Source organism: Cupressus sempervirens, chromosome 10 (genome assembly GCF_028749045.1).
Source record: "Cupressus sempervirens isolate cs-2001-9-10 chromosome 10, ASM2874904v1, whole genome shotgun sequence".
Lineage (NCBI taxonomy): Eukaryota > Viridiplantae > Streptophyta > Pinopsida > Cupressales > Cupressaceae > Cupressus > Cupressus sempervirens.
This window is the reverse complement of record NC_143127.1, coordinates 927,324,897-927,469,075: the sequence shown is the minus strand read 5'-3', so window position 1 is coordinate 927,469,075 and position 144,179 is coordinate 927,324,897.

Sequence of the window (144,179 nt, the reverse complement as noted above, 5' to 3'; positions counted from 1 at the left end):
CTTTCTTTATTTTGACCAACAAGTTCTTTTTTAAGCTATTGTTTGTTTCCTCCCTTGTCCTTTCTTCTTTATTTCTTGGTGGCTTTTTTGTTTTTTATATGTGTTGCTTAGCCCCATGCGTGGTTCTCCCTACTTTATGCATGGACTGTGTCTTCATCTTCGAAGTTCTGAACTATTCTGCCTACTTGGGATTGATCCCCTTGTAAATATGGCTTCTTTGTTTAAAATTTTGTTGGCATGAGCTCTTATATGTAGAAGCTCCCTTGATTATGCATGGAGATCCCTTTTTCTCAACTATGGTTCCAAAATGTTGCCATCTTCCCTCTCTTTTAAAAAAAAAACATGGGCATTCCTTCCAATTGAGACACCTTGTTTGCTAAGAATACTTCCTTGAATAGTAGCACCAAATGCAACAGCCCCATTAAGATTGACACCCATGTTTGGCTCTTTCCCATGAAAGAAGCCACAAAGTAGCTATTGAAATTTGGGAATGCAAGTACTACCACCAACAAGAACAATTTTATCAATCTGACTCTAGTCTAGACCATCATCATCCATTGCCTTTTTAATAGGACCCATTATTTTCCTGGAGAGATCATTGTTTAATTTCTCAAAATGGGCTCTTGTCAAAGGCTTTGAGAAGTCTACTTCATCAAAGAGAGATTTAATCTCCACTTGGACTTGATGTTGGTTACTCAATGCTCTTTTGGCACGCTCTTTAACTTTTGATTTAAAACATTCATTTACTTTGTTTCTCACTAAAACATCATGCTATCAAAACAAGTGGCCCGTTGCATTTATTGAACACCAATGATGGTAATGTACATGGTGAAGAATTGTAATGATTACAATAATTATCATATCCTCTTCAAATCATTGACTTGCACAAATCTTCATCAGTCTAATGGAATCAGTAAGACCCCAGAGTGGGTCTGGCTAAATTTTTTTCATTTTTGGAAACCTAAATCTTATAACTGATACATTCATCATCTGATAGTGATCAAAACCAAATTCCATCAATACTCAATCTATTGAAACTCATTTTACCATAAATCTAAAAACTGTGAATTTCATGTCAAGAGGTTCATTGACTGGCCTTAAAAATTGACCCAAACCTCTGACCGGGCTCTGAAAACTGAGACACTGAATCTCTATTCTACATTTGACCTCTCTATTCTACATTTGACACTGAATCCCTGTCAAATCTTGTCTTATGAAGAATTCAGGGTTAAAATATATTCGCTGTCAAATTTGACCTCTCAAAATTACCTACAAGTAAACAAGTTAGAAAATAATAAACTGGGTTCGGATTTGGCTTCAAAAATTGGGTAAACTAACACTTGGGATGATGAAAATGTGGGAATTGGTTCACTATCACAAGGAGAGTATAAATCTAAGATTTGGGCTCATGAAAAATAACTAGGCACAAATGGCAAGCGGTCAAAGTGGCCTACTCAGAATTGCTTACTACAAACAATGACAGAAAAGTGATTTTTTGCAAACGGAACTGACTTGGAACAGTGTGCATATGATTTTTCATGAATTAAAAACTGGCACGCTTAAAGTATTTTTAGAGGACAACATAGTGGTACAATCCATTGAATCTTACCAATTATGGGTTTTGAATTATAACATCATGAACAAGGGTCCCGACAAATCTGCACTTACTGACACCAGTAAGAAGATAAAAATTCCATTTGGAATCACATTTGAAAATTGATCAAAATGATTTGTCATAACCTAAAACTTGAAATATAACAAGTCTCTAACATCTAAAATGTAACACAAAAAGAAATTTCTCATTTCAGTCAACTGGGTCAAAATTATTGCAAGTCAAATAGGACTTCCCTGAATTATGAACAATGTGCATCAACATGAAAATAGTAAGCTACCAACTTTGAGGGATTCAAAACCTAGTCAAACGGATTTGAAATGAATCAAAATCTAAAGCATAGGTTCTTAGATATGGACACTAGATACTCCAAGAGTGGCAAGTCATGAAACATTTCCAGGTGCGAGATATTCACTTGCGAACATAGCTTCCTATCACTGTTTGACACTTAAGTGAAAATGCAAATTTGATAATTGCTCAAAACAGGACTTCATGAAATGACTTTTAATCTCACTTTAAATTCATGGAATAGGTAGATGCACTAAATGAAAGGTGTTAGAAACATTAAACACCTCATGGGGCTCAAAGGTACAACTGGGTATGAACTCATTGAAAGCATTTATGGGGCTTGATTTTCTCAATGGTACTCAAAATCAAGAAGGCAATTTTGAGTCCCAACACATGACTCAGCCTATATAGAGTGTCTCAGTCACAATGATGACTATCTAACCGTATCTTTTAAATTACTAAATGTTTGATACTAATAGATTACAATGGTTAGAGATGCCAACATCTACATGTCCGTCCACTAAATGAAATTTAAAAGCCCCTCTAAATTTAAAATGTTTTATCCATTAGGTTTAATTAACATCTCTCAAAATCTCATGTTTCATACAATATGTATCTTTTCCTTGATGGGAAATAAATAATAATAAAATTGAACCCCAAATTAAGTTCATCATAATTAAACAATCCTTAGTAAAAGGTACCCGTTCAAATTTATTACTCTTGTACCACAAATTTAAAAAAGCCATCATGACAACACTTATTTCTCTTTTTTTACAAGTGATAGAATTAATGTTGGGAGATCGAATTCCCTTTCCCAAGTATAATTGTTAATGACTTTGTGTCCATATGTAGCCAAGTTGTCTGCCACCTGACTACCTTCATTACACATATGTTGAATTATAGTTTTGGGAAGCCTAGTCAACAACCTTTGGGCATATTTAAATATTTTATAGTGTGATAGCTCATCTTTTGAACCCCTTTAATTACCTAAATCAAAATAAGAGAGTCTCCCAAAGCTATTGACTTTAGAATACCCATTTGAATAGTAGATTCTAATCCCTAAAAGAGTTCCATAGCCTCTACCATGTTGCTTGACAATGGTAATAACTAAGTGGTTGACACTAATAGACAATAGTGGTTAGAGATACCAACATCTCCATGTTTGTCCAATAAATGATATGTAAAAGCCCCTCTAGATTAAAAAAGTTCTAGCCATTGGCTTTTTATAAAATCTCTCAAAAACTCATCTTTGGTACTAAAGTTATCTTTGTCTTAATGGGAAATTAAAAATAATATAATTGAGCCCCAAATTAAACTCATCATAATTAAACCATCCCCAAGAAAAGGTGCCCACTCAACTCTGTTGCCATTGCACCACAAATTTAAAAGAGCCATCATGACAACACCTATTTATCTTTTTTGACAAGTGATAGAATTATTGTTGGGAGATTGAATTCCCTTTCCCAAGTACGTTGGACTTCATGTCCATACACAGCCAGGTTGTCTACCACTTGACTACCATCATGATACATATGTTGAATTGCAATTTTGGGAAGCCTAGTCAACAACCATTGGGAATATTTAATTATAGTCATTGTGTGATTGCTCATCCCTTGAACCTCTTTAATTACCTACATCAAAATAAGAACCTCCCTCAATTATCAACTTAGGAATACCCATCTGAATAGCAAATTCTAGTTTCCACAAAACTTCTATGGCCTCTACCATGTTGTTCAACATTTTACCATAGTTCTCAATGTAGTCCATGACATAGTTGCCATGACCATCCCTTAGAATACCCCCTTCAACCAAATAATCATTTCTTTTCAATCCATCAAAATTAAACTTCGACAAATTTGTAGGGATTGGTTTCCATTTTATACCTTTCCTTTTTAGAGCCTTAATATTGTCCACTTTATCAACCAAGGGTAAAATATTCCAAACCTCTGCTAATTTATTATAAGGTTGTTTTGAAGGAATAAGGTTGATTTCCATTTCTATTTTAGAATGCATTCCTTTAAAATTTCCATATTTTTGTGGGTAAGAATCTCCAGGGGGGAGAACTTCTCTCTAAAAATGTGATTATTATGTTCTTTCCAGATGTTCAAACAAATATATAGGGGAATGGCTTCCCATATAAGTCTAATGAAAGGTAGGTTGGAGGGTCACTTCCAATTGACAATAAATTGGTAGGTGTTAGCATTACAAACCTAAGAGATCTCCCACATACTAATGATATTCAACCAGATAATATAAGAATAAGAACAATGAATTAGCTAGTGGGGGATAGTTTCTTCCTCAAAATTGCTAAGAACATACTTGCTAACAATTTGAAGCCTACTTCTTTTAAGATTATCTATCATGAGGATTTTGTTATGCATAAATAACTACAAATAGAAGTTGATTTTAGGGAGGAAATAAGACTTCCAAACATACTTCCAATTGTTTGAAAAACTCCCTAAGCCAATGATGATGTACTAGGCCAATTTTAAACTAAAACCTATCTAGTAATTTTTATCCTAAATTAATTTTTCTTCATCATTATTTCAAGAGAATATCCATCTCTTCATGTAAATCTCTCTTCATTGGATTTAATTTACCAGGATCTAGGCTTCTCCACTTACTATTCACAAAAACATCAGCCACCCTAGGACCATAGTTTACAACAATTGTATCCTTCAAGAGGGAAAAGTTTGTACAAATAAGTGGGGAATCCCCAACCTACTAATCTTCCCATAATATAAGCATATTTTCATCCCCAATGTACCATCTTAACTATCCTCTTAAGCACTTTCTACATTTAATTATGTTTCCCCATATTTTTGACCCACTTGGAAGGTCAACAACATACACACATTGATCTAACTTTCTACTTGAAAAATATTTTTCTCATAATTCTACACCATCTAGCAGTGTCATGATATAATTTCCAACCAATATTATTTATAAGGTCTATAATTAGATTTCATATTTTTCTGAGGTTTAGACCTATGTGGGTTTTTATCTCGTAGACCTTATGCCAATTGATTAGACTCAACTTTGTTTTGTCCTCATTGCTCGACCATAAGAAGTTTCTTTGAATTCTTTCACAAATTTCGTTAAAGTAGCCTAAAATCTTAAATAGGTATAAAAAATAGAATGGGATTCCTTGGAGAGAGGCATCACTAAGTTGGGGTTTCCTACCAATACCAAGAACCTTACATCATTTCCAATCTGCCAGTTTCTTCTACATTCTTTCCACAAAAAAATTCTAAAACTAAGGTGTGAATTCTTTAATATTAAGGAGTTGATGAAGAAATATGCCTAGAAGAGAATTCCCTTGACAGTTAAGTTCCCTAGTTATGAGTTGCTGAAGATAAATCTTTGTGTTGAAGAAGTATAACTACTCTTCTAATAATTTATGTGTTGACCTGGGAAACCTCCCCATAATAGTTTAAAATTTTCTTCCAAAATTTTTCTTCCCTTATAGATGACATTCCACATAAGAAGGTGTTATCAAAAAACTTCTATAGAACCTTTAATGAAAGAAAAGTAGTAGGTTTATCTCCCATAATTTTCCCTTCAGAAAGCATAACTAGGATGTTCCTTCCTAAAACCTCATCCATCATGATAAATAAGTATGGAGACAAGTGATATCCTTGGAAAATCCATGTACTAGCTTGAAGATCCATTAGTGAAAACTAGAAATTGGACCGAGTAGATAACCATCTTAGTAAATCTAATTATCTATTCTCCAAAGCTAAGTTTCAACTAGATTTGTACAAGAAACCATTTTCTAACTTAATCATAAGATTTTGATATATCCAACTTCAATGTTATACCTAGATTCTTACTTTTCTCCATAGAATGTAAGACTTCATGGGTGGTTATAATAGCATCAAGGATCTGATGACCAGGGATAAAACAATTCTAGGTGGGAGTCATAACTTATCAAGGAGGGATTTTATATGGTTGATCACCATCTTGGACAAGATCCTATAGATGTTATTACATAGACTAATTTTCCTAAAGTCCTCCAATCAGGTAGGTTCCTCCATCTAAGGAACTAGAACAATATAAGTTTGATTTAGCTCTTTAAGAATTCTTCCTATGATTATGAAATCACTAGCCACAAGGGATAAATTATACTTAATGATCTCCCAAAATTCCTGAAAGAAGGTGGAAATAAAGCCATCTAGCCCTTGTGCCTTATATGCACCCATGGAAAAGGTGACCTCCTTAACTTAAACTTTGAAGACCTTTCTATTCAAATATTGGTTCATCCTATCACCAATCACCAAATTGATAACATTGAGAAATACTTCCTTAGTATTAGGGTTCATTTGAGTCTATGGAGGGTTATATATTTACTTGAAGTATTGTGTTTCTTGAATCCCAATATATTCCTCATCATTGAGTTCCACATTGTTACCATCAAGGAGCTTGATAGTTATATTCCTCTTCTTGTATTTAGAGGCCAGTCAATGAAAGAACACAATGCTCATGTTCACCTCCATCAACAATTGAACACAAGACCTTTGCTTCTAGAAAACTTCTTCTCTTCCCAAAATCACTCTCCATTTTCACTATCACTCCTATTCCTCCTTTTTGGTATCGAATCAAAGAACCTCCCTTTATATTATCTCTTGTATCATTTTAAGTTTTTCCTCAACTTCCATATTTTTCTTAAACATATCTCCAAAGTAAGTCTTACTCCATCCTAATAGGCCAACACTAGGGAAAATAATAATAAAAGAATTAATAATTTATGATGACATTCGACTAGGCTATATGTGTCAATTTGAGAGCATAAGCTTGTGAAAGGTGTGCAAGCAATATGCTATCAAGGGATGCATGTTGTGAGCTGAGTGATTATGAATGTAGCTAGAACACATGGAAGAAAATCTACAACAAAGCAAAATAAAATTGGTGATAGGAACTATCACTTCCTGGCAACAAGATCTTCTCTTTTATGTTCAAGTGATAGGAACTATAAAGAAATTGCAGCAAACTCTAAAACAACAACTTTAACTCAAATTATAAAGCCAAATCTAAAACATGGAATCTAATTTAAAATAAATAAAATATTCATAAATTCTCAAACAATAAAGTGTATAGTGAAAACCTTAATACAACTAATATAATTCTCAATGATTAAGCGTTAAACATAGGGATGAATTATAGATACAAATACTATATGTAATACTAATTTGAAATGAGACAACATAAATAATTAAGACACTAAAATACTGATGTGAAATTATATAGAAGATAAAAAATTAATACATACAACTTACAAAAATATATAAAATATATTTATATACATTTGGCAGCTAAGAATGGGCACTCTTTCTGCCAAAAAACCAATTGAAGAAAATGCTCAAAGAACTCTTAAATGAGCTCAACACAATAATATATTTCTAATATTATGATTCATACATTCTTCCTCTCCTCTCTTGAATATGTGATGGGTTATATAGCCTTTTACATATAAAACAAACAATTCCATTTTTATCACGGAAGTTCAGTCTTTATTACTGAAACTTATTGTTTAATTTTTAATAAAGAGTGTAGAATATATTACCGCTCTTTCTATGACACAATAAACTAATTTCTTAACAATATAATAATTATTTGTAAACTAATTTTTCAATAATATAACAAATAAACAATATGAAAATCTAGCCAAAATGGTAAATCTAAAATTCTGGCCTCTAGAAAACCACTCATAACTCTTTTATCATTCACTTTCTGAACATTTTACCATGCGAGAACCAAATTGGCTCTATTCTGAATAAAACCCATATCTCGGATTTTTCAGATTCTTCTTCATTTTCTCAAAAAATGCCATGCAATATTGACTACAAAAAATGTTTGAGTTGTGATTTCTTGCAAAATTCTAATAAATATAATAATATCATTATATTTTCTTCAACATATTCCTTAGTGAATATTTTTGGAATAGAAAATACTCCAAATAAAGATAGGATATGAATTCCTATAAAGATATAATATCACTATTGGGTATGTACAAGATCATGGTCAACCAAACTATGGCCTTAAGTGGTAGTGAAAAACTAGCAAATAAGGGTTATGTCAACTTGATACACCATTTTAAAGTGGTTCTAGACCTTATATCAAAAATTCGTAAGAGAGTAATCTGTAGGAAATTGAGTGTAGTTTCTAAACTACTAAACCTTATCTAGAGAAAATAATATTTGTTTGGTCAAAAGTTTGGATTTTAATCCAGTACTACGAGGGTAAAAATTAAAAGTAGGTGTATGTCTGACCACCTTAATCAAAATCAAATGATAATATTTTTTAATATAATTATAGATATAAAAAGTATACTAATGCTCAGATGTGACACATATTTTTGGGTATTTTTATTCTAAATAAATAATTAAATATGAATTTTCTACTAAAAATTTTTCAGAAAAAAACTCCCGTGTTTGACCATGTTAACTAATTGAAAATTTCAACGAAATTTTTTTTCCCTTATACTAGGGGAACAATAGAATGTGAAGCAAATTTTGGATTTAAAAAATGTTATACCATTTAAAAGTTATAGCTATTTTTCGATCAGTATGTTAATCAGCATTGTAGAATCATCTTCATTGAAAATTAACTATTAAATACTTATCAAACTCATAATTTGACAACAATTATATCGATGGAATCTCGAGTGTTATAAAAAAACCCTTTTTGTTTCATACAATTTTGATGAAAATAACATTGTCAAATGGCTACCTGAAGTCTAAGTATTAGTGAAACCCTTCTCAAACATGTTTTTTGGGTTGACCAAATAGGCTTAGTAAATATAAAGCCTAATCAGGTATCAAAGTTGAAATTAGATACCTGATATGAAATTGAGTATTCAATTATTGTGAATTTTCAATTAATAATTTTGGAGGGAAACTTTAGTGGGATTTAGAGGAAATTTTATTTTCGAAAAGTGTGGGCATTAATATTATTATTACATATGATTATGATTATTATTATTAACTATTATTATTATATATGATTATAAATATTATTATATATAGTAATATGTATGATTATTAGTATTATTAAATATAATATAGTTATAAATATAATATAGTAATATATACGATAAATATTATTATTAAATACATATAATAATATTATATGATTATTATTATATATAATAATATATATGGTCAATATTATTATTAAATGTATAATCTAGTAATATATATGATTATTATTGTTATATAATCTAATAATATATTATTATTATATTAAAATAGACAATATTATATTATTATTAAAAAAATATTGTCATGAAATGCATTGAAAGCATTTCATGACAACATATGTCGCTAGGGGCCCTAGTGACACCTTTTGACATATTTCAAATAGGGACATATGTTGTCATGAATTGCATTGAGAGGGGTCATAGGTTAACCTATGACACCTCTCAATGCATTGGAACCAACAAAATGGGTCCCTAGAAGTCCTAGCGCCCCTAGGCACATATGTTGTCATGAAATGCATCAAGAGGGGTCATAGTTTAACCTATGACCCCTCTCATCACACTAGAACCAACCAAATGTGTCACCATGGATCCTAGGGCCCCTAGGGACATACATTGTCATGAAATGCATCGATAGGGGTCTCGACACATTGGGACCAAACAAATGCCCTAGGGATGTGTTTGTTTGGTTCCAATGCCTCAAGAGGCCTCTCAACATATTAGAAGCAACCAAATGTGTCCCTAGGGGTCCTAGGACCCCTAGGGACATATGCTATCATGAAATCCAGCGATAGGCATCATAGGTTAACCTATGACCCCTCCTAACACATTAGAACCAACCAAATGCATCTATAGGGGTCCTAGGGCCCCTAGGGACATACATTGTCATGAAATGTGTTGATAGGGGTCATAGGTAACCTATGACCCCTCTTACCTATGACCCCTCTTGATGCATTGCAACCAACCAAATGAATCCCTAGGGGTTCTAGGGTGCCTAGGGACATACATTGTCATGAAATGCATTGAGAGGGGTCATAGGTTAACCTATGACACCTCTTGACACATTGAAACCAACCAAATGGATCCTTAGGGGTCCTAGGGCCCCTAGTGACATATGTTATCATGAAATGCATCGACAGGGGCCATACATTAATGTATGACCCCTCTCGATGCATTGGAACCAACCAAATGCATCCCTAGGGGACCTAGGACCCCTAGGGACATGCGTTGTCATGAAATGCATCAATAGACCTATGACCCCTCTCGAGACATTGGAACCAACCAAATGCATCCCTAGGGGTTGTAGGACCCCTAGCGACATACATTGTCATGGAATGCATCGATAGGGGTCATAGGTTAACCTATGACCCCTCTCTATGCATTGGAACCAACCAAATGCATCCATAGGGTTCCTAGGACCCCTAGGGACATACATTATCATTAAATACATTGAGAGAGGTCAACCCCTCCCAATGCAGTCAAACTAACCAAATGCATCCCTAGGGGTTGTAGGGCCCCTAGTGACATATGTTGTCATGAAATTAATTGATAGGGGTCATAGGTTAATCTATGACCCCTCTTAATGCATTGGAACCAACCAAATGTGCCCCTAAGGGGACTAGGACCCCTAGGGACATATGCTGTAATGAAATGTGTCGAGAGGGGTCATAGGTTATCTTATGACACCTTTAGACACATTGGAATGAAGCAAATGGGTCCCTAGGTGTCCTAGCACCCTTAGGGACATATGTTCTCATGAAATGCATCGATAGGGGTCATACGTTAATCTATGACCCTTCTTGATGCATTGAAATCAACCAAATGCATCCTTAGAGGTCCTAAGACCCCTAGTTACATAAGTTTTCATGAAATGCATCGATAGGGGTCATAGGTTAACCTATGACCCCTCTTGATGCATTGGAACCAACCAAATGTATCCCTAGGGGTCCTAGAACCCCTAGGGACATATGTTGTCATGAAATGTGTTGATAGGTGTCATAGTTTAATGTATGACCCCTCTCGATGCATTGGAACCAACCAAATGCATCCTTAGGGGCCCTAGGACCCCTAGAGAAATACATTGTCATCAAATGCATTGAGAGGGGTCGTAGGTTAACCTATGACTCCTCGTCATGCATTCGAACCAACCAAATATGTCCCTAGGGGTCCTAGGGCCCCTAGGAAAATATGTTGTCATGAAATGCATTAATAGGGGCCATAGGTTAACCTATGACCCCTCTCGACACATTGGAACCAACCAAATGCATCCCTTGGGGTCCTAGGTCCCCTAGGGACATACGTTGTCATGAAATGTGTCGATAGGGATCATAGGTTAACCTATGACCCTTCTTGATGCATTTGAACCAACCAAATGTGTCCTTAGGGGCCCGAGGACCCATAGGGACATAAATTTTCATGAAATGTGTTGATAGGGGTAATAGGTTAACCTATGACCCCTGTCGATGCATTGGAACCAACCAAATGGATCATAGGTCATAATAATAATAATAATAATATTAATATGTGTTTTCTATAATATATTTAATAATTATTATAAAAATAATAATATTATTATATTATAATCATATATATATTAATATATATATTTATATTTATAGATAATAATAATAATAATAACATATCTTATTATATTTAATAATAATATAATATAACAATCATATATAATAATAATCCTATGTATATTAATCGTACATAATATTAATCCTATATATATTAATCATCATACATTGCCCATAATTCCCTCTAAAATTTGGGCATCAATATTAGATATTTGATTTATTATCGGGTATCCGATCTTAGCTCGGATACCCGATTAAAATAGCATGATTTTCCTATCATATTCCTTGTCATTGCAGACCTGACAACATCACTTTTTGTGGGCATTTTCATAGGTTTCGAGAAAACTTACTTTTTGGATCCCAAACAATCAAAAAAGGTTGGATAATATATCATTAGGTGTTTGATATTTTCATCGAAATGGGGAGTAGTAGTCGTCAAAAGGCTAAACACAAAATGAAGTTATCCAATGAAGATGTTGTGGGATATAGGGAAAGGTGCAAGGTAAATCACCAATGGAAAATACAAGGTATGTTAAATGTGAGTCAATTTGATGATGTATTGGTCGAAGGTAAAATCATAGAGTAAGATAATAAATATGTGCAGTTGAGGAATCAAAATATACCATTTGATAATGATAATGTCGAGATTGAAAATTTAGATAATGAAAATTTGGAGGATGAAATGCTACAAGGTCATAATGTAAATTACATGATTGACCATGATGAACATGACAATGCGCAAGAACCATACATATCTCTTAATTATAATCGACATGAAGGTTCTAGAACACCAAAATGGATAGTTGAAATTGATAAAATAATTATTGTCGATTTGAAAGTGTAAAATGAAAAAAAACCATTTAGTTATGGGCTTCAAGACTATATAAGATGTTTCTTGGCAACCAGAAAGTGGTGGAGCAATGTCAGCTTTTTATGCACTTATTAAAGATGCAAAAGATGAGACCTATGCTTTCCAAATTGAAGATTTGTCTCAATAAAAAGGTGGAAAGAAATGCCATTATTTTGAAGAATCTTTTTAGTGCTCTCAATAGCATTGGAAAAAATAGCAGGCAAAAGGATAAGAGAGCTAATCGAAGGGTTATTACAGCCTGTTAGGTAAGTCGTCATTTGAGCAAGGGTGGATATATGAGACAAACTTGTATTGACTTGAACCTAAATCGTACTACTTTGAGAAGAGCACTTACTAGACAAGAGAGAATTGATGATCCTCTTCAAAATGAAACATGGGCTTTTGGTGGGAGACTTCCATGTTTTTATAAGAATCTATTTGATGATGTGAAGGAAGATTTACATAATTTTGGCACTCTGGCTCAAGAGTATCACCCAATGCTAAAGACGTGTTAAAGTTTAAAATTGGAGCCGAAAACCACATGCCACATCCTAAACATTTTTTAAGGTAAGTCAAACTATTTTGTTCAAACAATTTAGAGAGAGTCATCCAAGTCTTCATATATCACAAAGGGCTTTTGAATCTTTGAAGCCATTTTATTGTGTGCCACTTAAAATTCAAAATACATGTTGTTGAAAATATCATGTTGAGTTTTCTATGCACCATGAACTATTACGCTCCATCTATTCTACTTTGCATAGTAAAGAAATGTTGGAGAATTGTGGTGCTAGTGGGCTTCAAAAATCATCAGGAGACTTGCTAGATCAATTTTTATGTCATAGAGTTGATGGTTGTTTCTTTTATAGAAATGATTTCTTAAATGAGAAGTGTTCAGAATGTGGTGGCTTATCCAAGTTTGACACATGTTCCCATGAGGGGTGCGAATGAGATCTTGGAAAAACAATAGTAAAAAAAAGGTATGTGAAATAGTGAAATACGAATTGAAGAGTGGAGGTGAGGGCTCTAGATGTGAATTGGTTGCAAAATAAATTAGTGTGGCTAGTTTTATTTCAGATTTCAAGGAAAATATTTTCTACAAGTATGCAAGACATAGTCACATGTCTCAATGGTTGGATCAACAATTTATAATATGTAAGGAGACCTTTTCCATTGGCACTATTATATCATTTGTTGACTTTTTTGAGAACTAAACATTCCAACCACAAAATGAGACGCAATCTCAGTATTACATCTCCATTAAAATTTCTATTTTCATCCATATAACATATAGATATGCCCCTAATAGTGTGGAAGATAATTGGAAGATTATTAGAGAGTATCATTTTATATGACTGATGATAGATCTCACTCTCACAAGTTTGTGCAACATTTTTTCAAGAATTATTTTGATTTCTCACAAGATCATGCAATTGCTATGGATAGACATATCATTTGGTCAGATAATTCTATAGGTCAATTCAAGAATTCTCTCATATATTATTAGTTGTGTAGGATGCATATAGAGAGGGAGGTGCCTCATATTTGGAGTTTTTTTTAGTCTAGCCATGGGAAAGGGGAACATGATGGAGTAGGCGCATGTGTGAAGAGAGCTCTACTTGAGGTGCAATTGAAGATTTTAGGAGTAGAGATTCTTGATGCTTGTAACATTGTTGATTGACGTAGTTCAACATTATCACAATGGGGGAACTCTTGATTCAGTAGTACATAGGCTCTTTTGGTTGGTTGAGGAAGGGTCCATAGGTGATATATCAAATTGTGCTACAGTGTGAAACTCATAAAAAAATGCATTCATTCCATAGATCTGATTCTAGTACATCGACCATTTGGACATGACAACTAGCTTGCTTTTGTCCTAGTTTTTTTCAGTGTGATTGGGATCACTGTGAGTTGAATGAGTGGGTGGAAACATGAGCTCCATATTATCTTACTCCATTTTATATTATACCCTCTATCAAAGATAATGGATTCACATATCCTACTATTTTAGTGGTTGTCACTGGACATGGCTGCAGACATACATGCTTAGAAGGAATGTAATTCCTACATTCAAAGACTATCAGAAGCACAAAATAATTCTCATATATTCTCATCTTATTATAGTAATAAATGTAAAGTTGTTGAAGTAGCAAGGAAGACCAAAAGTAAAAGAACTTTTAACTATTACTAATCCTAATCATGAAGCCCTATTGGAGATGCTAAAATAGAGAGAGAATCCTACTCGAACACTTGACTAGTTATATTTACCTCTTATGTTATTTTCTTCATAATGATTTAGTGAATTGAGGATTATCTTGTTTAATACAATAAGTTACTAATATTTTTTATGATATTGGAATGTAGGTACATCATGAAGAGTAGCCATGTGTGAAGATAAAAAGCTAAATAAGGAGCAGAATGAAGAAAAATCTATTCTATTTTTGACACTATGACTTTTGACAATACTTTTATTAACACTACTTTTTTTGACACTACTATTTTTGTTAGTTGTGTATCTATGTAATAATGATGAAACACTTGGTATATTGTAAATGTAAACTTTTTGATTTAATATAAGAAACAAAGATGATTTTACTTAATGCAAATTATGTGGTGGGACCTAAAAAATGATGATTTCAATACATACACCAAACTTGCATTGTGAAAAATGCTAAAAACTTGAGAGAGGTAAAAAATAATGTTTTTTCTTTTAATACTAACCCTAGTGACACCCTTGTTCTAGCCACAGAGAGCCTCCATCATCCACGTCCACCCTGTAGTGAGGAGTCTCCAAGGTGCTCTAAGTGCATTTCGAGGTCAATCTTCTAAGGTTTGTAACCCAAAGCTCATGAGATCTATCAATGAAATGTTGAATAATATAGGATGGTAATGCCAAGGTCTAAAATAACCTATCTCATTTCCAAGAGATCACATTCCATTTGGATTCGGCACAATGATCTCACTCAATGCCAAAACTTGCAGTATGCCTCAGTTCATAGGTGCACCACAACATAACTCTGAAACTACTGATATTGGCATCAAATTTTTAGTGCCATTAGCTTTGGATGGGTCGGTGAACCCTAGTGACACCCTTTTTCTAGTCTTGGAGAGCCTCCATCATCCATGGCCAGCCCGTACCAAGGAGTCTCCAGTGTGCTCTAAGTGTGTTTTGAGGTCAATCTTTTGAGGGCCATAACTTAGAGCTCGTGAGGTCTATTGATGAAATGTCAAATGCTATAGGACAGTCATGTTGAGGCCTAAAATAACCATTCTCATTTTTTAGTGATCACATTCCATTTGGATTTGGCATAGCGATCTCGCTCGATGCCAAAACTCACAGTGTGCCTCAGTTCATAGGTGCACCACAATGTAAATTTGAAACCGCTGAACTTGGCATAAAATCATCAATGCCATTATCTCTAGATGGGAAAGTGAACCCTAGTGACACCCTTATTCTAGCTACAGAGAGCCTCCATCATCAGCGGCCACCCCATACTAAGGAGTTTCCAAGGTGCTCTAAATGCATTTCAAGGTCGATATTTTGAGGGTCATAACTTGAACCTTGTGAGGGCTATCGATAAAATTTTGAATGTTTCAGGACAATCATTTTGAGCTCTAAAATAACCTATCTCATTTTTTAGAGATCACATTCCATTTGGATTTGGCACAATGATCTCACTTGATGCCAAAACTCGCAGTGTGCTTCAGTTCATAGGTGCACCACCTCGTAACTTTGAAATTTTTGATCTTGGCATCAAATCATCAGCACAATTAGCTTCAAATGGGCAAGTGAACCCTAGTGACACCCTTGTTATGGCTACAAAGAGCCTCCATCATCCATGGCCACCTTGTACCGAGGAGTCTCCAAGGTGCTCTAAGTGTGTTTTGAGGTAGATCTTTCGAGGGTCATAACTCAGAGCTCGTGAGGGCTATTGATAAAATGTCAAATGCTACAGGATGGTCATTTTGATGCCTAAAATAAGATATCTCATTTTTAAGAGATGACATTTTGTTTGGATTCGGCACAGTGATCTCACTTGATGCCAAAACTCATAGTGTCCCTCAGTTCATAGGTTCACCACAATGTAACTTTGAAACCGTTGATCTTGGCATTGAATAATCAGAACCATTAGCTCAAGATGGGTAGGTGAACCCTAGTGACACCCTTGTTCTAGCTGCAGAGAGACTCCATCATCTGCGGCTACCCTGTACCAAGGAGTCTCTAGGGTGCTCTAAGTGCATTTTGAGGTTGATCTTTTGAGGGTCATAACTCATAGCTCGTGTAGCCTATCAATAACCCCTTACCAAGTTTGGTGAACTTGATTAGTTAAGAATTTAAACTTATAGAAAAAATTCCTCAAAATTGCAATTTTGCAACTTCTTCTTGCAAAGTGAAAATGGGCGCAAAGAGTTAGTTAGGGGTTTGATGACAACCATACAAGGTTGGAAACACCTATATAATGTGTGAAATGATAGAATGCATTAATGAAGCCAGCTTACCTAATGATAGAATGCATTAATTGATGGTTGGATTGAGGAAATGAAGTATGGTTCAAAAGTTATGAATGATTGTGTTTGGGTCTATACAAAGGACAACAAGAAGGTATGTTTTGGATGATTTGGTTCCTAAGTTTTGTTAAGTGGATCAATATGGATAATATGATCAATGTGAGAAATGTATAGATGTTAGTCATATAGATATGGTATTGGGGAACCAAGTTAAAAAGATTTGATCCAATCAAGTCTCTTAAGTTGGGATATTTTGAGGTTATGTTGAAATTGAAAAGTTGTAGGATGAGGATAGTAACAAAGTGAAGGGCTAGTTATCAAAGATTATGTGTTTAGGAATGAGTTCATGGTTGGGAATAGAATCCATCATTGAGAAATGGAGTGCTTAAGTGTGTTGAGATTAGATTTGAAGCCAAGAGTTAGTTTCAAGGTTGAAGGTGGAGTTTAAAATCAGATTTGGGATTATGTGAACCTTGTGTGGGAGGTTAACAATTGTATCTATGTCATGATAGCACTTCAAATTAAACATTGCATACAAATTTGATAATAAAGGTTGTTAAAATGTAATTCACAAATTATTTCATTTGAATCAAATATAACAAACATGATCAAAATTAATGATATTCCATAAACACGAACAATACGCATGATCCATGATAAATTGAACAATACTAGATACTAAATTAATATGTATATCATTGTGCACATGAATGATATAAGTATATGTCAAAATAAGTGTATCCATAGACAAATTACACAAATATATATCAAAATACATAGATCCATATACAAAATGTGGTTGATCATGCTGTCAGAATGTGTATAATATCAATTTTTTTGTAGACAATGGGGCATATGCCATCCCAAAATGTCTCATGACACATCCTATGAAAGCTATGCTATCCTAGGCTACTGCTGGATTATCAAAATGTAGCCTCTTCATTGGACTAGGTGGATTGGATGCCTCCTACATAAACAAAAAAGGAAAACCCAAAGTCAAACTCCTAAATTTATATGATTATTTGTATCTAACATTTAATTACTCAAATGCATAATGATCCTTTTTTAAATGAAGATTTATACTATTAAACTTTCATCATAAATGCCTCTCTCATCAACATCCTATGTTGGTCAAGAGTCCTCTCGTATGCCCTCAGCAATGCTTGTACCTCATTGATTGTGGCCTATGTATGTTCAAAAATGTTGGTTAGATGAATCTACAACTCAAACTATAAAATTATAATTCATAGCATGCTAAATTTATTACATATAATCAAGAATTCAAACTACAACTTACTAGTGTAGGATCCTCCTTAGGATATAATGGCTGCATCATCAAAGACACAAAACTCTCCCGTTCAACCTTGTGTGTACTAGGAGTTTTCTATGAGATACAAAATACTAGTTGTTAATATCACATAAATTAGTTTTCAATTTATTTATGAAAATAAAAAATAAATGATACTTATACATATAATTAGGCTCTCAATGTGAATGGAAATGCTTGAGCATCTACAATGTAGAATGTGCATGGGCTCATCACTAGTAGCCACACCCTATACAATAAAGAATTTAATTAAATTTCATTACCAGAAACATTTTACAAGAATGTATTGATATTTAATCAAATAGAAAACACCGAATTTCCTTTCCTTTGCTAATGGGTCATGGCTCATTCCCCACACTTTGTCCCTCAAGGATGGGTGGTACCTACAAGATAAAAGAAAGATTAGGAACCATATATGCTACAATATCAAATCTAAAAAATAATGAGAATATAATATAATGTATCATAGATGTCTCAAGGACAAATGAAATAATCAAGAGCATGGCATCATCAACTTGTCTCAGCTCCTCCTTAGTCATCAACTAAACTTGAATAAGGATCAAATCAATGTATAAGTCAATATTCTTACATGTTATGCAAGTATGGGGCACACAAACATGTGATGAGTTCACCAATGATGAACTCACAACAATATCATCAACACTGACCTAGCCTAGGATATCAATATGCTACTCAATCTATGAGAGGTAGCCTCTATCATGATATTAGGATGCTGCACTTTGATCGGGGGGGGTGTGGGGGGGGGGGGGGTGTTGTGGGAGAAATCAATATGGGGGACAAAAGTGCTAGCTTTCTTTCACTGGGAAGAGGGTCTATCCTAACGAGCTCCTAATTCTACACCCATGTTGGGCTTCATGCTCCAATAGTTCACCTTGAGGCCCAATACAAATTCTACATACAATTTTCTAAGGAAATAAAATGGCACCTCTAAATTGCTATGTAGAGGGATGTCAAATACCATCCACCAATGATCCCAAAAGTTTTCACGTATGGCATCATTTGTGCACCATTTAATTGATAGTTTGGGCTTTTGGCAGTTGATTGGTAAACCAATTTTTGGGTTCACAAAAAGGGCAACCAAATCATCTTTACTTATATTGAGTGCCACAACCTCATCATAGTCTAACCCATCATTAAACATCCCATGCATTTCGTCATGCCAATGAAGAGCAGAATTTTGTTCCTCGTTAAGTGTTTCAATGTTATCCACTATGGTGTTTACCATGGATAACATAGGAGCCAATACAGGTATAGTATTATGTGTTGTTCACAAAGCCCTCAATTCGAAGAGGGTTTTGAAGGGTTAAATGATCATTTGGTGGATAATTTTGAGGGGGCACTAGATCATTTGGTGGGCTGTTATGAGGAACAATATTCCTTGCCTCAGTATCATCATTTTGGTCAGCCATACCTATTAATTCACAAAACATAATTTATATTAAAAAAACCTAAATTTTAACAATTTCTATCAAAAAAAACCTAAATTTTAACTAATTCAATTAAAACTAACAAATTTATAATAAAATTGATTGAAAACATTTTTTTTTAAAAAAAACCTAAAGTCACTTACCTTATTGCGTATCTATTTTACAGTCGGATATCTGAGCTAAAAATGTGAAAACGCTTTCGAAACAACAACCTTCGAGATTTTTTTTTTAAATAATAGCATAGTTATTGGGTATCCAATTTCATATCAGATATCTGATTGTATATCAGATATTCGATAATATTGGGTATTTGATATCAAATTAGATACTCGAAAAGGCTTGGGGCCTACTTTTTTAGCTTTGGCATTAAGATGGGTGGAAAAATATCAGAGCGGATTTTCAAACACTTTTAGACATTTTCAAACTCAATTTTTTTCACATCGCCACTCTTTGGCACACCATGATCCTGCACATACCGTATTGATACTATTAAATAGCCTTAACATTAGGGATAACATTTTAAACAAATAAATTATAAGAAAAAAATGATGGCAACAGTATTGATTGCATTTTAAAGAAGGATGTAGATGTCTATGAATATATGATTAAATAAAAAGATGAATTTATCAAAAATAAAAACCATAATTTTGTTTATGTAAAGATGAAAATTAATTTATAATTGATCTATAAGAGGATATTTTTATTAATTATATAAATTGCGAAAAGGAGAAACGATTTACATTTTACTTTTAGGTAGGTTGATTTTTCATAACAAACTAGCCTACAAGATAAAACTAGAAAAGGACACCTTTTCCTTAGCGATGATGTGTTTGGTGGGTGACATTGGGCCAGTTATAGTTGAAAAATATAATTTAAAATTTGTTAATGTGGTCAATTCAACAGTTCAAAATTAAAACATTGTGAATGTCATAGCATCTTATATCATGGAACTAAATTGCCTTATTTACATGGTTTCAATAATTTCATCATCAAATTTGACAAAATGATGTCATTATATTGCTTTTTGGTAGAATGATCAATGACTAGGATTTTGATATAAACATAAACATAAGTGTTAATCTCCTCTCCAATACGGATAATGTTAGGATTAAGTATAGCCTTGGTCAAGTAAATGAATCACTATGTGAAACTATATAAGTAATTTAAGGTCTCTCATTAGGAAATATTTAGATTTTAAGGCTCTTTCATGTGATGATGATACCCTGACTATTTCATTATATATCTTAATATTCTAAATATGGTAAGTTTATCTTTACACTTAGCCAAATCACTTGACAAACTTTAGAGGATGTTGTTAGAAATAGATAATATTTAGAGGTGGTGGGGGAATCAATAGTCTACAAATTTTTTCCCACTATTAGATATTATTAATTACTTTATAACATGTATATGAAAGTAAACCAATAATGATAAACAATAAATAAACCCATACACAAAGAGAACTCATAAAACCATATTTTGCTAGCTAGGGAAATCTTTTCCAAGGAAAACCACAGTCGAGATAGGACCCATAAAATCATCTACTAAAAAAAAGAATCCTATAAATTATATTGATCTTGTTTGGAGTCTATGACTTACATATAGTGTCTTGGTCTTTATTAGAGGACTAGACCATGGTGAAAGCCTCAAACCTATTAGGATTGTCTTCGACCTTGTTAGGAGTTGGTATTAAAAATACATTTGTATGGAAGAAGAGCCCACTATCAAATATGAAATTATACAATTATCTATCATATCTTAAACAAAATAGGATAGATACAATAACCTCTTACTGTTGACTAATATACTTCACATATCTTCAAACTCAAATAAGAATTTTCATCATAGACCTCTCATGCAAGCTTGCATTTTACATAATTAGTTCACATATATGCAATATACTTCACATTTTATATTACATCATTTCATCATACTTCACAAGTAGTGACTTTTTACTTATACTATTTTCTTTCACAAAACTCTTGTGTAATTGGCTTGATGCTTTTTAACAATATGCTAACTTAGGCTATACTTCTAGGATGTTGTCCATACATAATTAAGTAATTATTTCTTTATGAAAATAATTCATTAACTAGTTATTAGCCCTATTCTGATATACTATTTTCTATCGAGTTCTCTCGCTTTACTCATGTTTTATCTATAACTTCATCTGTACTAACTATGCTGATCTGCACACTTAGGTATGTCATCATGAAACTATAGTTTACCTACCTTTAACTATGCAAGTACTAATTTCCAATGTAAAATTGACAATATTTAATTTTCCTTTGAATCATTATCAAAACTATCTAACACTTCGACAATTTTTTGTCTCTAATCATGGATTCTTTAGTTGTAAGTTTTGCCTTTTCTATTCCAAAATTATATGTTACCATAAATGACAACCCTTAAATTTAATAACATAGCCATATTGAAAAAAATCTCCCCTTTGGCATTGATGGAAACATATGGAAAAATTGGCTAAGTTCCTAAAATGTTACAAAATTTTCTGAAAATTGGCCTTACAAAATTTCAAAATTGCAAAATTGTGGTCATTTCATATTACCATCTTTACCTTATACCTCCTAATACTACTTCTCACCCTTTCATTATACTTTATAAAAAAATCATGTATACTTCTCCCCCTTTGACATCAATGACAAAGGTGTGAAAATTTATTTAAATGTTAAAATTTAGTTCATTACCTCCCTATTAGGTTGATACAGAAGAAATATAATCTTGAAAGCTGACTATTAGACTCTTCGTCTTCTTCTCATATGATTCCTTTATTCCTTGTGAGTTTTGGAGGAGAGCGCATAATCCATAGGATGCAATCTCCACCATATTCAAATTTGAGTAAACAAAAATGTCAAAGGATGTCTTGGCTGACAGATGTTCCTCCAATTGACATTCAATTGTGCTTAATTCCATAGATAGGTGTTTACTTAGAAATGAGAACTTCATTGTAATTCTTGTCTTCCCATCTTCTAATAGACTTATTTCACCACATTCTTTGCTAATCTATGATTCAATTGATTCAATTATTACACTAGGTTAACATACCTAATCTATTAGTGTTTTTACTTTTGCATTCTTCTTCCTGAGTTCATCATCAATGTATTTTTTGAAAAATGAGTTCATCATCAATGTCATTTTTGAAAATAAAAGACATCGTACACTTCACATACAGGGGTTTTCCTACAAGCTCCCATTTTCTTAATATCTTGATACACGTATCAAGAGTGAACAAATTATTTTTGATGTTCTAACAAATAGTGTCAAACATCTACACATCATGCTTGGCCTGAGCTTGTTCTATTGCAACTTTTGACAAATTTGTGAACTCATCATCAAATGCTTGAATCATACCTTTTTTTCTCTATCTTCAAGGTCAAAATCAAGAAAATTCATGGTTAGTGCTCCATGTATCTTCTCAATTACTTCCATGAGATTTTTTTGCAAACTCTTTACCTTTTTTTTTTTTTTATGATAATTTTCCTAAGTGACGATATCACTTCCGATTGATCATCATCATTTGAGCTTGTGAGTGTTGTAGGGTAAGAGCAATGCTAGGTTCACTTTCCACTCTCTTCTTTCTTTGTTCTTCTTCTTTTACCTTCTTCTCTTCTTCTATGTTATCTTCTTCCCATTTTCTCATTTTCTGGTCTTCTTCCTTCATTCTCTCCTCCTCCTCTTCTCTCTTCTTATTTTTTTTTTCTATTCTTTTCTTCTTTTCTACCTCTTCTTTCCTTTTCTCTTTTCTTTTCTTTTCCTCTTCTTCCACTTTCTTCCTTTTCTTTTCCTCTTCTCTCCTCTCCTTTTATTCCTCCTTTTTTTTCTTCTTTTTTGCCTTTTCCTTGCTTTTCTATTTTTCCTCTTGTTTTCTCTTTTTTCTATTTGTCTCCTTTCTTCTTTCTTTCATCTTCTGTAAGTTTCTTATACATTTATTTCCTCCTCCTTTCTTCTTCTTTTCTTTTATTTTCTTCAGCTTAACTTTCTCCTTTCTCATTCTCTTCTTTAGAGTTAGTAAAATCAACAATATTGCCTATATTATTTGGTCCAATATCTTTGAAAGCATCCTCTATGATGTTCATGGTGTCATTCCCAATTAAGATATGGAAAGATAGATCTGTCATCTTGGTGTCCTTACCTTCTACTTCTATTGTTGTTGAAGAAGTTTGTTCAACTATCATAGGGATTTCTCCCCTTATCTTTGCACTATATTTAGTGACCTTAGGCATAGATGTCATATACCTAATGATAGCTTCCTTAGTTTCTTTTTTGATCTCTTCATAATTTCCTCCCATCAAAATAATTGCTCTTCTTTTATTTCTTAACAAAGGTTCAATACCTTTCATTATATTGAGTAATTCATCATCTGTGTTGACATCACAAATATTTTTTATCATATTCTCCCTAATTTTTTTATCTTCATCCACAACTTTTCTTCTTTTGTTTATCAATATATTATACAAATACTCTAGCATATATCTTTATACATCTTCATACTTTTTGTTCTTCAAAATCATGTTTCTTAGAAATGCATTCTCTAACAGTATTCTTTGCATATTGCTATACATACTATAAAACTTATTCAACTAGAAGAAATTATCACTATCAATTATCTAGACATCTAATTTTTCTAGTTTAGTTTTCCAAACCTTCTTTCCTCCAAAAGTTTTGTTAGAATTCTTTTACAATAACTAAGAGGTGAGGGGGTGAATTAGTTATCCAAGGCCCAAATGCCCTAATAATACTTTTTCACAAATTATAGTGATCCCATAAAATTTTCATCCATCCAAGCTTAAATCAATCATCCTAGCAAATTATAGTAAATCAATATGCAGTAATAAAACATGCAAGATCAACACATGACACAATGATTTACGTAGAAACCCAATTTGGAGAAAACCACCAGTAACATGCTACTTGATTTTCTCTCTTCTAAAGTGATGCCCTGTTAAAGGCTTACAACACATTGTTAAATATGACCTTGTTAGAAGATTTCACCATACTATTAGGAATGGGCCTGGTCAAAGGACTTTAGAACATTCACTTGGAATGTCACCCTGTTAAAGGATTTACAACATGGGTATTAAACCAACCTAAGTCCATAGGATTTAAACTGTCTGTTACAATTTCTAGAAAGTAACAATAATGTCTTTTTGATTTGATACAACTTACAACATACTTTGCAAATTTCAGAGCATTCTTTAGTTCAATCCTTTTGCTTGGCTTTGATCACTTCAGCTCTAACAGCTTGTCATGTCAAGCTTCATCTCCTTGAATCTTCTTACTCATCATACAAATGCATCTGTATCTATGGTCATCTATTGAAGCAGAGTAAATGTGCTTTCTTTCTCTTTAGCACCTCCTTCAGCAATTATGCTTTCATGCTTGACCTCCTCTCTCTCTCGCTTCATGACCTTATGATTCCTTAAATAGAAATTTGGTTTGTCTTTGTCGCTCGATTCTCCCTCTCCAACTTTAGGGTTTCAAATGGATTAGGTAGGATATAATGTATCTACCCCATTTCTTGCTCTTATCTAGAAACTTCATCTTGAGTCCAGTTGTAATCTCCAATAAAATTCTACATGGTGTTCTGTGCCACCAACTCACCACTCTTATCTTCCATTTAATTCATAGACTTCTAGATAACAACCTTGTCGGCTTAGATCTAGCGAATCTTTGATTTTTGAAATATGTAACAACTCAGCACTATTGATTTTATTGATGCTTGGCATCTCTGTGTTACTTAGCACTATTGGTTTACTGATGCTCGGCATCTCTATTTTACTCGGTACTATTGGTTTACTGATGCTTGGCATCTCTGTGTTACTCAGCACTATTGGTTTACTAATGCTCAATACTTGTATCTGCTCAGCACTCGTATCTACCCGATACTTGTATCTACTCGACACTTGATTCTACTGGACACTTGATTCTTCTCGGCAATTGATTTTGCTCACCACTTGGTTCTGCTCGGCATTGATTTTTCTCGGCACTTGATTCTGCTCAGCTCCCTCTCTCTAATGAACTTAGTTGGGCTTTACAAATAAATTAGCTAAAACCTTACATCTTTGATATATTTCAGTGTGCCCATTCTCTGTGTCTTAGAGTATGTCATCAATACACTTTTTCATCAATGGCATAGCTGATCCTTCTACTTCATTACACCATCATAACTTCAACCTTTCTCTAGGTGTTCTAGTTACATTTTATTGATTGCCTCCTCCTTGTCAATCAACTAATTGATAGTATTAGGATCACTAAAACAAATGTCATTCCTATAAGTAGCAAGTTTGACATCAATGATAAAACAATGATTGAGAACATTCTTTAGCAGTTCCATATGATCATTTCCAATAATTTCCCTCATGATCTTTTCAATCATTTCCAACAATCTCCCTCTTTGGCATTGATGGCAAACCAAACTGATCAATTGATCAACTTAGTCACCACCAAGATTGTATACGCTGTCTGCTACTTTTAATTGTTGTTGCATCCTTACTACTGATCTCTTATATCTCCCTCTTTCATATATATCTCCCTCTTGATTTATATTGATCATTTTTTTGTATATTTCTCCCTCTTTGACATAAATGCCAAAGATGTAGCATCTTTATCATGTAAAATATAAGCTTTGGCTCTCATGTTTTCTCCCTCTGTCACCATGCTTGTGACTGATTTGGAGTTTTAGCTCTTGATGTCATCCTTTGCATCATTCTTCTGATATTTCAATGATTTGTTCTTGTTGATGCAGGCAACATCCTTGTTATTTTATACTACTTGAGTTAGGGTTATTACCCCCAACTTGCATCTAAGATATTCATAAGCATCCTTGGGCAATGGTTTGGTGAAAATATCTGCAATTTGTTCATTTGTGTGAATGTATTCCAATTTCACTTGTTTGTCTTCTACCAATTCTCTTACATAGTGATACTTGATTGCAATGTTCTTGGTTTTTGCATGCATTACTGGATTCTTGGATATGTTTATAGCACTTGTGTTATCACAATACAATATCAAAGGTTTAGTTACCTCTTCTTTCATTCCTTTCAATAGATGTGTGAGCCACACAATGTTTGTGCAATTGACTGCTATTGCCACATATTCTGATTCTGCAGTGGACTGGTATGTGCATGTTTGTTTGTTGCTAGTCCAAGTAACTAGCCTTTTACCTAAAAATAATGCACCTCCACTTGTGCTTTTTCTGTCATCAATGTTGCCTCCCCAATCTACATCTTTATATGCATTGAGTTCAAACTTTCCATTAATTTTGTAGTATAGACCAAAGTTATCAGTTCCTTTGAGATACCTCATTATTCTTTTTACTGCTATGAGATGATTTTCTTTGGGATTGGCAGAGAATCTAGCCACTATTCCAACTGCTAATGCTATGTCTGGTCTGCTATGTACAATATATTGTAGTTTTTTAATCATGGATCTATACATTGTTTGATTGACTTCAGCTAATTCATCATTTTTGGATAGCTTATTTCCTACTGCCATTGATGTGTTGACTGGTTTGGACTCCTCCAGTGCAAACATTTTAAGTATCTCTTTGATATACTTTGATTGTGTCACAAATATACCATGTTTTAGTTGATGTACTTGCAATCCAACAAAAAATTTGATCTCTCCAAACATAGACATTTCAAAATCATGTTTCATTTTGTCAGCAAAGCCTTTGCAAAGCACTTCGTTTCCTCCAAACACTATGTCATCCACAAAGATTTCAGATACAATAATATCCTTGCCTTCTTCTGATTTGATGTACATGTTGTTGTTATCATCAGTTCTTTCAAATCCTATTTGCACTAGATACTTGTGAAGTCTCTCATACCATGCTTTGAGTGCTTGTTTCAGACCATAGAGTGCTTTATGTAGTTTACAAACCATATCCCTATTGTTCTCATCAAAAAATCCCCCTGGTTGTTCAATATAGACTTCTTCTTCCAGTATACCATTCAAAAAAGCAGATTTTACATCCATCTGATAGACTTTAAAACCTTTATATGTAGCATATGCAAGTCGAGTTCTTACTCCTTCCATTCTAGCAACAAGAGCAAATGTTTTCCCATTGTCTAATCCTTCTTCTTGAGCATAACCCTTGCATACTAGTCTAGCTTTGTTTCTACTAATCTCACCATTCTCATCTAGCTTGAATTTGAATACCCACTTGGTGCCAATCACATTCTTGTCAACTGGTCTAGGAACTAAACTCTAGGTTTTTTTCTTCTTTATTTGATCAATTTCTTCTTCCATAGCTTTATACAAGTCATCATCTTGTAATGCACTATATACTGTCTTAGGTTCAGATTTGGTAATTAGACATGATTCATGTCTTAGTCTATTCCTCATCATTGGTCTTGCATCTTTGTCACCAATTATCTATTCAGCAGGGTGATGTCTTTTTACATATTTGGATAATCTTGGTTCTATCCTTGTTTCCATGTTTGATCTTTCAAATTCAGGATCACTATGCACTTCATTGTCAGGTTGTTCTTCATCTCTTTCATGTATATTGACTTCAGGATTAGATTGTGCATTTTCTTCACTCTGTACCTCAGCCTCTAAATGCAACTCGGCATTCACTGGTTTTGACTCGGCTGAAACTAAAATTTGTTGTTGAGTTTCAATTTGATTGAAAACATCCTCATCAACAGGCATTCCTTCATAAGAATACACAAAGGTTTTGTATTCATCCATTCTCTTTGGTTCTTCAGCTTGGACTTCTATGTGCTCATCAAAGTTTACATTTCCACTTTTCACAATTTTGTTAGTATTAGTAATCAAACATTTGTATGCCTTACTTCTAGTGGAGTAACCAAGAAATATGCCTTCATCACTTTTTGCATCAAAATTTCCATTTCTAGCATCTTTAAGGATAAAGAATTTGCAACCAAATACTTTGAAATATTTTACATTAGGTGAGTGACCATACCATAGTTCAAAAGGTGTTGTATTTGTACCTTTCTTGACTTGTACTTGGTTCAGTGTATGAACAGCTACACTTATAGCTTCTCTCTAGTATTTCAGAGAAACAGTCTTTTCCATCATTAATGTTCTGGCATAGTCAATCACAGATCTATTTCTTCTTTTAGCTATTCCATTTTGTGGGGGAGTTCTAGGAGCTAACATTTTTCTTTTGATTCCTTTGTCATTACAAAATATCTCGAATTCATTTGATGTGAATTCACCACCTCTATCTAATCTCAGACATTTCAAGCTCTTTCTTGTTTCCTTTTCAACTCTAGCCACATACCACTTAAACATTTGAAAAGCATCAAATTTTTGTTTCAAGAACATAAGAGTCATCATCCTGGAATAGTCATCAACAAACAACATTATCTATTTATCTCCTCTATAGCTTTGTAGCTCCATTGGACCACATAAGTCAGTATGAACTAACTCAAGTACTTGTTTAGATGTATAGTTCTTACTTTTGAAACTTGACTTTGTCATCTTTCCTAGCCGACATTGTTTGCACATGATATTATCAGGTTTCTTAAATTTTGGTAAACCTCTGACTTTCTTCATTTTACTGATAATGACTAGATTGTCAAAGTTGACATGACATAGCGTTCTATGCCATAACCATTCATCATCAAATTTTGCAACAAAACAAGAAACATTATCCATATCAAGGTAAAATAGATTACTTCTTGTTGATCTTCTTTTCCTATCAATTTACCATCAGTACCATAGATTTTTGCAGTTTTGTTTCCAAATTCTACTTTGCATCCTATATTGTATAACTGTGAGACACTCAACAAATTGTAGTTTAAACCTTCAACATACTATGCATTATCACATGAGATTTGTTCTGTAAGCTTAATGGAACCTTTTCCTTTTATTTAACATGGAGCATCATTACCAAATCTAACACTATTACCATCATACTGAGTAAAGTTAAAAAACTTACTTTTGTCTCCTGTCATGTGATCTGAGCATACACTATCTATGATCCATTTGTCATTTTTGTTCATACATGTTACCAGTGCTATAGGCTCTTCTTCATTAGATTGGTCCTTCATGGCTACATAAACAACTTCATCATCATTATCATCAGAATTCTCTTCAACAATATAACACTTCTTTCCTTTGTCTTTGTAATTTCTCTTATCATCTTCTCTTATGTACTTGTTCTTGTTGCCTTCCTTATAATCCTTTTTCTGTGTACACCTTGTAGCAATATGTCCTACTTCATTGGAACTGAAACAAATGATAGGCATCTTACCTTTGAATTTTCCTTTGCCTCTGTGAAATCTTCTAGCTAGCAATGCTTCCAATTGTTCCACATCTTCCTCATCAGTGCTACTATCACTAGATACATATCTCATTTTTCTTCCTTTCTTTGATTTCATCTATTCAGCATCTTTCAGTGATAGCTTGGCCTTGAAAGCAGATTCACCATTCTCAGGTTTGTAGTTGTCAAAGTTAGATAACTCAAATGCAGTCAGTCTACCCACTATACCTTCAAAACTTAGATTGTTTCCTAGTACACATCTTAGTTCTTGTATTGCTGATACTCTAATAGCATAGATAGGGAGCAAGTTTCTTAAGAACTTATTATTATTAATATCTTCATCCAATTGACCATTCACACATCTTATTGCACTTAGCACTTCCTTTATTCTTGCACCATACTGAGCAGCATTCTCATTTTCCTCCATTTTCATATCATCAAACTTTCCTCTAAGGCTTTCTCTTTTTGCTCTTTGTACATTCTGATCTCCTTCATAGATGTCTGATAGGGCTTTCCACATTTTGAATGCAGTGTCACATCCTTTGATATCATCAAATTCAGCATAGTTGAGTGGAGAGGCAATTTCCAACATTGTCTGATTGTGTTCTTGTTTATTTTTCAAATCTTTTGTAGTAAGAGTACTAGTTGGATCAACATGTTCAATAATAATTAAATTTTGGTCATAATCTCCTATGGATCCAAGATGTAGCTTCATCAAACTTTGCCATGCAACAAAGTTGTCTTTTTTGAGCTTGGGGACTTCTCTTTTATGCTTTTTGATCTTTTCTTCTTATAGTCCCTTTTAAAACTAAATCAATAGTTTGGCTCTGATACCAATTGTTAGAATTCTTTTAGAATAACTGAGAGGGGGGGATGAATCAGTTATCCAAGGTCCAAATGCCCTAATAATACTTTTTCACAAATTATAGTGAGCCCATAAACTTTTCATCCATCCAAGCTTAAATCAATCATCCTAGCAAACTATAGTAAATCAATATGTAGCAATAAAACATGCAAGATCAACACATGACACAATGATTTACGTGAAAACCCAATTTGGGAAAAGCCACCAGTAACATGCTACTTGATTTTCACTCTTCTAAAGTGATGCCCTGTTAAAGGCTTACAACACACTATTAAATGTGACCTTGTTAGACGATTTCACCATACTATTAGGAATGGGCCTAGTCAAAGGACTTTAGAACATTCACTTGGAATGTCACCCTGTTAAAGAATTTACAACATGGCTATTAAACCAACCTAAGTCCATAGGATTTAAACTGTCTCTTACAATTTCTAGAAAGTAACAATAATGTCTTTTTGATCTGATACAACTTACAACATACTTTGTAGATTTTAGATAACTCTTTAGTTCAGTCCTTTTGCTTGGCTTTGATCACTTCAGCTCTAACAGCTTGTCATCTCAAGCTTTGTCTCCTTGAGTCTTCTTACTCATCATACCAATGCATCTGTATTTTTGGTCATCTGTTGAAGCAGAGTAAATGTACTTTCTTTCTCTTTAGCACCTCCTTCAGCAATTATGCTTTCATGCTTGACCTCCTCTCTCTCTCTCTCACTTCATTACCTTATGATTCCTTAGATAGAAATCTGGTTTGTCTTTGCTGCTCAATTCTCCCTCTCCAACTTTAGGGTTTCAAATGGATTAGGTAGGATACAATGTATCTACCCGATATCTTGCTCTTATCTAGAAACTTTGTCTACAGTCCAGTTGTAATCTCCAAAAATGTTCTACATGGTGTTTTGTGCCACCAGCTCATCACTCTTATCTTCCATTTAATTTATAGACTTGTAGATAACAACCTTGTCAGCTTAGATCTAGTGAATCTTTGGTTTTTGAAATAATGCAGCAACTCGGCACTATTGATTTTACTTATGCTCGACATCTCTATGTTACTTGGCACTATTGGTTTACTAATGCTTGGCATCTCTGTGTTACTCGGCACTATTGGTTTACTGATGCTCAACATCTCTGTGTTACTCAGCACTATTGGTTTACTGATGCTCGACACTTGAATCTGCTCGGCACTTGATTCTGCTGGGCACTTGATTCTACTCGGCACTTGATTTTGCTCAGCACTTGGTTCTCCTCAACACTTGGTTTTTCTCGGCACTTGATTTTACTCGGCACTTGATTCTACTAGGCTCCCTCTTTCTAATGAACTTAGTTGGGCTTTAAAAATAACTTAGCTAAAACCTTACATCTTTGATATATTTCAGTGTGCCCATTCTCTGTTTCTTAGAGTATGTCATCAATACACTTTTTCATCAATGGCTTAGTTGATTCTTCTACTTCATTACACCATCATAACTTCAACCCGTCTCTAGGTGTTCCAGTTACATCTTATTGATTTCCTCCTCCTTGTCAATTATCTAATTGATAGTATTAGGATCACTAAAACAAATGTCATTCCTGCAAGTAGCAAGTTTGACATCAATGACAAAACAATGATTGAGAACATTCTTTACCAGTTCCATATGATCATTTCCAACAATTTCCCTCATCATCTTTTCAGTCATTTCCAACAAGTTTTGGCTTCACCTATTACTTTCTTTGTAGGATTTTCCTCAATTTCCTCTTCATCCTCTGATTCTTCTAATTTTGTTTCAACATATATAAGAGATGTTCTTCTCTTATTGGGTCTAATTTCTTTTTTCTTAGCTTTCTTCTTTCTTGGGGACTCTATAGGTTCAATCTTAACCTTGGTGAGTCTTTTTGACCTTCTCATGCTAGGAGTAGTTGACTTCTCCTCATCAATCTATACTTCTTCTTCAAGCTTATACTTTTTAACTTGTGTGGCTTGTACTTGTGCAACTATGACATAAGGAAAAACATGTGTCCTCTATGGTGACTCCCTTAGAAGGTTTTTTCACTGCTAGAGGTGTTGCTACAAACACCTTAATTTTTCCACTACCCTTCATTTCAATGGCTATACCCTTCACTTCTTCATATTCTTTCCTCCTCATGCCAAATTCCTTAAGAATAGTCTCAATTTTATTTTCAACATTTTTCTTTAGTTCCTTGTTTTAGATATTTCTCTCTACTTCTCTTATCTTCTCTACATAGGTTTCCCATTTGAGAGTGTCTTGGTCTTTTTAAAACTCAACTATGATCTTTGTATACCCTTCAATTATATCTACACTCATTTAATATCCCATAGGGTCTATTCAAACTTAACCCTTGTTTCAACTACTTCCATACAAGCTAAAATTGTTTCAACCATAAGATATATGTCCTCTTTGTACTTCTCCACTAGTGAGGGTGGTATTCTGTATCTCTACGTCATCTTAGTTTGAAATCTTTTCTTCATTTTGTTTATGTATTCAACATTCTTCTCCTCTGAATATTTTGCGTAGAACTAGGTCACCGAGTTCATGGTACATTAATTGTTGTTTTCCTATTCCCTATTAGGCATACTAGGGAGATGTATAATCACTTGGAAGAATAGGTGTGTGAGTAGAGATTAAAACTTGAACACCACACTTATTATTTTCTTGAGTTTCAATTTGTTATCGAAAGTCGATACCTAACAATATCACACATATTGACCATCTCATTCTCTATTTTCATCAGGTATGTTGCATGTAAGAATCAATTAGGTATTGAGTTTAACTTTGAAGTATGATTCATTATCTAAAAAATGATCTTACTAATCAATCATCATATTTCTACCATCTAATTTTTTCTTCAAATTGGTTTCCACTATCTTGTTCACATTATTCTCATTAACTAGATTTCTGGCCTCATTACTCAAACTCATTAACCTATGAATCATGTTATTGTCTCCATTCATGGTTGTCAAAATATGTATACAACATATGGTTTACTATGTTTAGTTCCTTTAGGTTTGTAAAATCTTGTTTCAATGACAAGTCCCCTTGGCAGATTAGGCATAAATCCTTGTGAATGTCATTGTCTCCAATACTCTCATATTTATAGTGATTGTAAGACTTAATGTCTACAACATGTAAAACATTTTTTGAAACTTGTGAAATTGCTCCTAGAGGATCATCTACTTGAGATATGAATGCACGATTGTTAAACACATACCTCAGCCTCTCACTAACATCACTAATAGTGGGATTCTTTGTTTCAACAAATTCATATACTTCAAAAGCTTCATAAAATACCTAAATTTTGTGTAACTAGGGACTTTTACACTTTGCATTGTGAATGCTTCAAATTATCCTTAACTTGCTATCAAATCTCTCTAAATTGATCATTTACTCTTCACATGATCGAATGGTACTCAAGGTATTGTTCACATTGGTTAAATATATCAATTTTAACTTCACATTAATTGTGTATCTACGAATATTTGTAAAACTCTTACTCTTTTAACAAGTGAACTTGTTTTCCATCGTTCGTCAACATGCAATTACCAAATGACTTGCACTCTTAACTAGAGATTCCTTGTAATCTTTACTACCTCATGTTAACTTTGAAACTCTTAACTTAAGTTCTAACTTCTATTCCATCTTTTTGATGCTTTATCTTTGTTAAAAGGTGCTTAATTCAAATGAGATGAATCACACACTATGGCTGATTTCAATCTTCCATCAAGTGCATTGAAACACTATTCTTGTAAGACTGTATGTGGTCTTTCTAGATCATTTTCTTTCAAAAATGCTTCCTTAAATTCTTCAACATGATCTTTGATTGCTTCCTTGTGGCAAATATTGCTACTATTTTTATTTCTTTTGACATTTCTATTATTATTCCTTATGTAGTTTGGATTCCTTTTGAAATTCCTTCTATCCATTCTGTAAAATCTTACTATGTGACCAAATTTATTTCATAACTAATAGATAGGTGCGTTTCTTCTCTGATTGGTTCCCTATTAGATTATCTAGTGTCTTGCAATTCCATGCAATGTGTCCAAGGTTATTACACTTGTAACATACAATCTGATTTTCTGCTATGTTAGTTCTTTCTCCATCTTTGGATCTACTTTGTGATCTCCTTCTTTCATTACCTTCAAGTTTAGTATCCCTAAACATTCTACTATTTCCATTAGTACTATCAAACTTGCATTTCTTACAATCTACTTCTTTATGTTCAAACCCATGACAATTATAACAACAGAAACTAGTAATATGTTTAAAAGACTTACCTATGCAATCTCTCTTCATATGACCAAATTCATTGCATATAAAACATCTACCTCTGAATTCATGTCTAGCCTCTTTAGGTGGTTCAACTTGCTCTTCTCTTTTTTGGTTCATCACTTTTCTCAAATTGACTTACTTTCTCTACATCTTTAGATACTTTTGTAGACTTTCTTAGTTTAATCCTATTCTGATAATTTTCCTTAGGTTTTGGGAATTCAAAAACTCGACTTGGCTCCTTTCTAACTTCAATTTTTTTGGATTATTTGTCTCCAATAAGATATCCAAGACCTATCTTATCATAAGAAAATCTCTAATAGAATAGTTTTGTTACAAGCTAGGATTTTCATTGCACCAAAAGATCAACCTGTGAATGATTGAAACAACCACTAGACTTATAGAACACAAGAGGTGGTTGAGTCATGTCATGAATATTGAAAGGGAACATGGGTGGTTAGTCCAAATATCCCCCCCTTAGTGTTACCTAACTGGGTACAAGATAGCGTTGTTGTTGTACCAAAATATTGACCTATCAATGCCCAAAACAACCATTAGACTTATAGAACATATAAAGTTTTTCAGCCATGTCACGAATCATGAAGGGGAACATTGGTGGTTAATCCAACAAGTTGTTCATCAATTTTTCTCACTACTAGAATAAAGCTTTACTAATTGTTAACTCTCCTTTCACAATGGTATTTTACTTCTCTAATTCTGCATGCTCTATTTTGATAGAATCTAATTTAGGTATTACTTTAGTTAGATGGGATCTTAGATCTGCATTCTCAAATTTTAGATGCGAATCAAACACACCATCATCCTTCTTCAGACTCAACTTCAATTCAATAATCTTCAATTCATGTTTCAAATCTCATTTTCATTATTAAGGGTTGCTACCTCATCACTATCATTAGTATTCTCTTTTGATGCTTTTCTAGATTTTAGATATGTTATCTTTTAGTTTACTAATGTAATATTTTGCATCTTCATACCTTTCTTTCAGGTTGTCTCTTTCTTATGTAAGAAGATCAATTTTCTCAAGATCTTCTTCAAGATTCCTTGTTAACTACTCCATATTCATAGTGATCTTGCTTGAGTTGGTAGGCATCATCTAAGTAACTAGTCTCTCATACTAATTGTTATAAATATAAAATAATGTGGGGGGAGGTGGGGGGAGTGAATAAGTATTCCACAAATTTTTTCCCACAAATAGATATTATTAATTACCTTACAAGCCAATAATGTTGAACAATAATAAATCCATACACAAAGAGAGCTCATAACACCATATTTTGTTAACCAGGAAAACCCTAGCCAAGGGAAAACCCCAATGGGGATGACACCCACAAAATGATCAACTACACAAAATAGTCCTATTAAGGATATTGACCATGTTAGAAGTCTATGAATTGCATATAGTGTCTCAATGCTTGTTAGAGGACTGGGCCCTGTTAAAAGCCTCAACCCTATTAAGAGTTATTTCAACTATGTTAGGAGTCAGTATTACAAATACATATGTATTCAAGAAGAGCCCACTACCCAAACATCCAATTATACAATTTGGTGTCTTAAACAAAAGGGATAGATATAATAACCTCTTATCCCTCACTCATGTATTTTGCATATCTCTAATCTTATATCAAAATTATCATCATAGATCTCTCATACATGTTTTAATGTACACAATATACTTTACATTTGGCATCACATCATAACAACATACTTCTCAAGTAGCAACTCTATAGTGATACTCTCTTTCACAAAACTCTTGTATAGCCAGTTTCATACTTTCACATGTTATTCTAACTTAGGGTAAACATCTAGGATGTCATCCGTATATAATTAATTATTCATTTCATAACCAAAAAAAATCCTTAACCAATTATTAACCCTTTTCTAATATACTATGTTTTGTCCAATTCCCTACCTTTACTATTATTTTACTTGCAACTTTATATTTATTGGTTGCACTAATCTATGCACTTAAGTTTTTCATCATGACACTCTACTCTACCTATCCTTAGCTATGTAAATTTTTATTTCCACTATGCACTTTAGAATATGTTAGTTGCCTCTGAACTATATCAAAATTGTCTAACACTTAGACGACTTTTTCTGTCTCTAATCATGAATTCTTTAGCTATAAGTTTTTCCTTCTCTTCCATTATTATATGTTTCCATAAATAACAACCTTTAACCTTACTAACATTTCCATATTACCAAAAAAATGTGATTTTATCCTTTCTACCACAAGAAAAGAGAATAAATGTAGTTATAGAAGAGGACAATATAATAGACAAGGTGTTATACTCATGGGGTACTTAAAAATGGTTAGACATAAATAAAGGAGAAAATAAATGTAGGAAAAGGACCACATAGCATGGATTTTTTCAACAAGAGCTAGTGATGTTTAGAAAATAAATTTGAAATAAGATGAGTAAGGAAATGCTACTAACACTGAAGATGTGCATACATAAAATAATGGATAGATTATTATTAATAATAAAAATCTTTAAACCTTTATATAATTTGGAGGTTGTTAGTATGGAACGATGGAGTAATTTCCATTTTCTCAACTTAGCTTCTCACATTGGGATGGTGCTCTACATGATAATAAATTTTGATATTTTTAATTATGCATTTATTTTTACTTTATGATAGTGACAAATGTGAAGAATATTTTTTTGTGAAAATTTGTATTGGTTATGGGTTTTGGACATGATATTATGCTCAGTATGGATAATTTTCAAGAAAGGTTCAAAGGACATGATTGAAAATTATACCCTTTGACAATTATTTGATAATGATGTAGATTTATTTCATCTCTTATTAATTATTATTGAATAATTTAAGAATTTTTTATTTAAGAAAACAACTATAAGGTAAACCTTTCCAAGGGTCACAAGATGCCTTGATGGAGCCTTGCTTGGTCCAGGGTCTTCTACTTAGAAAGAACATTTTTTCAAAATATGTTCCCAAATTATGTAATAAACATGCTTGTTATGTAATCCTTAAAGGGCGATCCCTAAGGTAAGGTTGCATGTTGCATGTTACATGTTTTTGGGGCCAATGTATTAAGGGGGGAATGCTGGAATAATAGCATTGATCAGTTACAATATACTTGAATAGGTTACTATATAGTTATAAAAGTATGTATATCTCCTATAGAAAATGAGATGAATTAATTGAATAAAATGATCATAGAATTAATTTCAAATAAATCTCTCATTACAACCCTTTGCATGATCTAAATAACATGTAACATAGACTCCTATAATATTAACTAATTCATCCTAATAACACATTCTCATAGTAATAGATAAAATGTCTTGTGAATATGGATAGGTATGTTTGGATAACTACCAATGTTCTCATTTGGGATTTTTTTACATGGCTTAACTACCTCCTATATTCTATAAATCTTGTAGTTTTATCAAGTTCAAATAACAATATTTTTGGTGAAACACCTATCCTATCTTGTAACAATAGGTATCAAATTTTTTTCATAGGTTCAAATATCCTCAAATAATTCTTAGGGGGGATTGTTGGAATAACTGCCAATGTTCATCTTTGGGATTTATTGTTGAAAACAATTGATCAATTGTATATTGTCTTTGATGTTACAAAAAATTTCATATCTTTTCCAGTTAGTGTATGCCAAGCTCACTCAGGCAGTGAAGATAGTTTCTTATGTCTGCTGACCATCCTAGTGTTTACCAAGTTTAGAAGAAAGTATATATCGAGTTCACTCAAGCATCGAAGAGAAGTTCGTTGAAGCTGAGTGTTAACCAATCTCACTCAGTTAACAAATGAAATTTGGATGGAACCATTGTTAACTGAGCTCACTTGGTTACCAAAGGAATTTTTCGAAGATGTAATGTTAACCAAGTTCACTTTGTTAACATAGGAATATCATTTCAGTGTTAGTGTCTACTGAGAAGGGTTGGCTAATGAAGGATTTTCTTGTTTTGGCATATTGAGGTTAATGATTTTTTTTCTTTTGGTTCTAACTAATTGAGGAGATGAATATTAATTATTCTAAGGTGTATTCTAGCCAACTTGACATTGTGTATGATATAAGTATATGGTCATGTCGAGGATTGATAGTGTGTGTGTGTGTGTGTGTGTGTGTGTGGGACAATAGAAGATCCTTAGAGGAAGTGAAATAGTAGGATAAGAAGAATATCTTTTAAGCACTAGAAAGATACATTCGATCAAGAAGTGAGATCTAAAATCAGCACTATAGTTGCATCAGAAATCAAGTCATATCATTATTACTCTCTAACCATTGTAGCTGTGAACTAAATCTCTTAATAGAGTTAGCTTAACAAATATTTATAAATCTTCTAACAAGGTGGCATTTCTAGATTGAAGGGTTTGAAGACCTTTAACAAGGCCACTCCTAACAGGGTAATTAAATCCTCTAACAAGGTAACACCGAACAGTGTGTTTTGTAACCTTTAATAGGGTTGGCTCCTAACAAGGCTCACTTAAGAAGAGTGAAAAACATTAACTAGTTTCAATTGGTGGTTTTTCCCAAATTGGGTTTCCATGTTGAATCTTGACATCTCTTGTGTTCATTCTATTTGTTTTATGTGTATGCAACTAAGTTAATTAAGATTAATCACAAATAATATCTTATGTTTTGCATGTTCATAATTTGCTAATGGTTACCAAGTTGCACATCATTATTAGTGTTGACCAAGTGCCTATGTGTTCACTGACTAACAATAGTTTCAATGGAGTTTATGTTTTGTTATGACATCTTAGGGATTTGGTAATTTTATTTTATTTTGGAATTGATTAATACCTCCTCTCTCAATTACTCCTCTTATATTTCCAAAAATTAGTATCAAAGATTTTGGTGCTTGCAGAGAAGGTTTCAAGGACCTAAGCTAAAGATGAAGATGTCTTGTGGAAGGGAGATCCCCAAGTTGAATAGAGATAACTTCAATGCATGGCAAGAACTTATGTAGTTACATTTTGCAACCATCAGTGATTTAGGTCTAAAATATCTTAACTCCAAGTATATGGCACCTACAAGAACTATGATTTTTGAAGAAAATATAGAGAAGAACAATCATAACATTATGATGATTGATATTGCATCAAATCTTAACTATGAAAACTTTGATGAAGTCAAGGACTGTGGTACTGCTTGTGAAATGTAGATCAAGTTGAAAGCCATCTATGGACGAGATGATAATGTAAGAACATCCAAAACTCAAAGTCACGGAGGAAAATTTGAACAAATTAAGATGATAGAAGATGAGAACATTGAAAAGTAAAGTGATAGAATCAAAGCCAATGTTTGTGCAATCAAAGCCCTGGGAGGAAAAATTGAAGATGAGATAGTGGTAAGTAAGTTTCTCAAAACAATTCTTCCTATATATGCAATCAGAGTTGTATAAATTCAAGAGATGACATGCAATCCAAAGAATGATATAACATTGGATGTACTAGTTGAAAGATTGACATTATTTGAGCTAGATAACTATGATAATTATGTTCCTAGTTCTAGCAACCTTGAGTCTATGTTTGAAGCCAAGTTATCACTCAAGAAGAGAGCTCCAAAATCTAAAGGCAAAAAATCTAAATGTGAAGAGGAAGATAGTTCTAAAAATGATCTTGAATCTACTAAAGCAATACTTGCAAGAAGGTATCCCAAAGTAAAAGGAAAGTACAAAGGTAAAATTCCTTTAATCCATTTCTTTTGTGAAGAAGTCAGTCACATTACTGCACGGTGTCCAAATAGAGAAGACAAAGAAGAAAAGAAGAACAACAAACACAAAGGAAAGAAGGATCTTAAAAGCTACAAGGACTACAAGGATGAAGGAGAGAAATCTTATTTTATGACTAAAGACTCAGATATTAGTGATGATGATGATGAAATAGTCTATATTGTTGTAAAAGATGAATCTAATGATGAAGAAGATAAAATGACACTTATTTCTCATGTTAGAAAAAATTATACATGGATTATTGATAGTGGTTGTTCATTTCAAATGATTGGTGATAAAACAAAGTTTGAACATATGGAACACTATGATAGTGGAAGCATAAGATTTGGAAATAATGAACCATGTTGTATAAAGGAAAAAATTTGTATCTTGCTAATCAATGAACTTAGATGTGATAATGCTTATTGGTTTGAAGGACTGAAATACAATCTATTGATTGTGACATAATTGAATAACATTGGATTCAAAGTAGAATTCATAAATGGGAAGGCCAAGATCTTAGATGGAAAAGGAAATCTAATTGGGTCTGGTAACGACAAAAAAGGTAAATTATTCTACCTAGATTTTAGTAAAAATTCATGTTTTAGTGCTCAAGTAGAAGAAATTTGGTTATGGCATAAGAGGTTGTGTCATGCGAACTCTGATAACTTGATCACTTGATAAGCAAAAATAAAAGAGTGAGAGGGATTCCTAGTTTGACAAAAACTAATATGGGCCTATTCAAAAATTGTCAAATTGGTAAGACGTGCAAGACAAGTTCCAAGTGTAAGAACTATCATTCTGAAGAAGTCTTAGAGGTGGTTCATACAAACCTTTGTGGACCTATTGGAATTGAGAGCTATAGTGGAGATAAGTTTAAGTGGTCCCTGGCTAGAGTTGAGAAAGAAACGAGAATAAGGCTAAAGTGTTTGAGATTGGATAAAGGAGGTGAATTATTTTCTAATGAGTTTGAATTTTGCATTAAAAGAGGAATCAAAACAAAAGTATCAGTTCCTAGTACACCTCAGCAAAACGATATAGTAGAAAGAAGGAACATATCAATCATGGATTGTGCAAGAACTTTGATGATAGAAAATAATGTTGCAATCAAATACTAGAAGGAAGCAATCACTACAGAAGTGGATATCTTAAATAGACTACAACTAAAGAAAGACTCAAATTAAACTCCTTATGAACTATGGTATTCTTACAAACTTAATGTAAGTTAGTTGAAAGTATTTGGTAGAAAATGTTATATTTTAAAAGAGACTAGGAAAGATAAATTTGATATCAAAGGTGATAAAGGCATATTCCTAGGATATTCCACCAAAAGTAAAGCACATAAATGTTTGAATCCAACTATTCATAAGATCATAGAAAGTGCGCATGTGAAAATTGACGAGTTTGCAGAAAAGAGAGAAGAAGAGAGTAATAGAGAACTTGAAGATTATAGAAAGTTTATTCACTTTGAACTTGATACATTTCCTATTCTAATTGAAAGTCAATAGAATTCACCTCTGAAGTGCCCAAAATCTCTAGAAGCACCTAAATTGCATCCAGTGCAACCTGATTCATGATATGCAGGACCCAAGAAGCAATCAAAGGCTACCAAGTTACAAGTAGTGTAACCAGAGTCTTAATTTGAAGGACCTCACTCATAGACAGTGGGACATAAATATGATGCAAAAGATCATGGTGAGGAAAATGGAACAAGTTCTAAATCCAAGGTACATGTGTTAGCAAGATATGTTAAAAGGCACCATGCACCTAAGCAAATCATTAGCGACAAGTGAAATGGAATTATGACAAGGAACAAACTAAAATGTACATGTTTACTTAATAAAATTGAACCTAGATTAGATAAAGATGCTTTGGATATTGAAAAAATGGATTGTAGCTATGAATGAAGACATGGGCACTTGTTACTATACCCAAGGATAAATATTTAATCAACACAAAGTGGGTTTTTAAAAATAAACTAAATAAAGATGGAGAAGTTTCAAGAAACAAAGAGATTTTAGTATGCAAACATTATTCTCAAGAATAATGTTTTGATTATGGTGAAACATTTTTCTCCTATTGCAAGATTAGAAGGTGTTAGGACCTTACTTTCTTATGTTGCAAATAAAGGATTTAAAGTTTATCAAATGGATGTGAAATATGTATTCTTGAAGAGGAATTCTAAATAGATCAACCTAAGGGTTTTGTAGATCCTAGCAAAAAGGATATGGTTTTCATGTTGCATAAGTCATTGTATGGTCTCAAACAAGCTCCCAAAGTAGCCTATAGATAAAAGAAGGACCAAACAAGAAGATTGAATTGGTAGAAATCTTTTTGGATGACACATTGTTACTCAAAATGATGACTTGTGCAAATATTTTTTAGAGGAAATGAGTAAGGAATTTGAGATGAAACTTTTTGGAGAGGTTCAATTCTTTGTGGGCTTACAAATTGAACAAAAGCAAGATGGTATCTACATTACTAAATCTAACTATATCAAGGAGATACTTAAGAAGTTTGGAATGGAGGATTCAAGACTAGTTGGAACACCTCTATTTACTGGACATAAGCTTTCTAAAAATGATGATTCCAAGGAGGTAGATCATTCCACATACAGATCAATGATTGGAAAATTGCAATATGTAGTGCATACAAGGCTTGATATTGCTCTTGCAATTGGTATGGTGGCACGACTTTCTTAAAATCCTAAAGAAATTTATATGATGGCAATCAAGAGAATCATAAGGTATCTAAAGTGTAGTAAATACTATTGATTATGGTACAAGAAGGGAAGAAATTTAGATTTGAAAGCCTTTACTGATGTTGATTAGGTAGGACACATTGATGACACGAAGAGCACTAGTGGTGGAGTGTTCTTTCTTGGTAAAAGACCAGTGTTTTGGAGAAGTAAGAAGAATAACTACATTTCTTAGTCTACACCAGAGGCAAAGTCTATTGTAGCAATAGTTAATTGTTCCAAAAAAATTTGGTTCAAGCAATTGTTGGTAGGTATGAAGGTAGAGATCAAGGATATAATGGTTATCTTCTATGACAACACAAGTGCAATTAATATATCAAAGAATCATGTGATGCATACCAAGACCAAATACATTGCAATAAAATATCATTTTCTAAGAGAATTGGTGCAAGCCAAACAGGTGACATTGGAATATGTGAATACAAAAGAATAAATTGCAAACATATTCACTAAGATAGTACCTAAGGATGCATTTTTGTATTTGAGAGGTAAGCTAGGGGTCATTCTCCTATCTGAAGCTCATTGAATAAAGCTTAGTGATGCATCAATGTGAGCATGTTGAAGATCAATCAAGTTGATGTAGTAATAAAAGAGAAGATTGCCTATGAATCAATACATGGGGTACATTGATATTCACTGAATATTGTCTTTGGCATAAGATGTCAAAGGGAGAGAGATTGTTATGTCATATCATAGTAATTTTTTTATGAGAGAGAGTATACTTATCATAGATTTTTTTTTTAATATATCAAAGAGGAAAAACTTGGTTGGATATCAAAGAGGCAAAGTTTTCTATCAGAAGAAGATGTTGAAGACAAAGTTTGTTGATAGAGGGATAAATTGAAGTCAGAAGGAGTTCTCATAGATGAGAATTAGAATGAAACTAAGAATATTATCCTTACTATTATTTTTCTCTAAAATTTCATGGTATTATGACATGTTGTGTTGCCATCAATACCAAAGAGGGAGACTGCTGAAAATAATTGATCAATTGTATATAATCTTTTATGTTATAAAAAATGTCATATCTTTACCGGTTAGTCTATGTCAAGCTCACTTGGGTAATGAAGACAATTTCATTTGTCTTCTGAGCATCCTAGGGTTTGCCAAGTTTATAAGACAATATCTATCGAGTTCACTTGAGTGTTGAAGAGAAGATCATGCAAGTTGAGTGTTAACCGAGCTCACTCAATTAATGAAGGAAACTTGGATGGGACCAGTGTTAACCAAGTTCACTTAGTTACCAAAGGAAGTTTGTGAATATGTAATGTTAACCAAGTTCACTTTGTTAATATCGAAAAATCATTTTAGTGTTAGTGTCTACCAAGTAGGGTTAACTAACAAAGGATTTTCTTATTTTTGCATATTAAGTTTAATGAATTTGTTTGTCAGTTCTAGCTAATTGAAGAGATGAATATCAATTATTCTAAGGTGTGCTAAAAGCTGAATTGACATTGTGTTTCATATAAGTATTTCATGAGGCCAAATTAAAAGGATATATGAATATTCAAATAACATATTATATGATGATAATAATTAAGAATAATAATATTAAAGTAAAATATATATTAATTTATTATATAATAGTGATATATTTGACAATATACAAGATTATAGCATAATTGTAATGTAAAATATTATATTATGATTATAATATTAATGAGTTAAATAAATTAAATAACAAATTAATACTTTGATTATAAATGATATCAAATACTAATAATTTTATGTACCTACATGGGTTATATTATGAAATGGACATATTTAAGGATAATATTATAATATAATTGAGAATTAAATATTATTATAAATAATATATAAAGAAAATATACTACGTAATAGTATTAAGAATAATAATATTATTACTAACATTATTATTAATATAATATATGATATGTTATAATGTTGTTATTTACATAATACAATCTATTATTAAAAATATAAGTCATGGTGATGGGTTCATTACAAATATCGCCTAAAATAAGATTTTATATTAATAAATAATAATAATTACACTATAAAATATAATAATAATAATAAGTCAAATATCATTATTGAGTTATAGTGCAATATCATAAACCAATATATTTATACAATAATAATAATAATAATATCAATATAATATATAACTCATAAGCAAACATTATTAAGTCCAAGAAATATATTCAATGAAGAATACAATATATATATATATATATATATATATAACACAAAGAGATTATATGTCAAATGTATGATTAGCACCTAATTATCATCGAGTGGCTATAGAGAATAGTCACAACCATTGAGAAATCGCTTTCTATGTGGCTATTTATATAGGATCATATTAGAAGAAAGGGGAGAAAAAAACAATCATGGGAGAACACAAAAATTATTAAGGAGCAACTAATAATCGAGTAGCAATACAGGTTAGTACGAAGGCTAAAAGACATCAAACTTAGGAATACATAGTAGACCATAGTTATGCCCATAAACAAAGTACAAGAGGCCCGAATTGTATTGAACCAGAATGAAAAACACTTGGTGACTGATTCAATGGTATAGAGGTAGTACCAAAAAAGTCAAAAATAATCAAATGGAAAGGATAGGAACCACATGTCAATAAGTTACTACAATTCATGCCAATGCAACATCATTCACACATACTTAGTGCAAGCAACCTATAAGAGGAGGATGTTCATAATAAATATCCATCATAGCCAATACTTCTTAGGCCCCTAAGATACAACATGGATAGACTAAATAAAAATAGAGGATCCAATTCAAATAGAATCTAGAATAGGAAAACTATTTTTTTTTTTTAAAAGAAATGACCATTTTATCAGATGCAAGGATAAACTAAAAGGATGACAAAAATGGTTCATCTAACTTATTCGTTTATCCTCATCAAATCTGTTCTGTTTAGAGTGAATTACCAGTCAAAAGTTTTGGTACAATCATATAGAGCAAAGTAGAAACATCACCTATGCAGGATTTTAGAGATTAAAGATCATACATCAAACACATGATTCACTATTAAGTGCAAACACCACATTGATAATATAAGATAGTACACATCGCTTCTCGCACTAATATATAACATTGACATATGAGATATTGCAGCCATTGCTTAAAGTAATACTCTTGATTGCATATTTTTATTGTTTATATCAGATATAACCTAAGTTTATTGTTGGTATATGTGATGGAGAAAATCATATACATAGCATCTCATACCAGTATATCAAAAATTGCTATTAAAATATTGGTCTAATTATCTAAGAGAGCTAGTGTGAGAGATAGCTAGAAAGGGTACATTAAAAAGTATAAGGTCAAGTTGAGTATTGATAGTGTGTGTGTGTGTGTGTATGGAAATATAGAAGATGCTTAGAGGAAGTGAATTAGAAGGATAAGAAAAATATCCTTGAGGAGATTCAAAGATACATTCAATCAGGAAGGACCAAGTATTCAAGCCAAAATTGAGATCTCAAATATGTTAGAAATAGGAATTACTAAGAGGGGGTGAATTAGTAATTTACAAAATTTAGTTGCTAACTAGATATTATTTATTACTTTGAACCATACATAAGAAATTAAACTAGTAATTACTAAACAGTAATAGTAACCATGCACTGAGATAACTCATTAGACCATTTTTTTAAACTATGGAAACCGTGGCCAAGGGAAAGCCCTGGTGAGGATGATACCCACTAGATAATATACTGATATATGTTCCTTGTTAGAGGAGGGACCCTATTAGGAGTCAATGAGAGAATTTAGTATAGAGAGTCCCTGTTAGGAGACTTTGAATCCCTATTAGGAGATCCCAACCTTGTTAGGAGTTGTAGTATGGTAGATGCACGATGAGCCCACTACCCAAACATGTACTTCCAATTAGAAGAAGAGCTCATTGCCCAATCAAGTAATTAGATTTATGGTATATAGGTGTTGTAACTTCTTTCTTGACTAATCTCTAACCTCAGCTAGATCTTAGATCACAAAAATAGCTTCTTAAAACATTGCATATATTGCTTTCACAAAAGTTTGCACACAATACAAAATGTACACTACTTTACCACATTTTAATTTGCAAGATGACCTTTGCATAAATACCATGCCTTTTCACAAATCGCTGCTATGTCAGCTAAGAACATAATATACTTTTCCAACTTAAGAGTAAACATCTGGGATGTCAGCCCTAATTGATCAAGTAATTATTTTGAAAACAAAATAGTTCCTTCCTTTAACTTCACTATTTTGTTTCATTGCTACAATGTGAATTTTTTTTTTTGTATAGTCCATACTAATTTTTGAGGATGTACTTGTCATCATCAACATGTATACTATGTCCATCTAACTTTGCTAATCATAATATGATGTTAGGAACAAGTTACATACAAAACAATGCACTATTGTAAACCAATTTCATACTTAGACAATTTTTTGGGTACCAAAAGCTAAGTATCTTTATTTCTCATATTTTCTACAACATATAAATCATGTGTTACCATAAATGACAGCAATTACATATCTTTATTAGCCAATTATCAACAATCTCCCCCTTTGGCATTGATGGAAACAAAATAGGGAAAATTGGCTAAGTAACAAAAACTTGTCCAAAACATTATAGTATCAATACATTAATTATAATTTACAACTTATCCATCTTAAATATGTTTCCCATTTTGATATGATTATATACCTTACCATATTTGCATCTTCTCCCTTACATTATTTACTATTTTCTTATGCATCGTCTCCCCCTTTGACATCAATGACAAATGTTAAAATGTCAAAAATTGTTCATCTGCTATAAAAAAATCTATTCATCTACCTTAAGATAATAATATATTAATACAATCATAAAAACTTTCCTTAAGACTATCTACACCTTTTATCAATGTGTCCTTGGCTATTTTAGCAGAAGTGAGAATGCCACAGAGGGCATAGGATGCAATTTTCACTACATTGAGATCAGAGTATAAGAAATTTTGAACAGATGTCCTTGAATTTGACACACTCTTCAAACTATCTCTCAATAGTGGATATCTTTATAGCAATAGACTCTCTGAATTCTGATAATCTCTTCAATATTTGTTCATTCTAGAGCTCCAATTTCCTGATATCACTATGAACACTTGCCATTTGTCTTTCAAAATCATCAACTTTTTTTGGAGGTTGTTGTATTTAGCTTGATAGAGCTTATAGCTCACTCATCTTTCCTTCAATCTTACTATCAAATTTTTTGGTCAACTTGTGAGATAAGTTACACTTAATGTACAATACTTTTCCATCTTGTTGACAATTCTAAAGTTCCTTGATACAAGTATCAACACTTAGCAAATCATTCTTGATATTATGAAAAATGGCTCTAAATAAATTAGTATCATGAAAAATTTGGGCCTTGGATTCTATAATATTCAACAAATTTGTAAGTTCTTCATCAAAAGATTTCAATACTGCTTGTGCCATTTGTTTAGGATCTTCATGTACATGCTTGACTACCAAAGTACTATGTAATCTATCAATTACCTCCATTAAGGTTCTTTGTAGGCTCTTTACTTTCCTATTCTTCTCAATAAATTTTGTTAGAGATGAGATCAAGTTAATTTGATCATCAATATCACTTGTTAGGCTAGCAAGTGAAAGTGGAGTAGATGAACTAGATGGTTTAGATTCATCTTCACATTGCTTCTTCTCTGCTACCTCTTTAACTATTCTCTTTGTCTTTCTTTCTTTTTTTTTTCCTTCTCTTTCTTTTCTTCCTACTATATTCTTTACTTCCATTCCTCAACTCTTCTTTTCATCTTTTCTTCAAGCAATTGTTGCTTGGCTTCTTCTATTTTTCTCTTTTCTACCCCTAATAACCTCTTTTCCTCTTCAATTAGTTTTAAGTGATCTTGAATAACCTAGGCATGAGATTCAATTTGTTCCAAACTCTCAAAAGGGTTAGTATCATCAATGATAATAGTAACATTGGTCTGATCAATTTTCATAGTATCACCACTTGCTAACACTTCTAAAGTTCTAGGTGTTAGTGAAGGTGTTTCCTTATAATCTGTCAACATCTAACTCATAGTTGTAGTTGTTTCATTCCTTTTTTTATCCTTCTAGCTCACCATAAATATAAATGGCCTCACCTTACTCCTCAAGTAAGGTGCTAGATTATTCAACAATTTCTTGACTTCTTCCTTACTATCTATCTTGCATATTGTCCTTATCATAGACTTTCAAAGTTCTTTTTCCTCTTCTCAAGTTGGTACTTTCTTATCTATAAATTTTTCATAGAATTTCTGATTTACTATGCCTTTAATATCCTTATGTTTCATATTGTTAGCAACTATATATCTCATAGCAGAGATATCAATTTTATCTTTCTCAATATCATTATACAAATCATAAAAATTTTCATCTGAACAAAGTTTCCCTCATTATTAAAGGGTATGTTGGTCTTCTTGATCTTCGGCTTCCAAGGTTGCCTCGCTTTTCCCTTTAGCTCTTTAGAAACAATAACATTCTCTGTTTGTTTAACTTCTTCTTCTTTTCCTTCTTCTTCACTATATTCCACAATTGTCAATAATATCTTCTATCTTTTACCTGGTCTAGTGGCCTGTTGCTTGACTCTTTTAGTCCTTGTAGTCTCAACTTCCACTAATCTTTCTGATTTTCTCTTCAGCTCAGTAGGCTTTGCAGTTGATACAAAAACATATGGAATGCTCCATTTTGAAGGTATCTCTGCAATAGATACATCAGATGGTTGGCCAACTGATAGTGATTGCACATCCATTATTCCTTGCTTCATTATATGTCTAATAGCCTATGAGTCACTTTCTATCATACTAGCCTCAGTTAGACATTTCATCATTATAATAGTCTCAATATTCTTGTGACATGCTTTCTCTAAGGATGCTTGATGAGCTGATTGAGTAATTTCTTCATACGTCCCAAATCTGTAAACAACTTGGTCCTTTTTGGAGTTCAATAATAGATTAATATATCCAATTCATATATCATCACTTAACTAATAATGTAAGGGATCAAGGAATGTTACATGAGGTTCTACTACTTGAATATGAGTTAAATCTGTATCAACCATAACACATATATCATCTTTGAATCTTTCTACAATTGTAGGTACGATTCTAAATCTTTGTCTCATCCCATTCTAATTTTTTTTCATGATCAAATTTTTGCTATCCAAGATTTTATCTACTAGATGTCTTATACATACATTTGTAATTTTCTCCATGGTACATCTCTCACTACTCATAACCTTTGTGACTGATAAGTATGGAAATCTCTTAAGTATATGAAAGAATATATGATTGATCAATGATTGAAATCTAAACACACCTTTCTTAGTCCTCTTGATCTTCTCTACGTTTACAAGGAGTTACACTGTCTTAATTTCACTTAGCTTGACTTGTTCTTTCTCAACACAAATCATGTACGATACATAGATGAATCCTACTAATAATTCATCAATCTTAGAACTTTCACATCTAGAATAGGTAATGATTTTTCTTAGAAATATTATATCATCTTGTTTAGTGGTATCTATCACCGTGGCCTTTCCATTATAAACTACTTTTGTGTAGCTCTCAACCTTCTTGTTAACTAGTTTCTCACCTATAGGTACACCATCTTGTTTTCTAACACCAATTAGCTCATGAATAAGGTCGGTTGAGATGTCAACTACATTATCTTCCATCCATAATTTACCATCATGAATTCTACTTAGTATAATCTATGTCCATTCCTCAATATCAAGTTCATGGTAGAAATGATATTTGAAAAGGTCTAGTTGTTTCAAATGTTCAAATCTGGGCTTTACCAACATATCGTGGTTAAAGACAACTTCCATATCTTTGTTCATATACTCACTCCCAATAGTTTCGCACCTTCTATAAAGATAACTTCCTAGATCTTCCAAATACACTATGTTTTTCAGAGTAATGGATAATGTTGAATTAGGGTTTCCTTCTATGGGTTTCAAAGAAACAATATTCAATTTTAGTCTTTCCTCATTCTCAACATTATGAACTACTGACATATCCACGATTGTCATATTACTATTAGGATTTAACTGTGTAATTTTGATTCAAACTCATTGACCCATGGTTCATGAGTAGTGATTCAACATGAATCCATCTCTCGTGAGAATAAATATAACACTTAACACTAATTGGATCTAGGTGATGCTCACAAGGGTGAAACACTGGGGGTCACCCATCCCGGTACTACTCCAGCCAGAGCCTGCTTAACTATGAAGTTTCCTCCATGGTTAAACCTAGAGCTTGCAACCCCATTTGTAGAACCTTCACCAAGTATTGTGCCTTATGAATCATTCATTAGAAATCCCCTTAAGCTTATCAATTTATATGTAGGAGATAATTTCCACAAGTCAAATTGTGTTATTGCTATTAGGATTTAACTGTGTATTTTTTAGTCAAACTCATTGACCCATGTTTCATGAGTAGCGATTCAACATGAATCCATCTCTCATGAGAATAAATGGAACACTTATAAATTGAACACTTGTATCCATGATTCTACCAAATATAAACTTTATTAAAAAAAATCATGCGGAGAAATGATAAAATACCTCTTTCCAAAAATAGGGTTTAGTTCAAAATTGCCTTGTTAAGTCACTTCTAAGTGCTCTATGCTTCTGATGTAATCACAATGAAGTGGTAATCAAGTTTTTACTCCATTTTATTCATTCAATTTGAACTTGCATTAATTGTGTACTTTGCAAACACAAAAAAATTGTTAATTATATTCTAAAATCAAATAATCGAAATATTTGTTCAATCTTCAAATGCTACCCGAAGTTTACCATAGCTTCTTTGCGTCATAAAAATTCTCAAGGAACCTTCGCTCCATGAAATTCTCTGTAAACACATAGTTTTCATCTTTTGCTATAGAATTAACTTTCTCTATAATAACAACTCTTAATTCCTTCGTAACAAATTTCAATAAGCTCCAAATTTTAAGTGAGATTAGCTATATTCTAAACTTATCTCAATACACCTTTTTCCAACCTTTCTACCTCTAGTTCAATCTCTAGATTAAGTTTCAAATTTCGCTGTTGTGAACAAGCTTAATTCAACTTGACTAAATCAAACTCAATCACCGATTTCGATCTTCATGTCTCTGCATCATCTAACTTTTCTTTAGAAATATTCAATCCCTTCACAAATGCCTCATTAATTTCTTCTCAAAGTTCACTAACTACATTCTTTTGTTCCTTATTGTCTTTCTTAGTTTTGGAGTTACTTTCATGATTTCTTCTGTTATTTTCAAAATTTCTTCCATTGTTTCTTCTGTTTCCAAAGTTTCTTCCATTTTTCCTTCTATCTCTAAAGTTTATATCCATTCTGCAATACTTTGTTGTATGTCCGATGGATTTACATAATTGACATACTAGAGTTCTACTTCTAGAATTTTGCTAATCATTAGGTGCATGATAATTTTGGCTATGTGTCCAAATTTGTTACACTTATAACACACAATCTTCCTTATTTCTTCATAAGGTCTTCCTTCTCTTGATGTCCTCTCATTGGATCTTCTTCTATCTATAGGGTAAGTATTTCTAGATATTCTACTATTCCTTCTATCATTATCATATTTAGGTGATAATTATGACAATAAAAATCTATAAGATTATTAGATGACTTATTTGAACAATTTCTTTTCATATGACCTATTTCATTACATGAAAAAAACTTATCTCTAAATTCATATCTAGATTCCTTAGGAGATTCCACTTGCTTTAGCTCGTCCAAAATCTCAACTTCTTTGTCTTGTCCAGCTTTTTTAGATTTATCAGAAGATTGACTGGATTCAATCTTATCATCAGATTTATCTTTCTCTTTCAGATATGATCCTATTTTTAGGTTTCTTTGCAGACATGTTAAATAAATAAGCAAGACTGGTTTTATCATAAGTAGGTCTCTGTATTAACATTGAATCCTCAAGATTTTCTCTGCTAGAATAAATATTTTCAAGTTGTTGCTTGCACTAAGTTAGTTTACCTTTCACAATAGTGATGTACTTATGAAGTTTTTCATGATCTTTTTTCAATGTATCAACTCAGATGTCTTCTTTTCTAGACTTGCTCTAATATCTATATTTTAAGTCTTCAAATCAAATTCAAATTTTCCAGGATCACTCTTCAAATTCATCTTTAGATTGGTAACCTTCAATTCATGCTTTAAGATCTTGTACTCTATCTTAATTTTTGAATAATCATCATCACTAGTTTGAGATTCAGTAGATTCAAGCTTGGATTTAATATGTTCAATCTTGTCCTTTAGTTGTCCAATATATACTTTGGAGTTTTCATATCTATCCTTCAACTTATCTCTTTCTTTTAGTAAGGAGATCAATTTGTTCAAGTGCCTCTTCAAGTTTCTTCATCAACTATTCCATATCCATAGGGATCTTACTCAAGTTATTAAGCCTTTTATGAGCAACTATGCTCTGATACCAATTGTTAGAAATAGGAATTACTGAGAGGGGGGTTGAATCAAAAGTTACAAACTTTGGTTGCCAAGTAGATATTATTTATTACTTTGAACCATACATAAGAAATTAAATAAGTAATGTTGAACAATAACAATAACTATGCATAAAGATAACTCATAACACCATATTTTGTTAACTAGGGAAACCCTAGCCAAGGGAAACCCCAGTGGGGATGATATCCACTACATAATATACAGATATATATATTTCATGTTAGAGGATGGACCTGTTAGGAGTCAATGAGAAAATATTGTATAGAGAGTCCCTATTAGGAGACTTTGAATCTCTATTAAGAGATTCCAACCTTGTTAGGAGTTGTAGTATAGTAGATGCAAGATGAGCCCACTCCCCAAACATGCACTTCCAATTACAAGAAGAGCTCATTTCCGAAACAAGTAATTAGACTTCTTTTATATGGATGTTGTAACTTCTTTCTTGACTAATCTTTGACCTCAGCTTCATCTCAGATCACAAAAATACCTACTCAAAAATTTTCATATATTGCTTTTACAAAAGTTCACATATAATAAAAAAATGTACACTACATTAAAACATTTTAATTCACAAGATGTCATTTGCATATATACCATGCCTTTTCAAAAATTTCTGCTAGGTCAGCTAAGACCATAATATAATTTTCCAACTTAAAGTAAACATCTAGGATGTTGGCCCTTATTGGTCAAGTAATTGTTTTGAAAACAAAATAATTCCTTCTTTTAATTTCACTATTTTGTTTCACTAGTAAAATGTGAATATCTCTTTTCTGTATAGTCTATACTAATTTCTAAGGATGTACACATCATCATCAACATGTATACTATGTCCATCTAACTTCACTAATCATAATATGATGTCTATAACAAGTTACATATAAAACAATATACTATTGTAAACCAATTTCATACTTAGACAATTTTTTGGGTACCAAAAGCTAAGTATCTTTATTTTTTAGGTTTTCTACAACATGTACATAGCGTGTTTCCATAAATGACAACAATTACATATCTTCATTAGCCAATTGTCATCAAAGTCAGCAATACAGTTGCATCAGAAATCAGGTCATATCATTGTTACTCTCTAACCATTGTAGTAGTGAACTAAATCTATTAATAGAGTTGGCTTACCAAATTTTTGTAAATCTTCTAACAAGGTGGCATTTCTAGATTGAAATGTCTAAAGAGCTCTAACAAGGCTACACCTAATAGGATGATTAAATCCTCTAATAGGGTCACACCTAATAGTGTGTTTTTTAATATTTAACAAGGTTGGCTCCAAATAGGGCTCACTTCAGAAGAGTAAAAAATGTTAACTAGTTACAATTGGTAGTTTTTCCCAAATTGGGTTTCTATGTTAAATCTTGGTGTTTCTTGTGTGCATGCTATTTCTTTTATGTGTTTGAAACTGAGTTAATTAAGGTTAATCATATATAATATCTTAAGTTCTACATGTTGAGTATTTGCTAGTGGTTACCGAGTTATAACATATTATTAGGGTTAACCAAGTACCTCTGTGTTAACCGAGTAACAATAGTTTTAGCAGAGTTTATATTTTCTTCTAACATCTAAGGGATTTGGGATTTATTTTTTATGGCAACTAATAACCCCTCCCCTCTCAACTATTCCTCTTATATTTCCCACATTAATGACAAGGGTTAACCAAATATAGTGTTTGTTAAGTCTAATAGTTATATGTAGCATTGATAGGTCATTAGTTTGGTGTAACAAAAACCCTAGATTGTAATAAGGTATAAGTAATTGGATTTCTAATAGATAATGGGATGCCATATTTAAAAAAATAAATTTAAGAATTTTGTTCATAAGTTTAGTGTAAATAGTCCTATGATTGGCAAGGGAGTACAACAAAAGGTCATTTAAGAATACAAAGGAAAATTAGGATGTATGACTTGAGGGTTTAAATATAAAAATTTCATGCAATCCTTAACACATGATAGTAGACAGTGGTACAAATGATTACCAAATGCATGAATTAGTTTTTTCTCAAAATTTAAAACTATCATGATTGAGTAGTATGGAAATCATACTAACCCTATATTTTTTCTACTTGAATAAAAAAATGTTGAAAATAAAAATATTTAATCAGTGTCAAACTTTAAGGAAAGATTCAAATAAATGCTAAAAAATAATCCATCACATATGAAACCAATAGATCAAGTATTGTTTGGACTTTATAAGGAAGTCTTTTAAGCTTAAAAACTTCATGGAATCCCATCAAAAAATGAAACTCTTGTGCTAGAAGCATGCAATTTAATATTGATAATATAAAATAATATAAAAGATTAATGTAACCTTGGAAGAAAATAAAATGTTAAATTACACAATCCAAATAAGGACAAAACAAAACAAATAAGAGGAAAATTTTGACAAAGTCATAAATGCCATGAACAACTTGTCACAAGTAGTCGATACAATAGAAAGGCTATAATTTTATAAGAATGATTGTTTGAGACTCCCTGACAAGCCCTAAAACAACACTTGCATATTTGGAAAACTAGTCCAACACTACAATAGAGATACCTCTAACATGGATTCAACCAACCTTAGGCTAAATAGATAACTTTAAAAAAAATTGATAGCAACAAAACAAATAAGCTACTAAGAAATGAGACAACTAAGAAGATAGAGTTTCTTACCGAATATGAGCTTCAATTAGTAGATCATTTGATATTTCAAATGATGTATACAAAATGGAAGTTTTTATCCCATTTCTTTGGATGATGAAGTTCTCTAAAAATAGGGAACATGCAATAAAAATCCCATATAATTTCCCTTACTTCAAAAATATAAGAATTAGGATAATGGGGAACCTAAATCATATAATGAAGAGTTACATGACTTTACTACCCACTAGATGAGAAGGAAATAGTTCAAAATAATAATCATACTTTCTTAAACATAAAATTTGAAGGACCGATAGAAGTAGAGGTAGAAGAATCGAATAGAAGTAGAAGAAATAAAATTATAAGATAAATAAATCACAAGTTAAAAAAATTGCTCAAGATTAATTATATGATAAATTGATGAGCCAGGTGTAGGAATTATAAGGTATAAAATTTAAATCTTGCATAAGGATCTAATTAGTATAATAATTTTCACCCAAAAAAGATAAAAGAGAATTATAATTTGATCATTTGTTGACCAAGTTAATTATGAAACCGAATCATAGATCATCTTCAAGCTATGTAATGTGTTGATATGAGAACCAATGGAAAGAAACAAATTTGTTGCACTTCTCAACCAAAAATTTACAAATCTATACAAACCCTTTACCTACTCATTCAACCAATTCTATAAGTCCATTCCTTCTCAGTCTATGTATATTACTTACTATCCTACCATTATCACATACAATACTAACAATACGTAAGCCAATAGTAATGTCAACCTTTTTGATCAATCAAAACCTAAACTGGATATTTGCATTACATTTAATCCTAGTGAGACTATTAAGGAACCTGATTGCATAGTGTTTTTGTCTCGTATTTTCCTTATAAATCATACTTGCATGGTGAATGTCATAATTGATGAAAACCTTTGCACTAAGAATCTGTAGCAAGATTTCTAAGATATAATGAATCAAATGATCAAAAGGTTGAACAATATGTTCCCCTACACATGCTTCTACTGGTGTTTTTATAAAAGTTGGTAAGAAATCATTAGATGAAAGCTTTGTTTTCATTTCAATATTCAATCACCTCAAAAAGTTATGTCACATTTGTATAGCCATACAAATTGACTCTAATAGTATGTTATTAAGATAACACAAAGGAAGGAGTCAATCTTATTAGAAAGAAAGTACAATAATCCCAAAACAAATGACAAGATGCACTTACAAAGCTATTCTATACACTTTTATTAATAATTTCATATTTTAAAAAATTGTGAGTTGTAAATCACCCACGTTCTTCACCTCACCACTTCTCTTTTCTCCTCTATCAATATAAGCTTTTTTTATTTATCTTAATTTTACATTCTTTCAAATTATAAAGACTACAATAAAATTACATAAAAAATTATTAAGACTAATGAATAAAAATGTACACCATCAGGTATGGCCACTTTATCTTATCTAAACTAATTTTAATATTTAATAATCGAACATATAATGAACGATCCGCACCCAACCGTATGGTGGTCAACCGAAGAGTCTCTTCTGCCTTGGGAATCCTTGTCGAGGTGGGGTCCAAGCAGTTCGATGATTTCCCTCAATGAATTACAGCACACATTCCCACTGGCGAGCTCTTACATTTGAACCTCTAAAGTTAGAGCCAAAGTGCTAGATAATTTATCCATTTCTTTTCATTTTTTTAATTCTCTTTTGTTTGATGAATGTTGAGGCTGCACTTATCTTAATGCTATCTCAATATGTTATTGTTTAATTCCGTATTTTGTTTAAGCATACGATTCTTTCTTTTAAACAATCTTCTATGTTATATTAGCTAAGTCATATTCTGTCTTTGTTTCAAAGATAAAGTTAGCATTATATTACCGATTTCATGCTGACATAAAGTTTATACTTAGAATTGAAGTAATTCAGATTCCCATAGGATAGCTATTGACACAATCCTGATTCCTTGGCGATAGCCACTGACGTCATGGCATATTTCTTTTGGCCCTTTATTCTGATGCTCTTGTAGGGACAAATGATCTTTCCGGTCTTCTAATTGGTTCTATACTCTAATGCTTTGTTACTGGCAAACGAACTTTCCCAGCATTTTATGTTTTTGCGGTGGTCACCTTTCAACTAAAATCACATTTTCTAAGGTCCTGTTTGGTTGCTGGCATAGGAATAGAAAAATGGAATGGGAATGGAAATGAGGAATGGGAATAGAAATAAGCAATTCCAATCATGTTTGGTGCACTTGGAATTCGAGTGAGAATATGTTAATCTATTGTTTGGTTGTACAAAAATAGAATAGGAATAAGCTTAAGTTTTGTATTTTTAAAAACATTTTTCTTAAATTTTTTTTTAATTTATTATTTCTTTAGTTAATTCATTTTCATTTTCATTTTTTTAAACAAATAGATATAATTTTAAAAAATGTTATTTAAAACTTTTTTAAAAAGAAATTTAACAAAAAAAAATTCAAAAAGTATCTGGCAACAACTCCTTGTATTTGGCATCTGTTGTTTGTTTATTTGTTTATAAAGCTTTACCTCCTTTAGCGAAGTGGTTAAGCAAGAGCTGTGAAAATGAGTCAAGAAGCACCTCCGAAGTGTTCATTCGAGAACAATCAGAACCACTCGAGCCAAGCGGAGAACAAGCAGAAGTTCAAGCCCATTACAGGCTCATACAACCAGAACCACTCCAACACAAGGGTTAAGAAGAACAATCAGTACAACTCAGGCAGTGGGAACACCAACAAGCAACAGAACATAGAGAACCAATCAGCGGCCACCAACAATTGGTGAAAAGAGTGGTTTAGGGCACATCAATGAATACTGAGCGCTAAAGTCCGCGTAAACAAAACTCTATGTATGTGTTGTGTCATCTCATGTTTACGTGTTCAGCTGTCCACTCAATACGCGTTTTGTTCTGAAGAATAAAACGAAATATCGTGCTTCTTTTATTAGCTCTTCATTCTAATTCTTCCCGAGTAAAGTAGAGTAAAGTAGAGGTACTTGAACAGTAACAAAATCAGTAATCGAAATGATAGGGAAAACATTTACTCTCCAGCAAAAGTAAAACTCTGACATCTTAATTCGGTGCAAAGGTAAATTTGGTACTTATTACAGATTCCGTACTCTCATGCCACTCATTTGTACTTATTATTATTTATACTTAAATGTGTTATGTGTTATATCTTGTTTTAGCGCTGAGCTGTCCACTCAATGCGAGTCATAAAATAATTGCATGTCCAATAGTATTGTGACCCGTAGTTTACCTCTGTTTAGTGATGAAAACACAAACAAAAGAGAATATAACAGCAGCATAGAACAAACTTAAGAACAGCAACACCTCAAACAAATTTTTATTCACATAGTGAGTGATTACAAACCTATGCAATGGCTTCTATATATAGAGAGCTTATGAGATGAGGGCATTAATAGAAAATGTTTCTAGAGGATAAGTAGATAATGCTGAATGACCTAGTATCAAAGAGGTTATTTCTATCTATTAACAATTTAATAGGAAATGTATGATATATCTGCAATTCAGTTATAACAGCATGGATTTGATTAGCATGCATTGACTGTTTCTAACATCCTCCTTTAATTTCTACCACTAATGATAATGTGTGGGAGAAATTATAATAAAAAATTTAGATAGGATAGGTCCTGGCATTGAGCCTTGTTAGGTACCCATTTACAACATAAGAGAGAGGAACATTATATGACTATCCCCCCTTAATGTTCACCTCAATCATGCCTAGCATGCCCCGTAGTTTCAGAAATTTGGCCTCAAGCATACTCTTAGTAAATATGTCTGCTACTTGGTCTTCACTTGGACAAAATTGGAGATTAACAAAATTTTCTTGAACAAGATCCCGAATATAGTGGACATCAATCTCAATGTGTTTTTTTTTTGCATGAAAAATAGCATTATTTGCAACTTGGATAGCACTTTGATTATCACAATACAAAGGAGTAGCTGAACTCGATGCAAAACCAAGCTCAAATAAAAGGTTGCGAATCCAAACTGCTTCCCTTCCAGCTTCTTTTGTTGCTCTATATTATGCTTCACATGATGACAATGATGTAGTAGTTTTTTTTTTGCTACTCATGTAATTAGACTTGACCCAAGCTAAAAAATATAACCAACAGTAGATTTCCTATCATCTATATCACTTCCCCAATTTGAATCTGTAAAGCTAATCAAAGAAACTGAGGACTTGTAACTAGAATGTATGTCATAGTAAATGGTTCCATGAATGTATCGTCAAATTCTTTTGGCAGCCAAACAATGAGTTTCTTTTGGTTCCTGCATAAATCGAGATACCAAATTGACTGAAAAATAAATGTCTAGTTTAGACTATGTTAGATAAACTAGGCTACCAACAAGTTGTTTATATAAAGTAGCATCCACCTTCTTGGAAATACATTCTTTAGTAAGCTTAATTCCAGAGTGAAAAGGAGTAGGGGCTGGCTTACATTCAAACATGTTAAATTTTTTTAAAAGATCCAAAGCATATTTTGGTTGAGAGATAAATAACCCATCATGAAGTCTACTAATTTGCAAGCCAAGAAAATAATTTAGTTCACCCAAATCACTCATATGAAATGCCCTTTTAAGATCTAATTTCAAATCATTAATTAACCCAATATTTGATCCAGTTATGAGTAAATCATCCACATAAACTGCAACAAGAATAATTTCATTTTGCACTCTCTTCACATAAAGATTTGGATCTAATTTACATCTTTGAAACCCATGACGCTGAAAATACCTGTCAATCTTCTCATGCCATGCTCTTGGTGCTTGTTTAAGCCCATAAAGTGACTTCTTTAATTTACAAACAAGATTAGGATATTGTTGATCTACAAAACCTGGTGGCTGATCCATATATATTTCTTCATATAAATCTCCATTTAAGAAAGCATTTTTTACATCCATTTGATGAATATACCACCCAAGACTTGCAACCAAAGAAGAATAATTTTAATTGTATTCATTTTAATGACAGGAGCAAAAAAAATTTCATAATCAACACCCTATTTTTGATTAAATCCCTTGCAACCAATCTAGCTTTAATTTTTTCTATAGCACCATCGGATTTAAATTTTGTTTTATAAATTCATTTGCAACCAATAGCATTCTTACCTTTGGGAAGAGGCACAAGTTCTCAAGTTTTATTTTTTACCAAAGCATCATATTCTTCTTTCATAGCTTGCTCCCATTATTTCTTCCCTCTAGCTTCCTCATATGATCTTGGGTCATTTACTTGTAACACTTTGGCCATGAGAGCACTACCATTCCTCCCTTGGATATTTGAGCCTTGCCTATATATTTCTTCAACACTCCTTGTATTTTGGCTAGCTAAGAAGTCATCTTCTTCATCATCACTACCTACAAAATTTTTTTGATTACAAGCATTAGTTGTATTATTTTCACTAGTATTTTCATCATTTGTAGAAGTGCACAACACATTCTCATCAATGTAGTTTTCACTTCTTCCTAAAATATTTGAAAAATGACAAGCATTTGTTGTGGTAGAGCTAGAAGGAGTGGCTGTAAATTGTGAATGCTGATCAAACTTCACATCTCTACTAACAAAGACTTTGTTTGTTGTCAAATCATATAACCTATAAGCCTTTGATTCTTCACTTTAACCCATAAACAAACACTTATGACTCTTTGGTTCTAACTTTTCCCTTTGTGCATCAGGAATGTGTGCCCAAGGAATGCACCCAAATACTTTAAAATATCCAATGTGAGGGGATTCTATTTATAATATGTGTAGTACAAGAAATAGCCAAACCCCAAAATTTATTATGTAAACTTTTAAAATGCAACATACAATGAGCCATTTCTAAAAGAGTTCTATTCATTTGTTTAGCCACCCCATTTTGTTGAGTATAAGGAACTGTTCTTTGCACCTTGTTACCCAGACATTTTACAGAGAGTCTTAATTAAATTAATTAATTGGAGAGAGAGAGAGAGAGAGAGAGAGAGAGAGATATTAGTCATAAAGAAAAATTAAACTTTCTCTCTGCCCATACTTTTCCCTCTCCATGTACTAAAACTTTTAGAGAGAAGTATAGGTTTTGAGTTAGAGTTTCATTCCCCTTTACACAATCCTCTCTATCCACATAATTTTCTCTCTCCATGTACTCCAACCTTTAGAGAGAAGTATGGGTTTTGGTTTTAGGTTTGGGTTTTCACTCTCTCTCTTCCAATTTTTCTCTCTCCACGTACTCAAACCTTTTAGAGAGAAGTACATGGTTTGAGTTTGGGTTTGAGTTTTCACACTGAATTTTTCTCTCTCCGTGTACTAGCCATACTCTCTCTCCCCATACTCAAACTTTTTAACCTAATCCTAACCCAAACTCCCCAACCCCAAAACCTACTTGTTAAAACAACTGCTGGCTAGAAATAAAGTTCACTGGTATAATTTGAAAGATTGATTTTAGTTGAAAAAGAAGACACTCGTAGGTCAATGGTGGTGAATTCTAAGATGATGACTATGTTTTCAAGGGTGCCAATTTTTGACAGAACCCCTCAATGCACCAGTTGTTTTCTCCATATCATTGCACTGCATGACATTACCATCCTCACAGTTCACAGATTTTATTAAAATCTGCTCTCATATTCAGTTTATCATTTTTCCATCTAATGTTTTATGCTATATTCACTCCTGTGATAGCATCATGAGTTTTTTTTGAAGAAATGGTAAATGTGAGAAGCATGAAATATTTTAAATAATAATGGGCATGTTGTTTGGAATGCACTCTCGGCAATGAATTGTTTGACAAATTGTCCTTCATTTCTCCTATTGAGACAGCCAATAAAAGCACAGTCATGGCTCATGAATTGCTTGGTGTATTGGCAATATACAAATAATTTGGTCTAAGAGCACAAGAGAAGCACATTAATTATTTGATGAAATATTTTGAGGCATTCCCATATGCGTGACAGGTGAGATTTAAAGATGCACTTCATTGAAACATGATACAATTACATGGCATGAAAAAGTGCAGGCTAAATCTTCATATAAATAAACTGCCTTATCCTCAATGTCTTGGTCAGTTGCATGAAATATTTTATTCTCCCTCACTGGCAGCATATAATGAAATTGTGGTTCCAATATATGGTGACAAAATTGTACAAATTGAACCAATAATGAATGGGAAAGAAGGTACAAAATATCATATGTGCATTTGAAAATAAGAGGAGATGCCCAACTATTTGATATAATTGTTTCTCAGTTGTCCCATGCAAGCCAAGGCACGTGTACTATTTTCTTTGTGTGACCTGCATCTTCGAAGAAAATTAACAATATCACCTGCAATCTACTACCACGGGAAACTTATCACTTGCAATCATTTTTGTCATAACATGCACTTTGGGATTGGAGAAGGTGGAAGTTATACATGTTCATAGCTGATTCAAAATTGTGGGCATAGTGATTTGTCTAGGGGAAGCAATGGCGATGACTTTCATCACTGGTCCTCCTCTAATGGCGGACTCTAGGTGGTCTTCCATACCAGTCAATGTTGTTTTTCAATTTCTAGAGGGGAGTTTAGGGACAAGGATCACAAGATGCTTTTATTGTTAGAATCTGAAAAGATTAATAACCCAGAAAACTAGTGCAAAGAGTAAATATCTAAACTATGAATGCAAATGATACAAAATCAAAATAGCATCATAGAGTTAGTCTCCAAGAGAGTAATGCAAATGCTGGAAGCAAAATAGCATTAAGAGGATGCAAAAACAAGAGATACAAATACAAACCAGGTAGCATGCTTATATAGGCAAGGAAGAGAGAGGAGGTAGCAACACCAATCAATGAGGAGCAACCATCTATCGGACTAAAGATAGCAAAGTATCTTCCCAAGATAGCTAATGGATGTTCACATGTAGGAAGGTGACACCTCACAACCATTCACCTAATAAGACATGCTTTATTAACCTAAGCGAGATTATTAAAAGTGTAGGAAAAACCTAGCAAAATAGGAAAAATAAAAAAACTACACTAACACCCCCCCATAAGCGAAGCTTAGGTGGATGTAGAAATGGGTCCCGGCAACGAGGCCATGTTAGGTACCCAAGTACAATGCAAGAAGATGCAACCTCTGAAAGCGGGGAAAGAGAGAAAACCACAAGGGAAAAACCCTCCCCCAAAAAGAGGTAAGAACCTAGTGAAGAACTGAAGAAGTCTCCAGCTAGGGAAATTGTCCCCTAAATAGGAACAAGGAGTGATCATGAAGAAGCAACATCACTGAAGCATGAAGAACTGCAAAACTCTGTCAAAATGCTGATCTGTAGAACCCCCATGGAAATAGAAGGCATGAACCATCAACCAAAGGAACCTCCATGGAAATAGAAGGCACGAAGCATCAACCAAAGGAACCTCGATGAAAATAGAAGGCACGAACCATCAACCAAAGGAACCTCCATGGAAATAGAAGGCACGAACCATCAACCAAAGGAACCTCCATGGAAATAGAAGGCACGAACCATCAACCAAAGAAGCATAGAACAACAATATAACCTCCCCTTAAGGTAGGTGAGGTGACAGGCAGTTGAAAAGATGGGCCAAAAATCTCCTACAACACAGGAGCCAAACTCATCGAGAGTGAGGTACAAACACAAATAAAGGCATGTGTCGTCGACACTACATGAGGAATTAGAGAAAGAGAGCCTATAAGCGGCAAACAACTATCCCCCCCATGGAACTTTATATAATAGTGCGAGTCCAACGAATCACAATGATGAAAAGGATCCCAAAACGCAAGAGTGGCACTTTATCTCAGTGTGTTGCATAAAGATGCTTACAGTGAATATCAACAATGATAAAAAAAAACATAAGGCTGAAACAACAGAAGGTAAAGCCCAAAACGAAGCAACTGAAGCAACAAAATCGATCTCCGGAGCTGAAACAAACAGAATATCCACCAGAATGCTAAAATGCAAAAGATTGAATAGGATGTGTCTGGAATAGAATCTAGAACAACAACCAACATCACTGGAAAGAGCACAGAAAGAGCTTTCCAACGATATAAAGAAGTCCAAAATCGGAGATCGAAAGCTCAAGATACGCCTCCTGGAGTGCAAAATAGAATATCCGGCTTCGACTGCCATAACAAGAAACCAAACTGAATCAAAACTCAAAAACACCTATACCAGCATCTCCGTCTTGGAACCAGCTTTTCGGCGCTTCTTTCAGATCGGAAAAATACCTCCGTATGCAAAAGTTATGGCCAAAAAACCACAAGTAGGTCCAAAACCAAATAGAAGGAGAGTGCAAGCAAGGATGATGACACACTGCTGATGTTAGCATTTGACGGGAAAAAATTTGACGGCCCGTCAGCCATCGCAGCAAAAAAAGAGGCCACGTGGCAGCAACGTGGCAGTGCCACGCAGACACCATGTGGCGGGTAGATGACATGGCAAGTACGAAAGATGATGTGGCAGGGGGCCACGTGGCAAAGTGCCACGTGGCAAAGTGCCATGTGGCACGCCTGCCATGTGTCACGCGCAGATTGGCGCTGACGTGGCACCTGCTGACTGTGCCCGGCAGAGCAGCAGGCACTGAGCTGTCACGGGCGAAGCTGGAGCTGAGCGGAGGCGGTTGCAGGGCAGCGAAAGGAGGTTGAACCGCCGCCGGAGGTGGCAGTCGAGCGGCAGCCGGGAGGCGGATGGGCCGCGGCGGAGACCGAGCGACGCTGCCTGCTGCGGCCGCTGTGAGCTGTGCGCAGGTGGCGCGGCAATGGCCCTGCAGTGGCGCGGTGGCGGCGCTCCGATTTTATATATATATATATATATATATATATATATATATATATATATATATATATATATATATATATATATATATTTCCTTCGTCCCTGCGTCCGTACGATCCGTACGGCAGACCCTGGAGGCTTCAAAAAATCCCCAAAATTGCCCTGTGTCCAAAAATGACAAGCTTTATATGAATCCTGACTGCAAACGGCCTTCCGGATCCAATGGTGATCTCCGTTAGGGCCCAAAGTGCTCTGAAAATTTGCTGATCCCCTGATTTGAAGAAAAATTGCATTCAAATCTGTGACCGCCAATGGAGAGGGGTATGGACATAGCTTTGCATGCTCGAAAATATACAGCTTGCATGCAAAATCTAAAAGATACCCAGATGGTTTTTCGGGGCTGCGAACAAAACCCAAAAAGTGTTTTTTTGTCAAAACTTTTCTGATTCTCAAGATAATCCAAAGATGCAAGAGAAGAGCATACTTTGTTTTTCAAAAAACTACAATAAAATTTATTTGCCCCCTCCAAATCTCTCAAATAAGGAAACTAAAATCTACTCTTGCACATAGAAAAGCTCTGATACCATGTTAGAATCTGAAAAGATTAATAACCCAGAAAACTAGTGCAAAGAGTAAATATCTAAACTATGAATGCAAATGATACAAAATCAAAATAGCATCATAGAGTTAGTCTCCAAGAGAGTAATGCAAATGCTGGAAGCAAAATAGCATTAAGAGGATGCAAAAACAAGAGATACAAATACAAGCCAGGTAGCATGCTTATATAGGCAAGGAAGAGAGAGGAGGTGGCAACACCAACTAATGAGGAGCAACCATCTATCGGACTAAAGATAGCAAAGTATCTTCTGAAGATAGCTAATGGATGCTCACATGTAGGAAGGTGACACCTCACAACCATTCACCTAATAAGACATGCTTTATTAACCTAAGAGAGAATATTAAAAGTGTAGGAAAAACCTAGCAAAATAGGAAAAATAAAAAAACTACACTAACATTTATTGGCTGACAGCAGTGATATGTTTCTCATGTTCTATGATTTTATAGGCCAAGGTAGTAAAGAAGTATCTAGCACCATTGTCTCTTACAATAATGACGAATCTTCTTGCTATTTATATAATAATGAACAAGGCATCCATAGAGAATCATGAGTTGAAGATTGACTAGTTAGTTAAATCATTATTTTACAAATCAACATGCCACAAAAATATGGTGTTCCGACTCAAGCACTCTTGATGATTGTGGTGATAGCAATTATATGGTTGTTCATGGGTGTGGAAATTTTTATTTTTATTCAACTCTATATAGTTGAAAGTGTTTTTAGAAGAACATTTAGGAAAAATGCAAAGTTCCTTCATTTTCCCCTACTTCTTATTCAATTAGTTATGGTTAGACATGAAAAATTGGAGTTGTAAAAGTTAGACTTGGTTACGAACCTTTCTTAGAATAGCCCAAACTCTAACTTTTTGAGTAGTTATCAACCTAAAAAGTTGGTTAATCTCAAATAGCTATAAATTCCTAAATCTCAATGTAATGGGGGACTTTTTGGACTTGGATACAGGGAACACTTATGCTCTGATAACAACTCAATTATTGGAAAGTGTATACAATTTTTGTTTTTGTGTAATCAATTATTTCGTTCTTTCTTGGTGCAAGAAATAAAAGGAAGTACATTTGGCATCCTCACTACAAAGAATCTGAATTGTTAAAGTGTTGATTCATCTATGATTACTTTCATGGTATGATGTGAGTATTTGTAGATGGCTGAATTAGCATTATGTTGGTGAAAGTTCTCAAGCATAGCCCTTGATAGCTCTCATTAATAGTTACATCATTTTTATAAAAATATTGAAGGCGTGTGGTGCATTCGCTATCAATGGTTTTCCTTCCTATTCTTTAAGTTCTTCATCTTTATTGAAAAATCACATATTTTATCTTACGAGGGAGCTGCCCCTCTAAACACAGAGGAAGGCCAGATATCAAAGGCCTACCCAGCTGTTGTGAACGGTTTGCCATACACTCTGTTGGGCATATTCTACTATGACAAAATCTGTTTACCAACAGATTTTTGGTGACTCCGCTGGGGAGACTGAACGAGAAAGATTGACAGCCGCCTATAATGAAGCACAATGGTGCTTCTACATGAGAACATTTTTCTTATTCTCCAACCGAACCTCGGCTTTCAAGACACCTAGGAAGATATCATCTCAGACTTGAATACTCTAGCCTAGAGGTGTAGATGAAGTGCACATCAATATCATCGAGTGAAGCAAGTTCTTGAAGAAGAAGAAGAGCTCGGAGAAATCTTGTGAAGAGCCCCTATTAGTCAGAACGTTGTAGTTGTTGAAAGGATAGTGGTCATTCCAAGAAGAGATAGGCAGAATCTTGGTCACATTCAAGGGCAAATAAATAATAACCACTAAGTTGGCTGATAAACTACACACCCGGGTTGATAGACAAAAGGGTTTGGTAGATGAAGATTTTGAAGCCCTTCAAAAGTTAGATTTTAAGCCAGTTACTCCTAAGAAGAAGAAAATGGTCAAGTCTATTAGTAGGTCTTCTTCACCAACAAAGGCTACTATGTCTCCTACGGCCTTTCAAGCTTTGATTCTGCCAAGTACTCTTGTACCTTTAGCAATAAATTTGCAGCCCTTGAATATCATTCTTTCGACTATGGCACATCAAGCACCGCAGCCACCAATCCCATGGGAAGTTGCTATTGGTCCTCTAGATTCAGGGAACCAATTACATGACATGCCTGTTGGTTCTCAAAAAATTCTTCCCAAGTTTTCTAGTGACAGAAAAGTCACTATTAATTAGCATATAAGTTCATTCTTTATAGCAAGCGGTGTTCTTGCAATTCAACATGAAGATGTTTCTATCCATTTTTTTTGTTTAAACACTCACTGAAGCCGCAGCTGAATGGTTTGGATAGCTACCAGCTGGATCAATTACTTCATGGGTAACTTTGATTCAAGCTTTCGAGAGGAGATTTAAAACTACTGAAGATGAACATTTGCTCCTTTCCCAGTTGGCTCAAATGAAGAAGGAAATTCATGAGCCAATGCGAGAATTCATTGCCCATTTTAATCAAATGGTGAATCGAATTCCTATCAACAAAAGACCCACTGAAGAAAATCAAATGACTTTCTTCATCAGTGCTCAACCTTCTAATGTAAGCTTTCAAATATGAAGGACAAGACTTGCTAATCTAGTGGTCATGCAAACTTTGGCTATCGAACTGGAGGACGACTTAGTTCAGGAAAGTGGAGTCGTGATCTACAAAAGGGAAAAGGTCAAAAAGCTCTTGTCACTACCACAGATCCTTTATATTAAAAATTGGCTAATGATCTCTTACAACTCAAAAAGTAGTTGCCCTATAATCCTCCACCTTTGTATCAAGATATTCCAAGGAGGAATTATATGCCATATCAACAAAATAGACAAACTAAATGGCTACCCCAATCAACACCAAGGTTAGCCATCAAACATCCTACATCATCTAGTAAATAGGTTGCAATGTGTGATTTGATAGTGAAGAAAATAGAAGAATATGTAGCTCTTGAAGATGTAATAGAACCTACTATTGGGACCTCTTCTATAAACTTTCTAGAATATGAATCTAATGATGATAAAGTCAAAGATACCAACAATCATTCTTGCAATGCAGCTACACCAAATTGGAGACAGAGATTAGAAGAAAAGTTGGTGAAAGAAGCAAAGGATAAAGCTTCTGATGAGATGGCTAAGCAAATTCTATCTCGGGAGCATACTCTAGAAGATCCTTCACAAGCAAAGGAAACAAATAAGTATAAAACCTCTCCCATTGTTGAAGATTATTTTGATTTTATTTATCATTGTAAAAAGAGCAAAGTGCAAATTTCTCAGTTAGACTACCTTAAGGAAAACCCTCATCAATTAGAAAGGTTGATTCAATGTGTTGGTAAAGGAAAAGGTTCACCTAAGATCACTATCAACCATGAGACAGAAGTCTCTCTAGAAGCAGAAGATAATTTGGAAGGTCTCATGACTAAGAAAGAATCTTTTGTTGCAGCGTCCTTGTCAGATAAACCTAACCCTTTCTATGTTTCTCTTTATATAGCTAGATGCAAGTTAAGTAATTGTATTATTGATTATGGTGCATCCAATAATGTTATGCCTTCAAAGGTAGCCCATGCCTTAGGACTTTCTCTGAATAAACCATCTAGAAAAGTGTACTCTATGGAGGTGAAACAAGTCCCACTAGTTGGCAAGTTAAAGGATGCTCAAGTAGCACTTGCAACGCATCCTGAGAAGAAGTTAAAATTGAACATCCTGGTTGCTGATATTCCTGCCAGTTACGGGATGCTTTTGAGTAGAAGTTTTTGAAAAGATCTTGGTGGTGAGATCAAGATGGACATGTCTCATGCCCTTATCCCAATTGGAGATAAAAAGGTTAAGCTTAATCCTAAACCTAGAGCTAAATATATGGTCCTGAAATCAGATGATCCAAGAGCTGAAATATTGTATGTTGATACTAGACATGAATAGTATATGATGACATCCACTGAAGAAGATGTAATTGAGCCTCTCATGCCTAATATAACCAATGAATTATGGTCAATGGAATTTGATGGAAGTTCTTCTTCTTCTGGTTCAAGTGTTGGGATAGTGTTGATATCACCCAAAGGAGAGAAATTTCCAAAAGCTTATAAGTTAGCTTTTGAAACCACCAATAATACTGCGGAATATGAAGCCCTTCTACTTGGTCTCGAGTTTGCATGAGAAAAAGGAATCAAACAAGTCAAGGTATCAGGAGATGTAGAATTAGTTGTCAATCAGGTGCGTAAACAATATCAAACAAAGAATGCAAAATTGAAGGCATATAGGAATACAATGTGGGATGAGATTGAGCATTTTGATGCTTTTTATTTATTTGTTATTCCTCGTGAACAAAATTCCAAAGTAGATTGTCTTGTAGTCTCTGCCTCTCTTCTTATTCCTTATCTTGAGTTCAACGGAGATGTTTACATAGTAGAGATGATTCATAGACCCAGTGTGCCTGATAACGATCAACATTGGCAAGTTTTTGATGATGATGGGAAAATCATTGCATTTCTTGAGGGAAGGCCTCCATTTTCAGACCTAAAATTTGAAGGATCGTGTAATCATAATGGAACACTAGGAGATGACCCTGACATTATTCAATTGGAGGGTAATGTTATCCCAAGAGGATTAGTCACCGTAGAGAGTCTTTTTGATAAAGAAGACAAAAGGAAAGAGAAAGTTGAAGACACTAAACCTTCTAATTGTTCGAGTTTTGAGAAAGTAAATATTGGTTCTCAGTAAAACCCAAAGATGGTCCTAATAGGAAAATATTTGACATCAGAAGAGAAAGAAGAATTCAAAAAGTTGTTGAATGCTTACCAAGACATTTTTTCCTAGAGTTATGAAGATTTAAAAGAATTTATGAATGGGAAATTTAAACATTAGATTCCTTTAAAACCTGGTTCAACTCCCTTTCGAAAATAGAAAAGGTAATTCAATCCGAAGGTAGCTGACGCTATTTTCAATGAAGTCGATAAAATGCTTAAAGCAAAGATTATCTATCCCATTCACCATTCAACATGGGTAGCCAATATCGTTCATGTCAGGAAGAAGAATGGTGAGATAAGAATATGTGTTGACTTTCACAATTTGAATTAGGCATCAGCTAAGGATAATTATGGGCTCCTTGTCATTGACCATATTCTGCAGTTGGTATCTGGCTCAGAACTCATGTCAATGCTAGATGGCTTCTCCTGTTATAATCAGATTAGTGTCGCACCGGAAGACCAACACAAAATAGCTTTTACCACTCCATGGGGTATGTTTGCCTATAATTGTATGCCTTTTGGTTTGATAAATGCCAATGCCACCTTTCAACACGTGATGGATCATTCATTCACAGATTTCAAGAATAAGATTATTGTGATGTACCTTGATGATCTTACAGTGTTTTTGAAGTAGAGAAGAGATCATCTGCACCATCTAGAAGCTATCTTGCACTGATGTCAAACTCATGGCATTTTACTTACTCCTAAAAATTCTATATTTGGGGTGACAGAAGGAAAACTATTAGGGCATATTGTCTCTAAAGAGGGTATTCAAATAGATCCTGAACGGGTGAAAGCTATCCAACAATTGTCACTTCCCATGAGTAAACCAAGAGTCAGATCTTTCTTTGGACAAATAAACTTCATAAGGAGGTTCATACTAGATTTTTCTGAGATTACCAAGTCAATTGTGGATATGACAAAAGGGAATACTAATTTTAAGTGGACAAAAGAAGGTAAGGCTTCTTTTGAACAAATCAACACTAAAATTGCTAATGCCCCTATCCTTTCTTATCCATATTTTTCTAAAGATTTTCATTTGTATTGTTATGCATCTAAGAACACTATATCTGCTATACTTACCCAACTTAACAAAGATAGTACCGAGGCCCCAATAGCATTCATGAGTATCCCTCTTAAGAAACATGAATTTAAATACTCTTTGATCGAGAAGAATGCTTATGCTTTAGTTAGAGTAGTGAAATAATTCAGGTTTTACATCCTGAACTCTCACTCCAAGGTGTTTGTTCCTGATTCAGCAGTGAAGACTATACTGACACAACAGGAAATTGGTGTGAACAAAAGGGCCTCCTAGATAGCTAAAGTACAAGAATATGATCTCGATATCAAACCTAGAAAGCTTGTCAGAGGAAAAGGTTTGTGTAAGGAAATTGCAGAAGGATCTTCTAAAGGTGAAGAAGAAACGGTGAAAGAAATGCCTTTAGTTTTATTCATTAGCAATGTTGATGACTGGTTTTCAAATATTGCCTATTTTTTGACATATGGAGAATGTCCTGCTCATTTATCACCTAAAGAGAAGAGGAACTTGAAATTGAAATCTACGAAGTATGTTCTCTAGGGCTATGCTTTATACAAGAAAGAGATAGATGGTACCTTTCTGAGCTGTGTAGATTCTGAACAAAGAAAGGAGTTGCTTCAATTGTTCCATAATTAAGCATGTGGAGGTCATTACTCAGCATCAGTAATAGCCTACAAAATCCTAAGAATTTTTTTTTATTGGCTCAGGATGTTCAAGGATGCAGAAGAATGGGTTAAGAAGTGTGATTCTTGTCAATATTTCAAAGGAAGAGTTCAATTAGCAACATTTCCCTTGAAGCCGGTAGTGATTGAAGAACCCTTTCAATAGTGGGGTTTAGATCTCATCGGTCCTATCCATCCTTCATCCAATGTCAGACACACTCACATTTTGATGGAAATCGACTATTTTACAAAGTGGGTTGAAGCTATCCTAGTCAAACAAACAACTTCAAAAGTGGTGTGTAGTTTTATCAAGAAAAATATTTTGGTTAGGTTTGGAGTTCCTAACTAAATCGTTACTGACAATGCTACCAACTTCTCCTCTCAAAAGATCTCCTCCTTCAACTATCAATATGGAATAATTCTCTCTCACTCCTTAGATTATTTCACCCAATGGAATGGTTAGGCAGAATCAAGTAATAAAAATATTATGACCATTGTGCGAAAGTTGATAGATGTCAATTAGAGATCTTGGCATAAACATCTGTATGATGCACTTTGGGCAGATCACAACACTAAAAAGAGAGCAACAGGGTTATCTCCCTTTAAGATCTTGTATGGAATTGAGCCAGCTCTTCCTCTTCCTCTAGAATTATCTACCTTGAAGTTACAAGATGCTATTGAGAATCATGAATTCAAAGATGCTCTTGAAAAATGAATATTGTATTTGACCAAGTTGGAAGAAGAAAGGGATCTAGTTGTGGATAGAATTCAATAACATCAATCCTGTGTTCAAAAGTTATTTGATAAGAAAGCTAAGCAGAGGGTGTTTCATGAAGGTGATCTTGTCTTGCTTTGGGATAAACGCCGAGAACCAAAGGGCTTACATGGGAAATTTGACTCCATATGGAGAGGCCCTTTCTAGATTAAAGAGGTATTCAGAAAGAACTCTTTTATTTTGTCTATGACCTAATGCAAGGAAACTCAGGTACAGAAACAACTTCCTACACTAATATCATAAGGAAAGTACGGTGCAAATCCTTTTAAAATATTCTACACTTACAGATTCAATATCATGTAAACAACAATATAGCAGCCAACCATGCATATAGAAAATAGATAGGGAAAGAAACACAAAACACAAAGATTTTCCAATGGGGAAAAACCTTTCGGTAAAACAACCCCACCCCTCTAGAACCTGCACAATGTATTATCTTCAACACAAGATTACAATACACTTGCAATGCAAGTTCAACATCAACAATAGAAGACTCCAGCAACACCTCAGTACCTGCAAACTTTCATCTATCACACTATTGCATTACAACATGCAATAATTATTTTATGAACATCTTAAGACCCAACAAAATGACCACAAAAGAGTTGGGCATTTTTCATGGCTCAACCACCAAGAAACATTTACAATTCCACATGTACATCCAATACCAAGAAAAGGGCATCCATCCCTTGAATAGGAAATGATAGCTTGTCATAGAATCCACCAAAAATAGCGGTCACAAGAGAAGTGTAAGGGAATCCGTCATACCAACCTATTTTTGGCATATTCTCTTACACACACCAACCACTCATTCTTGGGTGCCCAAATAGGCCTCTTGTCATAAGATGCTCTCACACCTGTCATAGCTTATTCCTTAAATAGCTCTTATGCGTCATAGGAATCCTTCATAACCATTTCAACCATGATCTCCTTCACACACTTCAAGATGCCGACACATGTAAGTGATCAACATGCCAACTAGACATGTACACTCACATTTACATATTATTTGCAAAAATACATTTTACAAAATAAATAATAATAAGAATAGGAATTATACAAGGTTGAGACACCTTATTCCTAACATTCTCCCACTTGTCGAACACCTTGTAAGAGCAACATGAACATAACAAGAACTAACCACTATAGGCTGAAAGGTCCATAGACTCCAAACACTATCTAAACTTCTCAGTGCCCACTGGTTTCGTTAATGCATTTGCAACATTCTTTACAGTATCTACCTTCTCCAAATTTACCTTTCCATCTTCCACTATATCTCTCACAAAGTGAAACTGCACATCAATGTGCTTCGTTCTGGTATGGAAAGTTGGATTCTTCGAAAGGCAAATAGCACTCTAACTATCACACCAAACAGTAATCTATTCTGCATCAACACCAATATCAGAACAAAATCTCTTAAGCCAAATGGCTTCTTTACAAGCATGAGTAGCAGCCATGTACTCAGCTTCTGTAGTGGACAAAGCAACCATAGGTTGTCACTTACTCATCCAACTGATGGCACCACCAAACATAGTGAACACATAACCACTGGTGGATCTCCTGCGATCAATATCACCTGCCCAATCTGAATCCACAAACCCATGAATACAAATTGAATGCAGAGATCTAGAAGAGTTACCATGATAACATATGGAGTAATCTGATGTACCCCTCAAATATCCTAATACTCGCTTAACTGCATCCCAATGTATCTGTCCAAGATTAACCATAAATCAACTCAGGACTCCCACTGCTTGGGCAATGTCCGATCTAGTATAGACCATAGCATACATAAGATTGCCAAATGCACTAGCATAGGGTACTCTACTCATGTCCTCCACCACACTAGGAGATTTTGGACAATCATCTATAGATAACTTTGTTCCCACAGAAATAAGAACACATAATGGTCTACAGTCTACCATGTTGAACCTGTCCAACACAGAATTCACATACTTACTTTGACTCAACCAAATTTTTTTGTTAGACCTATCTCTACTGATTTCCATACCCAAGATGTACCTAGCTGCCCCAAGATCTTTCATCTCAAACTATGCTGACAACTGAGATTTAAAATCAGAAATCATACCCTTACCCTTCCCAAACAACAACATATCATCAACATATAATGCAACAATAAGAAGGCGATCATTTTCAACTCTAAAATAAACACAATGATCTGATTTCAATCTTACAAATCCAATTGACAACACAAAGGCATCAAACTTAAGGTACCACATCCTAGGAGATTGCTTCAAAACATATAGAGATTTCTTTAATTTGCAAACAAAGGATTCTTTACCTTTAACAATGTAGTGCTCAGGCTGTGACATATAAATCTCTTCCTCCAAATCACCATGAAGGAAAGCTATCTTCACATCCATCTATTCTATCTCTAAATCATATGATGCAGCAAGAGATAATAGAAATCTAATGGATGTCAACTTTGCAATAGGAGAGAATATTTCACCATAATCTATTCCCTCTACCTGTGAATACCCCTTTGCAACCAATCTAGCTTTGTACCTTTCAACATTGCCATCTGCACAGCATTTCTTCTTGAACACCCATTTACAGCCAATAGATTTTCTCCCTTTAGGCAAAGGTACAAGGTCCCAAGTTTTGTTTTTCTCTAATGAAGCCATCTCATCATCCATAGCCTCAATCTAGGAACCTGCATCTTCCATGTCCAAAGCATCTTTCACAGATCTAGGCTCATCAGTGTTAGTAATCAAAGCAAAAGCACAACTGGAATCTAACATAGAATAACCAAACCTTTCTGGTTGCTTTCTTTCTCTCGTGGATCTCCTCAAGGGTTGAGGTTGAGGTTGTTCTTCCTCTTCTTCTGAACTGTTAGAGCTGCTAGAGCTCTCCTCATCATTAGACCCAACATGGTCTCTCTATTCAATCTTCTCAGGGGTAGGAAGCAACTGAACAACGTTTTTTTTCTTTTCTTTTTCATCTGGTTGTAGCACAATAGGAGAAGATGTTAGCTCTCTAAAAATAACATTTCTGCTATACAACACCTTACTAGTCATAGGATCCCAAAGCTTTAATCCTTTCACACCAGCACTATACTCGATGAAAATACATTTAACAACTTTGTTTTCCAACTTAGATCTTTTCTCCTTTGGAACATATGCATAAGCTTCACAACCAAAAACATGAAGATGTCTAATTGAAGGCTTCTTACCAGACCACACCTCCATGGGTGTCTTACCAACAAGGGCTAATGTAGGAGATCTATTAACCAGATAGCAAGTAGTGGCCATAGCTTCGGCCCAAAACCTTTCTTCTAAACCAGCTCCACTAAGCATACTCCTAGCCTTCTCCATCAGTGTCCTGTTCATTCTCTCTGCAACTCCATTTTTCTCCAGGGTATAAGGAGTTGTCTTATGCCTCTTGATACCTTGTTCTTTATAGAGCTGTTCAAACTCTACTGAGAAAAACTCACCACCATTGTTAGTTCTCACACACTTAATCTTCTTACTAGTCTGATTCTCTACAAGGGCTTTAAATTACTTGAATCGACTAAAGACTTGTGTCTTACTTTTAAGGAAATAAATCCATATCCTTCTACTATAATCATCTATGAAAGATACAAAAAATACAGACTTGGAGATCGAAGGAACTTCTACAGGACCAAATACATCAGAATGAATAAGATCCAAAACATCAAAAGATTTGTGAGAACTAGAGTAAAACTAAACACAATTTTGTTTACCATATACATAGTGTTCACAAAAGTTGAACTTGAGATTGCAATCATTTAACCCCTTAATGAGATTTTTTTTTCCAGGGTTCTGAGACCCTTCTCACCAATGTGGCCAAATCTCATATGACACAACACTGTCTTTTCTGCAGGAAGCTTTCCTTCCAAAGTGTTTGCATTGCCATCGGAACCAATAACCACAAAATTCTTCATTGCTCGTTCAGATGGTGAGGATGAAGAACTATTACATAGAGGAATACATGTATCTAGCTGAAACAGAGTACCTCTCCTAGTACCCTTAGCAAGCACCATCGATCCTCTAATCATCTTACATCCTTCTTTCGAAAAAACAACTTGCACACCTACATCATTCAACATACTTATAGATAATAGGTTTCGTGCTAGACTTGGAATGTGCATAACTCCATTGATTCCCTTTACTCGTCCATCGGGAAATTTGATAGTGACCCTTCTGCGTCCAACTATCTTTAGGTGAGAATCATCACCCAAGTACACCTTTCCACCATCGAACTCTTCATATCTTGAGAACCAGTTTCGATGAGAGGTCATGTGAAAAGATGCATCTGAGTCAACCAAACACACATCATCAGATGCATGGGCTGCCAAAGCTACGATGAATGCATCGCCATCTCCTTGAGATTTTTCAGAACCAGAATCTGAGGCTTTCTTCTTCTTCTTAGGCTCTTTACAATCTTTATGAAAATGCCCAATCTTATCACAGTTCCAAAATTTTTCCTTGGACTTATTGGAAGTCTTTGACTTCCCATGGGATTTGGATCTACCCTTATTGTCATACTTATTGTCATCTTTCTTTCCTCTTTTTGTGGATCTCCCATGAATAGCAAGGGCTTCTTTTTTCGAAATGGAAGCCTTTCTCTGCATCTCCTCTGATAGCAGCGAAGACACCACATCATCCATTTTGAAGGTGACTAATGTGCTTCCGAGAGCCATCACAAGATGGTCCCATGAATCTGGTAAAGAACACAAAAGTGTGTAGCAATGACCCTCCTCCTCTAACTTGACAACAACTGATGTCAACTGTGTAGCCAGCAGATTAAAGGCATTTAAATGATTCGTTAAGGATCCACCTTCCTCCATTCGCAGAGAATACAACTTCTTCCTCAGGAACAACTTGTTCACCAGAGATTTGGCCCGATACACGGCCCCAAGTCTTTCCCACAAACTATATGCGGTTTTCTCATCTAGAACATTCAAAAGGACTGCATCGGTTAAATAGAGTCTTATGAGACCCTTAGCTTTATGGTCTTTGATATCCCAATCTGCTTGAGTTATAGTTTTTGGTCTTGTAGCGCTTGTAGTCGCTTCCCATAGGTCATGATCTTCCAACATGTCTTCCATCTTGAGTTTCCACAACTCAAAATTAGTGCCATTAAATTTCTCCACCTCCATTCTTCCATATGATGAACTCGCCATCTCAATCTACAAATAAGATTTAGGATACTTTGCAAAAGACTCCCACTCAACTTGAGATTAGCTCAAAAAACCCTACCCAACAACTAGGATCAAAAGTTGATCAAGCTCTGATAACACTTGTAATGAAACTTAGGTGCGAAAATAGCTTCCTACACTAATCTCATAAGGAAAGTATGGTGCAAATCCTTTTAAAATCATCTACACTTATAGATTCAATATCATGTAAACAATAATATAGTAGCCAACCATGCATACAAAAAATAGACAGAGAAAGAAACACATAACAAAAAGATTTTTCGACGGGGAAAAACCTTTCGGTAAAACAACCCCACCACTCTAGAACCTGCACAATGTATTATCTTCAACACAAGATTACAATACACTTGCAATGCAAGTTCAACATCAACAATAGATGACTCTAGCAGCACCTTAGTACCTACAAACTTTCATCTATCATACTATTGCATTACAACATGCAATACTTATTTTATGAACATCTTAAGACCAAACAAAATTCCCACAAAGGAGTTGGGCATTTTACATGGCTCAACCACAAAGAAACATGCACAATGCCACATGTAAATCCAATACCAACAAAAGGGCATCCATCCCTTGAATAGGCAATGACAGCTTGTCATAGAATCCACCAAAAATAGTGGTCACAAGAGAAGTGTAAGGGAATCCGTCATACCAACCTATTTTTGGCATATTCTCTTACACACACCAACCACTCATTCTCAGGCGCCCAAATAGGCCTCTTGTCCTAAGATGCTCTTACACCTATCATAGATTATTCCTTAAATAGCTCTTACGCGTCATAGGAATCTTTCATAACCATTTCAGCCATGATCTCCTTCACACACTTCAAGATGCCGACACATGTAAGTGATCAACATGCCAACTAGACATGTACACTCACATTTACATATTATTTGCAAAAATACATTTTACACAACAAATAATAATAAGAATAGGAATTATACAAGGTTGAGACACCTTATTCCTAACACTTAAGTGGTACTCAGTTGCCCTTCCCTTGCAATGGGCAACATTTGAAACATTATCATTAGTAAGGTGTCCAATCTACCACCTTGTACATATCTGAGCTAGGATTTTTTGTTTTTCCTTCCTTCCTTTTTAGTTTGGTTGTGTTCCTCTTTTTTTTGTGTTTTGTCCCTTTTTTCTTGGATTTACCCCTTTTGGTATGACTCTATAGCCATTGTGATAAAGCACTGCCATTTCTTAACTCTGGGTTCATTCAGCATCCTATATAGTCCTTGTCCCTAGATAGAGCCAGCTATTACCCAGACATTTTACAGAGAGTTTTAATTAAATTAATTAATCAGAGAGAGAGAGAGAGAGAGAGAGAGATTAGTAATAAAGAAAAATTAAACTTTCTCTCTCCCTGTACTTTTCTCTCTCCATGTACTAAAACTTTTAGAGAGAAGTATGGGGTTTGAGTTAGAGTTTAACTCCCCTTTTCACAATCCTCTCTTTCCACATACTTTTCTGTGTACTCCAACCTTCAAAGAGAAGTATGGGTTTTGGTTTTGGGTTTGGATTTTCACTCTCTCTTCCAATTTTTCTCTCTCCACATACTTTTCTCTCTCCATGTACTCAAACCTTTTAGAGAGAAGTACATGGTTTGAGTTTTCACACTCAATTTTTCTCTCTCCACGTACTAACCATACTCTCTCTCCCCGTACTCAAACTTTTTAACCTAATCCTAACACGAACTCCCCAACCCCAAAACCTACCTGTTAAAACAACTGCTGGCTGGAAATAAAGTTCACTGATATAATTTGAAAGATTGGTTTTAGTTGAAAAAGAAGACACTCATAGGTGAATGGCGGTGAATTCTAAGATAATGATTGTTTTCAAGGGTGCCAATTTTTGACAGATCCCCTCAATGTACTAGTTGTTTTCTCCATATCATTGCACTGCATGACATTACCATCCTCACAGTTCATAGATTTTATTGAAATCTGCTCTCATATTCAGTTTATCATTTTTCCATCTAATGTTTTACGCTATATTCACTCCTGTGATAGCATCATGAGTTTTTTTTTAAGAAATGGCAAATGTGAGAAGCATGAAATATTTTAAATAATAATGGACATATTGTTTGGAATGCACTCTCAGCAATGAATTGTTTGACAAATTGTCCTTCATCTCTCCTATCGAGATAGCCAATAAAAGCATAGTCATGGCTCATGAATTGCTGGAAAACACAAACAAAAGAGAATATAATAACAGCATAGAACAAACTTAAGAACATCAACACCTCAAACATGTTTTTATTCACAAACTAATTGATTACAAACCTATGCAATGGCCTCTATATATAGAAGCCTATGAGATGAGGGCATTAATAGAAGATATTTCTAGAAGATAAGTAGATAATGCTGTATGACCTAGTATCAAGAAGATCATTTCTATCTATTACTAATTTAATAAGAAATGTGTGATATACTTGTAGTTCAGTTATAATAGCATGGATTTGATGAGCATGCATTGACTATTTCCAACATTTAGAAATCTACCTATATTCTCACATCTTACTGAAGAGAACAAGAAAAATAGAGCTAGCTTTCACACTTTTAACTATATTGAAATATGTTATACAAATAAACTGAATTGGTAACATCTAATCACATGGAGTTTTGGTGTAAAAGTAAATCTGTGTGCCTCAAATATAAACCATCATTACAGATCTGGATAAATGATATGATATACTGTTATGCTAATAGTTAAAATGAAGCCTCCATTGCCTATAAGTAAGTGAAAATCTTATACAACATATCAATCACTTCCTGTCATGTGCGACAATTACAAATATGTATATTTTTTATTTACTCTTAAAATACATTAGTGAAAATGGACCTCTATCACATTCTTCCTTTTAACAACATTTAATTCCACTAAAGGGAATTGAGGAGATATATGTTGTGTGTATGAAAGGGGTTCCGACAGTGTGAAAGGTCATTTTGGAATCAACCCTCGTGCCTTCCCTTGCTTAATTAATTTGCTCTTGTCAGATGGATCTATGTCGCCCAGATAATTTTTTATTGACTGCCAGTGCTCAGAGAATGACATAGTCATTTCTCTCTTTGGTACTTGATTTCCTCTGTATTCAAGCTAATAGTTATTAATTAACTACAATTGATAGTAAGAATTATGATGGAAATTACTACGAAACGGTTTGGATGAAGACATAAGAAACAGATTTTCCTCTAATACGAATTAGAAAATAGAAAAAAGGAAAAAGTTGGAGACGTGCGTAAGTTGAAATTAACTACACAAACATCTCTCCATCCAAGGGCCTTGATTTATTGACTTCCACTAGTTCAACATTTTTATAGTTGAAACAATCTTCTGCTATCCTAGAGGTTCAATTGAAAGATCTGGCATGTGATAGAGAAGTATTGCTACAAGACCATGCCATAGTGTGTAAATTCATAAAACTTTAGCAAAAACTAAGTCACCCATGTGCCTAGAGTTTAGAAAATTCCAAAAACTTCATGGAGGGTAAAATCAAATTTATTCCCTATGTTAAAAGGCTTTAATTCTAGAATTTGAGTCTTTTGCATTCATGGAGTGGGTGCTTAAAATAGTCCTTGGTCATTTTTATGGAGACTCTTTGTATATAATCTCTATTGGTGACGTAGACTTCTAACTGTCCTTTTAATCTCCCTTGCCTTTACCTACTCCAACTACTTTATTTATTGTTGTGTTCTCATCGAGAGTTCTAGACCTCTCATTTTGTAAACTATACTTCTAGATTATTAGGTTTAGGTTTAGCATGTGTTCCAGAAGTTTGAGTCAACTGTAATATTTTTCTAGAAGTTTGTAGATATTTTGTCTTTTTGGTTAATGCTAATATTGTATGCTTTCTTATAAAAAGCAGTATGTACTCATTTGAGATCATGGGGAATGAAATATAATATAATTTATTGTGCTACAGCACATCGTGTTGTTTTGTGTTTTTGTTATTTTTTCTTCTACTCATCCATCAAATTGGTATCAAAGCTATAGAAAATCTAGGCATTATTTTAATGGGTACGTGTCATTATGGGTGAAGGGAAAATGAGAGCAAAAAGATCTAAGGAAGAGATCATAGTTGTAGTGTGAGGAAGGAAGAGAAAGGGTTTGTAGTTGTTACAAGTTAGAAAGTTTTAATATTAAATCATGGCAGGAACTAGTGGAAGTATTTCATGGCAAAAAATTCCAACTTCTAATGGCAAAAATTATGATTATTGGAGCATCAAAATGAAAACACTTTTTCGTTCCTAGGATATTTGAGATTTAGTTGAAAGTGGGTTCCCTGAACCAGCAAACCAACATGCATATCAAGCTCTTTCACAAGGTGAAAAGGATTTATTAAAGGAAAATAGGAAAAAGGATGCTAAAGCACTGTTCTTTATTCAATAGGCAATGGAGGAAGCAATATTTCCAAAGGTAGCTACTACCGCAAGCTCAAAGCAAGCATGGGACAACTTGCAATCAACATACTAGGGCACAAGAAAGGTAAAAACTTCAAAGTTACAAAATCTTAGAAGAGATTTTGAAAATTTGAAAATGAAAGATTCAAATTCAATAGGCTTGTTCTTCACTCAAACAATGAGGATAGTAAATCATATTAGATCATGTGGAGAAACCCTTGGGGATCAACAAGTTGTAGAGAAAATACTTAGAAGTCTACCAAATAACTTTGATTCAAGAGTTACAGCCATTGAAGAATCTAAGGATCTCTCCTTGCTATCAATAGATGAGTTAATGGGTTCTCTCTTGTCACATGAACAAAGGTTGAATCATTTGAGAACTTCATCATTGCAGAATGCTTTCAAGACTCAACTTTCATTTGGAATAACAAGAGGAAGATCATATTACAATAGAGGTAGAGGATGTTTTACACCAAGAGGAGGAAGATAAAATCCATAGTTTGAGAGTAGAAGGCCAACATCAAGCTCACAAACTAATTTCACATCAATAAGAGGAATGGGGAGAAACCATCGTCAAGGAGAAAGGTATGAAAAATCTAACATCCAATGTCATCATTGTAATAAATTTGGGCATTTTGCATCTAACTGTAGAAAAAGACAATATGACATGAATAGGCAAAAGACACATTTTACAAATGAAAGTCAGCCCAACACTGGTGAGCAAAACACCATCTTGATAATATGCAATCTTGCAAAGAAATTTCTAAATAAGTATGGTTCTTAGATAGTGGTTGAAGTAGCCATATGAGTGGCTCTAAGGAGATATTCTCAACAATATATGAATCAGTAAAATTAGAGGTTAAGTTGGGGAATGATCATCAAATTTCAGTCATGGGAAAAGGGTCAATTAGAATAAGAACTAAGAAAGGCTAAGAAAGGGAAATTCTTGATGTATATTATGTTCCTAGATTGCAACATAATCTCATAAGCATTGGACAACTATTACAAAAGGGATATAGAATACATTTTGAAAATGGTGAATGTGTGATTCTAGATAAAAGACCAAGCAATAGGCTGATTACAAAAGTTGAAATGACTCAAAACAGAATGTTCCCACTTAAAATCCAAAGTGAATTATTCTTAGAGTCAAATTAATTGCAAAAAGTAGCTAAATCTACATTCAAAGCTTTACACAAAAATGAATCTTGGCTATGTCATTTAAGGTTTGGTCATTTGGACTATAAAGGGTTACAATTCTTATATAAGAAATGAATGGTCTATGGGTTGCCATCAATAGAGTCACTTAAGACAACATGTGAGAGTTGTATTTTGGCAAAGCAACATAGAAAAAAAAATTCAATTAGAAAGTCTTATAGAGAAAAACATCCACTTGAGATAGTCCATTAAGATCTTTGTAGGCCAATGCAAACACCATCCTTAAGTGAAAAATTTTATTTCTTGACATTTATTGATGATTTCAATGAAAAAATTTGGGTTTATTTTGTGATGTATAAATCAGATGTATTTTTTGTCTTTAAGAATTCAAGGAAAGAGTTGAGAAAGAAAGTGGATACTCTATTAAAACATTAAGAACTAATCAAGCTGGAGAATACATATCAAGTGATTTTCTAATTTTTTGCAAAGAAAATGGCATATGGAAACAATTTACAGCAAGTTACACTCCACAAAAAAATGTAGTAGTAAAAAGAAAAACTAGAACAATTATGGAGATGAAAATGAGTATGTTAAAGGAGAAACACTTGAACAAATGAGTAATGGGCTGAAGCAGTTGCATGTTTAGCATACATACTAAATAGATGTCCAACAAAAGCAGTAATAAATAAAACACTAGAAGAAGCTTGGAGCAAAAGAAGGCACAATATAGCACATTTGAGAATATTTGGTTGTGTGGCATACTCATTGGTACCTCAAGAAGTAAGAAAAAAATTGGATGATAGAGGAGACAAGTGCATATTTGTGAGATATAGTGAACAATCCAAGGCATATAGGCTATACAATCCTATCAAAAAGAAGTTAATAATAAGTTGTGATGTTGAGTTTATAGAAGAAGAAGCATGGGATGGTAGCTTGGATAAGTCAACTACAGTTGGAGCTAGTGTTCCACAAGAAAACAAAGAAAATGAAACTTAAGATGTGCATTCTACAACACAAACAAATGTTCCTAAAACACCTACAAGGGCACCTACCACTCAAAGCATTACTACTCCAGCAAGCACTAACAATAGTGAATCATCTAATCCAACACTTGCATCATTAAGATCAAGGTCTATAAATACTTCAAGGAAGACATGAAGTCTTGGAGACATATATGATGAATTACGAGAGGCTGAAAATGATGATTTATGCATTAATTTTGCACTCTTAGCACATGCTGATCCAATTTATTTTAAAGAAGCTATTAAAGATGACAAATGGATTTCAGCCAGGGATGAAAAAATTCAGTCAATAGAAAAGAATAATACTTGGGACTTAGTAGATCTTCCTAAAGGTAAGGATGTGATTGGAGTTAAGTGGATATACAAAAAAAAAAAATAATACTAATGGAAAAGTAGAGAAACACAATGCAAGACTAGTAGCCAAAGGCTTCACACAACAACTGCCTATAGACTACAATAAGACATTTGCATCTATGGCAAGATTAGACACTATTAGAATGATTTTATCCATAGCAGCCCAAAATAATTGGAACATTTATCAAATGGACATGAAATCAACATTCTTGAATGACATTTTAAAAGAAGAAGTGTATATAAAACAACCACCATGATATGACATTTTGGGAGAAGAACATAAGGTATACAAGTTGAGGAAGGCACTATATGGCCTAAAGCAAGCTCCTAGAGCTTGGTACAACAGAATAGACTCTTATTTTTTGAATAATGGTTTTAGTAAGTTTGGCTATGAACCAACTTTGTATGTCAAAGTGAATGATGAGGAGAAATATTGATAGTTTTCTTATATGTAAATGATTTGATACTCACTGGTAATATGTCAATTAAAAATTTCAAGGCAGCCATGAAAAATGATTTTGATATGATTGATTTGGGACTCATGAGATATCTTCTTGGGATACAAGTAAATCAAAATGATCAAGGCATTTTCATTTGTCAAAGTAAGTATGCTACTGATTTGTTGAAAAGATTTAAAATGACAAATGTGAATTCAGCACCTACACCAATTGCATTAGGTATAAAACTTAGTAAGAATGATGAAAGTCCTAATGTAGACACAACTTTATTCAGAACATTAGTTGGTGGCCTTTTATATTTGACAACTACACGACCAAATATAATGCATGGAGTTAGTCTCATTTTTAGATTCATGGACAAACCAAAAGAAACTCACTGGAAAGCTAGAAAGAGGATTTTGAGGTGTATAGCTAGAACAAAGAACTTTGGGATCTTATATGCACATTCAAATCATTACAAGCTGATTGGTTATATAGATAGTGACTGGGCATGTAGCTTTGATGATAAAAGAAGCACTTCAGTACATATCTTTCACCTAGGATCAGGAGCTATTTCTTGGGCATCAAAGAAGCAACCAATTGTGACGTTATCATCAGCTAAAGAAGAATATGTTGCAGCAACATCAACAACCTGTTAAGCAATGTGGATGAGAAGAGTACTTTTAGATTTGAAGCATCCACAAGAAGAACCTACAACAATATATTGTGATAATATTTCTGCAATTGCTTTATCAAAAAATCATGTATTTCATCAATGTAGTAAACATATAGATATAAGATATCATTACATTCGTGAATTAGTGAACAATGGTGACATATGTCTTAAGTTTTGCAGGTCCAAAGAAAAATTGGAAGACATTTTCGCAAAGCCTCTTGCAAAGAATGTCTTTGAACATCTTTGAGAAATTATTGGTATTATTGACATACATGGCAGTGAAGATTAAGGGGGAGTGTTGGTGACATACACTTTCAGCTGTCCTTTTAATCTCCCCTACCTTTGCCTACTCCAACTACTTTATATATTGTTGTCTTCTCATCAAGAGTTCTAGACCTCTCATTTTGTAAACTATACTACTAGATTATTAGGTTTATGCTTAGCATGTGTTCCATAAGTTTGAGTTGGATTTAATATTTTTCCAAAAGTTTGTAGATATTTTGTCTTCTCGACTAATTGTAGATTTCTCTAGAATATTGTATGATTTCTTATAAAAAGCACTATGTACTCATTTGAGATCACAAGGAATGAAATATAATATAGTTTATTGTGCAGTAGCACATTGTGTTGTTCTATTTTTTTGTTATTTTTTCTTCTGCCCATCCATCAATATCGATTTTCATCTTGCGATCCTTAGACTGGGTGCACCTTTTTTTAGATTCTTTTTGGTACACCCTTCATCACTTCCCTTTTAATTGCAATATTTAGTTTCTTTGCAAACCACTATTGTTAATACCTTAAGAAAGTAGCAATTTCATTCAAAAGTAATAATCATAATCGAAGCTCAATGATCCTATGTTTATGTGGAAATGGATCCAATCTATAGTCTTAATACAAATTTGAAGATAGGTGATCATTACTAGATGGAACTAGTAGCACCTAGTTGATTATTTAAATAATGTGTCCAATTTACTTTTAAAATATCTTCTATTTAGCTTATTCCTTAGTTTGCTATATAAAATTGGAGATTGTTGAGTATTGAAGTTTAGCTTCAAGAGATAAGTTCTAAAGAGTGTACCTATGAAGCAACGCCACATGAGCAATTTCTATAAAAATTGGATAAGTCTATGAGGGTCAAGGTTATTTTTAATATTAACTAGTCAACGATGATAATTTTCATTATATTTAAAAGAAAGATATACAAGTATGAAACAAGATAAATGACAAGTTCTTGATTTAAAAATAATAATTTATCAAAATTACGAATATATTATAAACCAAGAGGTCATTGACAGTTACAAGAAGGCCAAGATGTTCTAAATAAATAACCAAATTGACACGATCTCCAAAACCTACCAAGAACAAAAAAGGGAAAGAACTCTATATGATTATTTTACCACCCTACGATGAACTTGTTAAGCTTCTCCAAAAATTTTCTTGACATAAAAGATACTAGTTTGACAATGAAGAATTCCAAACAAGAAAATTAATAGATTCTGTACAATTAGTAAATGTATCTAGTTTCTAATGTATAATAAAACTCATTCTCGATCAAAAAATCCATTGTATCTTGAGCTAATCTTTAAAGAAATATATACATGAGATGGATATTAAAGAAAGGAAAATAACATCATTATTTTCTATTCACATGACACATCTCAAGAATCATATTCTATTTCAACACATGAAAAAACTCATAAAGCAAAGGAGAAGTGCATTCATCCTAATTGCATTTTCAACTAGACATACATCTAAAGATTACATGCAACACTATATCATTAACACATTACTGACTATCTTAATTTTATAGAAGATATATGTTTGAAAGAAAAAAAATGTGAATAACTAACCACTATTCTTACAAACTAATTCATCACAAAGAAAAAAGAAAACTCCGTTTTTTTGTTTGGAATGAAGAATTCGAAAAAAAGAAAAAAAGACTCCATCTATGCATGGATATATCAACAAAAAAAATTTCATCATAGTAGATATTTGATAGAATCATATGCTATGATCCATGAAACAAGAGACATGTGCTTATCTATTCAAGAAATAAAAATTAATCTTAGATGTACCATTTTTAAGAACAAGGTATCATAATTCATAAGATAGAATAACATGGTTCCAAAATAACTAGATTTAAAATGATACATAGGCTTGATTTGAAAACACACAAAGAGAAAAATCAATTGAACTTGGCTAACAACTCTATTTTGTAGAATGACACTTATTACAAGCATTAATAGTTATTTTTTCCAAGGTTTCATATGCCAAATCCATTTGTACAAATGCAACTAGAACATTTCTAAAATGTTAGATTGAGAAGAAAGAAATAAGCAGTTCAGACTAAAGTTTATGGCATAATGTCCTTTGCAGATATCGGATTGGTGAAATCTAAGAGAAATGTTTACATGAAAGAAACCTAAGGAAAACATTTTAGAAACAAGGGCTTTGTGGAGCACCACTCCTTTCCTTTAGCAGGCTTTAGGAGAGGTGTATGTTAGTTGGGCATGCAGTTGTAACCGCAAAGCCAATAGGAATATAGAGGAACTTGACTTGACATAGGAATCATTAAAGAAGGAGATGCAAAAATCAATCGACAAGAAACATTGGAGGAACATTGATTTTTAATTGTAGATTTTGCATTATGAAAAATTTCACATTGGCATTTAATCTAGTTGTTATAGTTACAAGTTTTCCATTAACATAGTTAAGACTAGTGAACACATTAAATTATTCCAATTGAATATAACAAAAATAATGCCAAATAAAAGACTCTAGTAGATTGTAAGCATTAATGCCTATAGAAAGTAGAAGAGAATGGACATCTAACAAATTGCAATGAGGGTAGAAGAAATAAGCACAAAATTTATTTAATGGGAAAACAAATAATTACGCTTAATATTCCAAGTTTGGATATGATCACAACATAGATTGTAATGAGTGTAAAAGAAATAAGCATTAAATTCATTTAATGGTAAAACTAATCATTATGCTTAATACTCCAAGTCTAGATATGATCACAACCATTTTGGAATGAGATCAGCCTAAAAAGTGTTGATGAAATAGCACAAATGTTAGCACTTCCAAATTTAATTAACACAAACTACAGTCACAAACTTGATACAAACCATAAATGCAATAAGCCATGTTGGGAGCATCAAGCCTCAAGAGACATTATCAACATTATAGAAATAGAAATCAATTGTCTATGAGAGAATATCTAGCATTGCAAAAACCCTTATCAAACTTCTTAAAGCAAGATAAACATTCAAACTTTGTAAGACAAGAAACATGTCACATAAATAATGTAAAATGCTAAGAAAACAAGAAACCTTGCCATAACAAAAGATCGCTATCATAGTAAATATTGTTTTAATCCTGTGAACTAATTTTACTTTAGTAAGATTTCAATCCATAGTGAGAAATAAAAAGGTTATTGAAAATCAACTATACATATTCTCCGAGATCTCTCAATTGTTATTGAGATGTTGTATTGTCTAGAGAAATGAATAAAAGAATAAAAAATTTACCAAAAAAGAGAAAGATGGCAAACAAACCTTCATATTTTCTCTTGTTATGCAATAATTTTGGTTTATTGATTCCATTCATATGCACACACTTATTTATATAGGCAATTCTTTTGGATATAGGTTTATTGATCGTGCCAAACATAAATTTCTTTTAGAAGATGGCCTTACTTGGGACAATTCTCACCATTGATAATCTTCATAAAAGAGGGTGTCGGTTAGCTAACTATTGTGTGTTATTCTATAAAGAAATGAAATCTATCCCACACCTCCTCATTCATTTCCCTTTTGTATTAGAAGTCTAGAGGGGGGTCCTTGTGTTGTGGGAGTTCTAGTAATGAGAACTTACATTAGTTTTTTCACTAGGATGGGTCTATTAATCACTGATACCCAAAAACCTAATGGAAGATAATTCCCCTATATGTCTTGTGGAAAATTTGGAAGGAGAGAAATAATAGAATCTTCAGGGACAAAGCAACTCCCATTTTGCTAGTGGTTCAATAGGTTACAAAACTCTTAAAGGAATGTAGTGGGACTTGGCAATGAAAACCCCCTCCTCGAACTCCCTGAGAACACAAGATATGAAGTGGGCATCCATGTGGGACTTAGGCCTAATGGAAAAAAAGTTTGATAACTCCAAAGCTATGGCTAGGTGTATAAAAACATGACACCCCCCTCCTAAAACATGGATAAAACTTAACTTTGATAGGTTGGCCATGGCTGGGAGCATAGGGCCTGAGGGTGTCTTCTAGAATTGTAATAGAAAGATGGTTGTCGCCTTTACTAGAAACTATGGAGGAGGATCAAATAATGAAGTTGAAGCATTGGCCCTTCTATGGGGTATGAGAATTGTGAGATATAGAGGAATTAATAGATAGGTAATCAAGGGGGGATTCAATGTTGATTATCAAAGTGGTGAAACAAGAGGACAAGTGTAGTTGGAAGATGAAAAAGATAATTGAAGAAATTCACAAGTTGATGGAGGGGTGCCAAGACATCCATGTAGACCACATCTACCATGAAAGAAATGGAGCGGTAGATGATTTGGTGAAATTTGGACACAACATCATAAGAAAAGTTGAATGGGAGGGTATTAGCCAAACCCTATCATCAACTCATATGATGATGGAAAGTGAACATACTTCTCATAATGCCTAATGAGTATTTACAATAGGTGGCACATGTTTATGAATCTGCATGGGTGGGAAGACCATCAAATTTATTATCATTAATTTAGGCTTTGGCAAGATTGTGTGAAGATTTTCTTTTTTGATCCTCTCACCAAGAGAATTAATTATTTTAGGAAAAGGATCACTAGCATAGATTTCATCAGATGTAAAAAAATGAAAGGGATAGATTGAAAGGACACTTTCACTAAACCTCACTCCAACTATAGGTGGAAATGGTCAAGTTTTGAAGGAAAGGCACCAATCGCACATGCTACTAAAAGAGGGATTTCAAAAACTATGAAACCTTGTGATCTTATGTTGGGTTTTATTTGCCTCCTGAATTTCAGTGTAAGTGTGAATTACTTAATTTTCTATGGCTAGTAAAATTCCATTTGCAAAAAGCAGATGCCTAAAAACTCTAAGAATTTGGTGGTTAGGCTAGGTGAAGAAATGGGTTCTAGTGAGCACATTAAACCAATGAAGTTGACGATTACATTAGAAAAAGTGAGGTTGCATGTATTTGCCTTTGGGAAGGAGGTTTTCTATCATTCATGGAAGTAAGGAAAAGTATGATGAGAACATCTCCATGAAATCAATCAACTCTTAAAATAACAAGAAGCTTAACATTAATGGAATGGCATTTGAAACTATGGAGGCGCTTGTCGCTAGGGTCAAAGAGTTATCCCTGGAGGGCAAGAATTTGTGCAACCATTCTAGGGTGTGTGATGAGATGAGCCTAAGGAAGTTCTTTAGACCTAATGAGGAGTCGACTTGCATGCATGATGGGTTTTCTAGAGAGGATCTTTTGAAGCCCTCGAATGTGATTTTCTACACCATTATGAGGTATATTACTCTTCGAGATTAGTTCTAGGCATTGTATTACTACCGCTTCCTCATTCTAAACCATTTTAGGAACCATGATTTGATTTCCTTTCTATACCTTATCATGTATTCCATGGAAGACTATGTTTTTAAGGCTAGGAAAAAGAGAGAGGGAGGCAAGCCATTTTATATCATCCATGAGGGTTTCATGAACAAAAATTACAAATATTACCTTGCCTTAAACCCACTTCTTCTTGTAAACCTATTGGATACCATTACTCCCCAAGTCTCCATGGACCCTAGCCTAGGCTCAAGCTATACAAAAGACAAAAGTAAATATTGGTTTTGAGCTAAGTATAAGTCTCATTGAGTCTGATACGGACATGAGGAGGAGCAAGAAAACTGCTAAGAGAGCTAGTAAACGACTCCAAATGAAAAAGTTCAAAACCTACCCTAAATAGGACTATAGTTCTAAGTCCACTAAGAATGAGAAAAATCCCACCAAAAGGAAGAGGTAACACTTAGATACTAGGAAGAAGGTAGTACCTATCTTGCCTACACCTTCACACATCTTGAACACCTTGGAAGCCATCCCATCCTTGAATAGAATTGGGGGGGGGAGGATATCAATTCTCGCATGAAGGATGCTCCCAAAGGTTGGGATAAGAAAGGGAGACATAGCCATAGATAGAGTCAAAGCAAGGCTTAGCCAGAGATCCTAGAGAATTCAATGAAGGAGCTTGCAAATAACCATATTAGCATTTGCTAAAAAATTGACACCTTGGATAAATTTACCATGATAGTCATGCACTCTAGTACCACCACTCTTTATTTTCTCCAAGTCAAAAAGGACAAGAAAGACATGGGCAAAGATAGTGATACTACCCACTCCATCTTGGGTTTCCAAGAAGAGGATTAGCTGAAGACACTATGTGATAAACCCATCAAAGAGGAGGGGATGGATCTGTATAGGGATGAGCCTGAGCAAAAGAAGGACAAGAAATGGGGAGAGAAAGTAGACAACTTGCCCTTGGTTTTTTTTTTTTTCGACGGGAGGGGTGGGGGGGGGATTTATGTTATTGATTTCATTGAACTTGGTGCCCTATGGGGCTTTTATTATGTACATGATCATGAGCTAGACTAATGGCAGCAATATAGTTCCTTGCTACTGGCATAATTTTCTTTTAATATACTTGTTAGGAATGGGATTATTGATAAGGGTTACTATATTTTGGAGCTAGTCTTTATTTATTTTTTGAAGTAAAAAATTGGTATTACTTAGATAAGTGAGAGGTGACTTCCAACTAATCTGTAGATTTTTTATACTTTGGGGTCAACCTAGTTTCTTTTGGCTACTATCTAATACTTCAAAAATAAGTCATTTAGGGTTTTGGCTTTAAAGAAGAAATTATCCCCAGTTCTTATTTGGGCATACCAATGTTTATGGACTTCCTATTTGGGCATACCATTCTTTATGGCATCTAACAGGAATTAATACTTGCAAAGTATCATTGTTAGTGTAAGAATTTTCCTAAGGGAAAAATTCACCTAGGAACCAAGAACTCAAACACAAGCACAACTGTATCCCAAAAAGAGAGAGTATGATCAGAATGACAATATATTGATTCAATATGCAATGTGAAAGTACACTAGCAATGCCTATATATAGAGGCCTCTAAGATACATCTAGAATGCCTTGAGATCAGCTACATGATATGTCATACAACCAGGCACATGTGCACCAGATATGGGTTATTCTCCATTAAGCACAGAAGTAAGTGTGATTATGAGAGGACAAGCTTACAAAGGTGTGACATGCAAATCAGTGTTGTAAACACCATGTGCTAAAATAGAGTTGCATACTCTTGTGTTGTCAACATGACAACTCAAAAAGGTGTGCATACTCCTAAGTGTCTCACAAAATAAAATAGTAATATAATACATTAACTTAAGTAAACTTAAGTAAGTGTAAATAGTAAATACATATTTACACCAACACCCCCCCTTAAGTACAGCTTAGTGGAATACCCTTAAGCTTACAAAAACTAGGATGAAATGCATGATGGATCTTGGCTACCAGGCCATGTTAGGTACCAATGTACATAATGAAAATGCAAGCTCTAGTAAAGTGGAGAAAGAAGGAAAACCTCATGGGAAAAACCCTCCTCCAAAAGGAGAGATAAATAGGGATGCATGGATTGATGGAGTAATCAAGACCCCTCACCCCCTTACAAATATATCCAGTATGTACAAAAGTGAAGAATGAGAAGAACAAGAACCTCATAAGAGGAAAATGTTCTCCCCATAAGAAAGAAGAAGAATAGAGAGAAGGTAGTCCCCCCCTCAAATTAAGAGTGTCTGTCAATGAAAGCCACTCCAAGGAAGAAGTGGTCCAGGAGTGCTAGATAATGTTCCTCCCTTTTGGAAGAAACAATGGTAAAGGTACAATCCTGAAGATGTATGGTGGTCCTGAAACCTATTCAAGTATCCCTATGCTAATGCTAATGGTTGCCCCTTCCAACTATGCTGAAAAGAATGAATGTAGATCTAGCAAGGATGTTTGTTGAGTCTATTCCAATGAACCATCTATCTCCTCTACTAACAAAGAGACCTCTCACAACTATTGTTCATAAGGATCCACAATCATGCCAACCTATGAAGATTGATCATTTAAAGAATGGACATGAGGGTTAGAGTGAGCCCATGCAACAACTGTAGAATGATCACCTTCATCAAAGAGAAGATATAAGTCCTCAATATTGTCTCCAAAGTCTATAATGTGTGACTCCATAAACAAACCTACAATGTCTACCATGTAGTCATCAACTAAAGCTAGAGCTGGATGACAAGATGTACCATGCTGTGTTAGACCTTTCACTATGGCAATGTATGCATGTGGACTCTATTGATGATGTGACCTCTTACTATAGCTGTCGATAGAACCCCGCATGTCTAAATCTATTGAAGCACTAGTGCTAGTGTCACTATTAGTTTCCACTATGTATGATGTGTGGAGAGGATTAGAGGATATGTTGGGTGAACTTTCCGCAAAGTGGACATCCTTCTACAAAAAAATCTCATGAGTCTCTAGATCCATAAGATGGTAAGCCTTTGCATTGTCTTCATACCCAATGAAAGTACAAGGCCTCAGTGCTGGTGCCTTGCATCCCCTGGAAGATAGCTTTGCCCATGTTGGACAACTGAAGACTCTTGTGTGACTCACAACTAGTTTTCTATAGCACCATGCCTCAAAAGGAGTCTTACCTTTTAAGGTATTATGAGGAGACCTATTAAGTATGTGGGTAGCACTGCTAATGGCTTCAACATCAAGTGTAGGATCAAGAGACTTGGTTTTTATCATGCAACTTGCCATGGATTTGAGAGTTCTAATCCTCATACTTGCAACATCTATATTTTGTGAACTGAATGCTAGTGGATTCTAAAGATCGATTCCCTCATGTCTACAAAAGTCTCTAAGTCTTTTGTCCACATATATTTTCTCATTATCCACTCATAGTACCTTGATGGCTTTCCTTGGTTTGCATTCAACATTAGTCTTAAAGGCTTAAAGCTTATGAACCACTTCATTCTTGTGATGAAGGAAGTAGATCCAAGTGAATTTTGCAAAGTCATCAACAAATGCGAGGATGTAGCAGCCTTGGCTAACTTAAGTCACTACAAATGGTCCTACTAAAACCATGTGAACTAACTAGAGAACAACTAGTGCTCTAGAAGACTTGCCTTTATCATACTTCTCCTTGAGATGTATATCCACTAAACATGATAAACACTCTCCTCTAGAAAAGTTGATATTAGGTAGACCTTTGACCATGTGTTTGAGGCAAAGTTTTTGAAGAGAGTGAAAGTCAAGGTAACCAAACTGCTCATGCCATAATGTGATTTTTGAAGTAGAGTGAGTCAACAAGGCTTGAGAAGGAGACTTAGGCACAAAGTGGGAGAAGGAATAAACCCTCTTTTCATCATTGACAGTCCCCACTGCAACCAATGACTCATCTTTAAGACTATGCACCATCCCTAAATCTGGAAGGAACTCAACTTTATGACCATCTCCAAGGTGAGTGATTTGGAAAACTGGGAGGAGATTGGAGCTAAGGGTTGGAACATAGAGAACATCTTTGAATTCCCCATTTTTCATTTCCACATGTCTTTTTCCTTCAACTTCCATTTTAGTATCATCTCCCATGAAGATGTGGGGTACATTTGACGACTTCAATGAAGAAAAGTCTCCCTTTGAAGAACCCATATGGTAAAAGGCACCTAAGTCAAGTATCCATTCCAAATAAGAACTTTTGTTTGCCATAAGTGCTTTACCTTTACCCTTTGAAGAGGTTGTAGTAGAATCCTTGGAAGTACGTAGCACTTGAATCTTGTTCTTCCTTAGTAGATTTTTAACTCATTGATTCTTTTAGTTTTGCAATGATGCTCATCATGATTTGGCTTTTTTGCAATATGCACAAAAAATTTTGTCCTTCTTGTCATTACTTCCCTTCTTGTTGGAAGAAGAACCACCTTGTTGTGAGGAGGATTGTTGTGTCTCAAACTATGATTTCTTCTTCCATTTCCTCTTGTTCTTGTTGCTTTTTCCTCCTTGACTTGATTTGTGCTCATCACTAGCCAAGAAGGCTTTGGTTTTTAATGACTTGAGATGTACTAAATCCATCAAGTGAGATTTTTCAACAATCATCATCTCTGCAAATGCATCAAGTGTAAGCTTTTGGTAAGAATATCCCATGGTCAACTTGTGAGTATTAAAAATTGAAACAAAGGAAGCATACTTAGAAGGTAGCCTCTTCAAAATGTGATGAATCAACTTTTCATCCTTCATGAGATTTCCACAATCTTTTATAAGTGCCCTATACTCATTGTCTTTTGTGATGTAATCATGAATTATGTCAAAGTTCTTTGGATCGAAGAGATGTAGATCATCCTCAATCTAAAATCCCATTTCTTCATCCACCTTACCATATAATGTTGCAAGTTTATCCCAAGTTGGTTTCGATTCTATACAACTAGCAATGTGAAATAAGAGATCTCCATGTAAACAACTCCAAATAATTCCTAAAGCCTAATGGTCTTCTCTTTTTCATTCAATGAGTTTTTTACCAACAGTAAGTTTGGTAATTGTACCATCAACATAAAGACTATATCCTTTTTCCGTAAATCTACTATATGCAATATCTTTCCATGTAGAATAATTGCATGAAGTTTGAGTTGGACATTTAAAACCCATGATACAGAAAATAAAAAGAGCACAAAAGAGAGACACAAGAACACAGTAAACAGCCCCCCCCCCCCCTTTCACTCAATCAAAAGACCCCTCACAAAAAAAGAAGAAGATGATTTTGGCACTTTAGAAGTAGTGCGTGTACAATGGGCCACTTGTCAAAATGAACAAATTGGACCTTCTGATTTTCCTTTTACAACTACCTTATGAGGCCCAAATATGTTACTAAGCATTGTAGCTCAGATGTACAACATTTATAAAAAGTTATCAAAGCTTTCTAATGTAGAAAAAGCCCTAGCTCTAAAAGTGAGAATTTTGTCCACACAACCCTAGAATCTGATTTAAGATATGGAAAGTAGATGAAAAACAACACACTTTGAAAAAGATGGAACCTAAAAATGTGACTAGATGTGCCCATACAAAGTGTTTGAAGTTGCAAAAAGTAGGATTATATAGGTACATTCACCAAAAATTTCAATTTCTAAAAAATCCTGGCACCAAAAATAGACAATAACACCACCATTGGAAAGTTGAGGAAATTCTACCAAATTTAAAAAAAAATACACCTGAATTAGACTCTGGATGTTCAAGTTATGGCCTTGCAAAGTTAGGCTACCAAATCAAAAATCAATCTAGAGAGGGGTCTAGTAGGAAAATTTCTAGTTAAATTTGATGATCAAATGGTCATTGTAGCAATTATAAAATGGCCAGTTTTGATGGTTAGATGATCATCAATTTTAAACTTGTGCTTTGCTGACGTTAGCAAAATTTTTTTTCCCCTATTGACATGTCAGGTTCGTGTGTCATCTATATGGTATGGAATGTACAGATACATACAAAAAAAAGTGACATGGCAATGGCCTACTATCAGACAATAATGTGTCAAAAAAGTATATGTGGCACTATGCTGACTTGGCAGTAGACGTGGACTACTAACTTGTATGGCTCAGTTGGTAGTCTGAGTGATTGACATGTTGTCATTAAACTACTAATAGATCAGTGCCATGTTTTCAATGCATTGACATGGTGGGAGGTTGTATAGCAGGCAAAGAACCTCTTGTATTGTGCCATGTGTTCGAGTTGGACTGGGTTGTAGAAACTTTGTGCAGTCAAAATACAAGGTCTCGTGCTAGAATATGCAAAAATATGTCATAAATCCCTTATTTGAATGTCACTATTAGGAACTATAACACCGTGTGGGATTTTACAGTGGGGAACCAGAGATTTTAATCATACTGCCAAAGTAAGTATTTGGTGGGGGCCAGAAAAAATAAAACCCTTAGCAAAAAATGCAGTGCACGGGTCGAAAAGTTCAGTCAACCGAAACACCAAATGGAGTTGTTGGAAAACACAAGAAAAGGCACTGGGACCTTTCATAGAAGGCCAAAATTTTCCCAAATGTGCAAAGGTTGCAATAAATAAAGCCAATGCTAGGAAATATGTGCAAGCTACCAGAACTCCAAAAGAGGATGTCATAAAAATTCTGTGGTAGGTGGGTTTTAAAATGAATTACCCTACATCTATGGTGGGTTATAATGTGGATAACTTTATAAACAAACTGCTACAAGTTTGAAATAAACTAAGTCTTGTCGGGGAAATGAGGATCGACTGGGGGTATATGGTGGCACTAGGGGAATATTCCAAACCGTCACATGGCCAAAAATTCAGTGTTGTGCCCGCTATGATTTGTGGTATAGATTTCCTATAGGTGCCTGCTACATAATTCTCTGCAACAAAATAAAATATTCCTCCAAATAGCAGAACCGAGGTGTCACTACCCAATTCTGCTAACAAAATTTCTTTGTTGGATGCCTGAAGGGAGAATTTTTTCCTAAGAATATTGACAAAATTGTAGAGAAATAAAAAGTGTAGATTCAAAAAGTAATGAAATCTGCAAAAAATAACCATAGCTGAATTGCAAATCGGGGCCTTTGGGTGCCGATTTGTGAAAAAAAATTGCCTCATGGTCAACTTTAGGCCAAGTTAGCTGAGTTTATAGTTGATCTTCACCAAATCAGTGTTGCCGAGGTAATGGAAAGGTCAGATCTAGCTCTAGACACACCCAAATTTTGCAGTACTCTAGATTTGGGTTGAGGTGTTGAAGCAACAATGGTCTCGAACAACTATGTGATGAGAAAATCTCCAAGCTCTAATACCATGTAAGAATTTTCCTAAGGGTAAAATTCACCCAGGAACTAAGAACTCAAACACAAGCACAATTGTACACTAGAAAGAGAGATTATAATAATAATGAAGATATATTCATTCAATATGCAATGTGAAAGTACACTAGGAGTGCCTATATATAAAGGCCTCTGAGATACATCTAGAATTCCTTGAGATCAACTACATGATATGTCATACAACTAGGCACATGTCCACTAGATATGGTTTATCCTCCATTAAGCACAGAAGTAAGTGTGATGATGAGAGGATAAACCCACAAGGGTGTGACATGCAAATCAATGTTGTAGACATCATGTTCTAAAATAGAGTTGCATACTCTTGTGTTTTCAGTGTGTCAACTCAAAAAGGTGTGCAAACTCCTAGGTGTCTCAAAAAATAAAAAAATAAAATAATGCATTAACCTAAGTAAACTTAAGTGTAAATAGTAAATACATATTTACGCCAACAATTAGATTACAAGCCTAGACTACATCTTGGAAAGGCAGGTGGCTATTACTTGCAAGTAAAATTTTATTTGTCAAAACTCATCTAGATTTAATCACAAATTATTTTGTATAATTTTTACAAGAACCTATGTTTTTCATTAAAAATTAGAGAGTTTTATCACAAATTTCTTATAGAGGGACTACATGAAAGACAAAAATAAAATTTCCCTTGTCTTAATTAGCAACATGAGCTTTGTTACTATAGAGGGGGGTGTCATTCTAGATGACATTCACATTACAAATATTTCTTTTGGATCTAATCTTTGCTAGAAAATGTATTCACAACCACAAGCTCTATTGATACAAATCATGCAAGCTAAGTATTTAGATTCACAATCAAATAGTAAGATTCTCAAAGTCCTCAACCCACTAATGGTGTCTACAATGTAGAATTTCATCTACCAAGCAAGAGAGGTTATCGCATGGTAGGGGAGAGAACCCAATAGTTGTGCACCCTAAATTCTGACCTCTCAATACCTATCATAACAATGATAAAAATTTCTAATTTTGTTAAAATATTTTTTTCACTTAGTTAACAACTTATACTTAAGTTTTAGAGTCATCGCCATTGAAATTAATATCAATTCTATGAACTTTAGTAAAAAGTGTTCAAATTCTTATATTTTTAACATCTTTCCTATTGTAATCCATTACAACCCCCCATCTTTAGTTTATCACATCGCAATAGTTGAACATTACAACATGTTAAGTTTTAATGCATGTAATTTATATGAAAAGAGAATATTTATTAATTACATAATATAAATATGTTATATTTAATTGAGATTAGTCTATATTGAATGTATATCTATCTATATTGTGTTCGTAAGTATGCATTTATATAACACATGTAACACATTTTTCCATAACCCTAAATTTATTTTCTAATTGATAAGAAAACATGTCTTTGCTTCATGTTCCATAATATGCTTCATTGCATCTATTCTTTTCTCCTCTTGTCTACGAGTGGTCTTTTGAAACCCATATGGAGCATAGGTGTTGTTTATATGGAGAAATAAAGGAGTTTGGGGAAGGAGAATGAGAGTTGTATGAGGGTGAAGAAGAAGAAGGGAGGGCCCTGTGATTGTGGGACCGGGTCCTTCAGAGCTGGCAACATCGGTGTGTCTAAAGAAAGAGGGTGTTAGGAGCATGATATTGGAGCAGCGCATATCATTTGACTGGTTGAAGCTCCATCTCCTAATCAGTTCTATGAGCTCCCATTAATGCCCTTGCCTTCTGACTTCCCTTGCTACCCAACAAAGGAATTGTTTGAACATTTTCTAAGGTGCAACTCACAGTTTTTGGCCTCTGATGCAGTGGTTACAGGACCAATGGATACCTCCTATAGGACATATGCATCACACTTGAAATTGATAAGGGTTTTTGGGATGGTAAGTATCTTGAGGCATAAAAATATTTTTCCTTAGTCACTTCACTATTTTTCAACAACAATGGCTTGTGGATTTCTTTTATGGTCAAGATAAATGGAAGCAGTTGTGGATGTGAAAGATGCCTTTGCACTCTGTGAAAGATCTCAGTAAGACAAGGAATTTAATGAATTTTCTTCATAGATTATTATGTTATTAGGTAACTAGTTATGGTTTTACCCTATGTAGTTGACTATACCCTCGCTCTCATACAAATTCATCCTATTTAGGTGATTTTTTAGAAAAATGCGACAATAGCAGGAAGGAAAATGAGAAAGAAGGGAGGAGTCTCACACTTCTTTCTGAAACCCTATGACTACCTCGCCTTCAAAATAGACATCAGCCACACTAGATACATTTAGCAATATAATTATAAATGTATTAAAAAAAAAGTTTATTTTCCATTATCTATTTTTGAGTGGATCATTATGGGCATAGATATCAGACGAGCTCTTTCGTTCAAGCTTCTAAATTGTAGAAATTTTTCAAGGTCAAGAGTGATTTTGATCATCAAAATATAATTAAAAATAATTTTTTTTTTTTTTTGTATTTATTATTTTTTTGAAATAAACTTAATGTAATTTTTTTGTGAATGATACTTAATATTTCTATAATGGGATTCACATAAGAGAAAGCTACTAATGGTTCTAATAAGGCTCACTAGCCATTGCTTTGCATTGTTTTGATTGCTATTTTTTTATGTAGATTGGCTTGATTAATTGCCAAATATCAATTGACATATTTTTACTATGATTTTGTGCACATGCATGTTAGAGAAAGAGGGTTTTAGTTACTTGTAAAATGTGTCTATTGACACAAGTATTATGAATAATTAAGGTCCTTTTAGCCCTTACTGGGAAATGACTGATCCATTATTTTTTCTTCTTTTTGGTATTCATAAGTTTTCTACAAAGGATTTTATTTGGTAAATTATTTTATGAGTCTAGTATTACAGTCTACATTATAAGTTTTGTTTATTTCATAGATAAAATTTGCAATATATTTTACTCTTTTTTTCTAATTATTAGAAGAGTCTTCTAACAAACACAATGGCTAAATCAGTTCATAAAAATATTTCTATTTTATTCATAGCATGATATAATTATATAGAGCTATAGTCAATCCCTAAAGATTTCCATTTCAATCATTACAAGATAGAAAAAAAAATAGAGCTATATAGTTAATCTGTATTGATTGATATATTAAAAATCAACCTAAGAATTAGACTATTTTCATGGAAGATCAGCATGGCAAAAGAAATTGCATATTAGGAAATACCAAAATGACTAGTCTATAGAAAAATTACCAGTCTATAGAGGTTTATTTTTTCTATCCAAAATAATTATTTCTTCATTGCAACATCATTAGCTCACCATCATTGTAAAATCATTAGTTCATCATGAAGCTAGAGAAGGGATCTGATCCCTCCTTAGTACTATCATTAGTAGTATTTTCTACCTCCTCCTCAGTACTAGTACTATCTATTCTAGGATTCCTTGGACAAGCTATATCAACCTTTGGGGTGATAGGAATGAAATGCCCAAAAATATTTCCATCCAATAGTATACCACTTTAGAATTGCTTGATTGGAGAATGAGGGGGGCTTTGACTACTAGTTGCTTGGCTATTTTGAAGGCAAGCATAGCAAGGGGATATAATTTTTTACATATCCCTTAAATTTTGATGATGCTTAATTAAGAGGGTTGATGGAGTACTATATTGGCCTATTTTATTTTCATTTGATTCTAAAATGATGCCATAACCAAGTTGTTGGTTATCTAGACTAGGGCATACATGGGATATATCGTTGAATATGTCACTTACAATTTGATGGTGTTCAAAAGAAGTAATTAATGAACTCCCCTAACCAATATTTGTAAGTCCCTTTTTTCCTTGACCTTTTCCTAGCTTACCTTTTTTGCAATCGAACTTTTCTTTCTTCTTCAACTTCCTCTACTTCTATTGTTGTGCCTTTTCCTCTTTTTTCTTTTTTTAAATAATTTTGCTTTCATGTTTCTACTCATCTTTTCTTTTTATCAATTCATTTTGATGAATCTTCCTTTCCTCCAATTGCTTTTTATTCCTTTCTTGAACTCTTTAAGTTCAACCTTCCTTGCTTCTTACTACTCTTACATTGTTATGTACACATTAGATATAAGAATTTGATATTTTCTTCCCATTCTAAGAGAAGTATTATCTGATGGAATGGATCTCTTTGTATCCCTTTCAATTGGTAGCTTCAAAAAGATTCATAATGATCCTTGACTACATAATATTTGTTCATCTTCTATCTCAAAATCTATAGATGTCTTCAATGCATCTACATTATGTTCATTGTGGCCATCTTCATCTTCATTATGTTGCAAATATGAAGTTTCCCATTTTCTTGTTTTAGAATAATAATGAACCACTTCATCTCTTTATAGTGGACATGGAGAAGGAATGGATAATTAAATATGCTCATTTTGAAATTCAATCTACACTCCCAATTCCTTTGCTTCCTTTTTAACCAAAATAGATGAATCAAACTGTGTTGGCAAACTCATTTCATCATGTAGATCATTTTCAAATTGTGTCTAGCTAATATGTGTTGGTGAGAACACATCATCTACTGTTGAACTTGTGTTTGCATTTGGATTCTCTTGTTGTTGTTATGTCATTTCTACCAGACATTTGTCAATGGTAGCACCATCATAACTAGGTAACCTTAAAATGCTTTTGATTCCTACAACATCATTTTCATCTTCAACATTGAATGCGTCACTTAGCTTCATGTCATTACAAAGAGAATCTCTATTCCATGGCCAAAATCAAGCATAAGTACAAGTTTGAAATCTTTTCTTGAAGGTTGTCAATTGTGTTCTCCTTATTTCTATGTATGGATGTTTTGTCATCCATTTTGACCTTTCAGATTTGCAAAATTCTTTGAATGGAGAAAATACACTTACATCTAAAGGTTGAAGTTAATGACTAGTGTGAGTAAGCAATATAACAAGATCAATGCCTAGAGATCTTACCTATTGAATTATGGAAAATGCAATATGGCTTTCATGTCCATAAAAAATGAGTAGATGCCTATTTGTAGGTGAAGTACCACGTAGAATAGATCTAGAAAAATGATGTATCCAATTTTAGAATAACTCTTTTGTCATCCAAGCATGTTCGTGTTCTGCTATGTAAGCTCCTAGTTCACAATTTACAATCTAATATTTAAGTTTTCTTTTTTATTTGAAAAGATAGAAGCCTAGAATTTTGTTATCTATTGCATTGATACAACAAAGTACTGTGATCCATTCTCTACATTTTAATAAGAATTGTGGCACACTTCTACTTCCCAACTTTGCAATCAATTTCATACCATAGTTTCTACCTGCTTGAACCCCTATTTCATCATAGTTCCATATGTGTGTTGCTTCATAACATTAGAATCATACAATGTTGTTAGGTTATCATAAAAAATTTCCATAATACTTGGTCGTAGCATCACTACTCTATCTTTATCTAGATCCTCTATAGTCCTTATTGTCAAATTTGGATGGCATTTTCAAAATCCAACCTACTATGATCTACCTGATAAACCATTTTTTAATGGATTTGGCCTTGTTTGGAAGATGTGAGCCACATGTTACTTAAGATAAATAACCTCTAATTCATGACCCAATTGAGCTAAATCTCTACACCACTTGACAACTTCAAGCTCTTCTTCCAAGGAAAGAATCATTGGCAATTCCTAGTTTTTGTTATTGTGAGTCATGCAAATCAATATGATAAGCTTCTCATAGGGATGCCCAACTTTTGTGCTACCCCTCTTATTGAAAAAAAATTTCTTCAATGTCTTCAATGGCATGTCCCATATCCTCTTCTATCCATTGATTGTCTTGGAACTTTTTCTTATTTTTGTGACATTGAGAAGAATTGATAGCTCCATTATGTCCATCTGTATTCTTGGTAACAAGATCATGATTTGTGTTTATAGGAGTTGGCTTGGCAGAATAGTCCCTATCATTAGAGTAAACCACATGTAATTTAATCCATTGTCAATAATAATGTTTCAATTTTCTCATAGTTCTTTTGTTCCTTTTCTTTCCTATTGTCATAATGTCTAAGTACGGAGCATCGCATTGTAATCAACATAGAAATATATTTTGGAGAGATTCTCTTTCCTATTGCTAGTATATCATAAAATTTAATGTCATAGATGTTGTGAAAATCAAATACAATGATCAAATCTATAATATGCATACAATGATATAATAATGGGCTTATAGACAAATATTTTGTAACTATAGAATTGTAAATTTGATGTACATGGAAAGTGTTTTTCCACAAACATAACAACATAGTAAATAGATTTGAAAACATTTTTATAGTGGATTATGACAATATTTATATAGTATTTCTTTTTTTTTGTATCTAAACAACACATATACCAACAATAACAACATATTATAGTGAAATAGAAAATAATTTATATACTATATTCTCATATCTACAAGAAACAATTTATAGCAGCAATAACAACATATTATTGTTATTATTAACAAAAATAGTATGTTGTTACTGATAGAAACAACATTTATAGTAGCAATAACAACATATTAAATTGTTATTATCGAAAATAGAAATATTAAAAATATATTATTATTATTAATGGAAACAATTTTGAGCTGCAACAAAAAATAGTATGTTGTTATTGATAGATTTTTTTTCTCAAAAATAACAACATACTATATGGATTATAACTATTAGCATTGAAAAAAAAATCTAAAAATTAACTGTTGTCACTTAGGTTTGCACCCTTGTCCAAGGCCTATGCGCGAGGACAACCTAGTGAAACATGGAAACAACCTCCAAGCTGTGGGACTTGAACTGCGAGGTTGAGTCTCCGAAGAAGGCTGGCTTCCTCTTACTGTTAGGGCATGCCTACCTATTCTTAGAAGGAAAAGGGAGAAAGAGAGCACTTAAAGAAGATCTACCTAGTCTAATCTAAGGTGGTGATGCACCAAAATAGAGTGTTCAGACTCATTTCTGCCCATATATGCACTACAGAACTAGGGTAACATCCAAAGTCATACATTCATTCAAACTTATATCGACCAACAACCACAAACAGATTAGGAAACCAACTGAATAACACCAGGAACAGAAGATTTCACTTGTATATTATTCAATAGGCCAAAGATAGATACAGTATGCAGACCACTGATCTCAACAATACATCAATGAGAGGTAAAACGATACACATAAACGTTGATGGCTAAAAGAGATGATACAGGATGCTTATCTAGCTCAGAGACAAAGGGATTTTTTACCTTGCAAGTCTGCAAGCAGTAGCAGAGAAAATCAGGGAGAGTTGACCCTTACAAAATGTACAAAATCTGTCTTTATAGTTCAGGCGTAACTGAGATTTTTTTTTTTTTGGCTGAAATGACCCTACAACTACCTGCCATTGAGTACCATGGGAGACAATCATGGAAAAAATCTCCAAAAAATTTGATCTCTTTCGCCAATAATGTCCTGAGAAGACTGAAAATGGCATCATAACTGTGCTCCGACCTGGTAGATGGATCAATGGGTGGGTGGAGTGTCATTCTGTGTTTTACATTTACTCTGGTAGGTCGAGATTGATCATGGAGATCAGATCGCACGACAAAATTGATTATCCTCGCCTCCTGGTTCATGAATCTGTCGAGGTCAAAAGGTCAACCGGGCTCCCTATGCGTTAACTAGGCTGTGCGGGCCAATTGCATTCTTCATTTCACCACCTGGAGGTCCTCCCGCGGTCGACCACCCTTCATTGGACTAACCACGCCACCCTAAATACTATCATGATGGTTACGGTTACACTAACTGACAATCGCCATCCTAGACTGTGCCGACAGGACGCGTGTTGACAAGGCACTGTGTCGCCAACATAACCCTCGCACATCTCTGCCATAGCGCGATGGCGCCTACTATCGATCAACCTTGATCTAATGATCATGGAGACTCATCATTTTGCAACCTCTTCCCTTGTAAATCACTGGGCCCGTGGCACATGTGGCATTTCCCCATTGGTCCGACGATCGCTTAGTCCTTACTGCGCCAGCTGTATGAAACATGGTTCCACCAGGACACGTGGCACACGGGTGCTAACTCGCTATCATAAAATTCATGCAGTTTCTCCATGGCAAGATAGCGCCTGCCGCTAATCCCTATAGATCTGACAGTGTAGAACCCACCTCTGCAATGTGCTGGTTGTGTCAAGAAACTGGTCCCATGACATGTCTGTGCCCTGACCTGGCATATGTGGCAATTCCTGATTCATTGTGGACCCTCCAATCTACAACTGGGCCCATCCTGTTTGACACCACCTCAGCAGCGCATCCTGGCGAGACTTGACCCCACCGACACATGGCAAAAGGGCGCCAAGTCACTATGCTAAAATACCCACAGCTTTGCCATGACGAGATGGCACTTGCCATCGATCCTTTCCAATCTGACAGTCACAAAACTCTCCCTCCTACGACCCTCCTTTTCTCGTGATTCGTTGGGCCTATTGATATGTGGCATCTCCTTGTTGGTCTATTGGTCACTTAAATCTAATTGCACCGGCAACATGGAATGTGGCCCCGCCAAGATACGTGGTGCACGGGTACTATGTCACTGATGTTAGCTCCCGAGCAGTTCTCGATAGCGAGACAATGCCAGTCGTAGATCCCTATGGATTCGATGATCATGAAGACTCGCCATTCGTGCTGAGACTACCGGGCCCACTGTATACCATGCGACTCATACACATGGCGTCTCCTTATTTGGTTCAATGAAGACTAGCTGGCAACCCAAGACCTAATCCACAGAGCGACCACGTGTCAGCTAGGCACCATGTCGTTATGCAGAAATTTAGACCAAATTCCCATAGCGCCATAGTGCCCACTGACAGCGTGACTTGAGATTTACACGTGTCCCCATTTGATTCGCTATCTTGACACCAGGCTGATAAATTGCATTGCAGAGTACCGACGAGACCAATCTTCCTGATCCTTCCTCACCACGGTGAATTCTGTTTGGGCGCTATGTCGCCATCGAAAAATGCATTGGTTTTCCGTTGGCACCATGGCACCTCACCATTTTTTGAAACCTCTGGGCTGTGAAACTTGTTTACCCACCGCCACGAAACCTCTGACCTACTCTACTCTGCAACCTGCAACCGGACCCATCCCACTCATTGCCATATTCGTAACTGCACCACACCTTAGATGAAACCTAGCGATCCTTGGTGAGACTTGGTCCTGTTGATCCACATGGCGGATGGTCGCCATGTCGCTATGATAAAATCCGCACATCTTTGCCATAGCAAGATGGCGCCATCCCTTGATGCGATCGAATTCGATGATCGTGAGGGCTCGTCGTACCTCATGCTTCCGCCCTCCATGTCGATACACCTGGCATCGCTTGAGACATAGCCCCACCTGACATGCATCACCAGGGCATGATGTCGTTGTCATAACCCTTGCACAACTCCTCCATAGCGCGATGGCACCAACCGTCGATACCGCTTAGATCTGTCGGCTAGAAAACTCATGGGTCATAGCATTAAAATACCAACTCTGAGACTAACCATTGAATAAGCCGTGCGTTTGAATATAAATCCTTGGTGGTAAAACCAGAGGTAACACTTCTGGCGACTCGCAGGGGGCATGAGCCTGCTCAATGCATGACCAGTGCCTGAGAATAATCCATTGGGCCATAGAGTCAGAAAAGAGGGCCCAGAAGTTACGGAACCGAGAGCTGCAAGAAACCCTAACCCTTAATGAGGAAATCAAAACATTAAAGAATTGTTGAACTCTGGCTCTGTCTTGCGACTTGAAAACAAAAAACAGGACCTCCTCAGCAACTTGAGACTTGTCAAAACTTTGGGAACTGGCGACTCAAGAAGTGAGCCACGTGCACGCACACTTATTGTAAAACAGGAACAACAGGAAGCAACTAAACTAGCTATGTACATGGATTCACAACTTTCAGAAACAGGGCTTCAAATGGATCCCATTGACGGGAATGGGCAGAATTTCACCATTTGGCCTGCTTAGCTGGAATGCATTGGCCTGTTTGCAACTGGAGATCAGATAAGGGCCACTCCAAAGTGGATCAAACTTGGAGTGCCTTCCTGGTTTTGCTCAGTCTGAGTCCCACTTGAGAACTAAATCTCCTTCTCTGAAGATTCTGGCCCTTGCCTTCTTATCAAAACTCTTCTTCATCTGCTGCTGGTGTATCTCCAGGGTTTGCATAGCTTTGTTTCTCTTTTCTTCCAGTTCAATCAACTCTACCATTCTCACTGACATGGGACTATTTTCAACCAATTCTAGCTGATGAGCCAACTCCAAGGATGGGAATTCCAACGAGATTGGAAGTCTGGCCTCCCTACCATATACCAGCACAAAAGGTGAATTCCCAATAGATCTCTTGGGTGTTATCCTATCAGCCCACAGAGTAGTCCTTAATTTTTTATGCCAGACCCTCTGATTGTCTTCTATCATTCTCCTTATGATTCTGATCAGATTCTTATTGGAGGATTCAGCCAAACCATTACCCTGCGGGTAGTAATTTGATGATGTGCTCAGATAGATATTGTGACTCATTGCCCATGCACAAATCTTGGTTCCAACAAAAGATTTGGCATTATCTGAGATGATAATAGAAGGAGCTCCAAACCTAGATACAATTCCATCAAGGAATTCAAAAACTGATGGCTCTGTAGCATCCTTCAAGGCAACTGCCTCTATCCACCTAGTGAAATAATCGGTAGCAGCCAAGATCCATTTATGACCTGCACTAGATGGAGGATTAATGGGGCCTATGAAATCCAACCCCCACTAGGTGAAGGGTTGATCCACCTGAATGGGGTGAAGAGGAAGAGCTGCAAGTCTTTGTTTACCTAAGAAAAAGGCACATTTCTCACATTTTCTCACATACCTATAACAATCATGGAATAGAGATGGCCAGTAATATCCAGCCCTCATGATCTTCATGGCGGTTGTTCTTGCAGAGAAGTGGCCACCATTAGGGCCATCATGAAGTTCTTTAATCATCTTCTCGACCTGATCCTCTTCAATACATCACAACAGGGTCCCATTAAAATCCTTCCTGAATAGGATATTATCAATCACAACATAGGGAATGGACTGCAGTCTATATTGTCTTCTTTTAGCTCTGTCCAATCCCTGAGGGTATCCATTCACAGATAAAAAGTTCCTCATGTCATCCATCCAGCTCCTTGGGGCATTAACATTTCTTTCCTGCTGCTGCTCTGCAATTACCATAGTAGTCCCTTCATCTGAATCCTGACCTGATAACATTTCCTTGCATAATCCTCTCCCTCTTACCAACTTGGTAATTTGAATATCAACATCATATTCCATTACCCTAGTGATTCATCCAACTCTCTTTTCACTGATATCCTTGCTTAACAGGAAGTCTTTTACACTCACATGGGGTACCAACAAATGGATCCTATTATGGGATAAGAGGTGTCTAAATTTATTCAAGGCTCTAATGACTGCAAGGGCTTGCTTCTCAACAAAGCTATACTTATCTTCATATTCCTTGAGTCCTTCACTAAAGAAGGCTATGGGCTGCTCCTCATTCTTGTCATTTGTCTGAGTCAAGACAGCAGAAACACTTGACTCACCACCTAAAGTGTAGAGGATGAAATCTTTTTCAAAATTTGGGTTCATGAGAGTGGGGGCTGAGGCTATGGCTGCCTTAATTTCTTCAAAACTCTCCTTCCCCTCCTTGGTCCATGAGAAGACCATATCTTTCTTAAGCGTGGCTGTGAGGGGTTTCACCATGATGGCAAGATTAGGAATAAACCTTCTTACAAAATTTATCCTACCAAGGAAACTTTGCAGCCCTTTCTTGTGTTTAGGGAGGGGAAGGGCAAGTATGGCTTTTGTTCTTTCTGGATCAATGGTCAACCCATCCTTAGATACAATGTGTCCCAGTAATTTTCCTTGGCTTGTAGCAAAGACACACTTGGCTAGGTTGAGGGAAACCCCAAACTCTCTACATCTTAGAAATACCTATCTCAAATGATCAAGGTGATCTTTTACATTCTTGGAATATACAGTTATATCATCAAGGTATACTAAGAAAAACTTGTCGATTAATCTTTTGAAAGCTACATCCATCGCCTTTTGGAATGTGGCACCTGCATTTGTTAGTCCAAATGGCATCTTGCAATAAGCATAGGTGCCCCATTTAGTAGTAAATGCTATCTTATATCTGACAGATTCTTTAACCAACACTTGGTTATAACTAGAAAATCCATCAAGAAAAGAAAACCTCCTTGACCCACTGACCTTGGACTAAATTTTCTCGATAGAAGGGAGAGGATGGTGATCCTTAAGGGAAACCTGATTAAGATCCCTAAAGTCCACACACAATCTGATTTCTCCATTCTTCTTCCTTACAAGGAAAACGTTAGCCACCCATGATGAGTGTTTGATAGGAAAAATTATGTTAGCTTCAATCAACTTGGATAGTTCTTTCCTCATTAAGGGTTCAATCTTTGGATTCACTGGCCTCTTTTTTTGCCTTACTAGTTTGACCCTATCAACTAAATCTATGGTATGCTGAAACAAACTAGGGTCAAACCCCTTTAAGTCATCATATGACCAAGCAAACACATCATTAAATTCTTGACATAGATGAATGAAATTTTTTTGCTCAGCCTCAGAACATACTTTCCCCATGTTAAGAGATTTTCCATCAGCAATAGTAACTGGAGCATGATCATCCTTTTCTGCAGCTAGATTTATTCCTTTGCCTCTTGTCTGATCATTAGGATTAAAGACACTCTCCAAGGTAATGAGACCCTTGGGAAACTTGTTGGAATTGAGGTGAATGATCTGATCACCATACTGATCTTGTAGTCTTGACTAATTTCTTTCTGAAAATTCTGCTTCATTCTACAAGAAACTCACAATCTGCTCATCAGACTCAAACACCTGCCAATGAGTATTATTATCAGGAACAACAGGCCTTACTACCACCCTTATTTGTTGCTTCCTCTCTTCCTTGAGATTCCCTGGCACATCATAAGATGCATCCACTGCTGCAAGTCTATCAGCATATTTGTTTTTTTTCCTAGGAATGCTTTGGATATTAAATGCTTGCAAACCCTCAAGCAAATCCCAGACTCTGTGTTTGTAAGACTTGAGCAGGCCATTTTTGGTGATATTCTGATTTCTCACTTGGTTCACTACCAACTTACTATCTCCATATACTTTCAAGGCTTGAATTCCCCTCTTTTGGGCAAGTAGGAGACCTTGGATCAAGGATTCATACTCGGCCACATTATTGGTACAACTGAATTGGAGCCTAAAAGAGAAGTAGTATCTTATTTGTGTAGGAGAGATCAACATAACACCAACCCCTGCTCCATTTCTATTCCTTGAGCCATCAAAGTACATATTCCATATTCCACTCATGTCAACATTAGCTCCAACAAGATCAGGAACTTGAGCCTCCTTCTCTATTATGCAATATGTACTAAGGCCTGTCTCAAGAGTTTCCGACATAGGCTCAAACTGACATGTATTTTCCCACTCATCTAAGAAGAAATCAGGAATCTCTACTATGGAGGTGGTAGGCTCATTTACTATGTCATTTCCATCCATCTCCAAAATGGGGCAATTCATATTAATGAAGTTGGGAGTGTAGGGTTCAGTGTGATGAAGGGCTTGAGGTTCTGCTCTAATTGAAGCGTTGGCCCCATATCTGGTCTTAAATGACATATAAGACCAATCAACAGATATGAATCCACCTATTTGGGCAGTGAAGTCTCTTGAAAGATAGATGGCAAAATAGGGCTTGACTTTAGCAACAGATATGTCTTGAATCACAGTACAACCAGGGCATGCATGTAGGGCCATTTCCACACTCCTAAGGATGCCTACGGTTTTGACAGTACTCCCATCTAGTTGTAACACATTCCTAATAATGGGCTCATATTTCATTCCTAAAGGATCAACAACACACCTAGGCATTACTGAGCTGCTAGCCCCTGAATCTATCATGCAATTATGGACTAACTTGCCCCCTATAATCAGAGAAACATAGAATGGAGGAGGTCTAACCTTTTTATTTGTCTCCACATCACCTGATGGTTGCACTAAACTAGTGTCACCCTCCATGGTAGATGACTGATCATTGGGCTCAATCTTTTCCAATTCTTGCTGCAGCATCCTTTTCTGCATTGGTATGGTGGCAACTGCATCCCACATGGAAATGCTTACATTGGATTTCTTCATTTGCTCTACCACACTCAAGGGTGCATTAGGAATTTTGGCAGAAACTTTGGGAGCTGTACCCATGAGAGGCCGAGATGAAGCAACATAGGGATCACTTGCATCCTCCTTTCTTGGACCTTGCCTTTGCTGTTGTGAAGTGTTTGTCTGCTTATTTTCTTTTTGTGTATGAGGTATAACACTCGAAGTTGAGGCCTGCTCAGGAGAAAGGGGGGCAGTATGTTCCATAGCTCTCCTCTTGCTTCTTATGTTATGAGCAACAGAATCTTGGTTTACATTACAATGCTCCTCCATCTATTGATTCATAAAAGAGCAATCACCCTGCCTCTGAACATATGAGGCCTCCTTGGGATGATCTTCCTTGTGTGATTTCTTTACTGCCGACTCCTGGACAGTTAGGGCCAAATAAGATTCTGCTTTCTGACATAGGCAGTAGGTATAAGAATAGTTACATGAAGGACAGAAGTCTTGATCTTGGGCTAAGTTGTTTTGAGGAACTAAAGCTCTATTCTAATTTGAGCTTGAAGCAGCAGCATGACTATTTTGCCTATTCTGATCAAAAGTGCTATTCCAATGATTAGGAGGCCTACCACCACTTGGAGCCTGATGTTATAATTGGGGAGGCTTGCCACTTTGGGCTTGCTGCCTTTCTAAGGCCACCACCTTGTTACTCATTTTTTGTATTAGAGAAAAACTATCCTCTAATCTCTTCCCTTGGTCCTTCAACTCCTTCCCCTGCTCTTGCAATTTTTTATCCAGAGTCCTCTCTCTTTTATCTGTATTCAGCGCTAGACCTTGGAGCATTTTCTTGAGTTCATCTATTCCGTTTGAGGATGTGGAAGCTTGGGGAACTGGACTAAGGGCTTGTGATGTAGAAATTTTAGGAAGGGGGGCTATCGCTGGTTGGTGGTTGGGAACATCAGGAAAGAAAGGCATAAGAGGCCTTGGAGCCAACTTTCCTCCTTGTATTAGGATGTTCTTAGCCTTTATAGCTGTCTCATAAGCATTCGGTAATGTATCCCCTCCCATAGTTTGGATTGTGGTGGCAATGTCACTGTTGAAAGCTCTAAGGTAATGCAAGAAGGCATTACCAGGGGTAGGTTTGACTATAGTAGGTATTCTGTCCCATGTCTTTTGGAATCTGTAATTAAAATCAGTCATACATTCATGGGGGGCTCTTTTTATTGTAGTCATCTGCTCTAGTAGTGACAAATGGTCACTCTTATCCTCAAAATGTTTGCATAATCCTGCTCCTAGTCCATCCCAATCAGTTATGGAACCATGAGCTAAGCCTCTATACCACTGTAATGCTTTTCCTTTTAAAGATGAGGCTAGAAGTCTGACAGCAACATCGTCTTCTATAACACCATGAATATTGCAGACATTCGCTACCTCTTGGATATGCTCTAAAGGGGAAATAGAAGTTTCACTAGTAAAATTAGGTATACCTTTTAGTGCAGATACTGGTATATCATGTCTTTGGGCTAACAATAGAGGACTTCCACCATTAAAGGTGGCAAAAGAATGAACTCTTGGCTGTGCCATATAAACAAGTGTTCTATTGATGAGTGTAGATGGCAATCTAGGCTGAGTTCAAACAGTAGGGGGAGTAGAGACAGATCTTACAGGTATATCAACTGTTATTCTACCCCTAACTGGTGATAATGAAGTTCTAGTCCTTCTTATCCTAGGATTTGAAAGAGAAAGCTCTTGATATTGAAATTTACCTCTAGAAGACACCCTTGTTTCAGTCCTGGGCATGAATCACTGCAAACTTGGTCTGGAACCAGACTTTTTGATGTTCGGAGTCGCCAAGTACTTGAAGAATCAGCCTCTTAAAGGCTCAAAAACTGAAGCTAGCACTACTTCTTCAGCATTTATCCCTAGAATTCTTTCTTCTTGACACCAGTAGACCTGAAATATTCTGATATGGGTCCCATCAGGCGTGCCAAAAACTGTTGTCACTTAGGTTTGCAACCTTGTCCAAGGCCTATGTGCGAGGACAACCTAGTGAAACATGGAAACAACCTCCAAGCTATGGGACTTGAATTATGAGGTTAAGTCTCCGGAGAAGGCCAACTTCCTCTTACTGTCAGGGCGTGCCTACCTATTCTCAGAAGGAAAAGAGAGAAAGAGAGCACTTAAAGCAAATCTACCTAGTCTAATCTAAGGCGGTGATGCACCAAAACAGAGTGTTCAGACTCATTTCTGCCCATATATGCACTACAGAACTAGAGTAACATCCAAAGTCATACATTCATTCAGACTTATATTGACCAACAAGCACATACAGATTAGGAAACCAACTGAATAACACCAAGAACAGAAGATTTCACTTGTATATTATTCAATAGGCCAAAGATAGATACAGTATGCAGACCACTGATCTCAACAATACATCAATGAGAGGTAAAATGATACACATACACGTTGATGGCTAAAAGAGATGATACATGATGCTTATCTAGCTCAGAGACAAAGGGATTTTTTAGCTTGAAAGTCTGCAAGCAATAGCAGAGAAAAGTAGGGAGAGTCGACCCTTACAAAATGTACAAAATCTGCCTTTATAGTTCAAGCGTAACTGAGATTTTTTTTTTTTGGCTGAAATGACCCTGCAACTACCTACCATTGAGTACCATGGGAGACAATCATGGAAAAAATCTCCAGAAAATTTGATCTCTTTCGCCAATAATGTCCTGAGAAGACTAAAAATGATGTCATAACTGCACTCTGACCTAGTAGATGGATCAACGGGTGGGTGGAGTGTCATTCTGTGTTTTACATTTACTTTGGTAGGTCAAGATTGATCATGGAGATCAGATCGCATGACAAAATTGATTATCCTCGCCTCCTGGTTCATGAATCCATTGAGGTCAAAAGGTCGACCGGGCTCCCTATGCGTCAACTAGGCCTCGCGGGCCAATTACATTTCTTTATTTCACCACTTGGAGGTCCTCCCGCGGTCGACCACCCTTCATTAGACTAACCGTGCCACCCTGAATACTATGATGATGGTGACGGTTACACTAACCGCCAACCGCCATCCTAGACTGCGTCGATAGGACGTGACTCGACAAGGTGCTGATTCACCAACATAACCCTCGCACATCTCCGCCATAGCGCAATGGCGCCTACCGTCGATCGGCCTTGATCCAACGATCATGGAGACTCGTCATTCTGCAACCTCTTCCCTCATAAATCACTAGGTCCGCGGCACATGTGGCACTTCCCCATTGGTTCGATGATCACTTAGTCCTTATTGCGCCAGCTGTATGAAACATGGTTCCACCAGGACACGTGGTGCACAGGCGCTAACTCGCTATCATAAAATTCACGCAATTTCTCCATGGCAAGATAGCGCCTGCCGATAATCCCTGTAGATCTGACGGTATAGAACCCACCTCTACAACGTGCTGGTTGCATTATGAAACTGGTCCCACGACATGTCCGTGCCCTGACCTGGTGTATGTGGCAATTCCTGATTCCCCATGGACCCTCCAATCCTCGACTGGGCCCATCCTGTTTGGCACCACCTCAGCGGTGCATCCTAGCGAGACTTGACCCCACCGCCAAGTCGCTATGCTAAAAAAATCGCAGCTTCGCCATGGTGAGATGGCGCCTGCCGTCGATCCTTTCCAATCCGACAGTCACAAAACTCTCCCTCTTGCGACCCTCCTTTTCTCATGATTTGCCGAGACCATTGATACGTGGCATCTCCTCATTGGTCTGTTGGTCACTTAAATCTAATTGCACCGACAGCATGGAATGTGGCCCCGCTAGGACACATGGTGCACGGGCGCTATGTCACCGATGTTAGCTCCCGAGCAGTTCTCGATAGCGAGACAACGCCAGTCGTAGATCCCTGTGGATCCGATGATCGTGAAGACTCACCATTCGTGCTGAGACTACTGGGCCCACTGTACGCTGTGCGCCGACTCATACACAAGGCATCTCCTTATTTGGTTCGATAAAGACTAGCTGGCAACCCAAGACCTAATCCACAGAGCGACCACGTGTCAGCTAGGCGCCATGTCGCTATGTAGAAATTGAGACCAAATTCCCATAGTGCCTGAGCGCCCACTGACAGCGTGCCTTGAGATTTACACATGTCCCCATTTGATTCGCTATCTTGACGCCGGGCTGACAAATTGCGTTGCAGAGTACCGACGGGTCCCATCTGCCTGATCCTTCCTCGCCACGGTGAACTTTTCGTTTGGGTGCTATGTCGCCATCGAAAAATGCATTGGTTTTTCGTTGGTGCCATGGTGCCTCGCCATTTTTTGAAACCTCCGGGCAGTGATACTTGTTTACCCGCCTCCACAAAACCTCTGACCTACTGTACTCTGCGACCTGTGATCGAACCCATCCCACTCATTGCCATATTTGTAACTGCACCACACCTTGGATGACACCTGGCGATCCTTGGTGAGACCTGGTCCTATTGATCCACGTGGCAGATGGTCTCCATGTCGCTATGATAAAATCTGCACATCTTCGCCATAGCGAGATGGCGCCATCCCTTGATGCGACCAAATTCGATGATCGTGAGGGCTCGTCGTACCTCATGCTTCCGCCCTCCATGTCGATACACCTAGCATCGCTTGAGACATGGCCCCACCTGACACGCGTCACCAGGGCACGATGTCACTATCATAATCCTCGCGCAACTCCTCCATAGCGCGATGGCGCGAACCGTCGATACCGCTTAGATCTGTCGGCCAGAAAACTCGCGGGTCGTAGCATTAAAATACCAACTCTAAGACTAACCGTTGAATAAGCCGTGCGTTTGAATCTAAATCATTTGCAGTAAAACCAGAGGTAACAATAACAACTCAATAAATCTCAAAAATAACAACATAGGATATGGATTATAACATATATACTATATGGATTATAAATATTACTATTGACAAAAAAAATCTTAGACAAAAAAAATCTCAGGAATAACAACAGATGATATAGATTATAATAGATATTTAGGATGGATTGTGACAAAATTTATATACTATGCTTCTTATAAACTACTACATTTAGTACCTACAATATTGAGTACATAATTCATTCACTAGCTACAACATTGAATACTTGATCAATATATCTGTGGTAAAATACATGGATGGTTAAATGAGTCCTATAATATGCTAAGTACTCTCATACTATGTATTCTATAGTCCCTCTAATTCTACTATGTAGTACGTTTGATAATCTGCACTCATTGATATATTTGATAATCACTATTTCTTATAGAGAATGTTAATGCACCCATTGATTGCGCATCAAGAAAGTTCATGCTCATAGACAATGGAATTGGTATTGTAACAAACATATTTCATCAGATGACATATTAATAACTATTTTTTCCCTCCAACAATTTGTATTATAATTTTTCAATTTTCTTTCATTCTTGCCTCTTTTTTGGCATTTGCATTTTGGTTTTGATTTCCAAATTTGGTTGATCCATAGCTTATTCTATTTGCATTTTGATTGGTTAAGAATTGATGAAGTTGTTTGTTTAATATGTGCCTTTTTCTACCTGCATTTTGATTGGCTTAGAATTGATGAAATGGTTTCTATGAGAAAATTTTGAATGTTCTTGCATTAATTGTTTGACTTCAATAGATTGATGAGCTCACACCTCTCTTAATTAATAATGCAGGTACTCCATATTCATGATACAACTACTCCAATTAGTTTATCAAAGACTTCAATATTACTTGTAGAAGGCTCTAAGTTCTACATTTTATATAACAAATTGTCATAAATTTGATGACTTACAAAAGGAATGTTTATGTACTTTTAGCTATAATGGTGTTAGAAGTTGAACAAGTGTCTAATATTTATTACTTACAAAGGAAGTAATGAGTAAAGTTGTGTCCATGTGTTTGTTCAAGCGGGTTGTAAATGTTAACAAATTTATACATAATATTTTATTCATGTCTTTTAGATTGTGCATAGAATAATTTAATTTATGAAAAGTAACATTTTATATTATTTATTTTAGAATATACAATGACTGTACCTTATCCACAACTTGCATCAATTTTAGTAAATCATTGATATGTACAATATAAGTTTATAATGATCTATTTTCTTACAAATTTTGATAAGTAAATACATAAAAGTCAATATCTTTTTGTTCAATTAATAGACTATATTGATAAAATAATTAGATCAAAGTATTATAAGAATGGTCACAACATTTGATATATGATCAACTACTAGGTACTCTCCCTATGTGACTTGGGAAGTACATTCAGGTGAACAGGTTAAATTTTGGACGGATTCATGGGCGGTTTTCCCACCTCTCAGCTATCATATTATGTTGGTATCGTACAGTTCATAGTTATTAGAGGCATGACGTTTAAGTCTTGATTCGTATTTCCATGGCTGAAATTGGTTTCTCATTTTAGAACGGGCGTTTCTAACCCATGCGATCAGCTATTTAAGCCGTTTATAAAGCCTGACAAAAATACCATAAATATTTTCTCTACTGATTTGTAGAATTAGTGGCACTGATGCAAGTTAACATAGAGCCAATTGGAGTTAACACAAAGATCTCAGAGAGTTGCTATTCTTAGACTTTGAAGACAATGACCACCTTTTCCTCCAATGCCATTTTTCTCAACTTGTATTGTCACATGTCATGCAAAGGCTCGAATTGTCACATGTACTACCCAATACAATTTGGGACCTTTGCATACAGTGGCCTACTTTATATGCTGATGGTTTCTTTGATTATCTATGGAGAGTCATACCATCAATTGATCTCCATTCCATCTGGTAAGAGTGCAAACTTAGCGTCTTTTGAAACAAGATTGCTTCTAATGAGCAACTCATAAAAAGATTGGATTCTATCATTATAGATGCAATTTCTACAAGTGTTCATCAACATAAGTCACCATTTTCAAAATAACAAAATTCTCAGCAGCTGGTCTGGAATTACATTTCCGTACCAAGATTCGCAATTTGCTCACACCAAACATCAGGTTAATAGGCAGGCTATCTGATGGAAACCCTCACCTCATCCTTTGTCAAAGTTAAATTTTGATGGTTTGGTCAAATAGTCCATGGGGCATTGAGGCATTGTGTATGCTATCCATGACTAGGATGAAAATCTTCGCATTACTAGTCTAACAACCATTCCTTCATCTACCAATAACATGGTGTATCCATCAGCCCTTCAAACGGGTTTAAAACACATGAAGAGAAATGAAATGAAGCAATTGTATATTGAGGGGGACTCCCTCATCATTATTTAAGCTCTTTAAGAAAAAAACTTTCTGCGATAGGAAAAATTCTTATCTGTTGAAGCAATGCGTGCTCATTATTGAGCAAGTATTTCAACCACTCCCATCATTTCCACACATTTTCTTGAGCTTTTTCAATCAATTCAAATGACAAAATTCCCCCTTTTGCACATTTCAAATCATCCATTTTTTCTGCAACTAGTAATGGTGCCTTGATGGAATTTTCTTATCCCCACATGGGGTATTGTTTCACAAGGTCCCATATATGGCTTCAATGTGTTCTATTGTTCATAATTTGAATCCATTGAAACCTCATGATCTATGCTGTATTCAAATCACAGATTATTGTAGAAAGATGAAACAACACCCACAAGTAGAATCACAATAGCTAACACCAAATAAATTCAAAATAGGAAAGTAAAATAAAAATGCATTCCCAAAACTTTGTTTCAAAATAGAGGATATCCCAGTTAGACAGTAACAAGAAAGTAAAATAAAAATGCATTCCCAAAACTTTGTTTCAAAATAGAGGATATCCCAGTTAGACAGTAACAAGAATCCATTATTTTATTGATGTTTCCCAAAAAACTACTACAGCATATAACCATCATACTTATTTTATTACATTGAAGAATGACTTATAACAGCTACTCCTTAATTGTTGATTGAAATAAACTGGAAGAATGACAGAGTCTTATAGTGGAGAAACACATACTAAACTGCCTATAACAATAGTCATTGTACATCTAAATGGAGTTATGAAAACTGAGCAAGTTGTGGAATAAATTTTTGTTTTATTGAACTATGTGATTCTACCACTAATCATGTACTAACATGAGATTGTAATTACACATGATGACCTTGACTTTGAGTTTCCTAAAAAAACTGAAATAAGAAATTTTGGAACTAAAAGTTTCACATTGAATAGAGCATTAATCTTCATACTCCCCCTTGATGCTAAGAGGACTCACAAACTAATCTCTAAGAGCCAAAAATTCATCTTTTGCAACAACCTTTGTGAAGATATTTGCAATTTTCTCCTTTGTGTTAAAGTATTTCAACTCAATCGCTTTATTTTGAACCAAATCTCTGATGAAATATTGTTTCAAATCAAAATGTTTGGTCCTACTATGATGAACCAGATTCTTGGCCAATTTAATGTCATTAATGTTCTCACAAAAAATTACAATAGGTTAAACTTGTATCTCTCTAATTTCCTCAAGAAGCTTGCTGGGTGATAAAGCTTGTGTTCCTGCTGAAGTAACTGCAACATACTTTGCTCCTATAGAAGAGAGAGCAACCATACTTTGCTGCTTTGAACATGTAATTAAATTGGAACCCAAACAAAAACAATTACCAGATGTAGATTTTCCACCATCCAAACTACCTTCCCAATCTGAATCTCTAAAGCCAACAAGCTCAAACTTATTAGAAGAATAGTGAATGCCAAAATCTATTGTGCTTTTCATATGGCTCAAAATTCTATTGGCTGCCTTCATATGTTCCTCTGATGGCTTTGTCATATACTTTGAAACCAATGAAACTGAATAAGAAATATCAAGTCTTGTGTGAGTTTAAAACATCAAACTCCCAACAATGCTCTTTTATGATGTCTCATCAACAATTTCAGCACCATCATCTCTACATAATGCAACTCCATGAGCAATTGGAGTGGAAAGAGGTTTGCAATCAGCCATATCAAATTTCTTCAACATATCCTTTGTATACTTTTCTTGACAAATAAAAATTTCATCTTTACCTTGATAAACATCCATGCCAAGAAAATACTTCATGAGAATCTTTCATCTCAAACTCATTCATCATAGTAACCTTGAATTAATCTTTCATCTTTGAACTACTACCCCTATATAGCCAATCATCAACATACAAGCTCACAATGAGAATATCATTACTTTCTTGTTTGTAATAAAGGGGAGGTACACTCTTACTTCTTTGAAAGTCATTCTATGAAAAATATCCATCAATTCTTGCACGCCATGCATGTGGTGCTTGCTTGAGGCCATCTAAAGCCTTCTTCAACTTGTAGACATGATCTTCTTTACCTTAAATCTCAAAACCTTGTGGTTGTCCCACATATACCTCTTCTTTTAAGTACCCATTCTAGAAGGCATTTTTCACATCAATTTGATGAATACTCCATTTCTTTTGAGCTACAAGAGAGATTCACATCCTAATAGTTTCTTGTCTTGCTACTAGTGCAAAAGTTTCTTCAAAATCAATGCCATATCTTTCAGTGAAACCTTTAGCAACCAATCATGCCTTATGTCTTTAACATAGTACAAGGCAAGAAGAATCCCCAAAGGAGCAAGGATAACTTTAAGGAACACCCCCCCCCCCCCCCCCACCTCCCAAAATTTATAAAATTGTGGCGAATCACATGTCATTTGGGTTAAAAATAATAATAATAGTGTTGGCGAATTATGCATCAATCGATGGATATTTGGTGGCAAATTTTTTAATAATTTAGACAATTTTAATAAAATGATGGGCAATTATAATTTTTGTTTTTAATAAAAAATATTAATAGTGATGGCAAAATATGTTTTTAAATATGGATATTGGTTGGCGAATATTTTAATAACCGATACCTGTTTTATAAAAATGGAAAAATTATTTTTCAAATAATTGAATTAATTTATTTGTTGTGGCAAATGGTTTTCAGAAAGTTATAGTTGGTATGGTTATTTTCAAAAGATAGGAAATAAGTAGCCTAACCTAACATATCAACTTACATAAATTATTGGCAAGTGGCAAGTGGCTAGTGGCTAGTGATGGTTTAAAGACGTAGTTGTTTGACTATACATTATGGAAGCATAATCTTTTCCACTACCACTATAATTATGTTAAATGTATTATTTGAGAACTTAGATTGTCTAATGATCCAAGATCAATGGATGAGGTTTAATTTCGGCCAACATTTCTTGAAGGAAGAAGTATTGTTGAGGTAGTCACCAGAATGTTGACACGTATCAAGGTAAGTTGTCTACAAAGTACAGTGTACCCAAAAAGAATTAAATGCCATTTTAGTGATAGCGACATTCTCTCGCTAGTATGCTACCACTAACCACACACCACTTCCCAAATTGTACAATCGATTTCTCACAATTTTTTTTTGATAGTTACTAATACCATTGCAGTTTAGTTTATCTATAACTATATATAATAAGTTGAAAGATATCTTATTATTATTACCAATACAAAATGAACAAAGCTCAGATGATTGAAATGATAAAGATTAATTCCATGTAGATTATAGACAAAAATTAAAAATTAAAAATGAACAAAGCCTAGGTTATTTAAATGATAAACATTAATTACATATAGATTATTAATTACATGATTTAGAATACCGTCCAATGATAATATATCAACAGTTGAAGGTTTATTTCAAGACCAAACATCTAGAATGAAGCCTCGACCTTGTTCAAGTGTCCGAAATGGTGACACGTTTCTGTCCAGCATGTATCACTTAAGTTGCAGGAGATAATATATTGATGTCTTATCACTATTAATTACAGTTTACAATTGGCCTTTTCCATTGGCTAAGAAGCTTTGCACGCATTACAAGACATGCAACAGTCCACTGGCAGTAGTACTATTAGTCTTAATTACAATTTGCCTTTTCTATCGATTAAGCGGCTTCACACGCATTACAAGACAATGGACAGTGTCAGTGTTTAACTACAATTGGCCTTTTCGGCAAATACTTGCAATTAAGTTCAAGATTTGAGAATATTTGCTAATTTAATGTAATTGAATTGGCAATTGGATGGACAAATATTTAAGAAATATTTCTCAACGGCTAAGCTTATTTAGGAAAAAAATTAATAATCCTTGGCACCTTGCCCACCAAGCTTATTTATAGGCAATTGAGCTGCTTCTTTCATCACTGCTCATCTCATTTTTGGTAGTCGATAGGTCTGGTTTGTTTCGTGTTAGTCTGTTAGAACTTAGAGTTAGAACTTTGCAATTTACAAAGTTACATCGCGCAACAATGTTACAGATTCTTAATTTCTAGGTTGAGGATTGTGGTCTGAGGAAAGCAACAAACTACAGTCTCTTAGCTCTTTGCAAAAAATTGAAACTAAGGGCAACGTGAACATGAATAGGTAAGTGTAACTACTAAAATCCTGAAAATTTATGTCCCGCATTTAAAAATTTTCAAGCCTCTTGATTTACAACTTTACTGTTTATATTATATAAAAAAAATTTAGTCTATAAGGTTTTAATTTTGAATCACCCTTGTAGGCTTGTAGCTTTGTTTAAATATTTACCATGATGGGCAAAAAAAATACCAAGAATAGCAAGATGGGCAAAATAACAGAATTCCACAATATGCTTAAAACACCAGGTTTCAATGATTTATTTCATGATATGATCCTGTTATTCATGGAACTAAGGGTATAATGGGGATAAGATTTGCACTTGAAAACAAGTGGAACAATCCAAATAAGGCTTCAAAATTTTGTTCATTTAACCCTAGTGTAAATGCAACTACAAATAAAATTGCACCATGGGTAGCTGGGTCGGCACACATGGCATTACCTCAAGTATTTCCTTGCCCAGAAATTGTTATGCTCTGCGTCAAAAATTATAATGAAAATAGAAAAGAAATTGTGAATAAAATTACTCAGGAGGAAATTTTCTCCATAACTGAGAGTGAATTTTCTAGTTTTTTGAACCTAGGGTTTCAACAACAACAGTCAAACATACATATTGACTGGGAAATCTGGTAGATGATTATGAAAAATTAGATGCAAAACAGAGAGATTCTTAAATCAGAGGAATAAAAAGTGGTTGTAGATTGAGTCCAAATCATATGCCTCCTTATGATTTTGAAATTTTTGTCCCATGGGCACAGGACAATATTTCCTTGCTAGCATTTTGTTTGGGATTGGATAGTAACAAACAAGTGGACGCCAGCATTCTTGAAATGCTTTATCATATTCATTTTTAAAAAGAATCAGTAAGATATCATTTTATTGAGCACATTGTTCATTGCATGCAAGATCAATTACTAATGATTCAAAGAGGTTCAGAGAAGACATTTAGATTCACAACCAAGTTGTGCTATCTTCTCCTAGCAAAGCATCGTGTATTATTTGAGGCAAACAAGCTTTGCAGTCAAACTCAAGGCCAAAATCCAATATATGAGTGGACACCTCAGATAAGGATGATTGATAATAGAAGGAACTACAACAATTTTGTAGAGTTCTTTTTGGCACCAATGTACCATAAAATTAAAGGCACTCCAATGCCTAGATTTCCTATTACTTGTAGAAATTGCATTCAACTCGGAAGTGAACTACAATTAGCTGACTAGTACTTAATGGAAGAGTACACTATGTTAAGGTTTTACGATTCATGGGTAGAACCCTACAAACTTTCAATACATGTAATAGAGAGGGTATTTGCATTGGAATATGTATGACAAATAGATAGCACAGATGTACTCTTTCACGGTCAGCAAAAGAAAATGATATTTCCCTCCTTGCCATTCTCCTTTGGAGGGTTCACATATGATAGAAGAGGATTCAAAGTGGTAGAAGCCTTTTTTTCAATTTGATATTGATTGTCACTGGTAGTATGATCCACTGAACATAATTGCAGCAAGGCTTAAGGGCATTGGGACTTCTTCAAGAAAATATCAACATGAAAGTATGCCTTTTATTAAAAAATATAAAAACATGGACTCCTAGGAGGAGGTCAAAAATAAGATGGAGAAATATGCTGTTGAAAATAATATGTCAATATAGGAATTGTCATCACAAATAATCACATTACACAAACAAAAAGGAAAAGTGCAGGGCATGACATCGTCCAATTTCTACAAGAAATCTCATAAACCATCTACAAAACCTATTCCAAAAGAGCCAATGAATGAATGTATAGATGCTGGATGGAGTCGAAGCAAAATTTCTCAATTTTGGGAAATGGGGAAGAATCTCAGTGAGCCAAAGACCTCTGCAGATCCTGATGAGGTTGAAGAGGATACAATGTTTGACAAATTATGGAATAAGGAGCATCCAGCTGAAGCACATCATAGTGATACTAATGATGATTATGATGACTAGGATTCTTTGAATCCCTCATCCATTACACAAATTCAGAGAGGAGTTGATGCATCCACCAAAATTCTATATAGCAAAGGGGCAGAAATTGTAGAAAAAATGGGCTACCAAGGTTCTGGTGGTCTGGTTCCTAGTGGAGAAGGCGTTTGGTTACCACCTCAACCACCAATTGTAGCACCAAAACATGGTTAGAAACTAGGCCTTGGGCATGGAGATCAATCATCAACTCAGCCAATTCCATCCACATTGGATTCATCTTAGTTAATTAAATTTGTTCCTACTTCATTTACAGTTCCACTTCCAAGCACTCAGATTCAATCTGAATCAATTGTCACTCCCACAGCTGTAGATATCATGGGTACAACTACAACTAGTGGTCCAAAAAGGACATTATATATAGATGCAAAAAAAATTTGTCCTGGAGATCAAGAAAGTTTAAAGAAGCAGAAGATTATGACATGTATTAGTAGTACTACTAGTACAACAATGCCAATGGTGACTGTGAGTCCAACAATTGCGCATCCTTTAAGGAAAAACCCTCAGAACAATCCACAAACCCCACTAATGGGTCTAGGTGTTGGTTATCCTCATGGTATTGGTGGAAGCTCATACATCAGTGCAAGTGCTACTACTATTTCACCATTCAAACATTCAATTGTCTCACAAAATCCTGATTTTCGTTACAATGAATTTGTAACTAACTATGAAAAATCAAAAAACAAGAATAGACAAAATAGTAAGACAATTAAGATGGACGCAATTGCTGTAGCTTGTGATGCAGAACCTGCAACCAACAAGTTATTTCCCACATATGACCCAGATAAAGATATGATGGAATTCATGGTTTTTATGCCCCCAACTAGAGATAACAATCCACCAGAGAGTCAATTAGATCCATCTGAATTTCAAGTTAGCACCCTCCAAATGAATTTATCCAAAATTTAAAATGTGGACAAGATAAATGTGTCCAAAATAACCAACCAAGTGGTCTATAGTTTAGTGATGAATTTGGAGAGAGAGAAAGGAAAGCTTCAGGGCACAATAGATAAGTTAAAGGCAAACCTGGCAAATGTAAAGGCAAGTGAGAAAGCAGCAATAAATAGGTGCAAAGAATTAGAGAAAAGGATAAAAAATTCATCCTTTGGCTCTAAAGAAGAAATTGAACAACAAGAACAAATGGATGCAGAACTAAAACCTCTAAGGGAAAATTTGGAAAAAATGGAAAAAAAACTTTAGGATGAAAAAGACTCTTCAACAAAGTTATACAGAAACTTGGAGAATGTTGCAAATGTAAACAATAAGTTAAATAAAGAATTGTAAAATGAGAGGATAAAAAAAAAAGAGTGGGAAGAGAAAGAAAAAGGGTGGGAAAATAAAGCAAAGAAAATAAGAAAACATAGTGAACACTAGTACTCAGAAATGAAAGCAGTCCTAAAGAAGGAAAATGATACTATTAAAAAATATGAAAATGGCTTGAATGACCATGTAAATAATACAATAAAGAAAATAAAAAATTACTTTTGGGGACAAATAAAGACTTCTGCTGATAGGTTATGTGATTGGTTTGAACTCCACGAAGCTCTTACATATGTTTTTGGGAAGCTGGAAGAGAAACTTGAGGAGAACAAAAGTTTTGGCCAGAGACAGAAAACTACAAAGCAGATTATGGAAGAAATCAATAGCACTGCTGACAGACATTTGGCAAGCAAGGGAATTCAGGACCAACATTGGTTCAATAATAAAGGTGACCTTTGTATTTCATAAATGTCAAAAATTAACAGAAGCAGAAGAAGTTCTTTCTTTATTTGGGCAAAAGCTCGCCAGATGAACAATAAAACAGCCAAATTGATATCTCTTGGTTTATTGAGTCCTGGACCCAATTTCTCAACAACAAGCTTTGTTGGAAGAGAAGTTTACAAAATAAAGTTGGAGGACCAAATAACCTTTGATTTAGGCAACCTTCCTTAGGATAGAACTCATGAAGGCATTGCAAAGTGCATCAAAACATTCACAAATTTGCATGCACTAGTGGAAGGAACATTTCTTGAAACTCACTCTTCCAAGTATGGAATGCTGATGAGAATGCAGGTCATTTACCATAACATCAAAAAAATTTCCCTTCCAACCGAAGAAGAATGGAGCATACTATAGAAACTTATAGTCTATATGTGAAAGTACTTTCAGTTTCAATCATCTCTGTATCTTTACTATATATGAATATCTTTCATATTATCCTACATACTACAGTCTAGACTCTAGAATTGAGTTTAAAGTAACAAGTTTGAACTTTTTTTTTTGAATAGGATCAATGTTGCAGTCTTGCAGATGCTATTGCCTATGCTAAATTGCTAATTTACTAAACTGGCCTGATGAATGTAGAATTGTACAACTAAAGTTGTAGAGACGTTGTAGACTTGTAGATGTCTTACTGATTTAGATTTTGAGACTTCACATTAGGCAAATCGACCTGAAGCTTTTGTTGCTTCCTTGTTTCTATAAAAGGGAATTTAGTGTCATTGGCTTACAAGATTTGTACCATATTAGCTGAATATTGCAAATGAAAACCATTAATAATTATTAATTGTGGAATTGAATCTATGATTCTATCTAATTTTTAAGTTTTCCAACTCAATGTATGTTGAATAAATGAATAAAATGAATAAAATAAATAAAAAAATCATTCAAGAATTTCAAATTCAAATATGAATGATCATTGATGACATGATATAAACTACACTCTACAGTAATAATACTCTTTGTTCTCAAATTTTAATGATGAAACATAATACATTCTAATTTCTTGCTTTTCTAAACTGAACATTGAATGATAGGATATCATATAGTAGTTAATAAGTTCAAAAAATACCTATTGGTTGCCACTACTAATTTAGCAAAAATTTCCTAAATTTTTCAATTGATCTCTATGTCATCATCATCATCCAATTCTGGTAGTCCAGTTGCTTCATTGTTCTCTTCATTTTCATTTGTGTCTTCTTCAACTTCAAGTTCACTCTGACCTCCGCTTTTATGACTCCCAATCCCATGGCTAGTGCCATGGCCAACTGTACTTGTCCCACATGGAGTTGTTGTAGGAGATTGGTTAATGGTGTTTCCCACCCCTCTTCTTTTGCATATTTTCTTCCAGATTTCCATTGCTTTTTCATAAGGAAAAGTATTGACATCATACCTAGATGCGTATACCCTCAAGCATGATTCTAAATTCTTGTCTAGTTTGTTTCTTAGCTTTGATTTTAGGAAGCCCAAAGCAGTGAAAACTCTCTCATCATCCACTAAACCTAATATCAGGGTTTGACATAGATCGGCAAGCTTGAAGTAGTCTGAAATTTTTTCACGCAACAATGTGCTATGTTTTAGTTATGTCCAAAGCTTTTTTTCTGAGCCCTCTTCATGTGGGTTATGCATTAATTGATATTGATGCTTCATGGTCCTTGCAAAGGTACCTAATTGCTGTCTAAGAAGACCCTCATCTAATATTGTGTTGATAGTCACTCCATTGAATTCTATAGATTTGCAAAATTCCTTTATCAAAATCAACAGCCTTCTACAATAATCTTCCTTATTGTTGAAGGACCAATATTGAGGAAACACAATTGCCATGGCCTCAACCAGTTGATCATATAGGAATCGTGATATTATTTTAGAGGAAACTCTATAGGCTATGTCCCTTGCAATAGATTCTATAGACTCAACAATCTGAGTAAACTCTTCCCTTGTGACTCTTGTAGCTCGCTTCTTTGGGGCACTGTAGTACATTGGTATCTGAAATCCCCTTATACAAAAACATAAATCTCCATTTTCAACGATCTTTAAATAATTATTAGGATTTTCCAAATTTGTTAGTTTCTACCAGTGATTAAATCTATCATTGGATAAATTTAGGTCAGTATGATAGAGACTATTGAGGGCTCAACATGACATTTTATGCAATTGAGCATATTCTGCAATATACATGGCTCTTTGCTGGGCTTTTTCCATAATTAACCTAATTTCTTCTAGCATGGGAAGAAGAGATGCCAATGTCAAAAGTGTCTCTGTATTGCTTAACCTCCAAAGCAAGTCACCACATCTCTGATTTTCTGCATTGTCCCAATTTTCGTACATTAGTCCAATCAAAGATTGATATTCAAAAAATATTCGATGTGTTGGTCCATCCAAAGAGATCCATCTGGTATCAACATCTTTTAGAAGCTTGTTTCCATTGGTAATTCCATTAGTAAAGTACTGAAATTCCCTAAAATGCTTGGGATTTTGACAAAAATATGGATACAACTCTCTTACTAAATATTCATCCTTGTCTACTAAAGGAAACTTCTTCACAACTCTAAAAGAAAAATTCATCCTATGGGCCATATAGTGAATGCCAACAACATATGGTGAAAAAGTAGCCTGCATCTTTGTGAAAAGACCATTCCTTTAACCTTGCATTACTGAAGCTCCATCTGCTCCAACACAGAACAAATTCTTTGCTTTTGTCAATTCATCCATAGCTGGATATTCAATTAAATTTCTCTTTACTAACTGAAATAAAGTTTCTACTATTGCATTGTCTCTCAATTTAGCAATAGATAGTAGATGTGGTTGGTAGACATTATTCTGTATAGTATAAACATGCACGCATACCCACAATATATTATCTATTGCCTTAACTTCGTCTAAGGAAAATGCAATAAAGGTTGACTCTTTTATTTTTCTTTGTACATCCTCTATTTGAACCTACGCAATACAACTTGCCCATTCCCATCCATTGTTTATCGACCAATAACTGATAGGATAGTTAGGAACTTTTAGAAAGTGTAACAAACCACTCATTTCTAGATAGTCTATCATTGGACACCCTTTGCTCAAAATATGGAAAAAATTACTTAATTGAATAGCTTTTCCACGTTCTTCTACTTCACTTGCTTTTGCAAAAATAGCATTAATAGAACCTTGAACTTCACCAGGCTTCATTTGAAATTTTTGAAACAAATAATATTCTTTAGTATTCCTTTTATGTTGACATTGCTCCTTTTTTTTATATCTTACCACTTTTATTTCCTTACCATCTATAGTTGAGGTTTAATAAATCTTATCAACATGTTCCTCTATGGTGTCTAGTTTAAGCTAGAACCGCTTTTCCTTTTCATACTTCCAACTACAAATTGTACATCTAGATTCTACTTGTGGGCCACCTACAATTGGATTGTCCACGGGATCAATGAATGGATACTTTGCTGCCTAATCAAATTTAAATCTCCTAGCCATCTCCCATTGATGATCAATTTTTACTTTCAATTTTCCTCTCCCTTTAGTGTTACTGTTAATTCCATGATCATCATCATCGAAGTCGATTGATTCATCTTGGTACTAGTTATTTACTGGATATTCTTCTTCAAGGTCATCTTCATTAGAGATATCAGGTTTTGCAACTTCGTCACCAAATTTTTTAGGCTCCCCAATTTGTTGAATGGACTTCTATGTAGGTTGAGATTTTACAGGCTCCTCCAATGATGTACCTTCCTTACTTTGACCAACACTATTGTGTCTACCCCTGCCAAAGTATGAAGATATATTTCTGCATTTTGTTGACCTCTCTTGGACATCTCCACCGTCATTAGTCCTACTCCTCTTCCTATTTAAATTTGGCTGTGACATCTCCATCAAATGAAGGCTACAATAAAATACTATGGACTCATAGTCATAGTCCTTCCGGTTCTCTACTAATCGCAATACTATGAAGAAGGCTTTTTCTTTCAAAATGTTTCAATAATGACACTCATGTATCTTAAATAGACAACTACAAATAAATTGTTTTCATTTTGACGAATGGGTCGATTGTTACATATGATAAGAACTAATATTTGGCAAGCCTCGCATAATTTCAAGTAATTAAGTGGGTGAATAGGGCAGGAATTTGGGACCCCATTGTGTGTGATGCATGGCAAATTAGGTCCTAGGACAAATAAAAATTTCACATAGGAAAACGAGAATTTGGCGAATGATGATTGCTGAAAGAGACACTCAATTAATTCCATGGTGAATAAGAGTAAAAATTAAAGAGAAATATGGGTGAAGAACCTGACTACCAAACTAAAATTACATAATAATAGTGGTGAACATTCTGACCACTATATGAGTATTTTATAAAATCTAGGCAAACCGGTCAACTAGTATATGGTATTTTTTCTCGCCAATTTCTATAGCCCAATTGAAACATATTCGCCAATTCACTAAAAAAATTCCTGCAAAGGAGATGTCATAGGCCCTAGCAAATAACCACATAGTCGAAACAAAATAACAATGCAAGATATGATGCCAAATTAAAATAATTTTTTCATACAAAAACTATTACATGCAATGTGTCGGGCTGTAAGGCCTTCCCAATTATGGCCAAATACAAATAAATTACAATAATAGTTCTACAAGATTCCTCAAGATCCAACCCAAACACTAGATAGTCTAGATCTACACTCTAATAGAAACCTCCAAGAAAATCTCAACTTGTGCTCTCCCAAGCCCACAAAGAAATCACCTCATTTTATAGTCATAGCCCTAGCTTTTCTCCAACTTTATCCAAGATCCAAGTGTAAGATACCTCACATTTGGTGTTCTGTCCACACACTCACAACTTCATCACAATCCTACTATAAACTACCTCATATTTAGTGCTCTATCCACAGACTCAAGAAAACTTGCCCTTCGGCTACTCCCACACTCACTCCTCCCCCTCTGAATGAATCACTCCATCATGAATGACTAAAAGACTCCATAAGACCCCTTCACATATACCAAACTAAGTCACAAGTCAGCCTAGTAGTTAAAAATTAAATAACCTAACATTAAATACTTGAAGAGCCACAAGCCAACCACAACCCAAATTAAATACCTATACATAAATTAAATGCCAAAAGTTAGCTCATAGATAACTTGACATAAACAAAAACCAATACCAAACCAAACATCAGTAAAATCAAGCATCATTGAGCTCCCACAAGCATTGCCAAGTTCCAATGCATGTTGAGTGCAATAAACCATGCCGAGCTCCATAGACCACACTAAGCTCCATAGACCATGTTGAGCTCCTAGACCATGTGAAGCTCCTAGACTATGCACCCTCGAAAGCAACTATTGAGGCTCCCCCCATGAATTCCAAAGTAGTCACTGAGAAAACCCAAGATACTTCTACATTTGACTCCTTAACTAAATAGAAAAGTGTGTCCCACATTTTGATGCCCAAAGAAAGATCAACAACTGTCTTCATCTTTGCCAAAGGCTTCCACTCCAATAGGGACAAAAAAACTAATATGCAAATCATCCACATCTACATCACTCTATCAAACACCATAATCTCAAAAATCCAATCAGCATGCTCACTCTCAAGAACAAACTAAACATAATGCTTCAACAACAAAAGCTCATCCACATCAGCAACTAGTGAAGCCACACCAACATTAAGAAAATCCACATCACCATAAATATGTAGATCTCCATCAACACATGCTAAACTCACAACACCAACAATCTTACTGCTCACAACAAGATACTTTGCAACATACAAGTCATCAACAATAGCAACCAAATCATCCATGACCATGTTCTCTATGATTTCCATGCCAAACTTAACCAATTGATCATGAAAACCAATGTTTATCCCAACATCAACAAGGTTAGGAATATCTTCAACAACAACCTAAAGTTTCTCTACAAGTTCTATATCAGACTTCACAAATTGATCAAGAACACCAACCTCTTCCACCTTGACCTTGTGATGCCATGTTCTCTTTAAAAAGTCTTCTAACTGGCCAAACAATTCTCTTCCAAATTGGTAGACTCTTATCTTGATTAGCTGAACTAGTTTCAAACCGAGCAACCACCTTCTCAGTTCAATCAGCCAAACTACCTTCAACCCTAGCAAACATCTCAAAAAACCTCCTTTCCAACACATCATAGAGATTTTCAATCATCTCAAGGTCCAATCCTCTCAAAGACATCTCCCAAGATATTCATAAACCATTTGCAAAAAATCATTCCCACACTCCTTGTGACAACCTCAAATTGTTTGCAAGTCAGATCGCAACCTACCACCTTGCATGAACAATCAAGAAACACCTCATAAGTCCAAGACCATGGATCTGCAATCTAAAAATTCTCTACGATCATGCCTCAACAAGATCAATTTTCCATATTTCCAACCATAGATCCATCTGCATGTCCTCCCAAGGTCTTGTGCAAACTACCTTAGCTTCGGTGATCTGTCTACACACTCAGGAACAACCTTCACTCTGATACAACCTAATGCAGTGCAAGGCAAGAAGAAATCCCAAAGGAGATATCCTAGCCCCTAATAAATAAGCACATAGTGGAAAAAAATAACAATGCAATATCTAATATCAAATTACAATAATTTATTCATAAAATAAATATTACATGCAATGTGTTGGGCTACAAGGCCTTCCCAATTATGGCCAAATACAAAACAATTAAATAATAGTTTTGCAAGATCTCTTAACATTCAACCCGAACACTAGCTAGTCCAAATCCACACTCGAGTAGAAACCTCCAAGGAAATCTCAACCTGTTCTTGCAAGCCCACTAGGAAATCTCCTTGTTTTCCAACCAAAACCCTAGCTCTTCTCTAACTTTATCTAAGATCCAAGTGTAAACTACCTCACACTTGGCAATTGTTCCACACACTCATGACTTCATCACTCTTGTTGTAAACTGCCTCACATTCAGTGCTATCTCCATAGACTTGAGAAAATTCACCCTTCAGCTATAGCCACACTCACTCCTCCTCCTCTAAATGAATCACTCTACCATAAATGACTAAAAGAGTCAACAAGACCCACTTACTTATTCCTAACTAAGCCACAAGTTGACCTAGGAATTAAAAATTAAATAAACCTAACATTAAATACTTGAAGAGCCACAAGTTGACCACAACACAAATTAAATACCCATACATAAATTAAATGCCAAAATTTGGCTCACAAACAACTTGACACCAACTAAAACCAATACCAAGCCAAGCACTAGTAAAACCAAGCATCATCAAACTCCCACAAGCATTGCTGAGTTCGAATGGATGCTAAGTGCAAAAGACCATACCAAGCTCCATAGACCATGCTAAGCTCCCAAACCATGCCGAGCTACTAGACCATGCACCCTCTAAAGAAACTAATGATCCTTCTCTCATGAACTCCAAAGTAATCACTAAGAAAACCCAAGATGCTCTTGTATCAATCTTTTAACACTCCCATCACTATTATACTTGATCTTGTATACCCATTTTGTGCCACTATTCTTTTTCTTATGTGGAAGATCGACAAGCTCCCATGTCTCATTCCTATGAATGAAATCGATCTCTTCATTCATTGCTTGTGTCCAAACCTTATTAGCGCATGCATCTTCAAAACATGATGGCTCAAAATCAGCTTTAGCAAGTAATGCAAATTTTTTTGTCTCACCTATTGGATCTTCTTCATGTGCTTGATTTTCACAACTCTCATAGACATCACTCAATCTTCTTACCTTTCTTGGAGGACTTGAGGATGAACTTGCTCTTGAGATTTGTGAGGGGTTTCTTGGTGGGCTTGATGATCTTGAAATAGATTCATTAGTTGGCTACTCATTATCATTATCAACAATAACATCATCATCCAAAACTGATTTTGGCTTTTCAACATGGCTTTTTTGATTACCATAAACCCCCCCTTCATCAAAAATCAAGTTTCTTGAGACAACAATCTTATTAATAATAGAATTGAATAATCTATAAGCTTTCCTTTCCTCACTATAGAGCAGAAAAATACATGATTCATTTTAGCATCTAGCTTTTTTCCTATTCTGATTAGGGATATGAACATAAGCCAAACAAACAAAAACTTTAAAATGATTTACATTAGGCTTTTTCTCATACCATACTTCATATGGAGTCTTCTTGTCTAGGGCACTTGCAGGACTCTTGTTGAGGATATAAATGGCTATAGCAACTGAATAAACCCAATAAAAATTGTTCAAACACTTGGTTTGTAACATGATCCTTGTCATTTCTACTAGAGTACAGCTCTTCCTTTTAGCCACTCCATTTTGTTCGGGTGTGTATGTAGTTGTGAGTTTTCTTTTGATCCCATTCATCTCACAAAAATTATGAAAATCTTTTGAGCAAAAATCTCCTCCATGGTCTATTCTCAAACATCTAATCATGTTCACTTTCACATTCTCTACATGAGCTTTAAATCTCTTGAATGTACTAAAGGCTTTATCCTCAGTCTTCAAAAAATACACCCAACACATGCATGAATAAACATCAATAAAATAAAGGGTTCTTATTACTGTCTAACTAGGATATCATCTATTCTAAAAAAGAGTTTTGTGAATACATTTTTATTTTTCTTTCCTATTTTGAATTTGTTTGGTATTAGCTATTGTGATTCTACTTGTGGGTGCCTTTAGGAAATAATTTCCTTGCATGCTTCCCTTTTGCACATGCTTCATAAATATTTTTATGCTCTTCAACCTTAGGCAATCCAAGAACCATTACATTTGATGTTAGATTCTTCAAACTATTGAAATTCAAATGACCATGCTTGAGATGCCACAACCAACTCATTTTCACCAAACTTCAAAGGAAATATCCTATTCTTTTTCATAGGAACAACTATAATCACTTTATTTCTCTGATTCCTAGCATGGATATTACATTTCATGTTCTCAACTACCACTTTATAATTCTTCTCACATAGCTGCCCAACACTCAATAAATTATGCTTCAATTTTGGATTATAATAAATATCTTGACCACTTTTTACACCTTCCTTTTTCTGAACATCCATGGCTCCTTTGGCCACAACATCCACTATATTGTTATTAATAAGAGTAATATTGGATATATAACAATCATCAACCTTTGAAACTATTTCCTTGTTACTAGACATATGGTTAGAGCATCCAGAATCCAAATACCAAACATCATTCACAATACTCTCACCTTTACCATAACACACAAAAAAATTACTTGAGGAAGGATTCTCATCTTGGTGAGCATAATTTGCATCATTGTTACTTGATTTCAATCTACACTCTCTCCCAAAATTCCCATATTTATTGTAATGATAGCATTGAATGTTCCTTTTATCAAATCTACCTCAACCTTTTCCTCTTTGAGAACTTCCTCTTCCTCTGGTTCCTCTTGAATAATTCTGAGGTTGACCCCTTCCTGATCCCTTTTTGTTGTTTTTATTGTTGATAGCACCATCATTCTTTGAAATTTGCAATTGAGAAGAAAATGCCTTTCATTAAAACACTAGTAGACATGTCCCTTATTCTATCCTCATCCAATATAAGAGATCCAACCAATTCATCATACTCCATGGTAGCTAAATTTTTTCTTTCTTCCATGAAAATTGCTATAGTATTCCATCTTGGGGTTAGAGATCTTAAAATACCTTTTGTATTACATGCTCTTGAGTCACAGGTTCACCCAAAGTGGCCATTTTATGAGTCATATCTTTCATTCTCACATAGAAATCTCCCACATTATCTATTTCCTTCATCTTGAAGTTCTCATATTCTCTTTTCAAGGTTTGTAGCTTTAAATCCTTGATCTAAGCAATGCCATGGTAAGCATCTTTTATATTCTTCTAGGCCTCTTTTTTTGTTTGTGTATCAACAATTTTGGGAAACAAGCTTTTCTCAAGAGCCATCTGAAAGTGAAACAATGCCATTGCATTCTTCTTCTCAGCTTCTTTCTTCAATCTCCTATCATTAGGTTGGAGAGTATTCGAATATGTAGGCTCTTTATATCCAGATTCAACTATCTCCCAATAATCTTTCCCAATCAAAAAATTTTGCATTTTAATTGACCAATATTGGTAATCAACTCCATCAAACTTTGGGAATTACAAATTGTTTTCCATTCTATTGTCTTCCAAACACCTTGAGCTTTGACACCAAATGTAGAAAGATGAAACAACACCCACAAGTAGAATCACAATAACTAACACCAAAAAAATTCAAAATAGGAAACCAAAATAAAAATGCATTCAAAAAACTCTATTTTAGAATAGAGGATATCCTAGTTACATAGTAAGAAGAATCCTTTATTTTATTGACGTTTTCTAAAAAAATAGAACAGCATATAACCATCATACTTATTCTATTACATTGAAGACTAACTTATAACATCTACACCTTAATTACTAATTAAAATAAACTGGAAGAATGAAAAATTCCTACGGTGGAGAAAGACATACTAAACAATAGTCATCGCACATCTAAATGGAGTTATGAAAATTGAACAAGTTGTGGAACAAATCAATTTTTATTGAACTGTGTGATCCTACCACTAATCATGCACTAACATGAGAATGTAATTGTACATGATGATCTTGACTTTGAGTTTCCTAAAAAAACTAAAATAAGAAATGGTGGAACTTAAATTTTCACACTGAGCAGGGCATCAATCTTCAATTACAAACAATATAATTTCTAAGTACATAATAGGCATCCATGTGGGGTTCGAGAGTTAATGTATATGGTGTCTAGTAATGACTTGAATACCATATTAATGATGAAGTGTGAGGTTTGGCCAGTGAACATTAAGATTATTATCGGCAATGAAGGTTTTGCCCCACTTACTAGGCTACTAATTTACCCATATCAATTTTTTTCAATATTTCTTTCCATCTGCATGGATTTTTTATACTCTAAAGACAAGCTCATGGAAGTCTCTCAAAAGGGTATTCAGCCAAATTTTGTATCAAATAATTCCCTGATTATGGAGTTGCAGAACCATAATTTGTGGTTGCTTCAGGATTTGATAGGTGGTGTCGTGCAGAAGGAATAGGTCTCTAATGGGTCTCTATTTGACATTATATATGGTGTAGTCAAGCATGCAATGGAAACAAAGGACTTTCAGTATGTCTCCCATACTCTTGTGTATCACAAACATTGTGTCAATGTAGTACTTTTAAAGAGTACTGGGAGGCATGTAGGAGCTCTCTTTACACTCAATTAGCATTTGCATGATGATGCCCCTTCTCCACCATGTTTCTCTACACCTATGAGGTTTCAAACACCTACCCCAAGGTGCTCATATTTGGTTGCACATTTTGGTTCTTCACAAAAGACATCCATAGAAGTTTAGTTGTCTTATTATTCTTTCTAGGTAGTTATTCTATCAAAATTTTTATTTATATTTTCTTCTTTTTATCACACTCCCTCTTTATGATCTTTTGTTTTCTTTTCAATAATGTAAACTCTATATATCATAGTGTATAAATAGTCTCTAATTTTCCTAGTTTCTGGTACTTCTTATAGTTTTGGAATAATGTCGATGATAATTTTGTACTATTTTATAGTTATAATTAATAACATATTTACACTTTTACAATATGTGTGTGTGTAATAAAATAAAAATAAAAATATATACTAAATATTAATATTAAAAGTTTAAATATATAGAAAGACATATAAAATAAATTATATTTATTTATGGGTACTGAGACCCAAAGGGAGGCATGCACAATGGGAAAAAATAAAAACTACCTAGGGAGTCCAAATATTGCAACATTGGAGGAGCCCATAACCACCCTGATCAAGAAGAATGGGCACTTGGAGGACAAGTTCAACAGAGATTCTAACTTGTCTATGTGAGTCATGCATTTTGTTGTGATTGCTCATCATCTGCTATATGCTAGTAAGGAGGGAACTACTGATGAAAATGACATAGAGACTACTATGTCTCTATATGGAATTCTCACAGACAATTGGTTGGGGCTACTCCTAGAGAACCCAAGGAACAAAATCAAGGAGAGTTGGGTCCTTTTTGATGTGCCTCTTTCTTGATTTTTTGTTATTTAAGTTAATTGTCATTTAGCCCTGACAGATGTTTATGTTAATACTTCGTAGACTAGTTTTACACCGAGTAACTATTTTTGTGTTAGTTATATGTATAATGAAGACATTAATTTTTTTGAAGTATTAGATAAAACCCAAAAGGAAGCGGGGCCAACCCTAGAGTATAAAAAGCCTAAAAAATTAGCTAGAGGTTACCTCCCACCTTCCTAACTAATATTGGTTTTATTCTTCAAAAAAAAAATAAAGACAAGATCTAAAATAGAGCAATCTTTAGCATAAGTCTTATTTCTAACTAGTATATAAAATGAAAATTATACTAGCAACAAGGATACATATTGCTGCTATTAGTCTAGTACCTAATCATATACCTGCATAAAAAAGCCTTGTAGAGCACCAAGATCAATGGGATCCAAAAAATAAAAACCAAAAAAAATAGAATCAGGGTTAGTTGCCTACTTCTTTTAGTCCATTCCTCATTCTTCTTTTGCTCAGGCTCCTTCATGTTTAATTCCACTTCCTCCTCTTTGATAGGTTTATTAGGGAGCATCTTCAACCAATGCTCTACTAGGAAACCATAAACAGAGTAGGTATTTTTTCTCTCCTTGCCCAAATCCTTGTCATCCTTGTGCACTTGTGGGAAATAGAGAGTGGTTGAAGAAAAGTGCATGACCTTTGTGGAGAATTTTGCCAAGGTGTCAATTTTTTGGCAAATGCCAATGTGGTTATTTGCCAGCTCCTTCATCAAATGCTCCAACCTCTCCAATTAAGGCTTTCTTTGGCTTTGTCCATGGCTATGTTTCCTTTTATTACCCCCACCTTTGGAAGTGCCTTTTATGGGGAAGGTGATGTCCTCCCCTTGCTTCTAGTCAAGCACAAGATGACTTCTAGGGTGTTTGAGATGTGTGAGGGACTAGTGTCCTAGTGTGACCTCATCCTCCTAGTGGTATTTTTCTCAGTCTTGGGAGACTTAGAGCTAAATTTTTTTTTGTGGGGGAGGGACTTGAATTTCTCTATTTTGAGTCATTTACTAGCTTTCCAAGAAATTTTCTTTCTCCTCCTCATATCTATATCAGGCTCAATAAGGCTTATTTTCACCTCAAAACTAGGTTTTTCTTAGCTTTTTAATGGCTTGAACTAGGACTAGGGTAAATGGAGATTTTGTGACTAATAGTAGCCAAAAAGTTGACCAAAAGTGGCATATTTAATGTAAGGTGGTGTTTGTAAAATTTGTCTATGAAACTCTGGTGAATGCAATAAAAGGCTTTGCCTTCCTCTTTCTTTTTCCTAGACTTAAAGACACAGCCTTCCATGAAATATAGAATAAGGTATAGAAATAAAATCAGATCATGTTTCTTGAAATGGTTAAGAATGGGGAAATGGTAGTAATATAGTACCTATAACCAATCTTCAAGGGTCATATACCTCATAATGGCATAGCAAATCACATCCCAGGGATCTCAAAGATCTTCTCTAGAAAGCCCACCACATGTGTGACCTATCTCCTCATTAGATTTAAAGAACTTCCTCAGACTAGTTTCATCAGCCATCCTAGCCTACTTGCACTAATTTTTTTCTCTCTAGGGAGAACCTTCCAACCCTAGCAACAAACTCCTCTACAATTTTAAATTCCATCTCATTTATGTTAACCTTCCTATCAATCTAAGAGTTAATGAATTGCATCAAGATGCGCTCATCATGCTTTTCCATTCCTTCCACGAATGACAGTAATCCTCCCTCCCATATATAATCCCAAGAACCCTCACTCTTTTTGGTGTAATCCTCAACCACCACTAGTTCAATGCGATCACTAGCACCCATTTCTTCACCAAGATCAACAACTAACTTCTCAGAGTTTTTCAACATCCCCTTATTATAGGCCAAAGTTTTGTAGCCACAACCAATGAAATAAATCACACCCAAGCTCAAGTTGTTAAGGAAACCAAAACCCCTCATAATATCAAAAGGTTTCCTAGAATTTGAAAAACCTCTCTCAATGGGACATATGATTAAAACCTTTAATTCTGAAATTAACTGTCGCCAAGTATAGTTGGAGTGGGGTTTGGTTAAAGTGTCCTTGTCATACACCTTTGTTAGTTTTTTAAATTTGAACCAATTCATGCCACTTGTCCTTTTCCTAAAGTAATTAATGTTTGTGGGGAGAGGATTAGAAAAGAAAATCATCACGCAATCTTGCCAAAATTTTACTTTATGAAAGAAAATCTACTGGCCTTTTTGTCCACATCGATTCATTAAGGCGTGCCACATTTTTTAATGATTCATACGATGTTATAAGAAGTACACTCACATTCCATCATCACTTGAGTTGATGATAGATTTTGGTTGACATCCTCTCATTCGATTATTCGTGTG